Below are 102,089 nucleotides of genomic sequence, written 5' to 3' on the forward strand. Positions count from 1 at the left end.
TTAAGCTGTTGTGGTGTTCATTCACATTGTTTCTAGATTATTGTGTAGAGTGATCAGATGCATTTTTAATAATTGCTAAAAGCTTCATTGGCCAAAAAATGAACTTTTCACCAAAAAAAACAACAAATTTCACTGTTTTTTGATCCTGACACAAAATGATCAGCTAACATTAATTGACTAATCATATCAGCAGCACATGTGAAAGTGTGAATGGGTACTAGTCAGGTAAAATCACTATCAGACTAAATAGATTGTAAGAGCAGACTGATTGCTATAAAAGGAGGGAAGAAACGCTTCCAATCATTGTGTTCTTGTTAGCAATGGTTACCTCCAAAGAAACACGTGCAGCCATCACCGCTTTGCATCAAAATGGCCTCACATGCAAGGAAATTGCTACAAAGAATATTGCACCTGAAAGAACCATTTACCGGATCATCAAGAACTTCAAGGAGAGAGGTTCGACTGCAGTGAAGAAGTCTTCAGGATGTCCCAGAGTGTCCAGCAAGCGCCAGGACCGTCTCCTCCTGAGGAGTCAGCTACGGAATCATGTCACCACTGTTGTATAAAGGGAACCTTCTGTGTAATGTTGATGCTGTACGGGGGCTAAAAGGGGGACACTGGGGTATGACGGGAGTTCCTCAGTAAAGTTCTGAACGTGAACATTACGTTGGTTTCTGGCTCATTATTAAAGATAGCTAACGCAACATGGTGTCAGAATAGTAGACAGGTTTCAAGGTATTAAACCTGCAAAGAACCCATTAAAGGAAGATACGGCTGAAAGCAGGGGCAAGATGGAGAGAGAAACGCCAGCCCCACCGATGTTAGCTGGCCCCGCCTGGCAAGTTTGACTTTTCCAATACAAGTGAATGGCCGAGATGGATGAAGCGTTTTGAGCGCTACAGAATCGCATCAGGGTTGGATAAGCAGCCAGAGGAATATCAAGTGAACAGTTTCATGTATGCGGCGGGAGATGATGCCGAAGATATATTGTACGTGTTGCCATTAACGGACGTACAGAAGAAATCATATGTCACCGTTACAGAAGCTTTTAATAAACACTGCGTTAGCAAGCGGAATGTTATCTTCGAAAGAGCACGATTCAACAAGCGGAATCAAGAGCCGGGAGAGAGCGTTGAGTCATTCATTACAGCAGTTCATTCACTCGCCGAGCAATGCGATTTCGGAGCCCTGAAGGAAGATTTGATAAGGGATCGGATCGTAGTTGGGATCCGCAATGCGAAATTATCAGAGAGCTTACAGTTAGACGCGGATTTGACGCTGGAGAAAGCGATCACGCGAGTGAGACAGAGTGCTGCAGTGAAAAAACAACAGCCAATATTACGCAGAGGAGAGCAACCGATAGGACAGTTTGAAGCTACAAAAAAGACAGGAGATCTCAAAAGACACTGAAAAGCAAGGCAGAGAGCCAATCATCTGGATGTGGTAGATGTGGTAACTTTAAGAAACACGCATGGAAAGAAGGTCCAGCTAGAAAGGCTGACTGCAGGAGATGTCATAGGAAAGGGCATTTTGCAAAAAAATGCAGGTCAGCTAAAGGGGTCCATAACATCACAGAGGGGCAACTAGAGGATGAGGAGGTGAATTTTGCTTTCCTTGGAGAGGTGCATCGACAAGGAACTGATGGGTGGAATGAACTAATGATGATGAATGGAGAAAATACAGTTTTCAAACTGGACACGGGGCTGCTGTCACAGAAATTCCAAGCAGCATTTACTCCACAAAGAAACATGGAGTTTTGCAGCCGCCCAGAAAAGTGCTGTTTGGACCAGGTAATCGGAGACTGGATGTGAAGGGGTGGTTTAGAGGGCAGCTATGTATAAAAGACAAAACTACAGAACAGGATATTTATGTAGTTGTTGGACTGTCGAAGCCCTTATTAGGGCTCCCTGCAATCGAAGCCCTCACACTCACACTGTGCAAGAGCAACAGGAGGACATTATAGCCAAATACCCATCTGTGTTCTCAGGCTTAGGAAAATTAAAGGAGCCATATAAAATCATTTTTACTTATCGAAGATTGTTGTTTGCATGACCGTTTCTAGATTACAGACATTAGGCGCAGCGATCACCTGATAGATACGCTACGTGCACAGTTCCTTCAAAAGTAAAATATATAATAAATGCATTTGATTGGTAAACCAAATTCAAATGTGACGTTTTAATCTCTAATGGTAATGCAAGGAATTTACGGAAAAACTCCACTAAATAATAGTGCTAAAAAGTGAGGGTCGTGGTGGGGCTTTGGCGATCGACGCTACCAATGTCCGTCAATCTTCTCCACAGCCAATCACGGGCTCTCTCCTTGCTCGGGCCCTGGGGCTTCAGCCCTGCCTAGCCCAATGGTTGATGCGGCCCTGAGGGTCATAGCTACACTGTGTTAAAGAGTTACGTCTTTAATCCAACAAGGGTAAATCCAAAGATAATGTAGCACAGCAACATTTAAGACATGTAGACGTAAGACCAGACAAACTCAAAGTGAACATACAGGAACTTAAGTACTTAGACCAAACAAGGATAATTTACTAGGCACACCTGAACAGAATAATACAATCAACACAACAAGGGAAATGGTGCAAAAGGAAAACAAAGTCCAAATTATCAGAAACCGTGACAGTAAGAGTACAGTCATTCATTATAGTGCACTTCTGTTTTTATGCTGCACAGTACACATATAAAAAAAACTGCCATTAAAAGCATGTTTCAAAAAATAAATTGCTGCGTATGTAACCTTCTTAAGACTCACATCCAGATCACTCTGCATCAGTTAACTATGTTGCATCCTACTAAAAGTAGCCAAATTCTATTTACAATATTTACAATTTCAAGCTTCCATTTCAATTAGCCAGTGTCAAGTGTTACATCCAAGAAGTGGCCTCACTTGTCAAGTGTTACAAGTTGTCCTCATCTGTTTTATAATACATGGGGCGTATTTGCCATGTCAAATGTGGGACAACTTGGCTTACACACTGATTAGCCAATGCTGACTGTGCCATATATTTGCCAATAGTGGTCCAAATTGTTATTAATTATTTGGGCAATATTTGTCATTTTATATACATCATATAAGGGCCACTTTAGGCTCACAGCCGCATTAGCCAGTGCTCACTGTGATATATATTTGCCAAAACTGGCCCAGATATGGTTTAGGATAACTGTGCCACATTTGTGGCATCATGCGGGCCACTTTAGGCTCACAGCCACATTAGCCAGTGCTCACTGTGCCATGTCTTTGCCAAAACTGGCCAAATATGTTTGAGGATAACTGGGCCACATTTGCGGCATCATATAAGGGCTACTTTAGGCTCACAGCCACATTAGCCAATTCTTACTGAGCCATATCTTTGCCAAAATTGGCCCAGATATATTTTAACATACCTGGGCAACATTAGTGGCATCATATAATGACCACTTTAAGCTCACAGCCACATTAGCCAATTCTTACTGAGCCATATATTTGCCAAAACTGGCCCAGATATATTTTAACATAACCGGGCAACATTAGTGGCATCATATGTGGGCCACTTTAGGCTCACAGCCACATTAGCCAAATCTTACTGAGCCATATCTTTGCCAAAACTGGCCCAGATTTATTTGAACATACCTGGGCAACATTAGTGGCATCATATAATGGCCACTTTAAGCTCACAGCCACATTAGCCAGTGCTTACCATGTCATAGTTTTACCAAAACTGGCCCAGATATGGTTTTAATAACTGGGCCACATTTGTGGCATCATATGTGGGCCACTTTAGGCTCACAGCTACATTAGCCAGTGCTCACTGTGCCATATCTTTGCCAAAACTGGCCCAGATATGCTTTAGGATAACTGGGCCACATTTGGGGCATCATATGCAGGCCACTTTAGACTCACAGCCACATTAGCCAGTGCTTACCATGCCATATCTTGGCCAAAACTGGCCCAGATACATTTTAATGTACCTGGGCCACATTTGCTGAAACATATATGGACCACATTTGGTTTACATCCTAATTAGCCTTTGTCGATAATGCCATATTTTTGCCAATGGTGACCCACATTTGGTTGGCACTATTTGGGCCCTAATCCCTGTTTACCACATGGGCCACTTTAGGGTCATATTCATATTACACATTGCCGTCAACACCGCATCGTTACCTACAGAGGCCCACATGTGATTTGATACATTTGGGCCATTTTTGCTGTTTTACATATGGGCCACTTCAGGCTTACATCCATTATGTCCGGGCCATAAAAAGGCCAGCAGTGCCATATCATTGCCTTAAGTGGCCCACATCTGCATGCTATCTGGGCTGACTGTCAACTGTTGAATGAATGAGTGTCACATCCCGCTTGTTTACTTCGAACCGTAAGACACTCCCACTTTTGACGCAAGGCCTCATGGGGCGTAGGAAACTTGTGGATACATTTGGGCGGTATTATGCAAATCTTCCCACACAGTGACGTAGATATGCGGGGGCGTGTTTGAAGGAGTCGTTTTAGGAAGGCGTGGCTGAGTGTTCACTTTTATAAAGAATATCTCTTTGGGTTTGAGACTTTAATCTTTGCGACTTTATGGATCTTCTGTATACACAAACAGCTTTGAACACTCCAAAGACAAAGGAAAACATGAAATGACCCCTTTAAGCATATTCTGCCCAAGCCGTCAAACTGATGTCATCAGAGAAGGAATGCCATTCCAGAGTGGAAGCAAATGTCCAGGCGTTTCTTGCGAAATTCGATAACAATGCTTTGTTGTGCTTTTATAAGCCTTTTGGGTTTTCTACGTTTCAAAAGTAACTTTTTTTGATTAAATAAATTAGTCATGTCAAAATAGCAATTCCATTGGGGATGGAATATTTAAATATTAGCCCGTCAAACTGATGTCATCAGAGAAGGAATGCCATTCCAGAGTGGAAGCAAATGTCCAGGCGTTTCTTGCGAAATTCGATAACGATGCTTTGTTGTGCTTTTATAAGCCTTTTGGGTTTTCTACGTTTCAAAAGTAACTTTTTTTGATTAAATAAATTAGTCATGTCAAAATAGCAATTCCATTGGGGATGGAATATTTAAATATTAGCATATATATATTTAGTTTCATGTAAATGTGTTTGGGGAAATGGATCTGAGCTAAATTTCTGGCATCCTGAAAGCCTTCCTTCCAACAGAAAAACACATTTTCATTAGTAGTTACTCAACATAGAGCTTTTAAGCGGCCACATTTGGAAACTCTCAGTGACTGGACTCTCTGATTTGTTTGATTAACACAGGAAGGTTTAAGGGCAGAAAGCCTTTTTGGCACCATTAGCTTAAAGAGCGTAATGATAAGGATTGGATGCAGTGCTTACAAAAGAACATCTCCACACCCTTGTTCTAGATCCCAGGCCCACAGATGATTATCATCATCACAGCTCTATGCTAATTGCGGGAGCACAAGACCAATGCAAAACAACAAGCACAAAAGAGAGGAGAGAGGGATATGGCAGCTCCTCCACCAACAAACAACTTCTTGCACATGTGATTAATGGAGTGTTGCTACAGCAACTGAGGTAAGGCAGCGTTGCTTGTAATTATCTTGCAGTCAGGAGGAAATTTCTAAGCAAACTAGGTGTTTAAAGGACGGGACTTGTGTTATTGCTTAGAATGCTGATGCATAATGAGGTTTAGAAGTTTTAAATTGCTGGTGGGAGGTCCTTTGGTGACGCTTTTGACTATTTCTTTGTTCTCAGTATGTTTACCATTCTAAGGGCTTCTGCACCCGTGTGCTGTTCTGTTAATATTAGAAAAATAATAGCTTTTTTTCCTCAGTCCATGAATAAACACATGGAGTTTATACCTGTTAAATTACAGTACAGCCAAAGTTTCTGTTCAGTGATTGAGCTGTCCATTGGTGACACCATTGGTGATAGTAGTTGCTGTGTAAGTTTAACATTCTCCTGCGGTAACATTTTTTGACATTAAAAATAAGTTAGGCTCTGTTCAATGGCTTGAAAAAAAGGTAAGGTACCAAATTTGGTTAAAGAATAAGTGTCTAATCTCTGCTAACTGTGTCAGCAGTAATGAAAAGCTGCTATGAATGAATGACCAGAAATTATCGAAAGTGTATATATTTTTTGTTAAAGCAATTTATATATTACTGTACAAAGCATATTTTAGGTCAACTTAAAAACATTTTACAGTGCACATGACTCATGTTCTATGAAATGTGTATAATAATAATAGTTAAATACTGAATGCTTTAGTAATGTACTTTCTTTTATGCTGTGGAAGATGGAAGAGATGCTCTGATTCAGTTCATGCTTTGTAATTTTATAATTCGTGAGCCTGGAAGCAAATTAACAGCAGGCAGCCGAATAAAATTCAATAGGGAGAAACATACTAAAGAAAAGAGTAATAATTTAGAGGCTGATAAATGTGTCTGAATTATAGTATTAATAAGATGGGATGATAAACTGCCCACATACAATATTTTTAAAGGTCATGGTACTGTTTTCTACAGGACACAAGCAGTTAATACAAAGGAGCTTATGTAATGGTTTTTCAACTCAACTGATTTTCCTTATTATATTCTCATTGTCGGTCTAAATGCATGGCATATAATTTCAGAGACTAGCCATCAAGAATATGACATGTTTGTTAGGCCAAGTACATTCTAATCTTAGTAAAACTTCAAAATGGTCCATGGTGATGATTTCACTGTTACACACATCTGAAAACTACACATGTATAAATATTAATCAGACTAATGAAACTGTGTTTACAATTAATTTTAACTTGTGAAAAAAACTAAATGATTAATGTTATGCCTTTCACTGAATTCATGCACAATTTTGCATGCACAAATTCTGCTCTTTGTGCAAGTGTGGATCTTTAGTACAATGCATTTTAGTAAATGTTATGTATGAATCACTGATAGACCACCCATGAGGTTGGTATTTATGAAAGACCGGTTGTGTTTTGCTTTCAGGATTGTAAAGTATACAGAGAAGAATTTTGAATTTACAGTTTAGTTGAAAATATTATCCACTGGATGTTGAATTGGAGTGACGGGAATAGAAATTTTTATTTTACATTTTAATAAAAAAAAATCTATATAGTCACAGGGACAAAAGGAACAAGTATAGATCAACTGTGTGCTGTTTAAGGTTTCTGTCTGGTAAACCAGCTTGTTTTTGCTCCATTTTACATTTACATTTAGTCATTTTGCAGACGCTTTTATCCAAAGCGACTTACAATTGGGGCATACAATAAAGCGATTCTTCTTAAAGAGGCAAACAGATACAGGAAGTGCTTGTAATACCAAGTTTCTAGACATTGTTCAAATAAGTACAAGCTAGAAAGAGAAGGAATAAATAAAGAGATATCTTTTTTTTTTTTTATGATGATGAAGTCAAGTAGCTTCGAAAGAGATGAGTTTTCAGCTGTCGCTTGAAAATTGTCAGGGATTCAGCATTCCGGATAGGGGTGGGAAGATCGTTCCACCAGCCAGGAGTGGTGAACGAGAATGTTCTGAAAAGTGATTTTGATCGTTCCACCAGCCAGGAATGGTGAACGAGAATGTTCTGGAAAGTGATTTTACAGACTTCATCAGAGCATTCTGGAATATTACATTTTATTGTAATTTATTTGTTTTAAGGTTGTGCTCTTCCACCATGGTCCATAATATAAAATATATTTTATTAAGCTATGTACAATATATATAATTAAACACAAGTTTCTGTAGGTGGCATTTCAAACAAAGATTAATAATATTTGACGTTCATGAGAAAACCTCATATATTCACATGTTAAAATTAACTGTATTCTAGACTTTTTCATGAATTTCTTTAAATTCCATCCTGTTTAACTCTACCTCCTAAAATTCAAAAAGTAACTATGTATGCATCCCATTGTTTAGTGTCTCAAATCTAATTTACTAATTGAATTGGAAATTTAAACACATTTCTGGTGCTCGTGAGCAAAGCATGGTGTAAGTTGCATTTTTGAGAGCTCAGGCAGAAATGTAATTTTAAGGTTCAATCGTTAACATAATATATTCATTTTGTTGGCTAAGTTAATGAAAAGGGCAATATTTCAACAGTGACATTGTCAGACTCCATTATGGCAGCAAAACTCTAAAAATGTAAGTACAATGGCATGGGGAATTCATGGCCTAGTGATTTGATAGGGAAGGGATCTACAAGCCAATCCTGCCAAACTACCTCCCTCCTCCAAGAAACGGACATGGAGGCAGTGTTAATTTTGAATAGGCTAACAAAATGCGACCTAGCGATCTAAAACAATGGCCTCAGCACCCGAAGGGGTAGGGATAAGGTGACCAGATGTCCCGTTTTTCCCGGGAGTCACAATTTGTTGTCGATTAACTTAAAGTTAATGAAGGCAGGATAGGCGGAATCGCGCTGATAGAAGTGCTGGTAACACTTTAGAATAATGGTCCGTTATTAACAAGTAACTAGGAAGTAATAGTTAGTACTACATTAACACTTAACTTAATACTATAAACTAATAGAGAAGCAAGATTAACTAAGCAGTAAGTAGTAGCAAATTTAGGACAAAGGTAGTTCCTTATTAGATATTTGATAATTATTAAATTAAGTAATTTGATAAATTATAAAATCTTAAATGATTCCCTTTGAGCTAAATTGACCTGTTTCCCTTACAGTCTGAACATCAACAAACTACAAGAAATCCGATTTTTGCAAATCTGTTTCGAGCTACATTCATATGTGGTTTGAAATCCTATTCAAATTGCATTCCTGGAAATCTGTTTCAGTCTGACCGGTCAGATCGGATTTAGCATAGCTTTTTCACATTCTCACGTAAAACGTAAACACATCAGACGTTTTTGTAGTAAACATGCTGAAAGTCTTTGCAGAAACAAGCTTGTGTTGTTGCGCAGTGCAAGTTAAGCGGGACAAGACAATATACTGCAAGTATACCAACCTCTTTGAGTTTTGAAACCAGTGGAGATGGCAGCACGGAATATTCTTGCATTTCTGCCGCTGCCTAAAATGAAATGATACAGTGCAACGGCTACATGTTATCATATCATAAGACAACATCTGTATTGCAAACTGTATTGCTGTTCATTTACTGTACATGTACTCAATACTTGGTAGGGGCTCCTTTTGCTTTAATTACTGCCTCAATTCGGCGTGGCATGGAGGTGATCAGTTTGTGGCACTGCTGAGGTGGTATGGAAGCCCAGGTTTCTTTAACAGTGGCCTTCAGCTCATCTGCAATTTTTGGTCTCTTGTTTCTCATTTTCCCTTTTGACAATACCCTATAGATTCTCTATGGGGTTCAGGTCTGGTGAGTTTGCTGGCCAGTCAAGCACACCAACACCATGGTCATTTAACCAACTTTTGGTGCTTTTGACAGTGTGGGCAGGTGCCAAATCCTGCTGGAAAATGAAATCAGCATCTTCAAAAAGCTGATCAGCAGAAGGAAGCATGAAGTGCTCCAAAATATCTTGGTAAACGGGTGCAGTGACGTTGATTTTCAAAAAACACAATGGACCAACACCAGCAGATCACATTGCACCCCAAATCATCACAGACTGAAAACTTAACACTGGACTTCAAGCAACAAGCTTCTCCACTCTTCCTACAGACTCTAGGACCTTGGTTTCCAAATGAAATACAAAACTTGCTCTCATCTGAAAAGAGGACTTTGGACCACTGGGCAACAGTCCAGTTCTTCTTCTCCTTAGCCCAGGTAAGACACCTCTGACGTTGTCTGTGGTTCAGGAGTGGCTTAACAAGAGGAATACGACAACTGTAGCCAAATTCCTTGACACGTCTGTGTGTGGTGGCTCTTGATGCCTTGACCCCAGCCTCAATCCATTCCATGAGAAGTTCACTCAAATTCTTGAATCGATTTTTCCACACCTTTTCCTTCCACTCAACTTTCTGTTAACATGCTTGGATACAGCACTCTGTGAACAGCCAGCTTCTTTGGCAATGAATGTTTGTGGCTTACCCTCCTTGTGAAGGGTGTCAATGATTGTCTTCTGGACAACTGTCAGATCAGCAGTCTTCCCCATGATTGTGTAGCCTAGTGAACCAAACTGAGAGACCATTTTGAAGGCTCAGGAAACCTTTGCAGGTGTTTTGAGTTGATTAGCTGATTGGCATGTCACCATATTCTAATTTGGTGTGAGCCAAAATGTGAGCCAAAATCATCACAATTAAAAGAACCAAAGACTTAAACTACTTCAGTCTGTGTGCATTGAATTTATTTAATACACGAGTTTCACAATTTGAGTTGAATTACTGAAATAAATTAACTTTTCCATGACATTCTAATTTATTGAGATGCACCTGTAGAGGGAAGGATGCAGAGAAACAACGTGCGGATTGTGGAAGTAGCTGAAACACCAGGCTGGAGCAGTACAACAGAGGTATCCAAATAGCTTCGAGAGGTGCTTAAAAGTGAAAGAGAGATGCGAGTTGATCGCTCCCATCGCACTTTGTCACTGAGATGACCAGGTGGGAATCCACGAGCCATCATTGTTCGCATGCATTATTATCAAGGCCGAGAGCAGATTCTGAAGAAAGTGCGACAGCTGGCACAGCTACAGTTCAACAGTCAATCGATAGACATCTTTCCCGATTTCACAGCAAATGTTGCAAAAGCCAGAGCGGCGTTCACTGAAGTGAAGAAGCGGATTCATAACCGACCTAATGATCAGTATGGCTTAATTTACCCTGCCAAGCTACGAATCATATTCATTGGTGACAAAAGAGAATTTACAGACCCAGATAAAGCCATGGAGTTTGTGACATACACTATTGTTGCTAGCATGCAGAGATCTGCAAGTGAGTAATAACTGTTCTATGGACTAGAGGTCTGCAGCTGAGTGGAAGAGTGTTTCAGTGTCCAAAGATGAGCAAACTTATAACTATCCTTTGGACAGGACAAGTGTCAAATAAGTGAATGACTGGCACATGGACATTAGAACTGCTATTGAGTGATTAACTGATTTACAGATTAGGTAGATATCCATGGTCTGATATAACATGGGTGGTAGATTAAGGCACTCAGATCCCAAAGTAATGTTAATGCTCATGTCCATTTAAAATATTAAAATTATGTGAAATTTTGCCACTGCTGGAGCTTAAGGGTACTTACTGTAGATCTAACCGAAAATCTAGGCCAGTAACGTCGGTAGTAGATATATGGCCGCTAGGAGAGTATCTACGGTAAAGGTATAGAGGCCAAGCAAACACTGTTTTTGCATTTTTCTGTTATTTAGGGGACATTTCCCCTCTTGTTAAATTTCATGTTCCTTTTGGGATTTGTTCATGCTTAGCTGTTTAATAGTTCTGGTGGGCCCTGAAACATAATCATCTGTTTCTAATGTCAAATGTACGTATTTTCTTCCCCCTTCCCTGCCCCCCCTTTTTATTTTTATTTTTTTTACCTTTTCTTGTGTGCGTATACACATACAATCACATATTTTTATCTGTATACGCACATATTGCTACCCCTCTCAGTAATTCCATTTCCAAATCTCTCCTCAATATCTTAAATAAGACAATAGGCTCACTTAAGATAATAAGTTATAATGTAAAATTAAATGGTCTTCATAGTCCTATTAAACGAAAACATATTTTAAATCAAGTTAAACAACTTCAGTGTCAGATACCATTTCTTCAGGAAACACATTTGTCAGATCTTGGGCTGATAAGGCTTTTCACTCATCCCATATATCAGGAAAGAGGAGAGGAGTTTCTATTCTAAGATTCGGAAGGCAGATTTGTTCTGGTAAATTGAGTTATTAATGGATCAGAGGTTTCATTTATGAACGTTTATGCTCCAAATGAAGGCGACCCAAATTTGATAAAAACTGTCTTCGGTGTTATTTTGCAATATAGCAAAGGGATCCTTTTGTTGGGGGAGACTTTTATTGTGTTTTGTCGCAATATCTGGATAAGCAACCAACTTCTCAATCCCCTCTCCTTAAAATAAGTAAAATGGACAACTTAAGGATATTGGCCTAGTGGATGTGTGAAGACAAAGGTTCCCAAATAAGCAAGATTTCACATTTGTTTTCTTTCAGACACTCATCATATTCGATAATTGATTATTTATTCTCTCCTGTATCATAATTATATAGAGTAACAGATATTAAAACACTGCCCATAACACTCTTAGTGGGATGGTTATAGACCAATTTTCAGGCAGTGGAGATTTAACACATGTTTGCTCAATGATAGCACATTTATCAAATTTATAAAAGATGAATTACAGCTCTACCTGGATACTAATGATACCACAGAGATATCTCCATTAATATTATTGTGATTGTGCTAAAGCCTATCTGAGAGGGCATATAATTGATTTTACAAGTGCAAAAAAAGGGAACTTGAACGTAGACAGCAACAATTAGAAAATGCCATTATGAAATTAGAGCAACAACATAAACCACATAGTGCAATATTAACTGAACTGATCACGGCACTTAAAGAATTAAATACATTACTCTCTAGTAAGATCGAAGGAAGGCTGAGGTTTGCTAAGCAAAATTATTATAAACATGGCAACAGAGCAAATAGGTTACTGTCTGAAAAAACAACAATCCACGAATATAGTACAGTAAAGCACAACTGCTATTTTAGTAGTAAAAATAACAAAAGCCCAGGGCCCATAGCTATTCAAATGAATTTTACTATATATTTAGAAAAATTATTTCCCCATATTTTATTAAATGCATATCATACAGCCCTGGAAACAGGTACTTTGGCCCCCTCATTGAATGATACAACTATAGTCGTCATTCATAAGGAAGGCATAGATCCAACATTATGTCAGCCGTATAGGCCAAATTCCTTACTAAATGGAGATCTTTGTATTTTGACAGCCATCTTATCTCAGTGATTAAATGAGGTGATTGTTAATATTATAAATCCAGATCAAATTGGATTTATAAAAGGGAGGTGTTATGGTGACAACATTCGCAGACTATTAAATATAGTTATAGCAATCATCTCATCAGATAGCAATCATCTCATTAGAAACGTACAAAGCTTTTGATCAAGTGTCGTGGCAGTTTTTATTTCATACCATGGAGCATTTTAATTTTGGTTCTAATTTTCTTAAATGGGTACAAATCTTATATTCCAACCCACAAGTCTCTACTAGACTTAATAGTTGTAAATCAGCGTCTTTCAAATTAGAGTGTGGTTGTAGACAGGGCTGTGCACTCTCCCCATTATTATTTGCTATAAGCATAGAGCCTTTTGCTCAGCTCAAGTGCTGTCATAAATGGTGTTTTTATAGGAGGAGAGGAACATAAAATCTCACTATACGATGAGATGAGAAACCCTCAATCAACAATATCCCAACTCCAAAAATTAATTGTTGACTTCGGATATCACTCAGGCTACAGAGTAAATATAGACAAAGCTGAAGCATTGAATGTCGGTGGTCATATTTCTGAGAGGGTGATAAAACAGAGTGGCTTCAATTGGCCCAAAGAGGGCATCAAGTACCTAGGGATTAATATACCTCCTTTATTACAAAATGTATATGTAGCCAACTACCATAAATTAATCAAATCTATCTATAATGATCTGCAATGGTGGTCAGCCACTCTTTTATCTCTTCTGGGTTGGGTGGAAACTATTCAAATGAATGTATTTCCTAGACTTCTTTACCCATCTCAAATGCTCTTGTGGCACTCTGAAAGAGCAGCCCATAGATGGAAATGGTACATCACCAGAACAAAATGTTTGAGAAGCCATCAGCTCGATCTATGGTAAAATGCTGGAATGGCTAGCAGTAAGTTACCTAGCTGAGGGAGCAACACACCCAGCTCTCAGTCGAGAGGGGGCTTGACCTACAGCATGTTCGTTAGAAATCAGAAGGGTAAGCGCACTGCAAGCTTAGCCAAAAACTCAGCGCACCAGGGAGGCAGAGGAAGGGCCTAGTTCGCCTGATGTTGCCGGTTCCAGATGCTCTGGGAAAACAGAGAACTCAACTCTCACGTGAGAGGAGAACGCCGAATTCAGAAAGGAGTAGCGTGCTCATAGGCAACCCTTTGATAAAGGGGAGCACTGCTAAACATTACCACGAGAACAGCCCACGGAGTGAGGAATCCAACTCCTCAGAAAGGGAGAGAATTCAAATGCTCGAAAGAAAGCACCATGCTCACAATAACCCTCAATGGTGAGGGGAGCGATGCTTCAAAAGTGTGTCAACAGAGACACACTGGTTGAGTGAAGCCCAAGGCACGTACCGGGGTCTAAGCCAACTCAGAGGAAGGGAACAAGGCTAATAACGCGCAACGCTTACCATACAGGATTTCAGAAAGTGCGCAGAGTCTTAGCATGCACACTTACCACTATGTGGATTTTAGAAAGTTTGCAAAGTGCTCAGCGTGCACACTTACCACCATGTGGATTTCAGAAAGTGCACAAAGCTTAGCGTGTGTACTTACCATAGCATGGATTTAAGAGCTTCCCAAGCATCTGCTCACAGATGCCTAGAAGTACAGAGCCAAACAGGAGTGGCAAGCTCAAAGATAACCCTCTGATACGAGGGGAGCACCGCCTGAGACAGCATTTCACAAGAAGGTTCTTGCAGATGCCACCTATACCTCTCGCTCGATGCCTCAGCAAGAGGGGATATCCTGGTGATCAGGAAGCCCCTCAGGGCGACCTAGATACAGCGTACCAGACAGGGCAGCCTGAAAGCATAAGCCGAGCCCGGACGTCCAGGAAATTTTGCCGTGCCGAGGGCCTGATGATCAAGAAGGCTCCCGCAGAAGCCTGGCCTGAGACAGCATTTCACAAGAAGGTTCTTGCAGATGCCACCTATACCTCTCGCTCGATGCCTCAGCAAGAGGGGATATCCTGGTGATCAGGAAGCCCCTCAGGGCGACCTAGATACAGCGTACCAGACAGGGCAGCCTGAAAGCATAAGCCGAGCCCGGACGTCCAGGAAATTTTGCCGTGCCGAGGGCCTGATGATCAAGAAGGCTCCCGCAGAAGCCTGTGATCTGGCCGCATGATCCAGGAAGCATGAAGCCGGAATCAGGGCTATCATAACGACTGGATACAACATCGACGAGTGAGGTAATCACTGCAAGTCGAGAACCCGGTTTCTGAATCCAGCAGAGGGGTTGCTCACCGAGGACCTAACCTAGAAAAGGACAGAAACACACAGGTCCTGGAAAACACTGCAAAGAAAGCTCGCAGATGGAATACACACAACCACCAGCGTATTAAATATATATTTTTAATAAAAATGGATCGTACTCACCCACCATGGTTCCCGCGCAGGAGCCCCGTTCAAGAAGTGACCCGAAGAAGCCTCTAGTCCGGACCATCAGTAAGGTGGTTACTATGAAGCCATAGAACCAATCGAAACATCATAGGTCCAGCATAGGAGACTGTAATGCAGGAAGTTCCTACCTAACCTCGGTCAGGTGGAGAGATGGTGATTACAGGGGAATTAGGAAGGGGAAGATAAGGGCAGATGTTAAACCCCCTGAGGGAAATGAGTAGACGAAAGCGCTGACGCCTCATCTGGATCACATCCTTTAGGTCTTGCCTACCTCCCTTTGACCCGCGATTCCTCCTACCCCTACCCGCAGACAGGGGAGGAGCGCGAGCCGTGACACTAGCCTTCTGTGCCCGTCTCTGATCCTCAGATCGAGACGGGCCAGGACCCCTGGGTTGCTCGGGTTCAGACCTGGACCTTCGTGGAATGAAGGATTTGAAGGCCGCTGAGCACACCTTCGCCTCCCTGAACTTCTCAACCACCGTCTCGACGGAGGTACCGAAAAGTTTGGATGGTGAAGCCGGAGCATCGAGAAGAAAGCCCCTCTCTTTCTTCCCGATATCTGCCAGGTTCAGCCACAGATGTCTCTCCATTACCACCATAGCCACCATGGACCTGCCCATAGCAGAGGCGGCCTGCTTAGTAGCACGGAGAGATCTGTGGTGCGGCGCAACTCAGCTACCTCTTTGGGAAAAAGGCCCTCCCCTTTATCCAGGTCTTTCAGTAGCTCGGCCTGATACGCCTGAAGCACCGCCATCGTGTGCAATGAAGCGACAGCCTGACCTGCTGCTGCATATGCCCTGCCATTTAAGCGAAATGTATCCTGAAGGGGCTTAGATGGCAAGGAGGGAGTCTTAAGAGAGGATGTCTCACCCATGGAGAGCTAGCTAGCTCATCATACATAGGGCAGGAGGATTGGGACATCAGACATCCTCAGACATTTCCTGCTCTTCCCGGGCCAAACCCAGCAGAGCACTGGCCCCTGGATCAGACGATGTTAGGGAAATAACATCATCCTCCAGCGGCTCACTCTCGTCCACAGCCGACGAGCGCGAGAGGGAAAGCCCCTCTTTAAACTCATCGGCCAGATCCGCCTGCGATCCCCACAAGCTCATTCTCCGTGCCTCAGCAGCAGTGGGTCCTGATCGCTGTTACCACGGAATGCACGCTTCAAACAAAACAGTCAATGAAGATGAAGAAGAGGATGACGTGTTCTCCCGGCGCCTATTTATACCATAGTCGCACTGGTAGTGACGTAATGGGCTGTCGCCAGCCAGCATGTTGTTGGTGTTTTTTGAATGTATGCTTCAGACATGGGTCACAACGAGGCGTTCCCCATAGTGACCCCTAGAGGACGCAGTTCGAAGTTTCCTTGAAAGGGAACTAGACAGGCAAACAAAGTTCAAACTAACAGAAAAGTGACATATTTGGTGCTCAAGAAACATTTCTTATTATTATCAATGTTGAAAATTCTGCTGCTTAGTATTTTTAAGGAAACTGTGATACAAAAAAAATGTGAAATAGTGATCTTTTGTAATATTATAAAGATCTTACTATCACTTCTGATCAGTTTAATGCATCCTTGCTGAATAAAAGTATTCATTTATTTAAAAATCTTACTGACTTGAAAATTATATGCACATAGTCTTAAATGTCACAGCAACTTACTTAGTTGCTCTCTCTGTAGTCCCTCAGCGTAAATAAGAACTGGGTATTCTATCTCCGAGAAAGGAACTGGTACTTTTTACTGTACAAGATTATAAACTTTGCAGACTTTCTTCTTACATCTTCTTTGCTTAATTCAGCCAAATGCCTTTTTATGTTACTATTTTTTTTCTCATCTAAGAATAATTTTCTTTGCTGATGGCAAAAAGAAGAGTTTCAAGGGATAAGTAAAGACTGCATGAAAGAAACAAATCCTACATAAGTTGCAGAAGTAGTGCAGGATAATGAAGATCATAGCCTATTTATGATTAAAATAACTCATATGTTGCAGAGTGTTGCTGAGAATGCTCCCAGCCATATTTTATGGGAGAATGTCAAAGTAGAAAAAAAGTGCAAGCATGCTGAATCTGAATTTGGAGTATAGTTTAGCTTTGAATAACATAAGGAATTGTGTTATGTGAACACAATTGAAATGCTTTGTCACTTTGTACGTGTCACTCTGGTCAATCTCTAGATAAGGTAGAAAAGAGCACAATAAAAGTTGTCATACAGACTACTCTGATGGAATGAGAAATCAAATGCAGATGCATCATATACTGTTTAAAACATCTGACAAAAGAGCAGAGAGCATACCCTTCTTAGTTTTAGCAAATTGTAAGCCACCACAATTTTCTAACCCATTCTCACTTCCAAGGCATCAAAAACTGAAGCATGATCAAGCGTCTTTAATGTCACAATTAAAGGAATAGTTCACCCAAAAATGAAAATGAAAATGTTGTCATCATTTCCTCACCCTCATGTCGTTCCAAACCTGTATAAGTTTCTTTCTTATGTTGAACACAAATGAAGAGATTGGAAACTTGGACATTTTTAATAGTTTCCCTAAAATGCCAAAAAATTAAATATGTATAACAAATAAAAAAGTAATAGATAGATAAATAATTAAAAATAAAATTTAATTAATGCATTGACTCTTTCTGTATCCAGATCTTGAAACATAGTTTAATCTCACTGTTTGTCTGAATGCATTCATTATCTAAATGTTTTATAGGAGTTTGTCTAGAGCGTCTGAGCTGAAATCAATTTTCTGTCTTAACCTTAGGAGGTCAGAGGAGGAGAGAACCAATTATTCTAACAAAGACAGAAAACTGGCCCTCATCATTGAAGGTTATGGGTAAATTAGAAGCGTGTTCCTGTCATGGATGTAAGTAACAGCAATCACATCTGGTGATGAAACACAATCAATCTCGTTTTTTTAGAATGACGTGGAAACATTACCCTGCAGTTGACCATTTAGCAGGGATTGCAGATTTGTACGCATCTAGAAGCTTTGCGCACTGCTGTGAGACCTTTTCAATGCTTTTGATTGACAAATTAGGAATTTATACATATTTACATAAGTTTGCCAGCAAGATCAAATGAATCTTTTAAATATATATATATATATATATATATACATTTTTTATTTTTTATTTTTTTACTTTACCAGATGACATCTCTGTTGTTGTTGACTTAATGGTGGCCCACTTGCTTGACGCACTGTTTCCAGTTTGTGTGTGTATGCACATTAAGACCTGCACATTTCAACATTTATAGAAGTATGAAGCATTTATAAAATACCTGCCTGGTGTTTCTTATTGTCCTCTACTTAACGGTTTATTGTAAATGACACTGTGGAAATATGGATATGAACATTTACAATAAAAATACAGTGTCAAACGTTTGTGAAGAGAAGCTGCAAGGCTGCTGTGAAGACACTAATAAGGTCTAGTCTGGTGCAGTGCATGTGTGCTTCAGCTAGAAAGTGATAGGAAAAATACTAAGGGCATAAGAAAAAACAATTCAAGGAAATCCTCTGAATGTTGAACTCATTTCACAGTATGAAATTTTCAAGCATATCACATAACTTTGAGCCGTTTTGAATTTGTCCTAATTGGACCACCTATAAATTAGGGTTTATTGTAAAAGCTGATTTGGTTGGGTAGAGACAGACATGACATATCCTCTACTTGAGATTTATACACAAGTCTTTCTCAACACTGCTGCCTTTACCAGCCAAACACAAAATCTTCAACTTCTAAGACTCTTGAATAAGAAGCAGCAATGCTGCAATGCTGCCAGTACTAGATTTGTATTGGAACTATTTGCATCTCAAACAGTGGGAGCCCAAAGTCTGAGTCCACTAGTGAAAATGTTTCCAGTTTGCATTTTTCCTATTTAGTCAGTTTTGTATTTTTAGCAAAACAGTTTGAGTAACAGTTTCATTGGAATATTTACATTAAAGAATTTAAGTTTAAACATTTTACTTTTAGAATGCAATATGAGGCATGGACTCTGACCTTTTGTTCAAAGTGATTAAAATTTGATTAGAATCTTAAATAATTCATTTGAAGGTTTCTTGTTCATCAAAAGGTTTCTTTGGTTTAAATCTTAAAATGTTATTTCTATGTTTAAATTAGACTTTAAATCCCAGCGTTTCAGTGTTGACTTGGACTTTTACCCCACTGTATATGTTTTCAAAAGTTTGCACAACTGACACCACCAGATAAAAGAAAAAAATAAGAGTTATTTTTGAATCTGAATATAAGTCAAGTACATATTTACATGTATATATTTATAATCATATAATTTATATATAAATATTTGTAATATATAAACATAGCAATTGTTCTTAAATATATACATGCATGTGTGTTTATTTATACATACATAATAAATATAAACAGTACACTCAAATATGTTATGTAAACAAATACTTTTATTTTGTATTTTGGATGCAATTAATCGTGATTAATCGTTTGACAGCACTATATATATATATATATATATATATAGCACTTTATACAATACAGATTGTTTCAAAGCAGCTTTACAGTGTTAAACAGGAAAACATGTGCTGATAATGCAAGAGGACAATAGAAAACAGTCAGTTTATCAGTTAAATTTATTTAATTGTTGATTCAGTGTTGTCATCGTTCAGCTCAGTTCAGTTCTCTTCCAATAGTGTCTGTGCAGTCAAGTCAACAATGTCGCCAGAAATTGTGTCCCCAATAAGCAAGCCAAATATAAATCTAAAGTTAATGTCTGCAGAAGAAAGGCTTTGATAGGATGATCAGTCTCTTGAAGTAATTGTATCAGATGAGCTGCCTTTTATGAATTTTAAACAATGCTAGACTGTACTCCAGCAACTCCTTTCTAGGTGGTGCGTGTTGTGAAGCGCATTACTCCACTTGCACGGAAAGGAAATGATTGTTCACTCAATTAGAAACAGAAGATGGTTATGAGATTGTCATGGAATTTGAACTGAAGTTATTTCTCTGAGCTAATTCACATGTAAATCCTTTAGGTTTAGGCAAAAATAAGTAAAGGTAAAATTGCAACAGTGGCACAAAGAAAATTAAAAGCATAGTCTGATTTATCCAAGGTAGAAGATTCAGGCCTTGGTATACTTTTGCACAACGCTTATAAATTATGCATAAATTAGTTCAGTATGGATAAGGATACTAGTAATTTAGTCTAATAGTAAAATATACTTAAATGTATGAAGTATATTTACTTACTTAATGTAAATCATAATACAGGCTTCTTGATCACCTCGCTGACCTTTTGTGTTCCCTGGAAAAGACAAAGAGCCTTATTTACTTTCATAGTATGGAAAAGAGATATAAGTAAAGAAATAAAAGTAATACCTGCTGAATATCTGCTTTTGTGTTTCACAGAGGAAAGACAATCAGACAGGTTTGGAATTACTAATTTTTTCATTTTTAACTGAACGCTCCGTTAAACTTAAATGTTGTGTTGCAGGATAAACAATGAGATTTGAAAGCCATAATTGGTAGAATTAAAGAAATTGCAAATGATCATACGTTTTTCATTTATTAATATTCATTACAGAACACAATGAATCATTTATCGTGAATCAACTTACAGAAAGTTAAAGAAAGTTACTTTTTTTCTGTCATTATCTCGGCATTTCTCTCTCAGCTCTTTGAAGACATGACGAGTGAGCGCTCCTTATTACTGCCTCCGTGTTTCTGTCTGTGTTGAGAGATGAGCGGAAGAAGAACTAGTCCCTAACCTACGCAACTATTTGTTCATATGATTCATTTTTTCACTTCGGCGCTCTTGACACACAATCATTTTTGAGAATAATAATAATAATAATAAAATAGAAGAAAGCACTAGTTAAAACACGTAGTGTCGATATTATTGATGTGAGATTGACCGGTCCTCGCGATAAACCAAATACTAAAATCGATTAAGATTAAGATCGATCCGCCCATCTTTAGTGAGAATGAGACGTTCGCTCTTTGCGACGGGAGGAGCGTCTCTCTTATTCAAGCGCCTCATCTCACTCACGGTGAGTCAATCAGCAAAACTGACCGAAGGGATTTCTTCATGGAGTACACCTGCAAACTTTCCGCTGCTTTTAAGTTACGCCTTTTAACTGTGTAGAACATCTAAGTAGAACATCGACGCCTCGTGTACCTGTGCTTTTTTATCAGATATTGAAGAACATATTTCGGGGAGATTAAACGATGTATTTCAGTGATGGCATAAGTAGATCATGGTCACTCAATTAGAAACAGAAGATGGTTATGAGATTGTCATGGAATTTGAACTGAAGTTATTTCTCTGAGCTAATTCACATGTAAATCCTTTAGGTTTAGGCAAAAATAAGTAAAGGTAAAATTGCAACAGTGGCACAAAGAAAATTAAAAGCATAGTCTGATTTATCCAAGGTAGAAGATTCAGGCCTTGATTGATTATTAGATTATTTTTGTATGAATGCAAAAAAAAAAAAAAAATAGAGAGACAGAGCATGGACAGAAAGACACTTGTTTCTTCATAGTGGACCACCTTGTACATTTCTTGCTTACATATCAGTGGTAATTAATGATGACATGATCAATATAATTATGGACATAATGTGTCTTTTGTGTTTGTGACTGATATAAAAGTAATGATCCCCACCTGAGACCCAAAGTAATTGGACTGAGATTGTTAAATCGAACTTCCTCTCAAACCTGACAGAAATTAAGCTGATTTGTTTCCTGCCATCATCCATAACGTGGCTTTTATTCACATAACATCTCACAAATGTGGATAGGCTGCCTTTCATTAAATATTTTCAGCCACTTTTGGATCAAGTCAAATACATTTTTAGCAGCTTAGGGAAAACTGAATGTGTGAGCCCAGTCTCTGAAATGGTTAAGCGGTGGCCTGTCGCTTCCTCTCCAAAGAGATTGAATCCAACTGATAAGAGTTATGCTGAATCCTCAAGGCTGCTCTGAATATCTTGTGTGCTGCGCGAGAAAATGTGCTGGCGTTTTGCTCCACAGGATTCCTTTTTATAATGGTTAACCACACATTTTACTACACAGGCTTTCTTTTCTAGACTGATTTAACAAATTCATTTTATAAGAAGCTACTATTTCACATTCATTTTATTGAAATGTGGAATTATTGTAGTAATATGAATAACAGATGTGGCAAAATAAGCGGTCAATTGGGAATTGCGTTTGCTAGTTGGTGTTTCAGCACCATGGACAGGTCCACAACACAACTTAATCTTATTGTTTCCTTACCACTAGTTTGGTGATTTCTTATGAGTTAGTCATTTAGCTGAACCTCCCTGTGGTTTGAACAATTGGATACCAAAACAGAATTTTTAACTATTTTAACCATTAGACTATACTGCACATCTCATGTAAAGCCAGCAGTGCCTCAGAAGTTTAGTAAGAGTCTCAAGGTGGATGAAGAGATGGACCCTTCCATTTTTTAAATTTAATTTAATTTTAGTATAATTAGTATAATTTATTCATATTACCATCTGGGACTATCACTAAGCCACAGTATACTTTTGCACAACGCTTATAAATTATGCATAAATTAGTTCAGTATGGATAAGGATACTAGTAATTTAGTCTAATAGTAAAATATACTTAAATGTATGAAGTATATTTACTTACTTAATGTAAATCATAATACAGGCTTCTTGATCACCTCGCTGACCTTTTGTGTTCCCTGGAAAAGACAAAGAGCCTTATTTACTTTCATAGAATGGAAAAGAGATATAAGTAAAGAAATAAAAGTAATACCTGCTGAATATCTGCTTTTGTGTTTCACAGACGAAAGACAATCAGACAGGTTTGGAATTACAACTTTTTTCATTTTTGACTGATCTCTCCGTTAAAATTAAATGTTGTGTTGCAGGATAAACAATGAGATTTGAAAGCCATAATTGGTAGAATTAAAGAAATTGCAAATGATCATACGTTTTTCATTTATTAATATTCATTACAGAACACAATGAATCATTTATCGTGAATCAACTTACAGAAAGTTAAAGAAAGTTACTTTTTTTCTGTCATTATCTCGGCATTTCTCTCTCAGCTCTTTGAAGACATGACGAGTGAGCGCTCCTTATTACTGCCTCCGTGTTTCTGTCTGTGTTGAGAGATGAGCGGAAGAAGAACTAGTCCCTAACCTACGCAACTATTTGTTCATATGATTCATTTTTTCACTTCGGCGCTCTTGACACACAATCATTTTTGAGAATAATAATAATAATAATAAAATAGAAGAAAGCACTAGTTAAAACACGTAGTGTCGATATTATTGATGTGAGATTGACCGGTCCTCGCGATAAACCAAATACTAAAATCGATTAAGATTAAGATCGATCCGCCCATCGTTAGTGAGAATGAGACGTTCGCTCTTTGCGACGGGAGGAGCGTCTCTCTTATTCAAGCGCCTCATCTCACTCACGGTGAGTCAATCAGCAAAACTGACCGAAGGGATTTCTTCATGGAGTACACCTGCAAACTTTCCGCTGCTTTTAAGTTACGCCTTTTAACTGTGTAGAACATCTAAGTAGAACATCGACGCCTCGTGTACCTGTGCTTTTTTTTATCAGATATTGAAGAACATATTTCGGGGAGATTAAACGATGTATTTCAGTGATGGCATAAGTAGATCATGGTCGCTGGGGGGTTTGAGGAGATATACAAAATCTTAAAAGAAGAGGACTACTTGGTATCTCGACAAAAGCATCACCTCAGAAACATGAGGGATTGTCTCCTGTGGAACTTCGCCAAAGTGATTCTGTTCTGGACATTAGTTGATGCTCAGGTAAGACGCTGGGTCTTTACAGGAGTGACATGTGTTTTTTTTGCTTTTCTTTTGTAAGGGCACTAGTCCAGATTAACCGTTAAAAATGTTAAACACTGACCAAAACAACTTAATAGTGCATATACATATTTAAGACGTGCTTTGTGTTACATTATATAAATTCCTTTTCAGTTTTTATGGTAAATGATAACGATAGAAATTTCTTTAAAGCAAATGATCTGAAGAAGTTACGATTTGATTTGACAGAACGAATGTAAACCTGTGAATGTTTGAGTAACACTTTACAATAAGGTTCATTAGTTAACTAGGCCTATGAACAATACTTCTACAGCATTTATTAATCTTAGTTAATGTTAATTTCAACATTTATTAATGCATTATTAAAATCAAAAGTTGTGCTTGTTAACATTAGTTAATGGACTGTGAATTAACATGAACGAGCAATTAACGACCGTTTTTTCATTCACTAACATTAACACAGATTAATAAATACTGTAATAAATGTAGCCTATTGCCCATCGTTTGTTCGTGTTAGTTAATACATCAACTAACATTAATTAATATAACCTTATTGTAAAGTGTTACCAATGTTTGATTTCAACCAACCATTTTACCCAAACACTTTATCTTTACACACACTTAATAAAAAATATAATTATATATAATTTATAAAATATAAATATATAATTTAATAATATATCTTATATTATTTTTCATTGGTATAATTCTATCTATCTATCTATCTATCTATCTATCTATCTATCTATCTATCTATCTATCTATCTATCTATCTATCTTTCTATCATCTGTCTATCTGTCACTATCATTATATCTTATTTGATAGTGTGTATTTATTTTAAATTACATAAAAAATTCAAGTTAAAATGAAAATGGTCCTTCTGCTTTATTTTGCTGAAACTTCAGATGCAAATAAGGACTTACTAAATCTGATCCTTAAAATGTCTTTAGCTGAATAAAACCAGTTGATTTAGTATAGATGTTATGACTATGAAATCATGTTTATTTTTTAAGCTAACAAAACATTTTTAAAATGCAGTTAGATATTGACTGAACTATGATTCATTTTCAAATGCAATTGCACAGCCAACTACACGTTTTCTTTTTGCGTGAAAGCTGTAATCTTATCCCTAATATGAGACAGAATGGAACAGTGGAGGTTTTTATGAAAGCTTGGTGTGTTTCACAGCTCTTATCCTCTCTCCAAACTAATAATCTTGATTTTACTTTATAAAGAGTTGCTACTGCCTATAAAAATGCGTTGTCAGGTAACCTAAAATGTGACTTATGTGGTAACATCTACATTTCATTCAACAATCTTATTTAACATGACTGAATCAACTTAAATTGGGTGGAAATAGACCCTTACGGCACTGCACGTTTCCTTCTTTTTTTTACATTGAGCATGGAAAGCATACAATACGCATGCATGTTTTTTTTCTCCATTATATATTTTTGACGCATTGTTCACTCTTGGTCTGCCATTGGCAGTCAGAAAACCAGTAAATGCAGTCACTCGAATGAGCATATATAGACCTGTGCTGTGGGTGAAATGACACATAAAAACACACTTGAGTGGCTTGTGCTTTTGTTCATGCATTAATGAACTAAATAAATTGTGTATTGTTTTGCTGAATGATTTCTGTTTAATGCACACTCATATAAACCTGCAAGGTTTTGCCACTGTATTGCCACTTTAATCAGTCTGAATATGCTACTGTATGTTCTTTGCAACATCAAAAAAATTATGCTTGTTCATCTCACAATTGTGCAGTAATCAACATAGCACAGTTAAACTGAATGCTTTGTAAGATCCATCTTTTATGAGGGTCGGCTTGGTCATATTGCAAGTCTCATGTCATGCCTGTTAATTATTACCTTAAACACCTGAAACTTACTCCTATTACATTGCCAGCAAGTTGCAGTAATAAATTAGCAAGCCATGAATGCATGCATGCAAAAACGTGCTCATCCTGTGAGAATAATCTAAAAAATGTGTTAAATGTTGCACATCCAAAGTAGTTACATCTGAATGTGTTACATCTAAATTAGTGGTTCACAACCTTTTGACTCAAAGGCCCACCACTCATAAACATCTGTTTAAAATCCACACTAGTTGATCTAGATATAGTAACTAGTTGATCTAGATATCTAGAAATAGAAAATCTAGATATAGTGACCACTTACTGTTGAGCTGGCAGACAATCCAGGAACCTAACTAAATGCAAGAAAAGCTAAAAAAGTGAAAATTTAATCTGATTTCCTCTTTAATGCACAGACTTAAGATTCACAAGTGTGTAGAACAGTCAGTGATGAGTGTTAAACAAAACTCCGGCGTTTTGAGCATATTGGGTGGATGCTCCACTGACTAAGTAAAACAACTCTGATTGGGCACTATAATTTATTGCACAAGCACACTTGCTGCCTCTGCATGATGTGGCAGTGTGAGCCTCTGGGCACTCATATTAGGCCATGCCAGATGGATATAATCCAGTATCCATGCACAAAATAGAAAACATGCCCCATAGGTGTTCAGATGATACTATGAGTGATCTTTTTTAATTTATTTATCGGATTGTATCCAAAGAAAAGCATAAATGATTCATTTGGAGATGGGAAGGATATATGATGGTTTCCTACTGGGCTTTTACTGTAGCTCATTTTATATTTATCTTGCTGCAGGATTTACTTTAAAGATCAGGAAGGAATGAAAATGTTATATGTCTACATGTCTGTCATGTTACGCTACAAGACTGGGTGATTTCACGTGTCATATCTGAACTTGTCCATTGGTGAATTGACATCTCTGCCCTGAAACTGTTCTGCTCTTAGTTGGTGTGTGTGTCCCAGAGTGGGATGGTCTGATATGTTGGCCGCAAGGCTTCCCTGGAACTCTGACCAAGACCCCCTGTCCCAGATACATCTATGACTTCAACCATGCAGGTTTGAAACATTTGTTCTCTCTCCGTGTCTCATCAACTTTTGTTTTTTTTCTTCCAGTTGTTAACATGCATCATTGTTAGCTCCAATGGAATATTTGTTAATTTGAACTTAAAAAATGAAAGAACAACAACAAAATCACACATAATTTGAAAATTGTATAAGGTCAAGATCAAGAGAAATTAAGTCAGGATAATGAGAAAACTTTTATTATGTCGAGAACATGAGAAATTTAAGTCTTGACAATGAGAAAACAACTTTTAATATGTCAAGATCATGAGAAATTTAAGTCGTGACAATGAGAAAACAAGAAAGAAAAATAATAATCCATGGCCTCTCAGGGCCTCATTACCTTAGTCAGTGTAGCACCATGTTTAATTTTTGACCACATTGAACAAGGCTGTGAGAGATAGAGGTACAGTGCACATACTAATTGTTCAGCTGGCGAAATGTCTTTCCAAAAAAAAAAAAAAAGACAAAAAAGTAGACAAAAATTCCATAAAGCAGTTTTGAAAGTAATGAAAATTACATGATCTAGGACCTTTATAAAGTGTGTACCATTGTAAATACTGTAAGTCTGTCCCTTAAAGCTTCATTTTTATCCGTGTTAAAATCAATACCTCATCTAACCTCAAAGCTGTCTATTATTAGTGAATGAGAACCAATCTCTTCTGTTGGAAATTATAATATTACCCATACAATTTCTGAAGTGTGCGGTTTGTATACTATGTGCATATGTGAATTATCTGAATACGTGGAATACTCACAGTGCAACTTCCTTGATTTTAACTTCAATTTTTAGTGTGATAAAAAAAGAACTGGAAATTATTTATTTGTAATATTTAATCGTTCTTGGCTCATTATTTGATTGATTAACATAGAAAGAAAAATTACAAATGTAACAAACTAACATTTACTACAGTTTTACATTTGTATTGTTGCATAATGTGTACTGTTCCATACTGGCTGTGTTCAGTAAGTCTTTGTCAATCTTCCAGAACACGCTTACAGGAGGTGTGACTCTAATGGTTCCTGGGTGCTTGCAGAGAGCTCAAACAAGACCTGGGTCAACTACACTGAATGCATCAAATCCCCAGAACCCAACAAAAAGAGAGTAAGCTTCATTACAGTCATTCGTCTTTAATGGACCGAGATAACTTTCTAGGTGGCTTGACGCACCAACTCTTTGTCCCCACAGCAGGTCTTTTTTGAACGACTGCACATCATGTACACAGTAGGCTATGCAGTTTCCTTCAGCTCTCTTCTAGTGGCCATCTTTATTATTGGATACTTCAGGTGAGTAACTGACTGTGTATGTGTGTGTTTGATGCACTTCATCTCATAAACTGCAAAAAAAGAGTTTAACTTATGCTTTAAATAGTTTTCGTGGATTAAAGGGGTCATATGATGCGATTTCAAGTTTTCCTTTCTTTTTGGAGTGTTACAAGCTGTTCGTGAATAGATAAGATCCCTAAATTTGCAAAGACTAAAGTCTCAACCCCAAAGAGATATTCTTTATAAAAGTTAAGACTCGTCCACGCCCTCCTAAAACGCCTCGTTTAAACACGCCCCCACATGTCTACGTCACTGTGTGGAAAGATTTGCATAACGCCACCCAAATGTTCACGCAAAGAAAGAAGGCGTAACTTTATTATTGCTGCCACCACCATGTTGTGGAGACGCTGTGTGTTTCGTTGCGAAAGCGAAAATACTTTGTTAGGCCTTCCAAAAGAGGACACGACTAGAAATCAGTGGTTAAGTTGTATTTACAACACTGTTCCAGAACACTTCAACCCAAATATTCAGATGTGTGCAGCGCATTTTATGGAGGTCTGTTTCCTGATCCTGGGAGAGTAGACTACAATGCTGGCTGTTCTGACTCACAGACTGTAAGTACATTTTCATATTTAAAGAATTTGCCACTGATGATTCAAACGCAAGTTTTGAGCAGTGTAGAGTAGCACTTGTTGTTTGTCATTTCTCCGATCACAAATGCAGACATGGTTTTATGTTTACGCGGTGCGATGCAACGCAACGCGTAAAATGAAGTACAAGTCAGTATAAGTCATTATAATCCGTAATTATGTCCCCACTGGATGCAACAAATGCCTCGTTTATAATGGGTTTTAATGTTTTTGTCTCGTCGCTCCGGGACACGGCATCACAGTATGGGATGGGCGTAACATTTCTGTCACACGCTTGAGGTATTCGGCCAATCACAACGCATTGGATAGCTGGCCAATCAGAGCACACCTTGCTTTTCAGAACGATGAGCTTTGTAAAAATCGATGCGTTTCAGAAAGGCGGGGCATAGAGGAGAAACAATAATGTACAGTATGAGGAAAATAATGTATTTTTTTAACCTTAAACCGCATAAACACATTTCATTACACCAAATACACAAAATAATGTTCTTTTTAGCAACATCATATGACCCCTTTAAAGTCTAATATTAGTCTAATATTTCTCTCTTTGTACTCCGTGCTTCATTAGCAGTACAACGGTCATGTCTTCAGTTTAGGGGAATGTGCCGTTAGCTGCGACATGCCAATACTATTCACACAGTAAAGAAAATGCCTTCTCACATTTTCTTAATTTCCGTTGAAAATAGACCACTGAAAAAACATTAACTTGATTGAAAATTTGGCTTGAGATAAAAGAGTGGCTCAGTTTTTAAAATATGTGCATTTAAAAATGAATGGTACAAAATGTCAATATTAATTGCACTGCAGGTGAGCTGTGGGGAGCAATGTAACATTGCAAAACAATTCTGGACATTGCTTACTGGCAGGGTCGTATAGCACTTTAGAGAGAAAGATGAGTGCAGTCTGGGAAATACAGTTTTTTTCTCTTTCTTTTGTTTTAATTTGATTGTTTATATGCATGCTGACATGTATTTATACATACTGTAGTTTATTATTTTCGTCCATTGTTATCTCTCTCAGGATTTTGTGTTTCCATTTCCAGTGCAGTCTTTCAACTTTAATATAAATTGTTTAAATAAAATATATTGTTTAAATTGTTACTAGTACTACCTTGAGTTTTTATTTTGAAATAAATGTAAAATGCTAAAAAACAATAAACTGATGAGATTTATAGTTGGTTTTAATAAATAGAATAGCCTATTAATTACATTGTTAATGTAAAAATACAAAATAGATTTATTGTGGTATAATGTAAGTAATGTTTATTTAACCAAGAAAATGTGACTGGGACATGAATTTACATTTAATCACAAAAAATGCCTCCTCAATTCAGAACACCAGTTTACAATAATAAGGGTTTTTCTTGCTTGGCTTCAGATAAATATCAGGTTTTCGGATGTAACTTTCAAAACAGCAGCTATGAGATATTGTAAATGAAAACTAGATGAGGTGAGAAAGTTGTTTAAACTTTTGACGTGAGATGTAACAAAGCAAAAGACATTTGAGCTAAATAAATTATGACAAAGCAATCACATCCAAGCTGCTGTGTACAGTAGAATATGTGAGTATTCTTATGCACTTTGAAGTATCTGATGCAGTGGATTGAACACAGCAACTGTTGATGAAATATACCTATCAATGTATTTTTTTCCTGAGGCGAAATTTTGAAAGTGGCAGTTTTTGTTGTGTTGAAATACAGGAGTCAAGCCCGCTCTCAACATGTAGTGCTCTTTCTGACACTTATGATCAGAAATACCCAGAGATATATGAAAACTGTAATTCCTCATTTACTAAAGTAATATTTAAAGGGTACTAAATGTAGAAAGCCTTTATAACATGCCACGTCAGACTTTGGGGATTTTTGTGAACAGATGGTCACTGAGTGTATTAATATTGCATTCATTCTGTCTGTGTCCCCAGTGAAAATGATACACAATATAGAGAACAGATTAAAATTGGATGGGTACACTAAATAAAAATACAGTACATCATAACATTAAGTGGTTTCCAGTTAGTAGTGATTACAAGATACAAAGGATGTATATAAATCTTGTCTTTAATATACAGTAGCAGAATTTTAGCATTATGTAGAAACAACCTAAGCACATTACTTAGTAAACCTACTTTGTCTTAATTTCCCAGAATGCATATTATTTCTGAGGTCTACCATCTTTTCCATTTTCTGCCTAACAAGCCTCATATGTATTTCTGTGTGTTTTCAGGCGTCTCCACTGCACCAGGAACTACATTCACATGCACCTGTTTGTTTCCTTCATGCTGCGTGCTGTCAGCATCTTTGTGAAGGATCACGTGGTACACACTAGTGCCAGGCTGCAGGAATTTGATGCTGTGCTTATGAATAACTTCACTAATGCTGTGGATGTGGCACCAGTGGACACTTCACAGTATGTGAGTCAAGGGCTATCTCATGCATCTTAGTATTAAAGTATTTTATCAAATATTTTTCAAGTATCTTATGTCGCTACATTTCAGATTATGTAATGAATATTTATATTAGGGTTGGGTTATATAGTTTAAAAGGGTAAATGACATTATATTTATGAACAGTGTTGGGCAAGTTACTTCCAAAATGTAATACATTATATATTACTAGTATTTCTCTTGTGGCCCGTATAGTGAAAAACATGAGAAGAAATGTATTTTGCGTTACATGTTGTTTTTGAAAATCTGTGCACAAAATAAAGCTGCTCTTAATTTTCATCGATGACTGCAGTGTTAATAATTTTAATTATAGGCCTATAATTCAATTGTATAAATTAATAGACCTGTTTAAAAAAAACTTTAAAAAAAACATTAGCCTAATTAGGAGTAGCCTAAGCTACTAGCCTAAATTTTAATTATCCTCACAGTGCGCCATACAGCGCAGAACGGCATTGTCATATAGACTATGATTTAACAAAAACAGATTTTGTTATTTTTAGTTAAACTTAATTTTTGTTGCTTGTCTGCGCTCGTCCGCCGCCTTTTTTCTCTTCTCTGACCCCGCAGCTCTCTCTGATAGCTTAGTGTTAGTGGCACCAGTCCAGGTGTTTCCAGGTTTTACTCGTGCTATTTCTCCATGTTGAGAGTTTGGTGTCGCACATATTGCTAAGCATTCTTATCCTTTTCTCCGATAAACTGAAAATAACAGGAGTGTGTCCATCTCACAAATGTAGAATCCGTCTCTGTAGTCATCTCAACCATCTAATTCCAGCAACAGAAGATAGACAAACTATATTACCCGCGGAATTTTCTCTGGTGCTGTTTTGCGCTGTTAGTAATATGTTGTTGTAACTTGCGTTACTGAGATTGTAACGAGTAATAATATTACCCAAATTTTATTAGTAATGCATTATATTACTGCATTACAGCAAAATGTAATATACTACTGTAATATTATTACTTTTGTAATGTGTTACTCCCAACACTGTTTATGAGTGATAAATATACTGTATACACTGTAAACCCTAACACTCAAAATAATTCACTGGTTTGAGTAGGGCTTATGTTAAACAAATTAGTTCAATCAAATTAACTTTTATGAGTATTTAGAACTTTCTTTTTTTAAAGAAAGTGATCTGAATTGTTTCAGTGTTTTGAGTTTAATGAACTTTTCTTTTAATTCTTAATTTAACTGAAAATAGGCTTGGGTTTCTATTTCCCAAGCACTTGAAAGGGAGAGTAAATGCTAAATTATGTTTTGTGCAAGATTAATGTGGGAGATTTAGATATATGTCTATGATATCTATCTATGCAATTGCAAAGCATTGTGCTATTTTGCAAGCTGACTGACTTAGGTAGTTATAAGTTTCCACTACCAACAAATATTTAAGTTGATCATTTTAAGCTGAATAATTTAAATTAAAATGCATGATGTAGATATATTAGGGGTGTAATGATTTTCAAACTGAACCAAAAAACCATGATACACCACCCAAGATACGTATCGCGGTACTCTTGGTACGTTCCGAGGTCCGCCCCCCACCCTCCCCCCAACACATTTCTACAGATGAAACATGAACCTAATAAACACATGATTATGACAGTATATGATTTGTATGTGATTTTCATGAGTTTCTGCCTATTTTCATAACAATGCAGGGTGTTTACATGAGAAATGCTAAGCAGGTGTAGCAATTAGCCTGATATGAAAGGCTACAAATATTTCAGCAACATTATATGGCCAAAACACACATCAGATCGCAATCGAAAGTTATTACAAACATTCAATGGTTTTGAGTCATGTAGTGTGGGCAGAGATCTTTTCTGAAACACAGTATGAAATGTCAGTATGGATGAGGAAAGTTTTCATTTTAAAACGCCGTTTTAAAAAGAAAACACACTAGTGTAAACATAGCCTTAACATTTATGGGGGTCGGACACTTACACTTTACAGCCTCACATGTGAGCCACATCTCTGGGTGTTGACATAAACTAGTAGTTGTGTTCGACTTGATGTGGGGCTATGCAGACCGATCGGGTGTATGACATCAAATAACTTTTTTCATACCTATTTTATGAGCTGTGGCTAATTGGGCTCAGATGGATGGATGGAGAAAGGAAGGATTAAGGAAGGGTGTGTAAACGTCAACAGCAATAATGGCTGATTAGCACATATGAAGGACACTTCTAAATGATCTGCTGTCTGTTCCAGGCACAAATCTCTGTGTCGAGACGTGCTGAAGTCACGTTTGGTCTTGTGCTGTATTGCTTACCTTGTCTGTTTCGTGCACTTGCTTTGCCCTTTGTTGTGTTATACAGTAAAGCGTGTTCCTGCAAAAAGACTTGAACAGTGTAAAGAAATACTCTTTGAGAGAAGCAGTAAATCAGCAGAAGTTGAAAGCAGCATGTAAGTGTATTTATTGTCTCATTAGTTTTTAGCACAGTTGTCATAGCTAGAAAATGCTTGTTTTGTTTACTGTGTTGAGATGTGCTGAAGTCGCATTTGGTATCATGTTGTATCATGTACCTTGTCAGTTTTGTGTGCTTGCTTGACCCTTTGTTGTGTTAAACAGTAAAGCGTGTTTTTAATTACAGTTTGTCATAGGGCTGCACGATAAATCGCATGTGATATTTAATGCGCATCTTGTCAGTAAAGCCACTTCTGTAATCAGCGGTAAATCTCCATCACGTGCGTGCTTTCACATGAAGCAGCATTTACTACACAGAGCCGTTGTTCACAGACAAGCTGCGCAAAACCACGTTCATATATGATCGTGGTTTTGCGCAACTTGTCAGTGAACAACGGCAAAAGACAAGACCCGCAAATCCGTGGCCACAGAATAGCAGAATATGAAGGTCTTTTTAAGTGGGAGAACTTGCACAATTGGTGGCTGACTAAATACTTTTTTGCCCCACTGTGGGTTGCACCAATAAGGATTTATCTACTGTATTGTCTTTATCATAGTCAATTATTATGCCACATTAAGCATTTTGCTGTATGGGAGGACAAGTGAAAGTTTGCGCATTGTGTTCATAGCCATCTGTTTGCCTTGTAGTACATTAAATATTAACTATATATCGAATTTGATCTTTTAATTGAACTTAATGTATCTTAATACATTACGCCATGTTAAGTGTTTATGTTTTTCTACAGGAGGAAAATGCTTAACGAGAGACTTTGTGCATTGCGTTCATATTCTGCTGTTCTGTGGCGACGGATTTGCGGGTCTTGTCTTTTTCTTGCAGGACCCTGTATGTTATAGTACTAAATTAGTTTTAATCATTTAATCACCACCACAGCGCTTGTCTCCATTGGCAACATGCACCATTTGTGTCGATTGCAAGTGATGTCGCAGGTATCGGAGAGTGCAAGTGGCGGTTGCAAGTGACATTGTAATTTAGTTTATTTTTCCTTGTCTTCACCACCTGGCTACTGTAGTAAAATGTTGAATTTACTACACAGAAAGTAATCAATAAATAGAACAAAATAAAAAAATAAAAGACTGCAAGTGACGTCGCTAGCGGAAGCGCAAATGTCTGAGAGTGCAAGTCTGAGAATGCAAGTCTGAGAGTGCAAGTGCAAGGCTGCAGCTAGACCCTCTTGAATCAAACTGCCACTGATTGACAGCAGCTGTGGTGATTATATTAAAGGGAGTGCTCTTTGCTCACTTTCTGTATTTAATCTATTCATAATTTGAATAAAAATTTTAGCCTTCTTTTAATCTAGGCCTTTTAGACCTCCAAGTATCTGTATAGCACAAATTGTTCAAAATAGATTGTTCACAAAATGTACGCAGTTATATTGTTTACACGATGATAAAATAAATGAGTTTTGTCTACCTCATGTATGAGATGTAATGCAGTTCGGGTCGCGGTTTTTATGTAAAACGGGTCGAGTACGAAATTAAATAAAGTGTTTCCGTCGGTTAATGGGTCGGGTGTTCTGTTAATTACTGGGGGTGCGGGTTTATCAAACAGGACCCGTGCAGGACTTTGCCTCAAGCTGCAGACTTCCACACTCTGCTTGCCTCTTTTGATCTCAAGCGAGTGTTAACTGCGGTTACTCACAAATCAGGTAACCAATTTGACATTATTTATACACCACTGCTCCACTGATCATGTGCTGGTTACTCCACTGCACATCTCGGATCACTTCCTATTATTGAATTTCATGATTTATGTGTGTTTGTTCGCGGGAAAGTGAGCAAGACACGACAGTTACAGTATCCTGATTGTTTAAATAAGATAAAAGACATCTAATATAACCAAATTACATTTATTTTCAAACTAAATATCACAACACACATTTTATAATTTAGTCGAGTCCTTTTAAATATGATAATGTAAGCACAACTTGTATAGATTTATGGAGTAAAATCTCAGCATGCTTTAATTTTGTGTCTCTAGACATTTGCATCAATAAGGCTAAATTAAGTCTTTCTTTTGGTTTGTGCACTGGAAGTGATCTGTTAATTCTGCTAAGATTCAATTACTAAAACTAAAACTGAAAATAAACTATATAAAAATGAAATAGAAATGTGTTCACAAAATAAAAACTAAACTAAAATTAACTAAATTATTAATGAAACTAATAAAATAAATACAATTTATTTCAAATTTGAAAACGATATTAAAATAAAACGAATTTAAAAATGCAAAACTATAATAACCTTGCTCCCAAGGTTATTTCTCCATTTCTGTCACAGATGTAGTTTTGGTTTTGGCTTGCTTAGTTGGGGACGCTTGACTGATTACACAGACACTATTAGAAGAGAGCTGATCTGGATGCTGACATCACTGATTCATCAGTGAACTGACGTAAGCTGGAAAAAAGACTCTTTGTTATTGTCTTTTTGCATTATTGACAAACTATTTTCCTGTTTGACACTGTAAATCTGCTTTGACACAATCAGTATTGTATAAAGCGCTATACAAATAAAAGTGACTTGACTTGACTATATATAAAAAAATTGACTCTCTACACTAGCGTTATCTATTCTTTTTCTATTCTATCTACTTGTTTTTGGGTTTTTTTTGGTACTATGTCAACTGGTCACTGGGGTTCCTCAGGGATCAGTTCCATATACAAAGCTGCAGACTTCCACACTCTGCTTGCCTCTTTTGATCTCAAGCGAGTGTTAACTGCGGCTACTCACAAATCAGGTAACCAATTTGACATTATTTATACACCACTGCTCCACTGATCATGTGCTGGTTACTCCACTGCACATCTCGGATCACTTCCTATTATTGAATTTCATGATTTATGTGTGTTTGTTCGCGGGAAAGTGAGCAAGACACGACAGTTACAGTATCCTGATTGTTTAAATAAGATAAAAGACATCTAATATAACCAAATTACATTTATTTTCAAACTAAATATCACAACACACATTTTATAATTTAGTCGAGTCCTTTTAAATATGATAATGTAAGCACAACTTGTATAGATTTATGGAGTAAAATCTCAGCATGCTTTAATTTTGTGTCTCTAGACATTTGCATCAATAAGGCTAAATTAAGTCTTTCTTTTGGTTTGTGCACTGGAAGTGATCTGTTAATTCTGCTAAGATTCAATTACTAAAACTAAAACTGAAAATAAACTATATAAAAATGAAATAGAAATGTGTTCACAAAATAAAAACTAAACTAAAATTAACAAAATTATTAATGAAACTAATAAAATAAATACAATTTATTTCAAATTTGAAAACGATATTAAAATAAAACGAATTTAAAAATGCAAAACTATAATAACCTTGCTCCCAAGGTTATTTCTCCATTTCTGTCACAGATGTAGTTTTGGTTTTGGCTTGCTTAGTTGGGGACGCTTGACTGATTACACAGACACTATTAGAAGAGAGCTGATCTGGATGCTGACATCACTGATTCATCAGTGAACTGACGTAAGCTGGAAAAAAGACTCTTTGTTATTGTCTTTTTGCATTATTGACAAACTATTTTCCTGTTTGACACTGTAAATCTGCTTTGACACAATCAGTATTGTATAAAGCGCTATACAAATAAAGGTGACTTGACTTGACTATATATAAAAAAATTGACTCTCTACACTAGCGTTATCTATTCTTTTTCTATTCTATCTACTTGTTTTTGGGTTTTTTTTGGTACTATGTCAACTGGTCACTGGGGTTCCTCAGGGATCAGTTCCATATACACTACATCACTGGGACCCATCATACAGGCACATGGTTTCTCCTACCGTTGCTATGCTGATGACACACAGCTCTATCTTTCATTTCAACCACATGGTCCAACAGTAGCTGCACGGATCTCAGACTGCCTGACGGACATCTCGGTATGGATGAAAGAACATCACCTACAGCTCAACCTGGCAAATACTAAGCTTTTCGTCTTCCCTGCCACCCTGACTCTACAGCATGATTTCACCATCCAGCTTGGTCAGAAATCTTGGTGTAATCTTTGATGACCAGTTGACTTTCAAAGACCACATTGCAAAAACTGCTCAATCTTGCAGGTTTGCATTATACATCAGGCCCTTCCTAACGGAGCATGCTGCACAACTTCTTGTCCAGGCCCTTGTCATTTCTAGGCTGGACTACTGCAATGCTCTTCTGACTGGACTTCCATCATGTGCAATCAAACCTCTTCAAATGATTCAGAAAGCAGCAGCACGTCTGATCTTCAACGAGCCCAAAAGGGCCCACGTCACACCTCTCTTAAAGTAAAGTTAAAGTAAAGCATAAAGTTCAAGTCATTGATACTTGTATATTGAACAGTCACAGGCTCAGCACCCTCCTACTTCCACTCACTCTTATGAATTTTCATCCCCTTCAGAAGCCAGAGATCTACAAGTGAGCGAAGCCTCATGGTACCATTACAGAGAGGCACAAAATCACTTTCCAGAACATTTTCATTCACCGTTCCTGACTGGTGGAATGATCTTCCCACCCCCATCCAGAATGCTGAATCCCTGACAATTTTCAAGTGACAGCTGAAAACTCATCTCTTTTGCCAACATTTAACTGCATCCTTAAATAAAAAAATTAAAAAACTTTACTTTCTATTTCTTTAACCCCCCCCCCTCCTTGTCTAGATTGTACTAATCTGAAGAATGTTTTTAAAACTTTGTATTACGAGCACTCCTTTATTTGCCTCGCTTATTCCTCAATTGTAAGTCGCTTTGGATAAAAGCGTCTGCTAAATGAATAAATGTAAATGTACTGCATTAGACTAACCGAGACTTTCATATTATTGCACTTACATATTATTGCTCTTTTGTTGGTTTTGATTGCTTCTGTTGTCCTCATTTGTAAGTTGCTTTGGATAAAAGTGTCTGCTAAATGACTAAATGTAAATGTAAATGAAAATCATGCTGTGCTATATGAATTAGTAACTCTTGAATAACCAGAAACACAAATCATTGTAGAATGTCATCCATAACAGCTAGAAAACTGCATAGAGGCAGAGTGAAGTGTTAAACAAGCCAGGAAGAGAGGAAATTGAAAGGGGTCACATTGGGTCTGCATGAAGTGACATTGGGTCTGTATCTGGGTGAGATCTGGTTCCAATTCTAATTATGGCGGGGAATAAATATTTTAATGCTAGTGCAAGGTTGTGCCCCATCTTGACACATTGTTGGGCTGAAATTGTTAGAAGACATGCCAAAGTTAGAAGTCAAAGGCTATCGGACTGCAAGAAGCTGCAAGTGCTCATAGTCTCATCCTGTGTTGTGTGTCATAGTCTTACTGAAGGGCTTTTGTTTCATGCATCTCCAATCTCCACCCAAAGCTTGTACACAGCTTGTCTGAGTGTTTTATTATACTCTACGCCCACCACATGGCCAGCCTCAACAATCCACGCATAGAGGTTAAAAAAGCTCACTTGTCCCCATTTGCTGTCTTTTGGGTGGAAAATGATTATCCATTCCCACCTACGCTCGGACTCGAACTGTATCGGTGCCCATTCTGGGCAATGCTGAGACTCATTGACTGCGCCCTTCTTCAAACAGCTGCATTGAAGGAGATAAGTGCTGTGGAGCCAACATGTGAGGGAGGATTTTGCAACCAGTTGTTTAGCATCCATAGCTGCAACGCTTAGGTTAGGTGCAAACAATGCCTCTTCAGAGATCAAAGGCACAACTGCTATGCTTTGATCCATTTGTTTACCTATAATATGCAGCAACTAACTTAAGTGTGTTGCGTTTTCTATAGGTCAGTGATCCAAAATCCTTACATCAATAGGCTATTACTGTCAAATTTTTCATTTGAAAACACATGCAGGAAACTTCCTGTCCTTTCTTTTTCTTAAATGGAACAGTATGACAGCAGAACCAACTTAGTAGCAAATATTTGCTCTGTTTATATGCTTTCTGCATCATATTAAGAATCTTTGTGAGGACTTTTCAGTGTAGACACCAGGCTTGCATTTGTTCTTTCTTTCTATTAGTATGACTTAATTAACCAATATAATTAAAGTAACCAATATTGTGAATATTGTGCATTTAATTTGGACATAACGTTTCCTAAAGACCATTCCAGTAAGCTAATGTCTATGCTTGGCACAAAATTGTGATACTGCATTGTGGGTGGATTTAGAGTGACACATAGACCGTTCGATATTGCATTATAATTTTATGTTATTTTTGGCCATTTTGTTTTGAATTATTAATATTGTATGACCAAGGCTACTATGACAGAAATTCTGATAGTAGAAATTACTTATTTTCAACCCATTATGCGTCCCTCTGTATTGTGTGAACAGAAGGGAAGACATCCCCTTTTCCCCCAATTGTAGCATTCATTATTTTTCATTATTTATAATAACTGGGATCTGCATCATGTGGCAAGATTTGGAAATTGTCCATTCATTCCTTAAACAAATTGGAAAGTGTAATTTTTGGTTATGTAAAGATGATTTAAAGAGATCTGAAAAGAGTTTCAGTAAATAGTGCGGTTTCAGTAACTTTTATTGTTCACTTTTAGGTCCAGGTTTTCCAGAAGTAGCTTGTTGACCTATGATTTCAATTGATTTCTGTAACATTTTTACTTCTATAGCAGCCTCCCTACTGCTTCACTGTGGTGGTCTGCAGTAGGCATTGTGTTTTCAATCAGTACTGTGAAAAGAGGGCAGGGCTCTCTAAGAGTACATAGTCAGCAGAGAGGCAGGGACAAGACAGAACAAAAGTTTTAGGTGTTCAGGTGAGCCGTTCAGATCCTCCAGGTGTATTGACTACATAATCTGCACCTTTCTTTTCTCCGGCACCTCTTTGATCATCTGTCAGAAGCACTGAAGCTCTCACGGTTACCCCTAGTTTCTGGCACTTTCGTGTATCTGGAGTTGATGCATCTGCTCAACTGCTCAGAATAGCAGCCCTTTCACTGGGATGTTGCACTACCCAGTCCCACATGCACTCCTTTGGGGGAGAAGTAAGAACAGTAGAGAACAGAGAGGGAAAGTTAACCCAAAAATGACTGTGATCATTTACTAATCCTAATGTTGTTCCAAACCTGTTTAACTTTCTTGATTCTGGGTAACATAAAAGGAGATGTTGAGCAGAATGTTCATGCTGCTCTTTTTCTTACAGTTATACAGGGGATGTCAAGTTGTATATATGCATAAAAGAAGTCTTTATGCCTCATACACTGTATTCAGGTCTTAAAAGCCACACAAGCTTTGTGTGAGGAACAGATTGAAATGTAAGTCTTCTTTTCCATAATAATAATAAACTTTATTTTGTATAGCGCCTTTAAAAGTAGCATCTCAAAGCGCTTTACATACATATAAAAATATTAAGTTAAAAGATACACACAACAGTACAGGCAGTACAGAAATAACCAAACAATACAAAGCCAATATAATAAAAGACAAAGTAATAACATAAATCACATAAAAGCTACCCTAAAAAAGTATATTTTAAGAGACGATTTAAAAACACTAAGGGATTCTGCATTCCTAATCTCAGAGGGCAGGGAATTCCACAATTTAGGAGCCAAAGAAGAGAAAGCCCGATCACCCATAGTTTTTAGCTGAGTTGTTTGAACAGTTAAAAGACCAGCTTCAGAAGAGCGTAGAGCACGTGTAGGGGGTTAAAAACTTACACAAATATTGAGGAGCCAAATTATTCAAGGCCTTATAAGTGAGCATGAGAATTTTAAAATCAATATGAAAACTGACAGGAAGCCAGTGCAATTTTTCCAAGATAGGTGTGATGTGCTCCCTTGCACTGGTCCTAGTCAGATGTAACATGAAGCCTGGCACGAGCTTATGATGTTCTGGGAGCGTTTTTCTCACCACCTCTCAGAATCCCAACAAACCACCAACTGGGAGGGTCCCTGGAGCAGGGTCGGAGGTCGCCGCCTTTCAAGATGGGCTTGTCCAATGAGAAAGATGGAAATTCCGAGCGGGAGGTGGCAATTGCTGGAGGGTTTACGACCCTTTGTCTCTAAGCATGGTAATTTGCAAATGGACTTGAATCGAAATTACTAAAGGTTCTCAGGACCCTAATATATTATACTATTATTATAATATTATAAACATCTGAGACTGAATGTAAACAAGAGGAGCTATTGAAGGAGAACATCTGAGCAATAAAATACACTATTTTTCAAAGGTTGGGAGTTGATATGATTTTGTTTTTAAAGAAATCACTTATGTTCATCAAGGCTGCATTTATTTGGCCAAAAATACAATAAAACAGTAATATTGGGAAATATTACAATTTAAAATAACTGTTTTCTATGTTAATATTTTTAAATAATTTTTTTAAATAATAAAAAAAAAAGTTTCTTCCCCCAGGCAATCTACAATACCTCATGAACAGTCAAATGCTCTCCCCATTGTGCAATACCACTTATATTTGATACCACCTTACATCGAAAGGCCAATTCACACTGCACCGACAAACGCCAACAGACACGTTGGCCGCTGGATTTAGAATTTTATGAAAAATAACTGTCATGTTCACACTGCCCCAACAGACACCAACAGACTTCAAGTCAGGGAGACTTAACAAGGGGGAAAAATGGATGATCTTGTAACAACAATCAAAATTATACTGTTATTAATGTCTTTGGTAATATTGTAAGGCAGTTTTATTATAATAATAATATATTGTCAAATAAATTTCTGTTGTGAAATTTCCCAAGCGCTGTAGCGATCGACCCTCGCCTTGCGGTTGGTATTCTCGGCCACACCCACCACATAAAGCTCTGGCCTCTCCGCCCAAAGATCCAAAAACTGTTCCTCTTTCTGGTTTGTCCAGAAACCTGCCATTTTTAAAGTTATTTTCCCAAGCGCGCCCAGCACCTACTTGCAGTCTTGCCTCATTGTCATGGCAACGGTTCGTGGCTAGGTCAGATTACGTCAGAGTTTGTTGGAAAATCAAATCACACTGCTCAGACATTCCACGACCCAACAAACGGCGATTAAACATGTTCAGTCGGGTTAAAACCAGCTCCGACCAACGGCAACAAACGCCGACAGGGGTAACGCACTGATCCAGCAAACTCCGACAGACTAGTCTGTTTGCGTCTGTCGGCGTTTGTCGGTGCGGTGTGAATTGGCCGTTTAGTCTATCCCTACATCTTATTCTATTCTATTCCATCTATAGCACACTTGTACATATAACCTTTGTCTATTTTAGTTTGTTTATATATGTATATACATATGTGTATTTTATTAGAAAACCTATATATATGTGTGTGTGTGTGTGTGTGTGTGTGTATATATATACATATTTTATTCATATATCTTTATTTTCTTATTATCTGCATGTTTTTGTTGTCTCTGTATACTGGAAGCTTCTGTCACCAAAAGAAATAACTTGAATGTGCAAACATACTTGGCAATAAAGCTCTTTCTGACTTCTGACTTACAATGAAGGGACTAAGCTGTATCTCCGGACCAGAATGTCATAGTGGTGGTCTCTTTTGATTTTGACACTTTTGGACCAGTAGGCATATACAGTGGGTACGGAAAGTATTCAGACCCCCTTAAATTTTTCACTCTTTGTTATATTGCAGCCATTTGCTAAAATCATTTAAGTTATCCCACTGTATGTATATATATATATATATATTCAGTGAATATATTATATTAGGTGGGGTAAGCGAATCAATAATCATATAACAAGAGGGGCAGGGTTAAGACAATAGACGGGGGAGCACATGGCACAAACAAACAAACAAAACAAAGTCATGTGCCCTCACGAAACATAACACAAGAACAGGTGCCAAATGAGAGCTCTCACTGACCACATGTCCAAGACAAGAGCACAGTGAGAGACTGAACACTCAACCTGTCCACTCAAAAGGAAAGACAAATCATGGAGCATGAATATCCGAACCCCAGCACTGAACTGAAACTGAACTAGGCAGAAGTTCTGGGTTCCAAACACCATGCTCTGCGCATATAATATCACATGGACAAGAGAGCGCACAGCCAGTGCACACTCACACAAAGACAATAATGCATGAGTTCTGTCACCATACTAAGAACAAACCCGAAGTGACATAACCCTGACACTCTTAACTTCACAGTCATTATTATTGGTTATGTTCAGAAGGTATTGGATGAACAACAGCAGTTAGCTTAACACAACCAAGACTTCTTTTGAAGCACCTTTACCAACAATTGTCATGACATACAGTTAAAAAGTTTGGTGTAAGATTTTTTAAATGTTTTTGAATGATATCTCTTATGGTCACCCAGGCTGCATTTATTTGATCATAAATACAGTAAAAACAATAATATTGTGAAGTATTATTACAGTTTAAAACAACTGTGTGGCAATCAGAGAGGGGCTGAGAGCCGTGGAAATAGAGCGAGGCCTGTGGCCCGAGTGCTAATGAGTGACACCTATGTGCCACACTCGTGCCTCCAGTTCCACAGAGGAGCTCCGGAAGGATGTAAGGAGGAGTGATAACAGTGGAGTGAGAGAGAGGACCAGGACTGCCATTCTGTGTTTTGTGTGTGCAGCAGTTGGCCACATTTTTTTTCAGGATCCTTTGAATAGAAAGAAAAGTATTTATTTGAAACAGAAATGTTCTGTAACATTATAAATGTTTGTAGGATACTGTCACTTTTGATCAATTTAATGCATCCTCACTAAATAGAAATATTTGTATTATTATTTTTAAAAATCTTACAGACCTTCGAGCGGTAGTGAATATAAACTCAACTTAAATTTGATTGTCTGTCCCTACAAATTTTTTTAAGAGGCAAAACAGCCCTTCAGGCACAGACGCATGCTTGTTGGCAGATCCAGGCATGTTGGAGAGGTTAGAGAGGTTTGAGGTCCAAAGAGATACAAAAAAACAAACAAAAAACAACAACTGGGCCTTAACTTGACTGATCTTCTACTGTCGGCTTCTGAGGTGTCCAAGTGTTTTACTCCAATTCCTTCCTTTCAGGTGAAGATTGAGCTGTGCCACAGGTAACATTTTCCAAGTAGCTTCCTATGCTATAGCTACTTTCCCCTTCTCAGTCCCTTCACTGTTATCTGTCTGCTCATGAGAAAGTCAAAATCTCCTCACCTGCTAGAATCCAGAAGCTACTTGGTTTATTCAAGAAGAAAGCCAGCTCTACAAAAATAAAATAATAACATGCAGTTTGCTCCAGTGCAATGTTTATTAGCATTTGTGTTTTTTAGCTTGATTTGACTTGAAAAGACCCCAGGCTTCATGACTTCATTAGGATGCCTGAGAGAATACCAAGTGTGTATGGCAGAGCCTAAGCAGAGGGTGGATAGTCTTTAAGAAGTCTGAAAAATCACTTTTGATTTGTTTAGCCTTTGTTGGTCACTACATTATTCTCATACATCCATATGTGTTTTGATTCCAAGATATTTTCAGAATAAAACAACCTTATAAATATTCATGATATTAAAGAGAGAAGTCATCAGTAAGCTTTGATAATGTTTTACATTTGGGATGTGAAATCCCTTTTAATTCAGTTCATTGGTCTGTAAATACTTTATGGCCATTAACCACAGAGATTTGTCATGGTAGTGAGCTAATAGCTTCATTAAAGTGCAGCTGTCCAACTATAGCATACAGCCAGTCAGCTGACAGTAGTGAAAGGTTGTCATTTAGTCACACTTCTACTGTCCTGAAGAGTTTCTGTCATTTGACACTAACAATGTGTCATTTTAAAAGAAGTTAATGAGCTAATTATTCTAAAAGAGGATTCATGATGATGAGTACTTTTGTAGAATATAACAGAGTGGACGTAAAGGTGACAGTTCACCTTTTCTTTCTTCTTTGGAGCACAAAAGACGATTGTTTTTTTATATATATACAGTCAAAGTCAATGGGGTCCAATTCTGCTTTGACTTTAAAAAGGTGAAATATTCGTTCATATTTTTTTAAGTTCCAAAGAAGGAACAATGTCATACAGGTTTAGAATAATTTAGAGGGTGAGTAAACAGAATTTTCCATTTTTGTTTAGATATCCCTTTAATTTAAGAAAATGTATACTTCAAATTTGTCTCTGAATCTGCACTTTTATGCCCGATTATGTCATGCACTGATGCAGTGTGTTTAAACAAATATTAGCACATTAGAGATTCTTTGGTTTGATCTAAAGAACCCCATGTGATTGTACTGATTGTCCCAAATCTGCAAACTAAACAAAAGCATCTTGGTTTGATTTGCTCTTATGTCAGTCTGAACTGAAGCATCTTAACAGAGCACTGTTTTTCACAGTCTTGGTGGCTTCCAACCGAGAGTAGGACATAGGTTTGTCACAGCTAAAGTATTGCTTCCCAGCCAGTTTGTTTACTGAATAACTTGGGACATTTGGCTCTATTTAATCGAAACTGCCATGTTGTGATATGAGTGTTGACTTTTTCTGCTCCGCTCTTCATTTTCAGATGGGTTGTAAAGTGACCGTCTTGCTGTTCATCTATTTCCTGGCTACAAACTACTACTGGATCCTGGTAGAAGGCTTGTACCTGCACAGTCTCATCTTCATGGCCTTCTTGTCTGATTCAAAGTACCTGTGGGGCTTCACTTTGATCGGGTGGGGTGAGTATGTCATGGTAGTGATTTTCTTGGAAAAGGCAATTTATAAATATTCCCGCTTCTGTTGGGTTTCCTGGGAAATGAAATGCTGCTGCTGGTGGTTTTGCTCTGCCTGGGTATCTAGTTTTGTTCATGGACAGGTGCATGACATGTAATTGTACTCTCGTCAAAGAACAAGGCCAATATTTTTTTGTTTTATTATTTTCACTTGTATTTTCATTTTTGGCCTATAGCTGGCTGCTGTTGTATAGTGGCTATTGTGTGCATGTGTGTGACTCAGAGACACAATAAGCAATATGCTCACCAAAGCTACATTTATTCAATAAAATAGCTACAGGCAAAAAAAAGTTTTTTTTTGGATTTTAGTTGATTTTGAGATTTTCACAAAAATTATTATTAACAATATTATTATCGTTAAGCCCTCGTCTAGCGATCCCAATGCTCCAAATAATAATTTTAGATGTTTAATTACCTTTATTTGTACGGTTTCTGAGAGGAATACCTTTTCTTCGTTCACTTCTCACGCTGACGGTCATCCAAAGCGTGCACATAAAGGCGCTTTCGAATGTGCGCGATCCTGATAAATATACACATATACACAGAATTACAGTATTTAAGTATTTACGCAAACATAATCTGTTATGCCTTAAGTGAACGTTTGGGGAACTGTTGGGGAAAAACATCTGATGTGTAACATTCTATTAGATCCGTGCAGTACAGTAGGTCTTAATATGTAGGCCGCCTCATTAATGTTAATCCAACAATAAAAAGAAAAGAGGGAATTAGGGCTGCATAAATCGAAATGGAATCGAGATCGCGATTCGACAGAAGCTGCGATTGTCATGCGTATCTTTCAGTGAAGCACGGTTCTGTGATCAGCAGTAAATCTCCATCCAAAGGCCAGAGGGCGCTCTCGTGCTGAAACTCCAAATACGCCTTGCAGAAGAAACCCAGGAAATGCCTATTGCTGCAGCTGAATAAACAGAAGATTCAACTGCTTTCACTGATTCAACGTGACTAATAAACACACGACTACGGCAATATACGGTTTATCTGAGTTCTTATTATTATAATTTTCATTAAAATAAAGTATATTTTTAATGCAATACCTTTATCACTGCTTAAATACTATGAAATATGTTGCGTGCCTTATTCTGTGTAAGAAGCCACATCATCTCACAGAAGGATTTATTTCAAACACTCGACTGACGTTATGAAGTGAGTTTGGAGTAAAAATATGTTATTAAATGTGGTATTTTTACATGCTTTCCGATGGAGCAGCATTTACTTCACAGAGCCGTAGTTCACTGAGAAGCTATGCAAACAGCTGTCATTATCGCGAACGTTTTCTTCGATTTCAGAATCGCGCAATAAAATCGTCTGTGATTTTGTTGTGTAACTTGTCAGTGAACTACGGCTATGTGTAGTAAATTCTGCTCCATCTGAAAGCACGTGATGATGATTTCCTGCTGATTACAGAACCGGCATTACTATCAAAATGCGCATGACAATCGCATTCGATTAATCGTGCAGCCCTAGAGGAAGCCCACTTGCTGCTCTTGATTGAGCTGCTTTTGTAGTTTTAATAATCAATTTATTTGTAATGAACACACTAAATAGATTTTTACATTTGATTATTTGTTTTTCTTACTTGAATGTGTTTGTTTAGATTTAAAATGAAAAAGGTAATGCATTATTTGTTTCTTTGTTATATTTGTTCTACTTTGTTTGCATCTGTTCTTATATATAATAACAAAGATAAAATAAAAAATAGCTATATTGTGATTAATAATTATTATTAAGAAAAGAACTGGAGGAAAAGATGCAACGCTGCAGGTGATTTTGCTTTGGAACCTTCTTCAGAAAATCTAACTATATTTTTCTCAAAATTGACTTTGCTGACTCTATTGACTTCAAACAGGTGTAGCATTTTTCGTCCAATTCCAACAAATCATACATCATTCTGAAGGTATTTTGTCTGAAGGAGAATGTGAATATAAAAATAACTCCATTTTGAAAATTTGCTCATTGTGACTAATTTTCACAAATTATAATATCAGTACTCAATTCAAGCTTGTAGAAATCAAAGTTTGAACTTATAATTATATTTTACTGGGAATTGTTATGATACTGGTGTTCCCATGATGCACTGTGGCATGAATAATTAATATGGTTGTATTTTTCAATGTTTTTGAGTTGTATTACATTGTTTTATGGTTGCTTTTGTTGTTAGGTTTAATAACAAGGTTTTGCTGTTTTGTGACAGCAAGTTAGAACAGCATTTATTTGAAATCTTTTGTAATTTTATAAATGTCTTTACTGTCACTTGTCAGTTTAAACTTAATCAGTTTAACCCAGAGCAAACCAACAATGAGGACCCTGGAGAGAAAGAGCAAGCAGAACAAGAAGAGGTGTATAGTATACTGATAATAGGGAGGAAGAACACAGAGTAGCGACACAAACAGAAGAGTCACTCTAATTGTCCATATGTATCTTGATCTGTCCTTGACAAATACTGGACTCGAGTTCAGTATACATTTTTTTTTCTTTTACATTATTACACAGTGTTCCTTCTACTATATTCTCCATTTCTGGATCAAGTGGTGGAGTTCTTCTCTCCCTGAAGATAGAATGTGTACTGCAGCTGCTCAGACAAAGTAACTCCAATCAAAAGAAGCCTGCAGCGATATTGAGCCACATGTATGCTATGCAACATTCACACTGCTTTTTTATTTATTTTTTCTGTAGTTTTCTTTAGCTTGAGAAAACAAAGTTTCTCTGCTTAAAAAAATGAGAGGCTTCAGAAATATGTATGTCATGGTTGCACTACTGAGTGGAGTGCGGAGCAAGGAATGGAGGGAGACGAGGAGTACATCAATCCAGAGAAGTTTATTGCCATACAGGAAACACAGAAAACTCATGTAGCACATGTAGACCTGGACAATACCAGACGCTGAACTAAACACTATTTAAGCACATGACATGACCAGGGGATGACTAGACACACCTGGGATCAATGGAAATAAACGGGGAACACCTGAAATTAAATCAACATAATCAGGACAAGAACAGGAAACTAACCAAATATGGGCAAGGAGGGCACATGGGGAGCAAAACACAATCAAAGCACAGAACAAAGTCTGACAATGTACATATACAGAAATCTACAGAGTCACTTAGGATCAATAGATCTTCCTTGGGGAACTAAACATGGTTTTTCAGTATTAAAGCAGTGTGTATATAGTAACTAAATATGTAATCAGTAGGAAATACTAATAGTTTTAATTTGAATAATGGCTGGTGATAAATGTGTTAGCTGACAAAAACGCAGTACTTCATAATAAAATGACATTGTACTGTTTTGCTAAATGAAGAGTTTGTTTTGAGAGTATTGACTTTAGTTTAGAGAAATGTGTCAAATCAAGTGAGGAAAAAACCCTTTTATTCTTTGACCCAATCACAGTGTAATACACAGTAATACAAACCACACAGGAAATGCCATTTACTATATTTAATGAGCTCTGAATATTGAATATCCCATGTTCAGCCTGCTAAATCCTGACAGTGATACAATAACTTACAAGATGTTTGCGAACTAAATATTAACAAGGTCTCATTCCATCATTCCTAATTACCTTTCCCTTTTGCACAGTGACTAATCTTATTAAAATGACAGAACAACTGTCTTAACTGCTGACAGCAGAACCATTCTCTAGATTAAGTTAATTGTGTTGGTCAAAGCAGCAGTGAAGTAAATTCAGCAGAAAGGTTGGTGGCCATCCCACATATTCTGCAGCTGTGAAGGTATTGTTAGGGATGCAATGCTACTTTCTTTCTTTTGCTCCACACGATAAACATACAGATCCCCCCTCAGAAATGGTTGCCTTTTGAATATATATATTGTGTATTCCTTTGAGAAATGTCTACAAGGAAACCAATCAGCTATTATTTATAGCGAGTGGTATTCATACCCTTCCCTCCCCTCCCACACTGAGAAACAGCACAACGATAGCTCGCTGCAGTTTGTTTTGAGAGGTTGCTTCCTTTTCAAGTGGTTTCAAGTTGAAGTGTTCTTTATTTATTTGTCATTCCTGTTTGATGTGTTCCTACTGGAAGGGCAGAGATAGAAGCACCTTTGATATGCAGATTCTCTGTTATAGGAGCGGCTGCTCACTACATTCTCGTGAATGTTTGCCATGACTTATTAATGACCTACAGGTTAAGTCTGTGAAAGTATTGCACAATAATGTCACGTTGATTGGGTTAATATAGTCATAATGAGGCAAAATCATCTGTGTCCAGAGGGTTGAGTGATTCATGTTGTGAATTTGATTTCCTCAATGACTTTTCAGTGCTTAAAATAAGGGCACAATGAGAATGTGTTACATACATGGTTCATATTTATTTGATGGAGCCATTGCTAAGAAAAGGGAACTGAACCATGCTGTGTGATACAGTAATCATTGTGGCAAAGGAAGATTTTAGTCTCAAAATTATTTAAGTAGTTAAATAATAAGTAGTTCAGCCAAATAAGGGCAAGTAGTTCAGCCAAATGTCTGTCAATCACTTACCCACATTCATGTTTTTCCAAACCTGTATGAATTTATTCATTTATTTTCCAATGCAAAATGAGTTGTCTGGGGTGCATGTTGCATACGCTGAAAAAAAATAAGTGTAGTAAAACAGTTTTCACTCAGAAATTGTAAATGTAAAAAATAATTAAAAAGAAATGTCAAGCAACACATTGAATTAAACATTAAATTTAAGACTCTAGTAATACATATTGTAACAAAGTTCGTAGCTCAGGGAAGAAGGAGGCGGGAACCGGTGAACATTTAAACATAAAACTTTAATAAAATAAACAAACATAAAACGAAAGTAAAAGCGGCAGCCCCTCACGGACGACTGCCGCATAAAACATAATAAAACAACAACATAAATAGTACAGGCCTGGTCCTCTCTCGTCTTTCACTGTCGCGCTCCTCCTTTTATCCTTCCGGAGCTCCTCCGTGGGACTCGAGACCGGTGAGTGGCGCAGGTGTTGGTCATTATAATTTACTCCACCGGCCTCGCTCTGTTCCCACAGTTCTCGGCCCCCCCCACTCGTCACACACACACACACACACACACACACATATATATATATATATATATATATATACTGTATATATATATATATAGTAATATATATAGCCATGTCACCCTGTAGCCCAAGACTGTTTGCCCACTGAAACTAAACAGGGTTGAGCCTGGTAAGTACCTTGATGGGAGACCTGGGACAACTAGGTTACTGCTGGAAGAGGTGTTAGTGAGACCAGCACTGGGTGCTCATCCTGTGGTCTGTGTGGGTCCTAATGCCCCAGTATATTGATGGGAACACTAGATGAGACATTAAAACAAGGTCATTAAAAATCCCAGGATGTCCTTTGTAAAAGAGTAGGGGTGTAACCCCGGCATCCTGGCCAAATTCGCCTATTGGCCTCTGTCCATCATCATGGCCTCCTAATCATCCCCATATACTGATTGTCTTCATCACTCTGTCTCCTCTCCACCAATAAGCTGGTGTGTGGTGGGCATTTGGGCGTTATATGGCTGCCGTCGCATCATCCAGGTGGATGCTGCACATTGGTGGTGGTTGAGGAGATTCCCCCCTTCCATGTTAAGCGCTTTGTGTACCCAGAAAAGCGCTGTATAAATGTAACAAATGATCTATCTATCTATCTATCTATCTATCTATCTATCTATCTATCTATCTATCTATATATATATATCAGGCAGCAGATCCTTTAAAGGTGCAGTAGGAGATCTCAGTAAATGCTAACTTTAGCCTGATAGCACTGAAAGCGAATGTCCTACCCTCCCTGTAATCGCCGACCAAAGCCATGTCCCCTGAATGCAACATTACTACAATATAGTACAACATTACTACAATACATCATGTATCATTCACCGGTGAGAAAACTTTATAGCACAGTTAGTAAAAGTATTATAATACCAGGAAGGACGATCAGGTTGTTGATTTTTGATGTTGATGCCATTCTCGCTTTGTCTGCACAGCGTGCGTGAACGTGCTGATTATGTATCGTGTCTGCGCGAACAGGGTGGATGAACATTTCTTGGTCCTACACCTTCCACGGGATATATAAATACATATAAATAAATTTAGACCACTTAACTTAATGATTGCTATCGGGATGTGAAGATGTTCAACCAGCACAACAACTAAATTTTCTGAAGACAATCACCTATTGCACCTTTAATTCCTGTAGGTTGCGAGGTGGGGCCTCCATAGATCAGACTTGTTTGTTCAGCACATCCCACAGATTCTCGATTGGATTGAGACCTGGGGAATTTGGAGGCCATGTCAACACCTCAAACTCATTTTTGTGCTCCTCAAACCATTCCTGAACCATTTTTGTGGTGAAAAGAGGCCACAGCCACCAGGGAATGCTGTTTCCATCATGAAAGGGTGTACATGGTCTGCAACAATGCTTAAGTAGGTGGTACGTGTCACAATGCTTAGGTAGGTGGTAAGTAATACCCACATGGATTGCAGGACCCAAGGTTTCCCAGCAGAATACTGGTTTACGTGAAGATCTTTTTATGTTCACTTAAATTAGAAGTGGCTATTTTTTAAAGTCTAATAAATGTTCAATTTGATTGCTCTCAATTATACTGTAATGTTAAATGGCTGTAGTCAATGGTTAAATATTAGGAAAAAAATCCTAGAGACATCATTAGTATTGGTATCAGTGATACTTTTTATGACTGATGCCTTCATTCATAAAAATAGATGCCATTAAACAAATATTAAAAATATATTGTCTTTATGTTGTTTCTACATTCGTTTGAATATTGAATGTGAAATTATTGCAATATAAAAGTATATTTAAAAACTTTATTGTTAGGTGGGATTAATCATGATTAATTTCAGAAAAAATTTTGCAATTAGTAATTTTTTTTAATCGATTGACAGGGGCCGCAGGGTTTGAGAGCGCCGATTCCACCGGGATGTCAGCCGCTTGCACTGACATCATTGGTGGATCCACAACACTGGTCATTAGTCTTATCTGTCTAGGCCCAAGCTCTGCATCCACTGGAACTTGGGTACTACAACTTCTCACCTACTTTTTTCCTGATTTACAGAAAATGTCCTAATGATAAGTAGATTGTCATGCTAGCAGATTCAAAACAGCATGTGTGCCTGTTAAAGCACATGAAATGAGCTCCATTCCTTCAGTGGTATCACGAAGAGAATAATGTAGTATGAGTCAAGGCACACATTATTTCAGCGAGATAATCCTAGGCTCCCACAGTTACCCCATCATCGCCATGGGAACTGCTGTCTGAGAGGAGGGCACCCTCGATTGACATGCTCACCCTCAGATCCAGGCAGTTTCGTTTCTTGATATGCATGATATGATCTTGGTTTTTCTGAGGTTAAACCATGCATCTCATCAGTAGAAAGCAGCGTTTTTTAAATATATATTAAATATGCATGATAAAATAAGTTCATATTCAAATTTGTTGAATAATACCACCATTAGGGGTTTTCCAAAAGCAGAGAAATACTCCAAAGTTGAATTTTAGTATTTTTATGGTTTGCATTTCAGCATCCTAATGTCTGTCTTTTGGTCTTTTCATCTATCTGTCAAACTATTAAATGATATATTACATACATATTACTGACAGTAGTCCTGTAGTCACCAGCAGATTTGAACTTGATTCTATTTGTAATGAATTTGATTTGGGTGTGTAATGAAGGGTATATGGAAATTGTATATGAACAGACAGATTGTGGCTTTATATGAATGGCTGATTGTGAATTGAAGGCAACTATTCAAAGTGAAAAAAAATATATTAATACATAAAACAATGATTTATACGTTTTGCCAGAACTGAAATATTCAATCATGTTTCAACTGTACCAGACAGAAGATATGTGCTTCCTGTTCAGTGTTTAGAGTGAAAAACACTCCATTGTCAATAAGTAAGCAAGCAGTATTTTATGGAGATTATGCTGCAGGATATCCATCTATGAGTGCAAGTCTCCGCTGGTGCTCTTGAACCCCTGGGGAGTCGTTGAAGCTTAATCATGCTTCAGTGCCTCCCTAAAATGTCCTAAGACATTTTAACATCCATGTACATGATGTTATCTTTTGTTCTTGCCATTTATTGTGGTTTACTGGAATGTATTCTAAATTAGGAAATAAAATCGTATGCATTCTTGTTAGAATAGTCCACATAATATTAAGGAATGCAATGTCATTAAAGTTTAGGTTCTCTGATTACTTTACAAATTCAGTTTACTCTCTTTAGATGTAAATTTGCAACATGGTCACCAGCATCATATTTTTCTTCAGAGTTCATATAATTTAAATAATAAAATTACCACAAGATTTATCATCAGTTTCACTTATAGTACAATGTTTACTTACTGAAATATACTTTTCCTACTTTGTTTCATTTCAGGTGTTCCTGCTCTTTTTGTTGCTGCATGGGCAGTTGTCAGGGCAATGCTGGCAGATGCAAGGTGATTTCATGTTTTCATCCTCACAGACTTGACCTCATGTCCTAATCATCTTTGTAGAAATGAAGTCACCAAGGAATTTAGTATGATTAAAATATAATATGTCTACTGTATGTTTTGGCATTTTGATAATTTTACTAGTTTTTATTTTGTAATAAGAGGTGCCACCCTTTCAAACAAACAGCCATGGTTGCAAAGTAGATTGAAAAAGTTTAATGCCAGGGGAAAATACTGTATTAATAAAAATGTTTTTTTTACTGTTTTTTTGCTAGCTTTGAACTAGCCAAATAAAAAGTGTGCATTAAAATGGTCACAGTATTGTTTCATTTTAAATTCTCAACAAAAATAATGAATATATCATAAATATTTGCACCTCCCTATAGTTCAAGTCTTAGTCCTCATTGATAATGTGACGACGCAGAGCTAGTGCTAGTTTGAAACTAGTTAGATCAGTTAATGTTTGTCTTGGATCTGTAAATGTTTGTGTTCTTATGCTAAAACACCACTGCAGTGTTATCACTAGATCATCTTAATGAAGTAGTGTTTTCATGTACACTGATGTGGGATCATGCCAAAGGCGTTATCTTTTCTCTGTTTTATTTTCAAACACTTGCTGAATGTCATTGTCTTTCTCCCCTCGAGAGCACAATTAGTATTCTTGCAGCTTACAGGCTGTTAGTGATATTACAAAAGCAAATGTCTTCAAGCAACATCTTGCTGCTTCTGTGGGGAGAACATAAACATATGGTTTTGTTTTAGCTGTAGTCTTTCTTTTTTTACTGGTGTTGTTAAGGTGGCCTAGTTTATCTTATCACAAATTTGATCTTTTATCTTTTGTGTATCTTAAAAAAATAAGAAACAAAGAAAAAAGTCACACACTGCATAATATGATTTAAGGGGTGTCATATCTACAGGTATCATATGAAATCAGTTAATCTTTTGAAATATTAGGAAATATCACAAATTCATTGATCTTTTGTAAAAAGTTTCAGAACTGAAAACTTAATCTGTGACATGTTCAGCAATTAGGGAAGCATTTAATAATCTCTAAATGGCACAAAAATATATACAAAGTATAAAGAACAAGGAAAACAGGAGATCTTACATGCACTTAAAGGAAAAACAGGTTAAAGGGGTCATATGATGCTTTTTTAAAGATCATTATTTTGTGTATTTGGTGTAACAGAATATGTTGACATGCTTTAATGTTCAAAAAACACATTATTTTTCAAATACTGTACATTATTGTAGGTCCTCTATGCCCCGCCTCTCTCAAACGCTTCGTTTTCTACAAAGCCCCTCCTTCCGACAAGCGCAGTCTGCTCTGATTGGCCAGCTGACCCAGTGCATTGTCATTGGCCGAACACCGCAAGCACTCGTCGGAAATGTAACGCCCCTTACATTTAAAAATCTAAAGACAGAGCCCGAAAGGGGAACAGAGTCTTGTGACAGACACAGTGATGAATATGTGTTTGCAGTACACAAGCCACGGTTAAGACAGCTGACTCCACTGTGATGTGTCTCTCTCTCTCTCTCTCTCTCGCTTGCGCACGCACACACACACCGCTCTCTCTCTCGCTCGCGCGCGCGCTCACACACACACACCGCTTTCTCGCTCTCTCTTATGGGAAGCCAAACAACCCAAATGTGGGACGAAACGGCGCGGTATTCAAGTGTTCGCGACCGACTCGACAGCGCAGAGAGGACGTGTTTACTAGCGCCACCGAGCTGACAGCACGGCGCGGATCAGTTACAAAAGCGCAGCGCGAACATTACTCTTATTCTTCTTCATGTTTTAAGGCAGGTACCGCCACCTACTGTGCGAACATTACTCTCCGCAGAAGTTCGTGTTTTTTTCCTGCACATAACATAATGAGTTATTACATTTCTTTTGCTTATTATCTTTCATATTACTACATGTAAACAGTAGTGTTAGCTACTTTGAAGCACGTATAGCCTATATTTAGTAGTCACGTTCACAGCAGAAACTTCCATTATCCTCTTAGAATTCAAATATTTTATGGTTTCGTTCATCAAGGCATATTTAAGTAAATTTTACATTTAAGGATATTTGTGTAACTGTAGCATATGATTATGCTTGAAAAAAAAGAGTAAAATGTAAAAACAAAAATGTTCCCTTATGGAAATACGGAAACTAACAATGGTTTTACTATAGTAAAAGTGCAGTAACCATGGATTGATTGTCATTTATTTTAACCCACAACTACAAATGTATGGTTAGGGTTAGTGCCATAAAATCATGGTTAATTTGAATGTGTTTTCCGATAAACCTAAAACACAATGCCACACACACACACACACACACACACACCGCTCTTTCTCTCTCTCTATCTCTCTCGCTCGCTCGCGCGCACGCACACACACACACGATGCGCAAAACTCCGCATTTGAACAGTCAATAGCAAATACTTAAACTAATAACAAAACAGTAGCTGATTCTGAATTACCTCCTCTCCTAGGTTCACGAAATGGTCGTCCATAAAATGCATTGCTATTCTGTTGTAAGTAATCTTAAAGATTCCTAAATGCATCTACTTTCTGGAAGGCCAAATAAAGTGCTTTTGCTTTCACCTAGAAACACACAGCGTCTCCCTGACATGGTTGCTTCAACACTAACTGCGGTTACTGAAACCACGCCTTCTTTCTTTGCGTGAACATTTGGGCGCATTATGCAAATATTTCCACATAGTGAGGTAGATATGTGGGGGCGTGTTAGAACGAGCCGTTTTAGGGGGGTGTGGCAGAGTCTTAACTTTGATAAAGAATATCTCTTTGGTTTTGAGACTTTAGTCTTTGCAACTTCAGGGATCGTATCTATGCACAATCAGCTTGTAACACTCCAAAGAAAAAGGAAAACTTGAAATCGCATCATATGACCCCTTTAACAAGACTAATTAACTAGACGTACCTGGAAACGAGAAGAATACTCAGTAAATACAAAATACGTTTCTAAATAGTTTTTTTTTTTAAATGGCCCATTTAATTTCAAGGGTGAAAGTGAGGAAGAAAAATGCTTTGATAAAGAATATCTCTTTGGTTTTGAGACTTTAGTCTTTGCAACTTCAGGGATCGTATCTATGCACAATCAGCTTGTAACACTCCAAAGAAAAAGGAAAACTTGAAATCGCATCATATGACCCCTTTAACAAGACTAATTAACTAGACGTACCTGGAAACGAGAAGAATACTCAGTAAATACAAAATACGTTTCTAAATTGTTTTTTTTTTAAATGGCCCATTTAATTTCAAGGGTGAGAGTGAGGAAGAAAAATGGTAATAAATAAATTAAAAAATAAAATAGTTTTGGGGCAAGAAAAACTTTGACTTAGGTCTCTTGGGGAAAATAATATATGATTTGTGCACGTGCATAACTCACAAGATGGTCTTTTCTATGCTTTGTAGATTATATTTAGTGTGATTTTTGTGCAAGTCCATACTTTTCAATACATTTCCTAAAATTTTTTACTTAAACTTATGCAAGAGTTCTGAAGAGCAGGGATAATTATTTTTTCTTTTTGCACTTTCAGTTCTGAAGCAGCAAAGTTTTGACGTTTTTTTTCCCCTCATTCCAGGATTGTTCTGAGCAGGGTTTCTTTCATCAGTGAACGTTAAACCCCACTCCATTCACATACTGTGTTCCAGTCTGTGTGTTTCTTGACTTCGTTTGGAACTATTTTACAGAGTGAAAATAAAGTAGTTTTTTTTTTTTTTTTTTAAATAGAATACCGCTGACCAAATTATTAGAAAATAAACTAACTGTTGAATAATCTATAATTGTGGGCTATGTGAATATTCAGAATTCTGGCTCTATTTGTCACATGTACTTTATAGAACTTTATCAATTATAAATCATAAATGAACAAACATTTGAAGAACAATTACTGTTAAGTATTTTCAGTAATATAAATAATCTAAACTAAAATATAGTAAATCAAGAATGTTTCAGAGAACAAAACAAGAATAATTGCTTTTTAATATGCTCAGTGGCTTTTTAATTAGACTTTTGCAACTTTTAATTAATTTTAAATGTCTAGCTGGTCTTCTATTCAGCCGTTCATTTAGGGATGGCAAAAAGTGAGCTCTGTCATGAATCTTGAGATTTGTCAGTTCTGAGTAATGGTGGTTAATGGCTTTCTGCATGATCATAAGATGGTCCACTCTGGAAAAACAAATGTTAAGAAGATTATTGATATCCTCAAGCTTTTCTGATCTGCATTCTGGTATCTTAACTGGTAGCACTAACTGTGCTGAGGTCATGAGTTTGATCCCCAGGGAAGGCATACTGTATACTGATAAAACCTATACCTTGAATGCATCACACTGAGCAAATGTAAATATTGTAGATTTAAAAAACAACAACACTTTGGTTACTATCGTGACCTCGGTTCCCTGAGATAAAGCAATGAGCATTGCGTTGCACGCTTAAGGGGGTAAACTCCTGTTTACTCTGATACTGAAGCCTGATTTATTCACGTTTGTGTAGCTGCACGAACAAATGGCGCTTCAACCCGCCAAAAGGTGTGGAGCCGACTGCTATATAAGTCGTCTCAAAGCACCATTCATCCAAATCTTTCGACTGATAGTGATAGAGACTCATCAACACACGTGCAGCCTTATAGCACGGCAGCTTACGCAACACTCGTTCCCTTATCTCAGGGAACCACGGTCACAATAGCAACTGGAGCATTCCCTTTTGAACGGTTTCTCCCATTGCATTGTATGCAATAGTGGGGGGATCCAATAGTGCCGTGCTATAAGCAAGTGCAGAACAAAGCCGCTCTGCGAGCCCAGCCCCAGAGGGCTGCAAGGATGGCTCCTAAAAGCATGAGCCAAATATGAGACCCAAGCCAACAGGCTGGGGTCCACATAACAAAACCTTCTCCACTAATCTAGGGGATTAGGTAAATTAAGCGAACAAAATCTGTGACTGAAGGGCAGGAACATCCAGGTTATAAAATCTGGTGAAGGTAGACGGCAAAGACCAGCCGGCTGCTGCACAGATATCACCAACTGGATAATAAACTGGACTTCATCCGACTACTACGCTCAACTTAGAGGACTGTAAGAGACTGTTGTGTTTTTGTGTTCACGGAAACATGGCTCAGCAACAGCGTTCCGGACTGCGCTATTCACCAGCTAACATGCTATCGAGCAGACAGAGCTTGCGTCGAGGGAGGTAAGACCCGCGGCGGCGGGCTTTGTGTTCACATCAATGATGCGTGGTGCCACGATGCTGTTGTGGTCTGCAAACACTGCTCACCCCTGGTGGAGTTTATGATTACTAAGTGCCGGCCGTTCTATCTACCGAGGGAATATACAGCCATACTGCTCGTTGCTGTATACATCCCTCCCAGCTCCAACAACAACAACAGGTGTGAGGCACTGAATGAACTGTACCAGCACATCAGTGAGCAGCAGACAGCCCACCCAGATGCTTTTCTCATCTTGGCTGGTGATTTCAATCATGCAGACCAAAAGAGTGTGTTCCCAAAGATACACCAACACATAGACTTTCCAACACGGGGAAACAACACTCTAGACTTTGTTTACACCACCCAGAGAGGAGCTTACAAGGCCCTCCCCATCTTGGCACCTCAGACCACATCACTGTCATGCTAATGCCTGCATACAGACCGCTCGTTAAAGTTGCCAAACCAGTTCACAAACATATACAAGTGTGGCCGGAAGGGTCGTCAGAGGCTCTTCAAGACTGTTTTAACACCACTGACTTGAATATGTTTAAGCAGGCTGCCACATACAATAACACCAATGACCTCCAGGAGTACACAGAGACTGTCTCTGCCTACATCACCAAGTGCATTGATGATGTAACAGACACAAAGACCATCACTGTCCGGGCCAACCAGAAGCCGTGGCTAATAGGGGAGGTCTACAGACTCCTGAAGACGCGGAACGCTGCCTTCAGAGCTGGAGATGAGGTGGGCCTGAAGACAGCTAGGGCCAACCTATCCCGTGGCATCAGAGAGGCTAAGAAACAGTACTGCAGGAGGATAGCCCATCGTTTCAGCGACAGCAGAGACACTCGGAGCCTGTGGCATGGGATACAGACCATTACGGACTACAAGCCCCCACCGCGGACCTGTGACAGCACCATCTCCCTACTGAACGAGCTGAACACCTTCTTCACTCGCTTTGAGGTACAAAACAGCACCACTGCACAGAAGACTCCACCTCCTCCCGGCGACCAGCTGATGATGCTGTCCGTCATGACAGCGTGAGGAGATCCCTCAGCAGGATCAACCCACATCAAATCTCAACACTTTGCTGTGCAACTGGCTGTTGGACTTCCTGACTGGAAGACCTCAGACAGTACGGGTCGGCAGTAACACATCCAGCACCATCACACTGAACACTGGGGCCCCCCAAGGATGTGTGCTGAGGCCCCTCCTCTTCACTCTGCTGACACACGACTGCACACCGTCACACAACTCCAACCTCTTTATTAAGTTTGCGGATGACACCACTGTTGTGGGTCTCATTAGCAACAGAGATGAGACAAACTACAGGAGCAAGGTGAGCCGCCTGGCCGGGTGGTGCAGTGAAAACAATCTATCTCTGAATGTGGAGAAGACAAAGGAGACTGTTGTTGACTTCAGGAGAGTGCACACTGCACCTGGTGCCTGCAAACCCTTCCACTCCCCCCTCCCAAATACACACACACACACTGACCTGCACCGGTCACTTTGTGCAGCATTGGACTGCTCACTACATCATCCAGGATTGTACAGCAAACTACCTCTCTGACAGTTTAATTAAAGACTGTTCTCTGAGCTCTTTATCACTTTAACAAGCTCTTTTGCACTACACTCGTTATATCTTCACAGTTGTTTATATCACTGGTTTGCACTATAACTGCCATGTGCCTTATACCACTTTTTCTCTCTTTTTTTTTTACAATGTCCTTATTTGTATATTGTATAGGTTGTATTTTATATATATTTAAACTGTATTTATCTGTATTATGTCTACTGTTAGTGTTAACTGTATGCACCAAGGGTCTGAGAGTAACGCAATTTCAATTCTCTGTATGTACAGTATGTGCTGTACATGTGGCAGAATTGACATTAAAACAGACTTTGACTTTTGACTTTGAAACTGAATCTCTGCTGGACCAAGCCCAAAAGGAGGCCATTCCTCTGGTGGAGCCTACACTCTGATAGGACACTGTAAGCCTGGTTCTCAAGACATGAAGGCATGAAGCACTGACTGACAGTGCTTGCAGGTCGCCCACTCACTCAAAGAGGCGTCTTGTAGATGGGGCTCTAGCCTCCAAAATGATATTAGTCACTCTCGTGGGGAGCTGTAAAGATTCCCGTTAAGGGGCCAAACTCCACAACTCGTACTGGGGATGCCAAGTCATGCCTTTTGCTTGAGAGAGGAGGTCCGTCCTCAATGGTATCGACCAGGGGGCTGCCGATAGCAGCTGAATCAACTCGGGAAACCACGTCTGATTCCTCCAGAGTGGGGCCACCAGGAGGACCAAGCACCTGACTTTCCTGACCTGTCTGATGACCTGAGGAAGCAGGTCAATCGGGGGGAAGGCATACAAACTTCCTGCATCTCTCTGCCTTGAGAAGTAAATTGGCCAGTGAACGTTGTCTTTTGAGGCAAAGAGGTCCACTTCTGCCCTCCCGAAGATAGACCATACCATTTGAACCATTTGGGGATGTAGTCTTCGTTCTCCTGGTGCTACATTGCCCGTGTACAGCATGTCTGCTCCTTGGTTCAGTCTGCCCAGCACATGAACTGCTCTCAGCGAGAGGAGGTTGCACTGTGCCCAAAAAAGAGGCATTGAGCCATCCTGTAAAGAGAGTGTGACCTGAGACTACCTTGATGATTTATAAAGGCTACCACTGCCATGTTGTCCGAGCAGACCAGGAAGTGGTGCCCCTTTAAGACTAGCTGAAAAGTTTTTAGGGCTAGAAAAACCACCATCATCTCGAGGCAGTTGATGTGCAAGCATTGCTCCCGGTTTGACCAGGAGCCGGACACCAGTCTGCCCTCGTACAGTGTTCCCCAACCCCGAGTTGGAGGCATCTGTCGTAAACACCTTCCTGCTTTAGGTCAGTCCCAGCGGGATGCCTGACTGAAAAAGGCGAGGGGTTTTCCAAGGTGTCACAGCTCTTATGCAGCGTTGGGTTACCTTGAGATGAAAACGTCCCAGGCACCAAGCATGGGGCATGGCAGGCATGGCACCCCAGCCTGTCTTGTTATAAGAACAACATGGCTGGACACTTGTTCTAAGGGTACTCCTGCCCTTAGAAAGTAAAGGTCTGACCAAGAGCCGAAAGTCTGGTGACAACTCAGCTTAATGGACACGCTGAGTGTGCTATGGCGCCATGCCCATCTTGGGACTCGGCCGAATAGCCAGTGCTGAAGCAGTCTCATATGTAACAATCTGAGTGGCATTACCACAGCTGTGGATGACATATGCCCCAGGAGCCTCTGAAATTGTTTCAGTGGAACCGCTGTTTTCCTCCTGAATGCATTCAGGCAGTTCAGCACTGACTGGGCATGTTTGTTTGTGAGACATGTCATCATGTTGACTGAGTCCAACTCCATACAGAGAAAAGAGATGCTCTGCACAGGAGAAGGCTTGCTCTTTTCCCAGACCTGAAGCCCCAGCTGACTGAGGTGACGGAGCACAAGGTCCCTTTGTCTGCACAACAGATCTTGAGAGCGAGCTAGAAAGAGCCAGTCGTCGAGATTGAGTTGAGAGTGTGAATGCCCCCTTCCCTTAGCGGGGCACGGGTGGCCTCCGTAACTTTGGTAAAGACATGGAGATACAGGGAAAGCCTGAAGGGGGGAACCTTGTACTGATATGCCCAACCCTCGAAGAGGGGGAGGGGGCACCTGGCGAACGTAGCCGTGTCTGATTGTCTGAATGAGCCAGCAGAACGGGCTAGGAAGCATTAGCTAGACCTCAGGCTCCTTGTGAGTGGCGTCAAATGGACAATAGACGTACCTGCAGATGGGCAGCGAGGAGAGCTGGACCCTAATCCTGGAAGCATTGCATCCTGAGGAAGGGGTGGTCAGTGCATTATAGCACTTACCTGGCTCCATGGATCTCACGAGGGTGTGGCCAGAGATGCATGAGGAAGCAACGTGTCTCTGAAGCACGAGCTCTTAGCATGTGGCGTGGGGGGGGAGGCTAGGAGTGAGGAGGCATTATATCACTCACTGCCAGACCGCACCCAGTGTAACCCCGAGACTGAAGGAACTACTCTTTCATAGTGAATTTGGGTACTGCTGGCCTTTGGGCCAACGACGGAACAGAATGAAACAGAACTCTTTTTTTCCCTGCCCTTCTTTGGGGGGAGGGGAGGAGCAGTGTAACGGAGCAGTGTAAGTTAAGATAGTAAGAATGTGAGGGCCTTAGATATAGCTTTAGATGCAACTAACTTGGTGAATCCTGTACATTGTTCAGTTCCTGTTGCAGAGCCCCTGCTGCAGGGCGATTGGGTGACTGTGAGGCGGCATAGTCATGGGACAAAACACAGCTCTTCCATTCCGATCAAAACATTAAACAGGCTCTCCCCACTCACCCATCATAATATAGATACTGTCAAAGATACTAGAAAAGACAGTATCCTCACAACTATGTACCTTCCTAGAGAAAAATGGTATCTGTGAGGATTTCCAGTCAGGTATTAGTTAGACCGTACTATAGTACTGAGACTGCTCTCATCACAGTTACAAATGACCTGCTTATCATTCGATTGTGGTTGTATCTCTCTATTAGTGCTACTGGATCTTAGCGCTACTTTTGACACTATCGACCACAATATTATTTTCAATAGACTAGAAAATTATGTTGGCATTATTGCATTGGCATGATTCAAATCATACTTATCTGACCGTCATCAATTCGTAGCAGTGAATGAAGAGGTATCACATCGCTCACAAGTGCAGTATGGAGTACCACAAGGTACACAAGGTTACAAGCTACCCTTGTAAATTCCATCTTAAAACAGACTTTGACTTTTGACTTTGAAACTGAATCTCTGCTGGACCAAGCCCAAAAGGAGGCCATTCCTCTGGTGGAGCCTACACTCTGATAGGACACTGTAAGCCTGGTTCTCAAGACATGAAGGCATGAAGCACTGACTGACAGTGCTTGCAGGTCGCCCACTCACTCAAAGAGGCGTCTTGTAGATGGGGCTCTAGCCTCCAAAATGATATTAGTCACTCTCGTGGGGAGCTGTAAAGATTCCCGTTAAGGGGCCAAACTCCACAACTCGTACTGGGGATGCCAAGTCATGCCTTTTGCTTGAGAGAGGAGGTCCGTCCTCAATGGTATCGACCAGGGGGCTGCCGATAGCAGCTGAATCAACTCGGGAAACCATGTCTGATTCCTCCAGAGTGGGGCCACCAGGAGGACCAAGCACCTGATTTTCCTGACCTGTCTGATGACCTGAGGAAGCAGGTCAATCGGGGGGAAGGCATACAAACGAGCGCTGGCCCATTTGTGGGCCAGGGCATCTCTCTGCCTTGAGAAGTAAATTGGCCAGTGAACGTTGTCTTTTGAGGCAAAGAGGTCCACTTCTGCCCTCCCGAAGATAGACCATACCATTTGAACCATTTGGGGATGTAGTCTTCGTTCTCCTGGTGCTACATTGCCCGTGTACAGCATGTCTGCTCCTTGGTTCAGTCTGCCCAGCACATGAACTGCTCTCAGCGAGAGGAGGTTGCACTGTGCCCAAAAAAGAGGCATTGAGCCATCCTGTAAAGAGAGTGTGACCTGAGACTACCTTGATGATTTATAAAGGCTACCACTGCCATGTTGTCCGAGCAGACCAGGAAGTGGTGCCCCTTTAAGACTAGCTGAAAAGTTTTTAGGGCTAGAAAAACCACCATCATCTCGAGGCAGTTGATGTGCAAGCATTGCTCCCGGTTTGACCAGGAGCCGGACACCAGTCTGCCCTCGTACAGTGTTCCCCAACCCCGAGTTGGAGGCATCTGTCGTAAACACCTTCCTGCTTTAGGTCAGTCCCAGCGGGATGCCTGACTGAAAAAGGCGAGGGGTTTTCCAAGGTGTCACAGCTCTTATGCAGCGTTGGGTTACCTTGAGATGAAAACGTCCCAGGCACCAAGCATGGGGCATGGCAGGCATGGCACCCCAGCCTGTCTTGTTATAAGAACAACATGGCTGGACACTTGTTCTAAGGGTACTCCTGCCCTTAGAAAGTAAAGGTCTGACCAAGAGCCGAAAGTCTGGTGACAACTCAGCTTAATGGACACGCTGAGTGTGCTATGGCGCCATGCCCATCTTGGGACTCGGCCGAATAGCCAGTGCTGAAGCAGTCTCATATGTAACAATCTGAGTGGCATTACCACAGCTGTGGATGACATATGCCCCAGGAGCCTCTGAAATTGTTTCAGTGGAACCGCTGTTTTCCTCCTGAATGCATTCAGGCAGTTCAGCACTGACTGGGCATGTTTGTTTGTGAGACATGTCATCATGTTGACTGAGTCCAACTCCATACAGAGAAAAGAGATGCTCTGCACAGGAGAAGGCTTGCTCTTTTCCCAGACCTGAAGCCCCAGCTGACTGAGGTGACGGAGCACAAGGTCCCTTTGTCTGCACAACAGATCTTGAGAGCGAGCTAGAAAGAGCCAGTCGTCGAGATTGAGTTGAGAGTGTGAATGCCCCCTTCCCTTAGCGGGGCACGGGTGGCCTCCGTAACTTTGGTAAAGACATGGAGATACAGGGAAAGCCTGAAGGGGGGAACCTTGTACTGATATGCCCAACCCTCGAAGAGGGGGAGGGGGCACCTGGCGAACGTAGCCGAGTCTGATTGTCTGAATGAGCCAGCAGAACGGGCTAGGAAGCATTAGCTAGACCTCAGGCTCCTTGTGAGTGGCGTCAAATGGACAATAGACGTACCTGCAGATGGGCAGCGAGGAGAGCTGGACCCTAATCCTGGAAGCATTGCATCCTGAGGAAGGGGTGGTCAGTGCATTATAGCACTTACCTGGCTCCATGGATCTCACGAGGGTGTGGCCAGAGATGCATGAGGAAGCAACGTGTCTCTGAAGCACGAGCTCTTAGCATGTGGCGTGGGGGGGGGAGGCTAGGAGTGAGGAGGCATTATATCACTCACTGCCAGACCGCACCCAGTGTAACCCCGAGACTGAAGGAACTACTCTTTCATAGTGAATTTGGGTACTGCTGGCCTTTGGGCCAACGACGGAACAGAATGAAACAGAACTCTTTTTTTCCCTGCCCTTCTTTGGGGGGAGGGGAGGAGCAGTGTAACGGAGCAGTGTAAGTTAAGATAGTAAGAATGTGAGGGCCTTAGATATAGCTTTAGATGCAACTAACTTGGTGAATCCTGTACATTGTTCAGTTCCTGTTGCAGAGCCCCTGCTGCAGGGCGATTGGGTGACTGTGAGGCGGCATAGTCATGGGACAAAACACAGCTCTTCCATTCCGATCAAAACATTAAACAGGCTCTCCCCACTCACCCATCATAATATAGATACTGTCAAAGATACTAGAAAAGACAGTATCCTCACAACTATGTACCTTCCTAGAGAAAAATGGTATCTGTGAGGATTTCCAGTCAGGTATTAGTTAGACCGTACTATAGTACTGAGACTGCTCTCATCACAGTTACAAATGACCTGCTTATCATTCGATTGTGGTTGTATCTCTCTATTAGTGCTACTGGATCTTAGCGCTACTTTTGACACTATCGACCACAATATTATTTTCAATAGACTAGAAAATTATGTTGGCATTATTGCATTGGCATGATTCAAATCATACTTATCTGACCGTCATCAATTCGTAGCAGTGAATGAAGAGGTATCACATCGCTCACAAGTGCAGTATGGAGTACCACAAGGTACACAAGGTTACAAGCTACCCTTGTAAATTCCATCTTAAAAATATATCTAAATTACAACCTATGCTTTCATTGTCAAATGCAGAAACGTTAATGTGTTCATGACCTCAAGGTTAGATTATTGTAATGCTCTATTGGTTGGTTGTTCTGCATGCTTTATGAACAAACTCCAGCTGGTTCAAAATTCAGCGGCTAGAGTTCTTACAAGAACCAGGAAGTATGACCATATTAGCCCGGTTCTGTCAACACTACACTGGCTCCCTATTAAGCATCATATACAATTAAAAATCTTGCTAGTTACTTATAAAGCCCTGAATGGTTTAGCTTCTCAGCACTTCAGCTAGCTCTTACCACATTATAGTCCTTCACGTCAGCTGCAATCTCAAAACTCTGGCCATTTGATAATATCTAGAAAATCAACTGCAGGCGACAGATCCTTTTCCTATTTAGTGCCTAAACTCTGGCTTTCTTCGTTTTGTACAGACACTATTTAAAGAGGACTGAACTGAGCTGGATGATGACATCGCTAAATCAACAATGAGCTGACTTTGACTGAAAAATTTACTGTTTACTATTGTCCTCCTGCTGACACACAATTTTCTTGTTTAACACTGTAAAGCTGCTCTGACACAATCACAAAAGTATTGCATAAAGTGTTATATAAATAAAGGTGACTTGACTTGTATTCACCACCTCCAGTTCCCTCTATCTCCAGATCACCCGAGTCAGGGCCACTTCGCTGTCCACTTGGAGGGCTTAATGGCTGACTGGGGGCACGGGCTCCATCGCCTTCCTGGGGGTGGCCCAAAGTTGCAGCTGATGCCGTGCCGGAGCAGATGCAGAAACCGCAGCGGGATGCTTTTGGTGATGAACAGACTGGGGACCAGCCCTCAGCGGCCTGGTGGTGGTGGTCACACACCGGGGCATGATGTGTTTGATGGCCTCCGTCTGTTTTCTGTATGTTTGAGATCTATGACAGTGTCACCAAAAAGGCTGGCTCGGGAGATGGGTGCATCAAGAAAGTGCACTTTGTCAGCGTCGCACATCTCTGCAAGGTTCAGCCAGAGATGGTGCTCCTGGCCCACCAAAGTGGACATGGCCTGGCCGAGGGCCAGTGCTGTGACCTTATTCACCCAGAGGCAAAGACAGTCACCGTGCGCGGTTCCAACATCAACCCTTGTTCAGAACAACCCCCGTGCAATACAGTGCTTTGGCCTGATATATTTGCAGGATGGCCATTGTATGCAAGGTAGAGGCGGCCTGTTTAATGGTGAGTAAGTCTAAGCAGCAAAAGCTGACATCAGCTCACCGGCCCAGGATAGGAGGCATGCATGATTCTCCTAGACGGTGGCATTTTGCTGCACTGCAATCGCACTCTCCTCCTGAGGAGTCTCTGCCCACTCCCAGGTGGCCCCACCATCAAGGGTAGTGAGGGTGGAGGAGGCTGTGAAGCAGCTTCGGGCAGTAAAAAGGTGAATTAGAATTTGAAAGGTTGGAGAATTCCACTCCAGCTCGATGGCGGCCTGGGAAAACACGGAGTCAGACTCCGACTGAGCAATCAGCCCAAAGGGGTGACGCTGAGCTGAGGCTTAATCATCAGGGGACACTGGCTCACCCTCCGATGCAGCGATCAAAATCTGATCCTCCTCGGGAGCCCAGAATAACATGCAAGATCGGTCATGAGACAGTGCAACAGCATCACTCGGGAGCACAATGGTATGTGACGAGCAAGAGTAGTGGGAGGACCGTGGGGACTGACCCGGTGGAAAGCTTGCGCTATAATCCTCTGATCTACCAGAGCGCTAGTCAGTGTGAAGCTGAGTAGAGACAGAGGGAACTCAAACCTTCATGAAGAAGGAGAGTCATGATCGTGGCGTTGCTATGGTTATGCTCTCACAGCGACAGCATAAACCATCCACAAATGCAGTCTCAGCATGCTTCTCAGGCACTTGAGACTGCGATTGTGGCCATCAGAAGAGGCCCGAAAACAATTGCATCAAGAAACGCATGGATGGAGGCATGTTTAAAAGATAAGTGATGCACAGTGGCCCCCCAAAATATTTGAACATTTAAAAGTTACACTTAAAAATAATGCCATTGTGTCAGATTAAAAAAATATCATACCAAGTGTCAACTCTATAGCTTTTCTCAGAAATAATTTTCTGTTTCAGTTTTGATCTGAAAAGGTGTTTTAGTTGATGTATGTAATAAGTTCTCCTCAAGTTCACCGGTGTCCTATCAGAGTAACCATAGTATGGTTCAGGGGTGGGGAATGGCAGTCCTGGAGAGCCACAGTCCTGCAGTGTTTTGCTCCTATATATATATATAATTTAAAAGGTCACTTAGTTTGCAATAAATTTATCAAAAGTGACAGTAAAGACTTTTACATTGTCACAAAAAAAACTATTTCAAATAAATGCTGTTCTTTTACATTTTCTATTCTTCATAGAATCCTAAATAAAAACACTACCATGGTTTCCAAAAAAAAAATTTGATCAACATCGTCATTGATCAAAACCGTTTTAACATTGATACTAATAAGAAATATTTCTTGAGCAGCAAATCAGCAAATTAGAATGATTTTGAAGACTGGAGTAATGGCTGCTTAAGATTCAGCTTTGCCATCAATACATTTCAATACAATTATAAAATAAAAACAATTATTTTAAACTATAATAATATTTAGCAATATTACTGTTTTTACTGTATTTTTTAATCAAATAAATGCAGCCTTCATGAGTATGGTAGGCTTCTTTCAAAAATATAAAAAAAATTACAGACTCCAAACTATAGTGTACATGCACCTATTTATAAAATATATATTATGTATTGTGATTCAATATATGCAGTCAACTATAATTTATTTGAGCTTTAAATGGTTACATGGTGAATGCATCTTGAAAGCTGCTTCTCAGTCAAGGCCACTGAAATTTAATTATTGCCTCTTTTCCACTCTAAATACAGACTTCTAGCAAACTACAAAATGTTTAGTACTCATCCTTTATCACTCCAGATTCAGATATTTCTCAGCAAATCTTAGCGCAGATAGGTCTATCACTAGTATGCGTGGTCTAGCAGTTTGATGCTTGGTCACATGACACCATCATTTCTGTATGGCTCACAGCTGCTGTTGATTGCCTGCTGCTAGCTGCTTTCTGGGCAATCTACTGCCATCCAGGTAGCAGAGAGGGTCACTGTTGATGTATTCCTGAGTGTCCTGTCATGAACAGAGTGGAGAGCTGTGAGATTGATGGATCCCATCATGACACTCTGTGAACAGGGGTGAACTTGACTCTGGATGGTTGGTTCTCTACAGAACTGGATTATCAAAGAATTTATTCTTGGGTTACAGACTTTCTAAAGGACAATATTTGAAGAGTTAATTTGCAAAAACCAATAACTCCATTGTTTTTTAGTTTTTTTTTCAGAATTTTTTTTTTTTGCGCATTCCAAGTAATATCAATCAAACTGCAGTTTGGTTGTTTTGCTTAAGTAATAATAACTTAAACAAATACAGGTAATTTACTAAATTAAAGTTAACTCCAACAGTCGTTTTTTGACAAAAGCAGATAACTCCACATTTCATGTTTTAGAGTTTAAAAAAACACTCGTTTAATCTTTGTAATCTCCTCAGATGACAATGTAGATGCCTGACAAGCGTTGTTGTTGTTGTTGTGATCATAAACTGTATGGATGTTATTACACGCAATACACTGAGCTTTTCCCTCACCATTGTAACATGCTGCTTTTGCAAGGTTCCGTGAAAACGTTTCAGCTTTTATTTTCCTTTTTCGCCCTGAAGAAGATATCACAGGTTCATCAAGTTCGTCGAAATTATCCATCCTCGATCACTTTTAGTCAGCTTTGACAAAACTCCTCTCAACTAGCACGTCTTTTCAAAGTGAAAGTAGCCTTTTTGTCACCTGACCTGAATACAGCGCGCTGATTCGCTAGAATTGACTTGTCGGCTTCTGTTCAAAAACAACAAGGGCGATTGTCGGCTTCTGCAGTAAAATGTAACCCTAGAGCACAAAACCAATCTTAAGTCGCTGGGGTATATTATCGATTTTTCTTTTATGCCAAAAATCATTAGGATATTAAGTAAAGATAATGTTCCATGAAGATATTTAGCAAATTTCCTACCCTAAATATATAAAAACTTAATTTTTGATTAGTAATATGCATTGCTAAGAACTTAATTTGGACAACTTTAAAAGCGATTTTCTCAACATTTAGATTTTTTTGCACCCTCAGATTCCAGATTTTCAAATAGTTGTATCTCGGCCAAATATTGTCCTATCCTAACAAACCATCTTATTTATTCAGCTTTCAGATGATGTATAAATCTCAATTTCGAAAAATTGACACTTAAGACTGGTTTTGTGGTCCAGGGTCACAAATGTGAACTCGCGATTCATTGAAAATGGACAAAACTGGCTTTTTTGACAAAACGTGTTTAGGGTTCAGATCGTGCTATATGTGGAGAATAATGCACGGCAATCAGCTCTTTTTTTTTTTAAAGTGGCGTTTATCGGTTTTTGCAAATTAACTCTTCATTTGTTGTTCTTAGTCATGCTGGAGAGGCACTTTGTATGAATACAATTTGTCGCTATTTACATCTTGGTGCAAATAAGATGATATTTATACTATTTTTACTTGGTGCAAATGTTATCTGCCACTGTTTACACTCAGTGTAAATTGCATCCATGTTTTTATACTTACTGTGAATAGCCTCTGTAATAAAATCAATTTAATTGCAAATGTAGTGGCAGTGGAATAGATATCTAACACCTAACATGTGTCCGCATGTGTACATGCTCTGCAGTACAATCAGCTCATTCTTCATCACTCATCCTCAAGTATACAGAGGCAGGCAGGTAATCACATAGCTGAAAGATTAGTAAGACATCAGTACATTATATATAATAATTGGAATCATCAGTAACAGTACTGGGTTTGAGTAGATGCAATTTACTTAAAAGGCCCACGAAAGACTGGAAATTCTCTACATAAATTTAATTTTTTTTTAAATAATTTTTATAATCATTCAATGATTCACAACTTTTTTTGTCTTTTTAGTAATTTTCATGTCTTCTTTGTTCTTCTTTTAGGAATAGAAATGTGTGTACGCAGACACTGCTATGTTAGTATGTTAGTTTTTATGGGTAACTTTCACAGTGCAATCTGTTGAGGTTTGTTTTGCTTTTTGCCGCCCCTGCACCCGAGCATTAGTTATCATAAAGATTTGTTTTTATAACAAAACATTTATTAGCAAGTTTTTATTCATTCTGATATGTAAATCTATAATAAAGTGACTTTGTGGTTACTGAAAGGTTGTTTGGAAACTTGAAAATAAGAAGTGTTTCTTAAGTAATATAGCTTTAAAACATTTTACATAATATAATTTTGTTCGATTTTGCTGTATTTGGCTGAACAGTGGTTTGGGTGGCTCACCAATGTACTAAATTTCTCTACTACATAAAATAAGTAAGCATGACCAGAGTTCTTGTGGGGAGAATAATTTATTCAACAGGTCTTCAACAGCTATCTAAGCTTGTCAGTTTTCAAAAAATCTTAACCCTTATAAGAATCTTAGCTTCTCCCAAAGTTCTGTCTGTGAGACAGAACTTTATACCTGAAGACAAAAGGGCTACAAACATACAGTTAGGGCCTCCCGCTAGAGATCCTGCAATCTACAAGAAGTTCATGAGGAATGGTGTTGTGTGGACCATTTGGTTCACACCTTTACGGACCGTTTCTGTTGATTGAATCTGAGGCATAGACGCAATGTAAATGCATCTGAACTGAAGTACACATAATATTTCACTTTTCACATCTACTTCAGCCTTTTGAGTGTGTTTAAGCATTCATTGATCATGTGCACACTACTTTGTATCATAATTAATGATGTTCAACAACACCAGTGCTTGTAGGAGAGTTATTTTGTTTCTTCATTAATTATTCATGCTCGGTCGAGCAAGCTATATCTCAGCCTTACTTGCTTCCAAAACACTTGGTAAGTACATATGCATAATAGAAAATTAAATAAGTTAATATCTGAATAAATTTACACACCAAATAATGCATCTAGCTGAGTTATTTTTGTATGTGAAATGTTGAATTACAAATACCATAAATGCTTTTATGCTCACAGAATGCATTTTTGTTTGTCTTATTGATTCATACTGAGCTCAAAATCTCATGCACAGATAACCCACTCATTATAATTAAGCAGATAGAAATTAGCATTTTTCAAATGACATCCCCACTCATTTGGGAAAAAGCAGTCAATCACATCACTTAGTCGGTCATCTGCTGGTGACCTCCTTTGACAGGCTTTATTGTCCAGTTATGCATAATGGATCAATCCTCAGTCCTCATTACACTTTTTCAGTTACCCAAATTATGTTTAGGCGGGGGAAGGGATTTTATTAGCTGTCACCTTTTACTCAGTTCATTCTCTTTGCTCTCTCTCAGCTGAACTTCATCCTGTTCGTGAATATCGTGCGGGTTCTCGCCACCAAGATCCGTGAGACCAACGCAGGCAGATACGACACACGGAAACAGTACAGGTTTGTGCGTTCACTCCCACTGGGCATTCTGGACTTTCATCCATTTAAGTGCCTTGAAATTTTGAATTTAGTGACCCAAATTGTCTCTGTCATTACAGTGGCATCGTCTCTGCTATTAGATTTCTGAGAGTGGAAGCTGTCCCTACAGCAGCTATTAATTTCCTTATGTAATTTAGGCAAAATCTTTCATCTGACAGCTTGGAGGCAGAATTGCCTGTGGCTAAGAGATGTGATAATAAGCTTCCCCTCCGCCTACTCATTCTGCAGTTTGATTCAGGTTGTGGTTTTTATCATTCCATCATATGCTGAAATCAGTGTCGCATTTTAAAGACACTGGATATGATAGTTTTGATCTTGTTACATGCCGAAAGAAAAATTTTGGCTTCCATTTTTGTCTGGCTTAGAAAAACAATGCTTTTAGACCCTATAAAAGCATATTTGGGTCTGGCATGTCAAAATGTTATTCTGGATGAACCCTGAAAGAATCCAGTTTTGGAGCAAGCACAATGCCAGTGGATGTCCTTTTGCTTCGCTAATAACAGTAATCAATTTGATCATTGCTGCCTCCCTGCTAATTAACAGTACAAAGAGCCACAGGTGTCAGCTTGCAGAGCTGGTAGAAAGACATGAAGACACAGACAGTCATATTTACAAACCAACATCAACAAATAGTCTGTTTTGCTCAGCCAAAGAGAGCTTTGTTCTAATTTGAATATAAATAAATCTGTAATACAAATGACCTTGTACACTCGCACGGCACATCGTTTGACTTTCATTTGGTACGACATTACTTTTACTGGAACACTTTGGCTGATCAAACTTAGCCGGGCTTCAATTAAAAGAGGATTTATACCTCAGAATCTTTCAGCATTGCTTTTTCCCAATTATTTCTCATGTTTCTTTTCATGACTAATTTGCAAGACATTTTAACCTGCCTGGCAGGCAAGGCGTAGCAATTAAGAAGATGTTGTGCATGTCTTTATTCTGATTAAAGCCACACAGAGGTGCGTGGGATGTCATCCATCAAACAAAGATTAAAGACAAACTTTCTGAATTCATAATATAGCAGCTACGTCATACTCTGTACTTGGCATCATTGGCCTACACAAAATATCTATACAAAAAGTTTTACATGTTGCTTGACTGGAGATATTTCAGCAGCGGTCACATGGCAGTAAAAATTCTGTGTTATTATAAACAGGGTGAAACTGTGCATACATATCACTTAATTGTAATATAAATGCATTTCAGCTTTTTGACAGTTCAACAAAAAAATGTTTGTCATCATTTGCTCACCCTTATGTCATTCCAAATCTGTATGACTTTCTTTCTTCTGTGGAACACAAAGGGAGATGTTAGGCAGAATGTGAATGTGAAACTTTGTACCAAAGTAGGTTCATTGTCAATAGTAAAGTGATGCATGTAGCACTGCTTACTTAGAAGTCACTTCCAAACCAAGCAGTGTTTGGTTTGGTAAATGGCAATTGGTAATACTGGTTTATATTTTATTGTATTGGTAAATGCAGTAAAATCGCACTCAAAGTTCAACAGTCTTGAATCCGATGGGAAATGGGTATGGGGAAATTTGTCACCTTGTGTCCCTCATGTTATTTCCAGATCACGCTGATCCCCAATGAGATGATTGCATTTCACTCTCTGAATGTTGCTGTACAGATGTAACTGTACCTCACTATCTGTTTTTGTGTTCCACAGATGATAGAAATTCATACAGGTTTTGACACAAGGGTGAGTAAATAGAATTTTTGAGTGAACTATCCCTTTTATTCACACAGTATTTCCATTTCTCTCTGTTCAGGAAGCTTGCCAAATCTACACTTGTGTTGGTGTTTGTGTTTGGAGTGCACTACATTGTGTTTGTTGGAATGCCACACACATTCGAAGGTCTTGGCTGGGAGGTGCGGATGTATTGTGAGCTGTTCTTCAATTCTTTCCAGGTACTTGCATGGAAATGATGCCTTTATGAATGGCTAATGTAATCAGTGATTTTTGAAAGTCAACATGCATATGTTTTTCTTTTGATAATCCAAAAATCATAAATTCAAATTTGTATATATTTATAAAAATGCTGTGCATGCATTTTGCATTGATTAATGTTGGTATAATATTGATTCATAATAATATTAATATTGATTTGGTAGAAAAAGACAAAAAAAAAGAGAAGGAAAAACACTATTTACAAGCCACAGATGACGTGCAATTTAAAAAAAATTATCTGGCAATGAAACATTTTTTGTGCATTAAAAAGCATTTCTTAAAATACTCAACTGTTGCAGAGGAAGAACTGATAAAAAATGTAAGAAATGTGTTTATAATTTAAGCAACCTAAAAAACAAACAAAAAAACTACTTTGCTAAAGAAATGGGTAATGTTCTCTTACAGATTTTTTTCCTTTTTCATATTGCAAAGAAAAGGAAAAAATGGTTTCTTTGGGAAAAGCTCAGATATTTAAAACAGAATACAAAATATGCATGGTAATAATTTACAACTAGTAAATCTGATTAATATGGACCCACAGATTTTGATGGGAATTAGGCTGACATGTAGATTCTAGTTGCAAACTGCACAAAATAAAACATAGCATGTAGGACAGAGAAATATATTGATGGGTCAATCCAGTTCACAGCACTCCAAATAGGCTTGACATCTCATGACACACCACATTGATTTCTGTTTGAGAAGTTCAGTTGTCTTAAATGACAGGTGCTGGTTAGGTTAAGAGTTTTTCTATCTGGAGATGGATGACACGATTCAATGCATGTCCTTCCCAACAAGAATACATCACTTCCCTTTACACTTATGGTATCGTCAGAAACACAGAACTGGGTAATGCAATAAAATGATTTAATGAAATGCAGAAGCATTTAATTTGTTTTATGCTGCTAAATATAATATATAAACTAAACAGGTGGTCAGTGTCAACTGTAACTAATTAAATACCCAATATGAAAATAATGATTCTAAATCATTGAAAACAATCCGTGACCAAGAAAAAAAGTTCAGTTGTCTTAAATGACAGGTGCTGGTTAGGTTAAGAGTTTTTTATCTGGAGATGGATGACACGATTCAATGCATGTCCTTCCCAACAAGAATACATCACTTCCCTTTACACTTATGGTATCGTCAGAAACACAGAACTGGGTAATGCAATAAAATGATTTAATGAAATGCAGAAGCATTTAATTTGTTTTTATGCTGCTAAATATAATATATAAACTAAACAGGTGGTCAGTGTCAACTGTAACTAATTAAATACCCAATATGAAAATAATGATTCTAAATCACTGAAAACAATCCGTGACCAAGAAAAAATCATGGACCAGTGCATGAATTAACTGTGCTGTATAACATATGAAAATTTTCCAGAGATTAATCATTATTTCTCTATCACCAAATCAAGACCGAACTTACAAATTAATGTCTTTATACATGTTTTTTTTTTTTTGTGAAATAGAAAAGTCTAATTTCTGCAGTTGACTAATGCATTAATATTGCTCATACTTAGGATTAGAGATCAAACTGCTCACCCTAAGGATTAATCTGTAACACTTTACAATAAGGTTCCGTAAGTTAATGTTAGTTAAGATATTTACATGTTTTTTTTTTTTTTTGTGAAATAGAAAAGTCTAATTTCTGCAGTTGACTAATGCATTAATATTGCTCATACTTAGGATTAGAGATCAAACTGCTCACCCTAAGGATTAATCTGTAACACTTTACAATAAGGTTCCGTAAGTTAATGTTAGTTAAGATATTAACTAACATGAACAAACAATGACCAATACATCTATTACAGTATTTATTAATCTTTGTTAATGTTAGTTAATGAAAATGCAGTTGTTCATTTTTAGTTCATGTTAATTCAAAGTGCATTAACTAATGTTATCAAGCACAACTTTTGATTTTAATAATGCATTAGTAAATGTTGAAATTAACATTGACAAAGATTAATAAATGCTGTAGAAGTATTGTTCATTCGTAGTTCATGTTAACTAAAGTAGTTAGTTAACTAATGTTAACTAATGATCCATATTGTTAAGTGTTACCGATTAATCTTTGCCACATAAATTATCCTGCACCATAAATAATAATTTAAAAAAACATTAATTTTCTTTGCTAACATCTATTTTTGTTTTCCTATAGGGCTTCTTTGTGTCTATCATCTACTGCTACTGTAATGGAGAGGTGAGCATCAGCAAAGCTGCTTATTCACAGTAATAAGGGGGGTTATCACAGGATGTGCTATTGCATTCAGTGCTGTTTTCTCATAGTTTTTGGACATGTGTCTCTGTCACACATGTATGGACTTCTTATTTCTTGTTTTCTGTTATGCTGGTGCGCCCTGTACACAAATAATCATAGACCACACTCTTAAAAATAAAGGTTCTTTATTGGCATCTATGGTTCCATGAAGAACCTTTAACATTCATACACTCTCAAAAATAAAGATTCCAAAAAGGGGTTTTCAAAGCAATGCTAGAAGAACCAAGTTCTCCAAAGAACTTCCACTTCATAGTTGAAAAAGGTTCTTTAGATTAGTAAAATGTTTTTACACTTAAGAAATAAAAAGGTTCTTTTAAGAACTGTTCACTGAAAGGTTCTTTGGGGAACCCAAAATGGTTTTGGGATAGTCTGGGCCATGAGGAATCCATTTCTTGTATACTTGATGGCTCGGGAATTTCGAGGCTGCATTTGAATGTGGTCTTCAAATAAAGCCATCGAAGGATGCAGCCTCTGAATTGGGATACAGCTGCAGTGGATCTCACACACTAAGAAGAGTTGCACACTTGACATGTTCTAGTTAAACTGCTGTTGCCTACCTTCTGGCGGTGTCTGCGCACTAAAACCAAGGACGATGAGCTTTATTCTTGTAGTGTGCGCTTGGCTTTATGGTGTCTTGTGTAGAAAGCCCGTTTTTCACTGAAGTGAAGCAGGGTTGAGACTGGTTAGTATGTGGATGGGAGACCTTCTTGAGAAAACTAGGTTGCTGTCTGACAAGGTATTAGCGAGGCCAGCAGGGAGTGCTCACCCAGTGGCCGACTCAGTCTTTCGGATGAGATGTTAACCTGGCCCTGACTCTCTGAAAGTCATTAGTAATCCCAGGGGGCTTCTGGGCTTCTACAACCCTGGCATGCCGGCCAAAATTGCTCTTTGGCCTCCATCCATCAAAGCCTCCTACTATTTAAATTGATTGGCTCCATCACTTGGTCTCCACTCCACCAACAGTCAGTGTGTGGTGGGCGTTTTGGCACGCTATGGCTGTCTTGCTTCAGCCAGGCAGATGCTACAAACTGGTGGTGTTAATGGAGATCCCACCACCCACTAAAAAGCTGTGAATGCTATGTAAATGTAACAATATTGCTATTAATTTAAACATACTGTAGTTCAACTTAAGCACTTGAGCTAGTTTTAAAACAATAGACAAATCAGAACAAGCTTTGGGAAGAACAAGTGTGGAGTTTTAAGTGTTCACCAATCCAACTGTTGGGGTAGGCTGTTGTTCTTTAATCTGTTTTGACCTGTCTAGTTGTTGAATGCCAAAATCAGCCTTGTGCAAAATTCAGAATTAAAGGGGTCATATGATGCGATTTACATTTTTCCTTTCTCTTTGAAGTGTTACAAGCTCTTGGTGCATAAAGAAGATCTGTAAAGTTAAGAGTCAACCACGCCTACCTAAAACGGCTCGTTCTAACACGCCCCCACATGTATATGTCACGATGTAGGAAGATTTGCATAACGCTGCCCAAATGTTCACGCAAAGAAAGAAGGTGTAACTTTTATTCTCGCTGTAGTATTGTTGCTGCCGCCATGTCGTGAAGACGCTGTCTTTCATTGTGAAAGCGAAACTACTTTGTTTGGCCTTCCAAAAGAGGACGATATCCACTTCGTCATGCCTAGAGCTGTTCCGTGCTGGTCGCAGAGGAAATACATCAACTTCGCGCTGTGGATCGCTGGATCGGCTTTCACTGTGAACGAAGCGGAGTCCAGCCCAGGGGCGTCACATGTGGTTGCCACAAACCCGCCAGCCGCTCCTTCGTCGAATCCGCCGGCCGCCGCTCACTCTAGCCCGCAGGCCTCCGTTCACTCAAGGCCGCCGTGTGATGCTGTGTTTTGTTGCGAAAGCGAAACTACTTTGTTTGACCTTCCAAAAGAGGACACGGCTAGAAATCAGTGGTTAAGTTGTATTTACAACACTGTTCCAGAACCGTTCAACCCAAATATTCAGATATGTGCAGCACATTTTATGGAGAACTGTTTCCTCATCCTGGAATAATATACTACAATGCTGGCTGTTCTGACTCACTGACTGTAAGTAAGTTTTTTTTATATATAAAGAATTTGCCACTGATGATTCAAATGCGAGTTTTAAGCAGTGTAGAGTAGCGCTTGTTGTTTGCCATTTCTACATGATGCAACGCGTAAAAAGACAGTATAAGTCATTGTAATCCGTAATTATGTCCCCACTGGATGCAACAAATGCCTCATTTATAATGGGTTTTAATGTTTTTGTCTCGTTGCTCCGGCCGGACAGGGCATCACAGTATGGTAGGGGCATAACATTTCTGTCACACGCTTGAGGTATTCGGCCAATCACAATGCACTGGATAGCTGGCCAATCACAGCACACCTCGCTTTTCAGACCGATGAGCTTTGTAAAAATGGACGTGTTTCAAAAAGGTGGGGCATAGAGGAGAAACAATAATGTACATTATGTGGAAAATAATGTGTCTTTTGAAACTTAAACTGCATAAACAAATTTCATTACACCAAATACACAAAATAATGTTATTTTTGGCAACATCATATCACCCCTTTAAATGACTAGCACCTTTTCAATTCCTGAGTGTGAGTTTGAATTGAATTGGCTACACCATTTGGAATGACAGGAAGAAGAATTTACTAAATTGTATTTGAAAGAAATTTGTAACAGGTAAGGGACAGCAGGGCACAACCTAACTGACTTTCTCAGTTTGGTGAAAATCCACATGGAGTTCAGACTCAGAATATAACTTTTTTTCCACATTAATTTCACACTTGTCTAGTACAAATATGTGTTTTTTCATCATTAAAGTGTATATTTTTTCTTTATTTACCCCAAAAGAATGGAAGTGAAATGTGACAACATGCCCCATAGGTACATTGTTTTTAATATAGACAATTTTTAATATAACTCCGACTGGATTCGTCTGAAAGAAGAAAGTCATATACACCTAGGATGACTTGAGGGTGAGTAATTTATGGACTAATTTCATTTTTGGGTGAACTAACCCTTTAAGTTCTGGAGAAAAATAGAGCAGACGCTGGACAAAGATGAAGCTATCTAGAGTGCATGTGTCGACTGCCTGCGTTCGCGTACCACTCAAATGGAGTATACTTTGAAAGGCTGTGCGTTCAGCTGTACAAAAACGAAGTACACTTTGGGCTTAACACTCTAGTGGGCAGGGCCAAAGATGCAATGATGTAGAAGTAGGCATTGATCTGATTCTGCTGAGGCAGGCTTTCTTTTCACTATTGCGTCATAATGTGACAAAATCTGAAACCATTTTGAGTCATTTTTTAATCTTGCTTTCAATAAAAGCTGTTTTTGGACTAATGAGGAAGTTTTGAGCTCTGAAACTCACAGGATGTTTTTATAGTACAATAACCTCTTACATGTCAAAACATTAAGGAAAATTGGATTTCTCAATTCATGACCCCTTTAAAATTCAAACATGAATTTAAGGAAGGAGATCTAAAAATAAAACTTATTTTATTTAGCTAGAAAAGCAAACTTTACATTTTGGCCTGTTTGTAAGATTTGAAGGAAGTTTTATAGACAAGAAGGATGGATGAATGTTTTATTTTTATTTTATATTTAGTTCATATATAATCTAGAAAGCCGTAAACACTTATGGCTTAATGTACTAAGATCCATACAGGCAAGCAGACGTGCTCAAAACGCAATGCGTTAAATTGCACGTTGTGTTCATATACTGGTTCATATACTATATCTGCTTGCCTTGTATTAGGCCTACATTGTATTAATAAACTGTATATCGAATTTTGAATCTTTTAATAGCATATTCATATAAAAAATTTATATATATAGCATATTAAAAAAATTGCAAGTGATGTCACTTGCGGAAGCGCAGGTGTCTGAGAGTACAAGTCTGAGAGTGCAAGTGCATGTCTGCAGGCAGACCCTTCTCACAATGCTTATCGCTGCAACCTTTCATGCGATGGGAGTAGATCTAAATATAATGCTATAATCTAAATATAATGCTATAATCAACACTCTCCATGATTAGCTCATCTCAACAGCAGTAATAGTAAAAACAGTAAAAATTTTGAGAGAGCTCCACATGTAATGCTAATTTCATATGCAGATGATGATGCTTAGCCAAGATGTTAGCCAGTCATAGCAACGTGGCGTTTCCAGTGAAGTCTCACAGCAGACACGCCCCTTCAAACAGAGTGTTCAAATCAGAGGGCAAAACCAGGGTAGAAAATGTCCTTTTATTTCTAAATTCTGACAATTTTTGATGTTCTTCATCAGAATCAGAATCAGAATCAGAAGAGCTTTATTACCAAGTATGTTTACACACACTCAGCCAGGTTTCAGTGAAGCACAGTGCAGCAGAGTTAGAAAAGTCCTTGATGGTGCGGGTGAGGAGAAGAAGTTCATCCGTTTTGTTAGGAAGGGAACGGACATTCGTGAGATGAATGCTTGGGAGCACAGTCCGAAAGCCGTCTTTCCCTCTTCTGCGTCTGCACGCGCGTTTGAACAACACCGCTGTACCTCCGACTAGAATGTCCAACAAAACGTCTGAATAATCAAAAACCGGAAAAATGTTGTCCGGGATGTGCTGCTTAATGTTAAGGAGTTCGTCTCTGGTAAAACTTATAGAAAAAGAATGATAAAACACAGAACAAACAAACAAAAACAATAGAAGAATTGCGGCGCTCAGCGTCCTTGCTGCCATTTGCGGCGCCATGCTGGTAATTCATGCAGTGAGCAAAACAGTAATCTATGTGGGCTAAACTGCGGATCATTTTCCATTGAAATAATATTGTAAAGTCACTGTGCATTTCAACATTTAGGGTCCTTTAGCATCTAACTCTGATCCCCAGGTCCAGACTGAGATCAAGAAGACATGGACAAGATGGAACCTTGCGTTTGATTGGAAGGGCCCGGTGGTGTGCGGGAGCTACCGCTACGGCTCTGTGTTGACGGGCCTTAACAACAGCACCAGCAGTCAGTCCCAGCTGGCTATCGGTGGCCCAGGCACCTGTTCCACCACGCTCTTCTCCAGCCGAGTCTACCGCAGCAGCTGGGGGCCAACTATCAGTGCCCATGCCACCTTGCCAGGCTATGTGTTCAGTTCGGATGCTGACAGCTTGCCACCATCCATTCCCGAGGAGCCAGAGGACAGTACAAAGCAGGTCGATGACATCCTGCTGAAGGAGTCCCTGCCCACGAGGGCCAGCAGTGGCCTGGAGGATGACGAGGAAACTCTGTAGATAATGGCGCAGTGATAGACAGACAAATTGGGTGTAATAGCACATTGGGCATTGGTTAAAGAGCAAAAATGACAGTTCGTCGCCTGCAGTGCACACTGCTTTGGGTGGCAACAGCACCTCTACAACGGACACTTCCTGTTCAAGCTGTGACACATAGTTTGGTTTTTGACACATTGCCATATGCAGACAGATTGATATGTTCATGGCAAGATATTTCCACTCATCACTATAACAAAAAATATTCAAAGCTATGGAAATGCTGATGAATAAAGTTTCTTGTTGCTTCATGCAATTCTTAAACTGCCAGCTGGACAATGTGAATATTTTGAGTTTTTTGATTTTCAATTGTAATGCCAACTATTTATTTTTGAAATCTGGTTTCAATTACTAAGATGTCATCAAGTCAAGAGCATGACTTCCACACATTTGTGTAGACCATAGAAGCAACGCTCAGGATAATTGATTTTTATTAAGGACTATTGAATGTTGGGGTGAAAATAAATTTAACAAGGTCTCCATTGTCCTTCATGTATTCCATTACAGAGTAAAAATTTTAATAATTTAATACAATTTATTTAAAATGCATAAAAAAATCTGACAGTGCTGGTTTAGTTCTTAAATGTAAGAGTTACTTTCCACTTTATCACCGACATCACATCATGGCAGTTTGAGGTTGTTTAGATCAGAAACTCAGAAACTGTAGCAGCATGTCAGTCACCTCAGAGGCCCTGTTTACACCTGGTATTAAGATGCGTTTTGGTTGATCCGATCACAAGTGGACAATGCTAAATGCAGGTGTGAACGGGGTGTAAAAAGTTTTGAGCTTGTTGACTTTCAACCACTTCCAGAGGTTGTCAAAACCGCATACGATCGTATTGCTTGCATAGTGTGGGCGCTCGTGGTCAAATGAATTCAAACAGCCACAAAAGACCACCTCTTCTTTGCTTACTGACCTAATTCTAAAACATCACAGGATGTGTTGTTGAAGTGTTTTAGCCAGACAGTTTTTAATCTTTGCCATCTTAAAATCGTAAGTTTGGTGTAAAGGCAAAAAAATGCCAATGTTGTCTTACCAGTCCTGATTCTAAAACACACTCACAGCGTTCAACATTGTTTTGCAGCGATCATAGCAGAAATGAAAGCTGCTCTCCGTATTGTTTTCTGTTGTCTCCTTTCATGTACTAAGTTGTGTGAGCCTATTTCGCAATATTAGCTCAAAAGATCAGAAAAAGCCCACACATACACTCACCAATAGACCCTCCCATCAAAATCAGGACTGAAGTGGTCGAAACTGGACAAAAGAGATGGATTAAAACCCCAGGTGTAAATGGGAATGTGTCTGCCTTGTCTACTTGTGATCCGATTGACCAAAATGTATCTTAATACCAGGTGTAAACAGGGCAGAAGGTTAATTAGCAACAGACCAATCAGGTGTGGGTGCGATGAGAAGAGACAGGACTAGCAACGGTAACCTTGCTACGGACTTATATATATATATTTTTTTCAGAAATTATTGATATTTTTTATTTAAAATGTTTTTGAATTGCACCTATTTTGAAATTTTTATGGTTCCTAATATTGTTTTGGGAGTTTCCTACAATAGGTTTACATGCATGCAAAGTCAAAAAACGATTTTGTTTTCTCAAAATATGCTTTTAATATCACCTCATTTTCCACCGATTCTCAAACGATTCGTTCGAAGCAGTTCTAAGATTCAGTCTCTAAACCCCTCCTTTCTGTGAGCCTACTCTGCTCTGATTGGTCAGATGGCCCAGTCTGTTGTGATTGGTCTACCGCATACAGCGCATGTCGGAAACGATACACCCATTGCCATAGTTCCGCATTTTGAATGCTCGATAAAAAATATAAACATCTATTATTTATCATGCTTACAGGTTATGATTGAGTGGAGTGTGCTGGTCCAAATAAGCAGGGTACTGATCCATCTTTCTAGAGCAAGCGTTTTGTGAATCCTGCTTTGAGATTAGAGAAGCAGACATCAGTAAAATGACGGGAACACAAAAAAGATTGGGGTTGTACTGCTGTGGTACAGTGGAAAAAATGGCTGGCTAACGTAGAACATATGTGGGCATTATGCAAATATGTTACCCCATGACGTGTAGCCATCACGGAAGTTGGATTTGAATTTTTGAATTACTGACGACTCGTTTAGGCTGTTCAGAGTCTATTCTTTCTTTTGGGAGACAATAACCCAAAATAAATTTTCGTGTACTTTTGGGTTTACATTCACATACAGCTAGATTCCTGTAGCTCCATGAAAGGCCCACTTATCTATATATTCAATGTCCAAAGCTCGTTAGTCAATTAAAAAAAAAAGAGAAAAAAAAGAGAAGAGAAGTGCATTTTGCTGAATATATTGCATATTCAATATATTTTTACTTTAACCTGTTAGTGATGTTATATTTCATATATGCTTGAATAAACCAGTCATGAAAACAGTATTTTTTTATGACAGCCACTGTTTAAATATTTAATTTCAGCACATCACGGAAGTTGGATTTTAATTTTTGAATTACTGACGACTCGTTTAGGCTGTTCAGAGTCGATTCTTTCTTTTGGGAGACAATAACCCAAAATAAATTTTCATGTACTTTTGGGTTTACATTCACATACAGCTAGATTCCTGTAGCTCCATGAAAGGCCCACTTATCTATATATTCAATGTCCAAAGCTCGTTAGTCAATAAAAAAAAAAGAGAAAAAAAAGAGAAGAGAAGTGCATTTTGGCTGAATATATTGCATATTCAATATATTTTTACTTTAACCTGTTAGTGATGTTATATTTCATATATGCTTGAATAAACCAGTCATGAAAACAGTATTTTTTTATGACAGCCACTGTTTAAATATTTAATTTCAGCAATGAATTGGAGTAGAAACATAATTATGTCATTAAAAAGTTGATATAAATACTGCCTTATGCAATTTAAATGTTTATATACCGTTTTATTTGAGTGCTGATTGTTATATCTAAATATAAATGGAAATTGAATTAATTGATTTAGAATAATTATTACTAGTTATTTATTTTAACCTTATGTATTATAATTATATACTAACTGACAGGATTCTCTATAATTTACAGCATTAGTTGAGATGGTTCCTTACATTTGTCCTTAAGAAAAAGTGACCTGTACGCACCATTCAATGCAATTTTTGTAGTAAAAATAGTGAGTTGTGCGTAATCCTGTTGCTTGTCATCTGTGTGTGGACTACCAATGTCTTTCAAAAATAGAAGAATGTTTTCAAGACCTCCTATCTTCCATTATCTCCAGACAATTAACAGATATATATATATATATAAATTATATTCACTGATATACATTGAAATACTTACATATAAAAAATCCCTTTTGCTCCCTTTTAACCTTCCTGTTAAGTTAACCAAAATAACTCAGATTGATATGCAAGTTGTATATTTTGTTCAGTAAGTCAATATGTACTTTCTAACATTAGATTATTCAACAGTGGATATCCATTTATCCACTATCCATCACTATCCTGCTCAACTCTCAAATATACAATAGTCAAATATGTGAGGCTAAAAACTGATAAGCTGAACAGTGATAGAGAGCTCAGTCTATATTCATTTTATTTGATCGTAGTTTATAGAAAAACAGTGGTGTGAACACATAAAGTAATTGCCTTGTCAGTGGAGACATGCTCTTATGAAAGGAAATGATTCACCATGTTACCACGGCATCACACAGAAAACAGCTAAATGTATGGAGACCCGTCATGTTTGTGTCAAACTTCTCATTGATTGCCTGAGAGTCTGTGTTTCAAAATGTTCTACTTATAGAGATGTGTGTGGAGAAAAAAAATAACCATATAAATGCATGGAAAGATTACTGTAGTCAGTGTATACAAATGTGCATTCTGATCTCAACCACTTAAATTTATACACCTCTGCCTTTAGCTCCAGAGAAACACAACACAAATGTATGCATATGAGCCATTGCTGTCAGTGGACTGATGATATGATAGAACAAGCTCTCTTGAGCCTAGTTATGTGGTAATGTCATTTTTAATTGGACCTGTCCATATATTGGTCCACCATGTGCATCTGACTCAGGCCACAGGCTGCTTTTTTGTTTTGTGAAATGCTGAAAATCATTATGTACAAAATACTCTTAAACAGATTACACAAGTACACTGAAATGAGTTCCGACACCCACGTTGGAGAAACTTAAACTTTTCATGCTTGTCCACAGCTGTTTTAAAGGAATAGTTTATGTGAAAAATGAGAAATGAAAAAGTTCTGAACATTTACTCACCCTCAGGCCATCTAAGATGGAGATGAGTTTCCTTTCAAATTCAAATGTTTATTTTTCCTTTAATAAAGTATTGTATATTATGTGCTGTAACTATGTCAGATGTGTTCTTCAGATACTTCAGATTTTAAGCATTTATAGATTTGATTCTTCTGCTAGAAAGTAGCTCAGTCAGCAGGAAGCCAGCCTGCTTCAGGCATGAGTGATACCTCAAATCCTGCGACTTGTTGAGGAGATCTTTGTGATCAGACTTCCAATTTATAAAATCTCATAGACTCACATTGACAGAGGGACTCTAGCCATATTTGGGGCCTTAGGGACCATTTATAAAATGTATGTATTTATTTTACATGGGCAAGCACCACTCATATTTTCTGTAGTTTATCTCCATAACAGCCGTCAAACTGGTCCGTTCCAAATCACTCCCAATTCTCAAACCGCCTGGCACACATAGAGAAAATGCAAATGAATTTTATAACAAAAACAGATAAACACTGTAGAAAAAATTGCAGCAATGCTACATATTTCCCAATACTGAAGATTCTGACATGTTTCAAATACATAAGAAATACAATATTTCATTTACTTTTATTCATTCAATCTTTTCCAAAAAAGACATTCAAATTAGGAAGAGCCTAAGATTACTCACGAAGAAATGGTTATTAGATTCACTTCTACAAGTAGAACAAACCATATTTACTGTATTTGGGACAAAGTAATATGAGTATAATATGAAATATATTGTTAGTCTAGGCCTAATATTTTTATTAGGAATTTTTACCAGAAATAACATCATATCAAAAACTGCTCAGGAAATGTCTTCAAGTTTTCAAGGAACCTCTGCCAGCATGGAGACAGCTTGTCAGGTCTGATTCTCCTGGGTTTAACTTTGAGTAATCAAACGTGCCTCTTCTATTCTCTAAGGACTTTATCCTGCCCACTGACTTTGTGAACCTCCTACTGTAAGTGTGGGGATGAATGCTTTCTGAATCCCCACTGCCTTAACAGTGGGATAAATATTAATCAATTGTGTGCCAGAGTGTGCTCACGGTAACAACATATATGTAGAGAAGTCAAGCAGAGCAAAATGCTTCATGCCTTGAAGCCACTCTTGTGATGTTAACTGGAGGAAGCTAAATGCATTTTGTAAGCGACATATTCTGCAATAAGTTGGTCTGTTTTGTTAATACCATTGCATCATCAGCTGACGCAATGCTTCACAGTTTGAAATGCCCATGTTTCACATTGTGTTGTCAATGACAAATAATACTCTATTTGGAATATTTCAGATTTTTGACAAAGATGAAATAACATTTATATGTTTTTGCTGGTGGTCATATGTGCAGGTGAAATAATAAAAAGTGTGATCGATTTTTTTTTTACACCAGATTCAGCTTAATATATGGTGCTCATCAAATTTTCAATACAAAGAGGTGATCTTTTGAATTTCTGTAAGTGGTTGAACTGATACTATATCTATAAGGCAGGGCGTGTTTTCTTTTCTTACATTAAAAGATGATTACAAGCCCAATGGGAAGCTAGCTGAGCTGCATGGACCAAAAGAATGTGAAAATGAAAATAACTAATTTTTTAAAAAATTGCCCATTGTGACTCATTTTGCAAGCACAGGTCACATATTTATGCAGAGTGCGTCAGACACAATACCGCTGCAATTTAACAATCATTGCTTGTTATACATCAGTGATTGTTACTACTCAAGAATACACAAGTTCAATTATGTTTAAATGTGTTTGAAAGGCTTTAAAATGGAAATAATAACTTTTGAACTGGGCCCTTATTTTTATTTGATTCATTTTACATTAAGCAGTGCAATCCCGACAAATCACACACCTGCAAAGTAAACAAGAATGTCGCCAACAATTACTAGTGAATGGATTCAGATGCAGCTTTTGGCAGACATAACCATCTCCACAGGAAGATGCTTCAAGATCTTTCACTATAATCAAAGGGCTATGTACCATGTACACAGATATGTTCATTAATGTATACTTTCAAAAATAATTTCAGTAAAGTACCATTAAACCACTGTATAATTGTTTGTTAGTTTTCCAAGAAAGCACAGCAAATAATAGACTACAGTAAAAAAATAATAATAAAATAATCACATATAATCACATAAATGCACAATACATCCTTTCTGCCTTGAAAATGCCTTCTCAAAGTTTCTTCACATGAACTCAAAAGAGAAATAAAGACATTTAAGTCATAAGATACTGTTAGAGTCCACAAGCAAAAGAACATTTCTCATTGCAGTAAAGTGGCCAAAAAAATAATCAGGGCTCTGCATCTAAGATAAAATAAATAGTTGTAATTAGCATTTTTGTAACTAATGAAAAGGATTGTCTAATATCCTTCCCACACAAGTACAATTTTACATTTATTTTCTGATGGTATTTGTGAAAAGAAAACATTAACTCCTTGATTCAGCCTTTGTTTCATGTCTATTTGAAAATCAAAGTCCATCTTGAAATATCCCTGCACATCTGATACATCTGCTTTCACACATGGATAACACGTCTTCAGCACAACAGCAGTCACATAACAACCCGATCTGAAAAATACATACAACACTCTCATTTAATACTGCCTTTTACACACTGTGAGCCCTTGTAATCTTATACTTATTATATTCCTCCTTTTAATGTGGTACAAATAGATGCGAGCAACCACCCAGAACATCCTAGCAACCATATAGCAACACAATAAAAGCCACCAAAAATACACTGTCAACCACATAGACTGCCCTAGCAACCACTCAAAACACCCTAGCAACCTCGCACATGCACTGTGGCTGATTCAGCCTTAAATGTACACTTTATTAAAGCTATTTGAGCACAAGAAACAACATCTATGAGACCGTTCATGTGCTCAAATAGCTTAAATATACACTTTATTAAAGCTATTTGAGCACAAGAAACAACATCTATGGGACCGTTCATGTCAGATTCTGTTGCTTATTTGAAATATGTAATTTAATTGTGAGTGTGGCAAGCAGTTTTTGAGACTTCAGGAAATAGCTGCCTGGAAGTATTACGAATATGGCTGCAGGGTGAACAGACTTTCGTTAAAAGGGACCTTGATAGGAACCACATACAAACCATTCAACATGCCTTAGCAATGGTGTGGCAATGTCCTGAAAACCACCCGCAACACTCTAGCATTATGATGGCTAGTTTTTCTCAACTAAAAATGTCTGTAACATGTAACATTTTCCCCCCATTAATTAATTATGTTTTAAAGGCAGTTTTCACACATCATGGATGTCAAGAAAAAAGTGTCAAAATATGCTTGAATAGGCTTGAAGATTGAAAACAAATTCAGCAATTATCTCTGTGTGACCAGATAACTGTTGATCCAGCCTATATGATAAAGGGTGATGCTACTGTTAACATGCTGAGGAGGCAGAAGGCAGATATTTTCCACCAGGGACTTTAGGAACACATGGCTTTTATGCTTGTAGTGAACTGACACTTTCCTTGACTGACACTTCATTAATGATGTTTGTGGCAGAGCGCTATAGTAAAGATGTTGTTTGGGAGCTTGACGATGCACATAGAATGCCAAGTAGGAGAAAAGCAATGATTCCCCCCAATCGGACAAAGTGATGTGTCAGATGTGCCAAGCACCCTTATTATCCATCACCTCCCTCCTGCAACTGCCAGTTCAACAGGTTCTTTATTTATTTATTCTTCCCCAGAAACAATACAGTATTACACATGAAAATGTTTGCAGAATGTGCTTCTACTGAGTCGTATTTGGCAAGTTAGTGGTTCATTTTCAAATCTCTCTCCTCAGCAAAAAACTGGCTGATATCTCAGGTGGGCAGCTCAGAGCGTCATCGGTATTTGTACAACACTGTCACATTAGAGAGTCACCGCTGGAAGGCATGAAGTTCTTCAGCAGATCCTGTCTGTGATGCAGTCTCCTGTTGAGGCAATCCAGCTTAACCAGCAATGTCAACTGTGCTGGAGACATTGCCTTGAGTAGTCAATGAGCTATGGCACATCTGGTTCCTGATATTACTTAATCTCATCTCCCCCACTGCCTCTCTGATTGCAAGAAAGCCCATAAAAGCAACTAAACCCATGACTCCAGGGCTAATATTCCAAATTAAATACTAGCTGCACAGTATATACTTTACTTTTTACCATTTCTCTAAAAAAAGTATGTGAAAATGATGAATGCAAAGAAAAACATTGAAAACAGACAACATTGTTGTCCGATGACCTCCTCATTACATTGCATGTTCAATTATTGGATATTAAAAAGATTCTTCGGCCTCTAAATGATCGACATGATAAAACTGAAAAACCTGTTGTAGCCTACACTGCCTTGTGCATGCCTTCTGCTGTTTGATTGATAGGTCATACTTTTTAGCAAGTAAAGCACCTTTTAGTATATTTTAAAAAATGTCCTCCTTCAGGTTGTGGTACATATCTTTTTGCTGTGAAATCTTTACCGACATTTATAACGCAAACCTAAGAATAACTTGTATTGTTATTCATATTTTAAGATAAATATTCACTGGATTAAAGCAAATTTTAAATTTATTATTAGAATAAAATCAAGTTAAGATGTATCAAATGATACATGATATCAATGAGACATCAGGCTTTTAAGGAACATTTCTTTGTACATTTCTCAGTCATCATCATGGGCGTCGCTAGGCCATTTTTAGGGGGCCTAGCCTACCCAGCCCCCCCTAAAATTTTGCGATTAGCTCCATAAACTGTACACGAATTCGTGATCGCCTCAGTCCCCTTTAAATTTCATATGAAAATGGCGGTAGACTTCGATCGGCTCCCCCCCCAGCGCATTCTTTTTCAATACGCAGACTACAGCGGCGCAGAGCCAGAAACAGAGGACAAGGTGTGTGTTTATCGATAGATTGTTATAATATCTGCATCATCATTGAACTGCATTGCATTATCCCCACAATAAAAACTAGTTTTTTTATTTAAAAAAATTGAGGTGTTTTTCTGAAGATCTTTCTGATTATTTCATATGTCTGGTTTTACAGGGTTAATACAATTTGGTATACTTTATTTTCTGATCAAATGTCAAATGTAAAAAATAAATGGAGATGCTAAAGATTAATTTTGCATACTACAGTAGGCCTACAAATTGCATTCTAAACATAATACAGATTTCACGGAAACACTTCCTGTTTCTCCAGCTCCAGTGATGCTCTGTAATATAGACCTTCTTCTGCCAGCCAATATAGTGGACATATAGTAGTACATTCAGTTTGTGGTTGTGCACTACACAGTTTACATTGATGCATTTGGTAGAAGCTTTTATTTAAAGCATTTTTGTCAGTTCATGCATTCCCTGAGTTAAACCCATGACCTTGGTGTTGCTAGTGCAATGAGCTACAGGAATCCATCTAATTTAGCAAACATAGAAGGTCATCTGGTTATTAGGGCCCAAGCCACTAAGGCGCAGGGCCCTCTTATTTTCCTAAGGATTTTTTTTATTATCGACTATCCAGGGGGTTTTGGGGGCCTTAACGTGCTCAAAAACTATTGAAAATTGGCACACACGTTGGAATCTGCGGCCATTAGGACGCCGCAGAGGCTGGGACCCGGGCATGGCACACAGTCAGAACACAGTCAGAATACTTGATGTATACCTCACACATACTTGCATGGATTCATATGAAACTCGGTACACATATAGATCTCATTGAGCCGAACAACTTTTGCCATGCAAAATAGTTCGCGCAAAATCGTCCCAGTACTTTAGTACCGTACGTTTAGTTCTGGAACTAAAGCGGTGCAAAAGGGCCTATAGGCTCCGCCCAACAGGAAGTCGGCTTTTCAGGGCATTCAGATTTGTGGAACTCAATGCACTGAATCTCCACAAATTAGTGTCGTTACTATGACAACCAATTTGAATGTGACAAGCAACTGGTGTCTGAAATAATTATATTATATATATATAAAAAAAAAATTTTGGGGGGGGGCAATAGGGATTTCGCCTAGGGCGTCAAATTGGCTAGAAACGCCCCTGCGTGAATCATTCGTGATCCAGCTTCACCTACAGAAGAACTGAGTGTTAGGTTTTTTTTACGAATCTTTGCAAATCGCATTTCCTGATAATGTGCTAATTAGCAAGTTTCACGATGAATGCCGCTAAGGTAAACAGTCTCTAGGAGAGGGGCTCGGAAGAGAGGGGCGGGGTCAGCAGAGCTCATTAACATTTAAAGGAAAATGCTACAAATCTGCATGCTCTGAAAAGAGCTGTTTTTGACAGGGTAAAAAAGGTGTTTTTTACACTACCATTGAGAAATTTTAACCAAACTATGTTACATACTTTTCATTAAGACCCTAAAGAATCATATCAACTTGTGGAAAATGGGTATCCTATGACACCTTTAAAGTTTTCCTGATGCCATCGGGGTGGCGTTTGCATTGACGGCTTGGGCCCGCCATCGCTGCTTGCAGCTATATTTCTAGCATAAAAACAGAAAATTACCATACAATACACAGTATACATACTGCAGAAACAGAAACAGTAGTGTGGTAGTAGGCTATTCCAAACGCCCCTTGGTTATTTCCTGTCCTTCCACACCTGTGTCTTGTCTTTAATTATTCAGTGTGCAAACACTCCTGTGTTCTTCCAAATGTCATATAATATTGCGCACAATTTCTTCCAGATGTAAGAGGAGGAGCTTGTGACAATTCTCTTTGGACTCAGTTAGATATAGCAACATGGTAAGTAATGCATGTTCAATTAATTCTGTTCAATTTAATACTGTTAATACATACAAAGTAATCATTTTCCATCATGCAAAGCATGTGTTTTGAGTGTAGTATCTATAATTATAGTACACTATGTTATGTAATATTTAATCTGCACTATTGGGGTGTTTTAGCCACTTGCTACTGGCTTTCAAGCATGGTTGAGGTAAATTTGACCATGTTCTCTAAAGTGCAAAACATATAAACAGTCTTTGGCTGACATCTGCACAGCTTTTGTCGCACATGCCAATTATGCCTTTTGTCAGTATTATGGCTCAGCAGCTGCAAGTGCTTTTAAATATGAATCACAAGAGAACCAATGGCACACTAGTGCCAGGAGTGTATAGGACAGTGATTGCTCATATATTCCAATATTTGGAAAACAGAAAAGCTATTCTTTTGCCAATAGCTGGGCTCATTTCAATGATAATTGTAAAAACAATAGTAACAATTCATACTTTTTTTTTTCTCACTCATACTGTGAATTTTTAAAATGGTTGCGTGAGCAACCAGGTAATCACACTGATTTGGACTAAAGTAGAACTTTCCTGAAGTCGGACATGACAAAAATGAATGACTCCCTGAGAATAGTTATGTGTCTCCCTGAGAATAACTGAGTAACTGCTCCACTTGATTCATAAGTGTTTGTGATTTCCTAAAAAGAAGTGGCTCATAAAAGTGTTTCACTCAGGAATCAGAGTTCACAGGTCGCACTGTATGTTTTTGATTCACTACAGAGAGTTGGCTCAGAAGAGTCTTTCGCTGGGGAATCTGACTTCATTGGCTGCACTATACCATGTTTTTCATTCACTACAAAGAACCAGCTCATAAAAGTGTTTTTCACTTGGACTTCAGTGGCTGCACTGAAGAGTGTTAAATGGTACAAATTTGGCCTCATCTCAGTTTAAAGAAATGTTGTTAATTTTATCAATTAATTAATTTATTTATTTATTTTACATCATAACCTGAGATTACCTTGTGGCATGACCAAACTTATCAGTATTCTCAGTAGAATTTTAATGGTGAAAATTCTCGAAATACTCACAGTGAATTGACTACTAGCTAACTGTAAACTGCTGTTAACAGGACTTGTGTGGCCTTAGACTTTATTTTATTCAGAAAGAATTTGACTTCCAAATTTTTAAATATTCAACAAATGGTCTTGTTATTAATACGAGTCAAATGTCAGCAGCTCAACAAGAACAGTAAAGAAATGTGTGCAGTCTAAAGTGTACTGTAGTTAGCTTTTAAGAGAATTACTGGGAAGACGCACTTTGTGTCCATTCGTAGCATGTTCAATTATGAATTGAACAGATATCATGGTGGGATGGTAACAAAATGTGAAGGTTTTGAAAATTCCTAAAGATTTATAGAAATGGAGGAAAAATGCAACAAAAGCATTCATGAACTGCTTCTGAAAGCCTGTAGACTGCGATGTTTGTGTGTTGGTTGTGTGAGTGCTCTCACAGCATCTCTGCTGTAGAACAGTAGGAGGTGAACCTGACCTTCCTGTTAGTATGTGTAAATGCTTGGAGTTTTAATGTGAGCCATGTGATTAAAAAAACGGATAAAAGAAGATATTAACGCATGCTACTTTCTTTGAGTGTTTTTCCCCCTTTTTTCTGAGCTATTACTTAGGCTAATGGGGGTTGGTGTTAAAGAATTGTGTTATAATAACCCATACAAATACAACTCATTATATACACTTTAAAGGAGACAGACATGTAGATGTTTGTGAAAGATGTTTTCTCTGTTTTGGAGGGATGATTATTTTTAAACCATACCCTATTTATTGCATCAAAATTTGTTAATACATTACTATATTTAAGTGGATAATTTTATCAGTTGTTTATTGCAACAATACATAACCACAATAACTTTGTCTAGTGCTCTTATGAAAGTTTATACCATGAAATTTAACTATACTGAATGACATGGCATAGACGTCTTCATGGTTAACTTTTGCGTATTTCATTTCATTCTGTAACCTACTTGTTCTACAGATCTGTGTGTACTAGTGTTAAATGCTACTGTTTTTGACAGTGTTGATAACATTTATGACAGATAATATCATGATAATTTTTGTGTTTCCCTTACCGAATGTCGTATCTTGTCAGCAAATACCTGTCCATGGGGCTTTTGCAAAGACTAAAGTCTCAAATCCAAAGAGATATTCTTTATAAAAGTTAAGAGTCAACCACGCCTACCTAAAACGGCTTGTTCTAACACGCCCCCACATGTCTATGTCACGATGTGGGAAGATTTGCATAACACCGCCCAAATGTTCACGCAAAGAAGTTGTAGTATTGTTGCTGTAGCCATGTCGTGAAGACGCTGTGTTTCGCTGTGAAAGTAGAAAAGGAAGCAGAAAAGGAAAAAAGCACCAGGCCCAGATTGTGTGACACCTGTCTGTCTGAAATCCTGTGCTGACCAGCTGGCCCCCATCTTCACACAGATCTTCAACAGATCACCGAAGCTGTGCCTTCGTTTGCCAGCGTTTGAAGTCCCTTCATGCTTCAAACGCTCCACCATCATCCCCGTCCCAAAGAAACCCAAAATTATGGGACTTAATGACTACAGACCTGTGGCTCTAACGTCTGTGGTCATGAAGTCTTTTGAAAAACTGGTGCTGGCCCACCTGAAGGAATTTATATATTTTTATTCCTTATTTACTTGTTCTATTTTTTTTATTATCTGTGTTTTTTGTTCTGTCACTGTCATTCTGTTACACTGTGGAAGCTTCTGTCATGAAAACAAATTCCTCGTATGTGTAAACATACTGTACCTGGCAATAAAGCTCATTCTGATTCTGATTCTGAAAGCGAAACTACTTTGTTTGGCCTTCCAAAAGAGGACGATATCCGCTTCGTCACAGTGAACTGTTGCCTTCCGTCATCGCTGAGGAAATCGCCGGATCGGCTTTCACCGTGGATGAACCGGAGTCCAGCCCGGGCTCGTCACATGTGGTTGCCGCAAACCCGCCGGCCACTCCTTCGTCGAATCCGCCGGCTGCCGCTCACTCTAGCCGCCGGCCTCCGCTCACTCTAGCCTGCCGTGTGTGATGCTATGTTTCATTGTGAAAGCGAAATTACTTTGTTTGGCCTTCCAAAAGAGGACACGACTAGAAATCAGTGGTTAAGTTGTATTTACAACACTGTTCCAGAACAGTTCAACCCAAATAGTCAGATGTGTGCAGCACATTTTATGGAGGACTGTTTCCTGATCCTGGTAGAGTAGACTACAATGCCGACTGTTCTGACTGTAAGTACGTGTTCCTATTAAAAGAATTTGCCACTGACGATTTAAACGCGAGTTTTGAGCAATGTAGAGTAGCGCTTGTTTTGAACAGTGTAGAGTAGCGCTTGTTGTTTGTCATTTCTCTGATCACAAATGCAGACATGGTTTTATGTTTACGCGGCGTGATGCAACGCAAAGTCATTGTAATCCGTAATTATGTCCCCACTGGATGCAACAAATGCCTCATTTATAATGGGTTTTAATGTTTTTGTCTCGTCGCTCCGGCTGGACAGGGCATCACAGTATGGTAAGGGGCCTAACATTTCCATCACATGCTTGAGGTATTCGGCCAATCACAATGCACTGGATAGCTGGCCAATCAGAGCACACCTCTCTTTTCAGACCGATGAGCTTTGTAAAAATCGACGCGTTTCAGAAAGGCGGGGCATAGAGGAGAAACAATAATGTACAGTATGTGGAAAATAATGTTTTTTTTACCGTAAACTGCGAAAAACTTATCGAGGTCCGAACCTCGGTGGCTTCATAGCTGGATACGGGCCTGTCTCTTACTAGTACAGATGGTCTTCTAAATGCATTTTAGTTTACATTTTCTTATTTAATCTTTAAATTAACCCCTAACCTAAAGTATACATTAATTTGTTGCTGCTAATGAACTCTGATTATTCAGGTGTCATCAATGGCTGTACTACAGCTGGCCTCCAAATGATTGTTTGATCTCAAACTAATTTTTTGTGAAAAAATAAAAAGGTAATCAAGAATAGGCTAAGGGTTTTAAATGTATTTTGAATTATGCACTGCTTTGGGTTGTGATTTGGGTTAAATGAAATGTTTGTAAACATATTGGATAATGTCCTGGCAGAAAATTACAAGCTTCTCTTCTCTTCTCTTCTCTTCTCTTCTCTTCTCTTCTCTTCTCTTCTCTTCTCTTCAGATTTGTATTCCTTGCTTTGTGTTAGTATTACTTAAAATTAAGTCAAATCAAAATTCAATGCAATGTACAAGTATCTGATGTACATCAATAATGATCAGTAATATTTGATCATTCTATCATTCTATTTGAACATTCATTGATAACTTCTTTAAAGATTTAAAGAAATAAATGAATAGTAATTTTGGAAAATATGTTGAAAATCATTAAAGTAGCCTATTAAAGGGATAATTCACACACACACACACACACACACACACACACACACACAAATAATTCTGTCATAATTTACTTACCCTAATGTCATTCAAAACCTGATTCTTCTGTTGAGCACAAAATATATTTCAAAGAATGTTGGTAACCAAACAATTGACTGTAGCCACTGACTTCATAGTTTTTTTTTCATACTATGGAAGTCAACTAATGTCAACTGTTTGGTTATCAACAATTTTCAAAATATCGTGTGTGTGTGTGTGTGTGTGTGTGTGTGTGAGCACTGGTTTGGGTGGTTTATGAGGACACACCAATACCACCAATACCAACAAGTGTGTGTGCTTGTGTTGAATGATAGAATTTTCATTTTTGGGTGAACTATCCCTTTAAAAGCTGTTTTATTTTACATGGAGCAGTTCACCAAGGGGCCCGACTAGTTGAGATCACTTGTCCAGCCAAATACCACTCACTGCACACCATTAACGGCTTTGCAAGGTAAGCATCAAACCAATTATATTTGAACTATTTTCCAAGTAGCAGCAGCTGGTGATTGCACAAGTTGAGGCCACAAACATGCAAATTTGAGTTATTTTAGAGCTTCATTTAAGCACAAATCAAATACCGAGCTCTTTAAAATTCCACATTTTATTGCATAATTTTTTGCTGACACTCAGCATTTGATGATGGATGTTAGAGCCAGACTCGGAGAACAGCGTGAATCCTCAAATGAACTGTGTTAAATGAAGAACTAGAAAAGTTGCTTTGAAGCCTCATTATTTTGGGAGGGAAACAGATAAGATACAAAATTAATTCACTGTAACTTCAAAATACTCAAGTTTTCCTTCTTCATGTACTGAATAGGCAGATTTTTTCATTACCATTCATGAATATCAAATCTGTAATCCATAGCAAAAGACATGAAGCATATTACACTATAATTGTAGATATAATTGGGATTCTAAAAGTCTAGAATACTAGAATGTACACAATACAAGAAAGTGGACAACACAAGATAAAGTCTGATTTCATCCTTTTTTTCTGATTTCTTCCTACCCTGTTCTCCCTTTTATCTAGAATTCTGTTTTCTCTGCGGTACTTCTGTCAATAAAAATGGCCAAATAAAATGATTTAAGCAACAACAAAAGATAGACATTATGTTTGTCTTACATATTAAGACATTATTATGCTATTATTATTATTTTATTTTTTCAAGAGGAAACTGGTTATTTTAAACGATGTTCATGTAGGATTATGAATAAAAACTTTCTCGAGCCTCAAATTGGTGAATCCAATATCAGCTTCAGCAAATGTCTGTATTTTATTGCCATCTGCTGGTGAAGGCGAGAGTGTTTCCCGGTGTCATTGCAGAATGTTATATCATTAAACATTAAGCATTTACTACAGATGTAAAGCTATAGCTTATGTACCTAATCAAAACAACTTTTCAGAATATTTACATTTAAAAGCAAACCATCTTTATGTAAAATCCACACTTAACTACACAGCAAATGAAGAACTGTTTATTTAAAAACCTAACAATCTATGGTAATCTGTTTACTTTCTCACCCAAGCAAACTTGGCATGTCATTTACAAAGCAGAGCAGCTTTTTCAGAATGACATGCATATTGAAAATCGTATCAGGGTGAAAAAATGAGCAAACAAACCATTTGTTGCGCAGCAATATCAAACCTGCATGTTTCTCTAAATTAAAAAAATGTTCATTATGATTGAGTATTTTAGAGTTTTTCTGAATTGCTAAAAACACATTTCTTGAAACCAACACTCATTTTCTCAAAAACCTTAAACACAAATCCAAATACTCAAACTAAATTTACGAAACCTCTGACTCTTCTATCAAAATCAAACAATCACTGCAAAACCATTTTACTTGTGTATATGACATTGAGTACATTTTGCAATTCTGTAAAAAAGTATAGTAATTGCAACTGAGTAAGGTGAATATATTGTATAGGCCTATGTATGTACTGCAAGAATAGTATTGTGCTGAATATTGAATAGTACTCAATGTTTGTATATATTCAGCACTTGGATACTGCAAAAAATACTGCAGTCCAACTGCAAAGGCCAAAAAGGTCAAATAAAACTCTAAATGAATAGCATGTTACAGTACACTCAAATACTGTAAGTTGTGTGATCGTAAAATCAGAGTCAATGAGAGATTAATTCTGTCTCAGCATCATGTCTTTATGCTTGAGTCCGGCCTGAGGACTTTGTCCACATTACAAGTAATGTTGTCTTTTTTGCTATAAAAAACCCCTCTGGTCTGACAGATCCAGCCTTGATAACACTCGCTAAACCTTACTCTTTCTCTCCTCATCCTCCACTTCTTACATGTACTCTTCCTCCTCTCCTTCTCAGATTGTTTCCATCTATTGTTCATATCATCATTCAGTCACCTGTGCACTCTGAACTGGCTCATATTTTGTACAGTTGGTTTGATCACATCATTAGAAACAAGTGTGAACAATTTTGAATCGTTGTGTGTAAACGATGACAACTGTGCTTTAAGTTGTTTAAATTTTGCCGCTTGTGTTTAGCATTTTGCAGCACAAATGCATCACAGTGTGATGAGTGTTTAAAGGGGTCATATGATGCTTTTTTAAAGATCATTATTTTGTGTATTTGGTTTAACAGAATATGTTGACATGCTTTAATGTTCAAAAAACACATTATTTTTCAAATACT

General features: G+C 38.4%; 2 protein-coding genes across 2 annotated transcripts; both read left to right on the forward strand.

The window, feature by feature from the left end:
• Positions 1-10,516: 10,516 nt before the first annotated feature.
• LOC107600417 (parathyroid hormone 2 receptor-like) lies at positions 10,517-68,601 on the forward strand. The gene is made up of 8 exons (XM_016292312.1): positions 10,517-10,817; positions 26,935-27,045; positions 28,041-28,156; positions 28,241-28,338; positions 31,190-31,376; positions 46,261-46,414; positions 54,884-54,944; positions 68,550-68,601. The coding sequence occupies exons 1-8, from the start codon at positions 10,517-10,519 to the stop codon at positions 68,599-68,601; spliced, it is 1,080 nt and encodes a 359-aa protein (XP_016147798.1).
• Positions 68,602-69,165: 564 nt separating this feature from the next.
• LOC107600418 (parathyroid hormone 2 receptor-like) lies at positions 69,166-84,274 on the forward strand. Its single transcript, XM_016292313.1, has 5 exons — positions 69,166-69,306; positions 74,312-74,406; positions 76,223-76,361; positions 78,568-78,609; positions 83,536-84,274. The coding sequence occupies exons 1-5, from the start codon at positions 69,166-69,168 to the stop codon at positions 83,923-83,925; spliced, it is 807 nt and encodes a 268-aa protein (XP_016147799.1). The 3' UTR covers positions 83,926-84,274.
• Positions 84,275-102,089: the final 17,815 nt, after the last annotated feature.

Source organism: Sinocyclocheilus grahami, unplaced genomic scaffold (assembly GCF_001515645.1).
Source record: "Sinocyclocheilus grahami isolate Dianchi unplaced genomic scaffold, SAMN03320097.WGS_v1.1 scaffold283.1, whole genome shotgun sequence".
Taxonomy (NCBI): Eukaryota; Metazoa; Chordata; class Actinopteri; order Cypriniformes; family Cyprinidae; genus Sinocyclocheilus; species Sinocyclocheilus grahami.

Bases quoted from the DNA above. Each gene is read 5' to 3' on its own strand.
- LOC107600417 (XM_016292312.1), top strand. From the start codon at position 10,517: ATGCATTATTATCAAGGCCGAGAGCAGATTCTGAAGAAAGTGCGACAG. The intron at 10,818-26,934 runs GTGAGTAATAAC...TTCTGCTCTTAG, and splicing joins TAGCATGCAGAGATCTGCAA to TTGGTGTGTGTGTCCCAGAG. The intron at 28,157-28,240 runs GTAAGCTTCATT...TTGTCCCCACAG, and splicing joins CAGAACCCAACAAAAAGAGA to CAGGTCTTTTTTGAACGACT.
- LOC107600418 (XM_016292313.1), top strand. From the start codon at position 69,166: ATGATTCTCCTAGACGGTGGCATTTTGCTGCACTGCAATCGCACTCTC. The intron at 69,307-74,311 runs GTGAATTAGAAT...GCTCTCTCTCAG, and splicing joins CAGCTTCGGGCAGTAAAAAG to CTGAACTTCATCCTGTTCGT. The intron at 76,362-78,567 runs GTACTTGCATGG...GTTTTCCTATAG, and splicing joins TGTTCTTCAATTCTTTCCAG to GGCTTCTTTGTGTCTATCAT.